The sequence below is a fragment of the Thermobia domestica genome, chromosome 14 (assembly GCF_964235325.1).
Source record: "Thermobia domestica chromosome 14, izTheDome1.hap1.1, whole genome shotgun sequence".
NCBI lineage: Eukaryota > Metazoa > Arthropoda > Insecta > Zygentoma > Lepismatidae > Thermobia > Thermobia domestica.
The window spans coordinates 187,449,188-187,593,366 of record NC_137467.1 but is presented as its reverse complement, the minus strand read 5'-3'; the positions used below and the strand labels follow the sequence as shown (position 1 = coordinate 187,593,366).

Sequence of the window (144,179 nt, the reverse complement as noted above, 5' to 3'; positions counted from 1 at the left end):
GAAATGGACATTAGATCCGCTGTATGTGGCGTGTAGTTGGAGATTAGAGAGAAGTTTAGCAGAGTGAATGATTTGATTGAGAACGTGCGGACGTTGAAATTGCAGAATGTTTTGTAAGGTGAGAGTTAAGAATCGTAAGAGATCTTCTACTGTAACAGGATGTGTCAGCGAGTTTGCAGGTGGAGTGGGGTCATCGGAAGTTTTGATAGGAGCTACTAATTCTGGCTTATCAGGGGTAGTGTCAGGCTTCCCACGACAGCGATAACTGTAAGTTGGATGTTTTTCAGGACACGTAGTGCATTGGGGAGGTGCACTTGAATTTGGGCAATTTCGGGTCAGATGACTCCCGCTACAATATCCGCATTTAACAGTGTTGGTGCAGTTATGAGTGTAATGATCATTATACGTTTGGCATTTCTCGCAGCGGATTGGAAGCGGAGGAGGCGTTCGAGACGGTTCTACCTTGTAACGGCGGCGATAGACATAGGCACCATTAGCTAATAGATTATCAATGATTTGTTGTTGGTCGGTCAAGACACGAACGAGGTAGGTAGGACCAGTGTTGTTACGTATCCTGATACATTTCTTTATTTCGAGACCCTCGTAGCGAAGCTCATCAAATATCTCATCGTCGGTGAGTTCAGGTTCAATGCCCCTGATAACAACTGATAGCAATGGTGGACGACGAGGAGGTGGAGGTGATTTTCGTTGGCTCGGGGTAAGAGGCGTCAACACAGCCTGCGGTCCAAAGATTTCAAAGGTAGCTTTATTTCGCACATGCATGTGAAAATTAGGATTAGGAGATTTTAAGATGATGCCGTCTCTCGTAGGTATAATTTGATGCACATCTGCGCGCGGTACATAGTTATTGATTTGTATGAAAATTGCTCGTGCAGTTCGGTACTTAGCGTCGAAGTTCTTTAATATGAAATTATACATTGTATCCTGATTAGTTGGCAAAGTTGGAGATGGTGGGTCATTAGCCCAGTCCATCTCGGTGTTTCTCACTTTCATTGAGGCAGTGGAACCTTCTCCATCAGAGCTATAATGCCGTGGTTTCTTAGACTCTGATTGCTTGGAGTGTCCGATTGGAGATCGTGATCGAGATCGAGACTCAGGCTCTTTCGAGGTATCTGCTTTAGAAGTCTTCGTACCAGCAGAGTGACCTGATTTGGCTGTACCCTTCGCTCCCGTCGGGGAGGGGGGGCATGATAATGGTTTAACCTAGCAGAGAATATAACTTGAATGTTCGAGGCAAACATATGGAGTAGGTGCTAGGGGAAGCCCACTGTGGCTCTCACTTGAGGCAGCAATACGTCCTCGCGGAGATGTCGGTCAGTGCAAGCACTGGCCCTCCACAAAAATAGATGAAGAAAAGAATAGGTGATGATGGCCACGGGCTCCCACTTTAGTCAACAATACGGACTGCAAGGGGATGTCGATTGTCTGTACCAGAACAATCCTCCCTGAGTGAACAAAAATATCAGTTGCTCGCAGAGCGTTAGTAATAGTTCTCAGATCGATGAATCGATGGTCGATTCTGAATTCTGAGTTGAGTCGCCGGGACTCGAATCTGTTAGTAATATACTTCTTCCGTAAAGCTTCAAGATGGATGTGGCCGACTTTATGTTTTGCAAATGTAATACATCAAAGAAAGTTAGATAATCATAAAAGTAATGATGTCCGTCAGGATATTTATTCTCAATTTGAAAAGTAGCTCTCTCTTTTTATGTCGAATGTAATGTGAGTAAATTTCTATACATTTAAACGGTAAACCTGTGCTTCCATCTTTCCCCTTACCGTTAACTATTATTTTGAATTTGGTTTTCATTTGTGAATATTTGTATAGTAAATGAATTTGTTTAAACTCAAGTCGGCTAATTCAGAATCGTTCTGACATGTAATTAAAACCATACTAGAGAGTTCGACTAACGTATGTTTCCTGCAGTAGTCAGACCTTTACTACGACGCTAATCATACCTCAAAACGACTCTACATAATGCCCAAGAAGTTTATTTCGCTTGAAGTTTAATAAGTTGCTGCATATTAATTACACTAACGCACATATTTGTAAAATTTGCAGACGAAATTTCTAATTATATTTTAATAGAATCCTGTAAAAATAATCAAAATTTCGTACGTGTTCTTACCCGGGTGATTATTTGATTAGGTAAAAACTTGTCCCATTGATTTTTCACTGTACTTTTAACAAATTCATGTTACATTTGTCTTCTTGATATTCCTTATGAACTTTTACGAGTGTAACAATATGATTTTTGCATTAGCATCTATTATTTGTATTTTTATAAAACTAGGTTTTTACGCAAATGTCATTCCCGCAACGTGTCCTCAATAACAAATTGTCAAAATACATAGGCCTGCCTTTGTCTCACTTTCCAATATTTTATTTTTTAACTAATCGACACATTGAAGAGAATATACATTGCTCCTCATTACTCCGATGAATAAAATATTCCAGCTTTAATTATATTTATTTTATTGTTTCTAAAACCTTAGTCTCCAGCTTAGTATGTCATTAGCGCAGAAATCTGATAATTCAATTATTTATAGATTTCAAACTGGCAAGATTGAAGAAGTAACAAGTTAAGAACGATTTGACATCCTAGTTGTGTGTGATGTACGTTTGGGTGAGTATTTTTATTCAACGCCATTACCATAAAGAGTGTTTTGTTTTAAGGATCTTTGTAATCATAAATCTTTTTAGGAAGTTACATTGTGCTCTAATGCATTATATTTGTCCAACTTACCTGATGGTCGTTATTTAACAATGAACAATGACAATAGGGATTTATAGTCACTTTGTCATTAATGCAACATACATTTTTATTGCGGTACTGACACAGAAGAGCGGTAATGACTATTGAAATGCATAAGTGTGTGTTTCCTCCATAACAAATTAATATATTCATTAATATAAATACTGTTTTTTTAGGGTTAAGCCGGTCAAAGGGTTACGCCCTTTCTTCGGGACGAGAGTTATAGGTATGGGGAATTTTCTTTATTTATAGGGAAGGCATTGAGGGTTAGGAGCATTATTTTATTTTATTTCATTTCATTCTTATTTGTGGGCATCTTTTTATTTATTTATTTATTTTTGTTTTTTTGTTTTTTGTTGTTTTTTTTATTTTTTTTTATTTTTTTATTAGATGAGGTGAAGTGCAGATGGACGTCACAAACACGAGGGTAATGTTAGTATGGACGAGTGAATGGTTATCTTCTGCCCTGGGGCGTCACACGGCTGATGAAGACAGATGAAGCCCGCTGCTAGCAACATTGATGGAACACTAGTGCAGAGATGGATAAATGCATGGACTAAGATGAGGTGGACGGTATATAGCAAAATCGGCCTTGCGGGGGTCATTATCGTCTAAAGTGGTATGGTAAAGAGTAAGAAGATGTTGAAGAGGTGTGGCTTGATGTCTAGGAGGGGTATCATGAATGATGTCCTGGTGAAAGGTGTCGAGGAAGAGCGGATTACCTTCGGCAATGACTTTTGCTATGTATTTTGTGAGGAGTGTTTCCAAGTGTTGTAAGATGGTGGGAAAGTTGATACGGCGATAGAGTTCGGCAGTTGGTGCTGGTAGTCTTATGCGATAGGCAAGGCGGAGAGCATGACGTTCGGATATTGCAAGTCTAGTATATAGTGCGTCAGGGGCAGAGATCCAGCATATATGGCCATGTGTGAGAGCATAAATACTGTTTTTTTATGCTAGCCATGGGCTAGCAACCTCTAAGAGGGCTACACCCTCTTTTAGGGAAGGGAAGTGAGAGGATTACTAGAGGACTGAAGGATTGGTTGTTGGGCTATGGGCTTTATTATTTATTTATTAATCTTTATTATTCTTATCGTCAGTTGGAGGACAGGTCATTATGATCTTTGCGATCATAAACATACTGGAGGTTACACTGGAACATAAACAAGATACATACGTGACCATAAAGACAACATAGTATATAAGGCAGAAAGAGAGTAGAAAAAAGTCAATATAATGGGTGTGAAAAATCTAATACAAGGTTAAAGAGCAGAGAAACAAATCAGAAGACATGACGAAAATGAGGGATGAGGTGAAGTGCACTTGACGCCACAACACAATAGAGAGATGTTAGAAAGACGCATGTAGTTATCTTCTGCCTAGGGGTGGCTCTAGGCTAATGGAGACGTGGTGAACCCTGTTAGAGAAATGGAATCACTGTGCATATGATGGGAAGATATGAGGAAGATGTATATGCAAACGGTAGTCGTCGAGGATCTGGAGATCGAAATGGTCTGGAGGGACTGTGTAGCAATAAAATGTAAAGAGGAGATGAAGCGGAGTATTATGGTATCGTGCAGGCGAGGAGTGAAGTGCAAGGTGGTGCATAGTTTCAAACAGTAGAGGATGGTGATGTGTGTAGCGTTGGGTAATGAATTTTAAGCGAAGAGTTTCGAGATGGTAGCTGAGGATAGGGAATGATATTAAGGAATATAAACCACGGGTTGGGCTGGGGAGAGAAATGCGGAAGGCAATGCCAAAAGCATGTCTTTCTAAAATGGCTAGTTTCGTGTAGTACGAGGGAGGGGCGAAAATCCATGCCGGAAAACCATATGTGAGAATGGGTCGGAGGAAAGCCTTGTAGGTGTTGAGAACAACGGGTGCTTTGAGGCCCCAGGTTGTGCCGGTTAGTCTCTTCAGGAGGTTTAGACGGTCATAAGCTTTAGTTTTAACATGATGAAGATGCGGTTTCCATGTTAAATGATGGTCGAAAACGATACCTAAGTATGTAACGATTCGTGTGGGAATAATGGGCGTTTTATGGACATGAAGTGACAGACGAGATGGATTCCGGTGGACTTTAGTTCGTTTACGTGGTGGTATGAATACAATAGCTTGAGTTTTTGTGGCGTTAATCTTTAGTTTCCATTTAGAACACCAGTGGGTGAAACGATCGATGGCTATCTGTAACGAAATATTGATATCCTGAATAGTTTTGCCAAGAGCAAGAAAGGCAGTATCATCTGCATACTGAAACTGGTGGACGTCAGTAGGAAGAGGTGGAAGGTCGGCAACATATAGGATGTACAATAATGGGGAAAGAGCAGAACCTTGAGGAACACCGCACATGACAAAAATTGGATGTGATAGCTGTTCGTTAATGGCAATGTAAGTGATGCGACAGATGAGAAAATGATAAATGATGCGAATGTATGACAGCGGTAACTGAAATTGAATGAGTTTATAAATTAACCCAATATGCCAAACCTTGTCGAAGGCTTTTTCAAGATCAAAAAGGACAAGACATGGTGGTAGGATGGAATTGTAATGATTTGTTATGAGTGTTGTTAGACGAAGGAGCTGATCATTAATAGAAAAGGAGGGGCGGAAACCAGCTTGATGAGTCGGCAGTAATTGGCGGTCTAGTAAATATGGGTGGAGACGTTTCACAAGAATGCGCTCGAATATTTTGCTGAAAGTAGATGTTAATTGAATAGGTCGGTAAGAAGAAACAGCAGACGGTGGTTTAGCTGGTTTGGGGAACATGAGAGTCTTGGAAACTTTCCAATCTGTGGAGAAAAAACCTGTACGTAATATGAATGTATAAATGAGCGCCAGAATGGTGAGTAGTGTAGCGGGGCTTTCCTTAATATGGCGATAGGTAATGGAGTCGAAACCTGGTGAGGTATTGCGTTTGTGCTGGACAACAGAGGTGATTTCCGATACTGTGATGGGACTGGTAAGAACATGATTGGGTAGTGGATGAGCGACATGAGGTTGGAGTGATGGACAGTTAAGGTCTACTTGATCTACTGGATGATTGTTGCCTATGTTATCTGATGCTAAGGGTGTGAATATAGTTTGGAGGTAATCAGCAAAGGAATTTGCTTTTTCGGTTTCAGAATGTAATGGCGTATCTTGTAGAAGAAGCGGATATGGGGTCTTAGTATGCTTGCTACAAAGAGAATTGAAACGTTTCCAGTAGCGACTAGGATGAACTGTATTGGATAGGTGATTGCAAGTTTTCACCCACTGGCGTAATTTGTAAGCAGAAATATAGTTACGGACTGTACGTTGAAGTTGGTAATGAAGTCTTAGGGCGTCGGGATTCCTGGTGCGTAGAAATTCGCGGTAAGCTTGTCGTGATCGACAAACAAAGGCTAGGTATTGGGGTGGTAGTTTTGAACGATATGGAATTGACTATGATTGCGGAATATAGAGTGCAGATGCCTGTTGAATGGAAGTGGTTAAGTGAGTAACTAGATCTGTGAGTTAGTCCGGCGTAGTTGGAGATGTGGAATCAACTAAGGTGTTTGAGAGATAGGTACGATATTGAGTCCAGTCAGCTTTGTCATAGCGAAGTGAGATGCGTGGCGAAAATGAGGATTTAACAGTAGTCAGGCCTGAGTGGTATATGAGCTTAATGGGTGCGTGATCACTGCCAATTAGGTCGAGGAGATCAACAGTACAACGATTAATGATTGTGTTTGAGACTATTGCTATATCTGGAGTGGTATTACTGATGGGGCGAGTACAGCGAGGGAGATTAAGAGAAGTTCCTGTGGTATGAACTGTGATGAAGTAAGTGAAAGAGGTTTGTTCAGCTGCTGAACGGCTATGAAAGTTGACATCAGCCAGGATAATAAAGTGTTTATAAGTATTGGAAGTATGTGAGAAGAAGGCATGAGGTATAGGAAGGCCAGGGCGCACGTAGATAGTAGCAAGAGTGAGGGCGATGTTACGGAAATATAATGTGGTGATGATGTGTTCTGGGAGATGTAATAGAGGACAGTTATGAGACAGAAACGGGATTGTATGTCGGAAACCAATTGCAGCTCCACCATTGTCTCTGAGGGCTGGCATAGGATTATCGTGACGGAGTAAAGTGAAACGAGAAAGGGAACAAGATAAAGTGGGTTTGAGAAAGGTTCCATTAAGGAGGAAAGCTGTGACTTGTTCTTCGAGTAAGAGTGTTTCGAACAGCACTTTGTTTTTAACAAGGGATCGGATGTTAAGAAACAAAAATACTATATCCATACTGGGTACGATTATACTGAGGTTTCGAGGCGAGTTGTGTGGAAGTGAACATAGTTATTAGAGTAAGTTGCGAACAAAGATACATGAAATGTAGATTTGGCAGCGGCAATAATTTGTTGAAGAACGTGTTGGCGTTGAAAAGGGTGGATGTTTTGCAAAGTAAGGGCAAGGAATTCTAGTAATTTACTAACTGTAACGGGGTCATCAACGGAATTATCAGTGGAAGTGAATGATTCGGTGGTTTTAAGGGGAACAACAAGTTCGGGATGTGACTCTTGAGCAGAAGGTTTGCCTTTGCACTTATAACTATAAGCTGGGTGCTGTTCGGTGCAAGTAGAACATTTCGGAGGCTGTGCCATGTTGGGACAAGAACGAGTTTGGTGAGAGCCAGAACAAAAGCCGCAAACTGTAGGATTTAGACAGGCAGATGTGTGATGTGAATTGTATTGTTGGCATTTTTCACACCGTAGTGGGAGAGGCACAGACATCCGGGAGGGCTCTACACGATGTTTACGTTTATAAATATATGCTCCATAAGAGAGCAGGTTGTCAATTGTGCTTTGAGAAGACGTAAGGACACGCATCATGTAGGTAGCACCAATATTGTTTCGTATGCGAACAGCCTTTTGAACAGTATGTCCTTCGTACTGTAGTTCCTCTTGAACCTCCTCTTCGGTATACGAGGGATCAACGCCACGAATAACCACGGAAAGAAGTGGAGGCCGTTTTGGGGCAGGCGCTTGTTTACGTTTAGCGGAGTTAAGAGATGTAATGATAGCCTGCTTTCCAAAGATCTCAAATGAAGCTTTATTCCGAACTAGGATGGCGAAATTAGGGTCTGGAGATTTCAGTATCATGCCGTTTCGTGATTTTACGACTTGAGAAAGAGGAGCACTCGGTATATACTTGCGGATCAGACATAATGGAGAGCCGTGAACCTAAATAATGATGCAGTAATGCGCGGTGAATGAGATGAGCAAGGTGGGACAACCCGTTTGGATAGTTGTCCAGGTGGGGTAACTCCCCTGGCTCGATTTGTAGATCCGGCTGCAATTGGCTAGATAAGTCTGACAGACGGTTCGTGAGAAAGAGACAGAAGGTGAGACCCAGGATAAGGAAAAGGAAGGTTCTTCCAAAATTCGTCACCATACAATAAGCGACGCTTCAGAGCACAGCTCTGGAAAAGTGTGCGATAAATACTGTTGGAACTCCTCAGTAATGTGACACCAAGTCATAGATGCAGTTGCAGTACCAGTCTAAAATAGATGATGGGGAAGCTACAAAAATTTATTTCGAAAGTAAAGAGCCTGGCATCTGTAATACGTTAACCAGAAAGCATAAAAAATATTGTCTTATTTATATTTTCTGTGGGGCAACTTATGGCTTAACACCTTCTTAGGGGCTTAAGCCCATCCTGACTCCATCTTTTGTTATCACAGAGTAATGTTACATTTGAAACGTTTCATTCATAATAGGTGGTAAATTAAATAAGTTTTTTTTTAATTAGAATTTTTCTGTTAAGTGTTAATTAATATTCTTGTGTAATTTTATTCACTAATTTTGTAATAATTTCTTAAAGTGATTTAATTTTTTCCCATAGACTTGCTGTACAATGATTTTCAAGCATTGAATGTTAAAAGGTGAGCGGCTCGTTATGGAACAAAATTGAAGGAAGATCCAATAAAATAGCAAAAGTACTTGGAGAAGGAAAGACAAAGATAGAAAGAAAGGAGCAGCAAGGGGAAGCTGAAGCCTGTGAATGAGAGAAGCCCAAGTGAGCAAAGAAGAAAACGGAAATAGTGGAGGGAGAACTAAAGAAGGAAAAGAAGCAAAGACAAATATTTGTCAAATATTTTCAGAGAAACTCTACCAACATCTCCTCCATTATAAGAATGAATGTAAATTATACAGCCTATGATAAAATATATATATATATAGGTAATAACTTGGCATAAGTCTATTGCCGTTTAGCTTTCCTTCTTCTGTTGTCGTTCAGTGATTTTGGTCGTTCCCTTTTCGAAAGACAGAAAAAACAAGACATGGGAACCAACACCGAGGTTATGTACTCCTTTAGATAAGGTAACGGAAGGAAATGGCTTTCTATTTGCGGTCAAGGGATGCAGAACCATTAGCCTTCTCCTGAGAACAGGTTCGAGGGTGGTGAGTACTCGAACAATTATGGCTTTACCGCTACCCATCACGAAAATAAACAAGATGATCAGTATACCCCTGATAAATTAATGGCAATTAAAAATTATTATATTTGAATTGTTCAAGATATTCATAGACCAATGAAACAGGGTAGCTCAAAATTTACAACTGAAGACTCACTGTAGAAAATAATGTAAGTGCCACTTTGAAAGTGTTTCACTTATTTTTTTAAAATACGTTTATGTCTTAGATTTTCATACATAGCTTCACTTTCTTATATGCTAGATTATATTTTGTAGCGGATCAGCTACATGAATATGACTGTTACTTTTCGAATTAAGAGTCACTCAGATTGAGTGGAATTTTGCACCTTGTAGACTGAATTAAATGCTGAAAATTATGTTAAATGTATTAATAGCTATAATGTTATTGATATGTAATCAGTGTATATAAAATATTAAAGTTAGACTTCTATTTATCTTAACGATAGTTTAACGTTTGTTATTGTTACCTGGTGTCTAAGTATTTAGTTCTATTAAAAAAAAGAAAAAGGAGAAAGAAAGAACGATAATGACGAGAGTGAGAGAGTTTCCAACCCTGAAGAACAAGTCTTCCTTGCCAGGCTGTGGTGTTGGTTTTGCGCGAGATTGTTTCGACCTGTAATTTTCACATTGTTATTATGCAGCGTGTTGGATACAATGTAATATAGTTGAGAAATCAAGTGGCCAAAAGTAAAGTGAGTGTATTAAGAAGGCTTTTTTGTGCAAGTTATTAAGATGTTTATTTAATAATTTATCGCTGTGACTTTTTTCTTTTTATTTGGTGAAATTTTTCGATGTTTGATGAAGTTAATTTGGTATCCCGGAGGGAGCTTTTGTGGTCGTTTAATTGTGACCGCAAAAGTGGCTTGAATTTACTCCATCTGCTGTTTATTAGATTCGTGCTTAGTGGCTTTGTGATTTTCAATTCTAATTACTCCATTATTATGATCGAGTAGTTAAATGTTATACAGCCATACTCACTTTATCTCGGGCCAACTTTAACTGTAAGTCTGAAGTAGACTAACGGTACGAAGATGTGCTAACCAGAGGAAGGAAATTGATATCCTTAAAGGTAAAAAAATATCAAAGGAGCAGTGGCGTCTCGTGACATGATTTCTCGGTAGTTTACAGTCCATAGAAAATTCTATTCTATTCCCTGTTCACAGTAAGCTCTAAACTCCGATAAACAAAATATTTGTATCCTTCCGCTTGTCACAAATACGATTGGCTAGTGATGTATCACTCCACTCCCCACGGAGAGGAACAAATTATACAAAAGCATTTTGACAATACTGTCTCGTGTTGTCCACATACTTACAGCAGCAGCAGAAAAGATGGAGAAAGCTCGAAATATTAAAAAAAATATAGATTTGAATTTTGCTGGTAAACAATGAATTTAACGTGAACTTAGCAGGACCATTTTATTTTTCGATTTCTTTTAATTTGAGACCGCTACGAACGAAAATTTTTAAGAAACTATCCGTAAAAATGCAGTACAAACATTCGTACAGGAAAATCTTAAAATTTATAGAAATTTATCAATGGTAATGCTATGTTCACGTAAAGTCATGGTAATGGTAATGCTATGTTCTTAAGTCCTAATATAGCCTAGTGAAAATGTTTTAAAAGTTGCACTGGAATAGGCTAGGAAAATAAATAAACAATTACTAATGAGTATAGCTTTTGCTCTTTCCTCTACGCTGTGGGGCAATATGCGTCAATTATAGACTTGGATTTACTATATTTTCTTAAAAATGTACTAAGACTCATCATGAGTTAATGGTTTTATTACTTTGCCAATGGTATGTATAAGTTTTGAGGAAAGTTTCAGTTCAATGTGTCTAATGGACGTTCTACAGTATTTTTCTCAATCCTTATAAGGCCTAATAACTGCGAAATTAAAATACCGCTAATTTTACAGTAATTATGTGATATATTCAAATAGATAAAAGATAATCGAAATGTGGAACAAGAACTCGATAGACAATATTATTTTGCATGAAGTACCGTTATCACTTGTCACCTAGTAACTTTCCGTGTGCAGCCATTTAGAAACGCGGAAATAAATGCCGATTTTCTAAATTGCTGGAAATCGAAAGCGGATAAGAGAGTCGTGATAACGGTATCTCATGTAAAATAATATTGTCTAGGACTCTGTTTTTCAACTTTAGATTATCTTTTATCTGTTTGAAGATATCACACAATTACTGTAAATGAGCGGTACTTTAATTTCGTCGTAATAGAGACTCTTAAGTGTCGCCCATTGCCTCACAACACCCTATATTTGTAAGTATTTTTATAAGTAACTCATTATTTTCTTATGATCGTTAGAATTAGAATTTAGATTTCTCGGCTTTCGGCATCTATGGTATTTTGCCCGTGAGAGGTGACGTCCCTCGGCGAGCACACAATCCGAGGAAAAGAAAGGAAGAAAGCGGCCTAGAACCTATAAAATAGGTACCACCGCTGAATGAGGAAAACACAGGGAAACCTCATTGAGGATGGCTGGTCTGAAAAAGCGTTGACAATTTTGGACCGAGTGACTTCACCTGGAATCTAACCTGGGACTTCTCACACCGAAGGCGAGACCGTTAGCGACCATTCTACACGGGGCCTCTTTCTTACGACATATATGATTGTGTTGGATAATACTCCCCAACATTACCCGTAGTTTGAGGTTCATTTCTGTTAGATATTGCTTGTTACAAGAGTTGTATTTGTTACATTGTTACGCATCTTGGTTGCAAAGCGGGTTTATCGCTTTTCATTGTAGACCCTGTATACAGGTTCCCAGACTACCTTGTCTCCAGTTATTAAAATCATAACTACCGTAGTAAAGTTGAAATACTATGAATCTCTCGTAAGAATATAATTATACTATCAGGTATAAAAAGTGCTGTAAGTTTAAGATTAACATAAAGTGACAAATTTAGATCCCCTTAAATCTGTATAATCACTCTTTTCTTTCGATCAATTCCTACGCATTCATTTTGTAACCACTTTGTTTCAGTGACATCTTGGCCATTGCAGTACGCACTTGCCTCCCCCCTCCTTTGTAAAAGGAAACGCTTTTAATAAATGATATACTAAGAGGCAATCATAGGTCAACAACCTTCACAACAATGGCTAATTCAGAAATGATACAACTGCTTTGTGAGCCGCGAGCACAACCGATTGATATAAAATAATGGAACCTAATGGAGCGAGTGTGGTGATGCTGTTGATTGGTTCGAAGTAAAATGACTATGGTCGCTTTCGATATTTGAAAACACAAAATGGAATAAAACCTGTTATTTACACATTGCGTTAACGTATTGAAAACAAGTGCGAGCTCTACTTATGGACTTAATTTGTGTCCAGATCAGGCGCACAACCAGAAATTTTCCTTAGACCGGTGGGGGGGGGGCGTAATTTGAACCTGGAGTCCAATATTACAGCACACATTACGTCCATGTACTATGCACGTAGTATTGAGCTGGAGTTATTTTACACCGAGAAGAGACTACGTAACCTTTACTGCTGCGACTCTTGCTTTTAGAGGAAAATAATAGGACCAGATTGTTTTTGTAAGAAAGAAAAATGTTAACGTATATACGAAATCTAATATCAAATTCTTAAGCTACATTATCAGTCACTTATCTGCAGAGTTACACAAGCACTAGCACACAGATTATAAATATTTTTGCTTGAAGCAAGGGCATAAATTACCCATTATTGCCTCTCTAAAAATAAATCAATAATCGTAAGCATTTACTATCAAGCGGAACTTTTTTTTTTTTTTTTTCACAAGGTTTTCATTCCCATCCGGGGATGGGCGGGCCGCAGACGGTTATGCCGTCTCGATGGCCAGTGATTGAGGAAAAGGTGTGGCGAATGTATATGAGAAGGTTCTCAGGCTGTTATGCAATTAAGATGCAAATACGTCATCTAATAAAGGTGTGTAGAGGTAAGTCGAGTAGGGATGAGCATGGAATGTTGCATAGATTGGAATATGGTTGTGTTCAGACGGTGGAAGCTAAACTACGGAGATATCCATGTGTGGAATCATGGATTATGGATGTGGCCGTAGTGGCGATAGATACGGCGAAGTGAGTTGAGCGTCGCAGGCGAATTGTCCTGTTCATAAATGGCCAGTAAATGATCGACAGGCGGATATGCATATCTGGGCTCCGTAGGTGTTTGGTCCAGGAGTTCGTGAAGTATAGGATGGGCATTTGAAATGCGCTGGAAGATGTAGCGGCTGCGAAGGCGTCGGAGCAAGCGGAACTCACTCACTGTATATTAATTCCGAAACGCCAATTAGAATATTAGGAGAAGAAAAAGTATTTATATATAATTTTTAACAAATGTCTATTATTACAACAAAAGAACAAACTATCTAAATTAAATGATTAATTCGTTAAAGTTCTTTTGAAACAAAGCAATCTTTGTTTAGCTTATCTCTTTCAACTTTTGGTATTTTGTTTATGGAGCGTTGTGCTGCCATCTATTAATTGTCCTTGCAGGTATGAAGTTAACCCAACTGTTATAAGGCAGTTAAAATATTAACGTTTGTGTTACTGTTAAAGGGATGGACACTACTGTTAAGAATGTGTGGAACACTATTGGAAGTAACTTTATGTGTATGTCTATTGCAAGTTGCGAGAAGGCAATAAACGCTAGCTTTAATCTACCAGTTCACAGTGTAGGACCTATTTGGTACATACACATTACACACCAGATATCATAATCAACGTATCGCTTTCTTCGAACTCTAAAAATATAGGCCTAACCAGTGGAAGGAATGCAACCAACTTTACTAATTTAGAAGTGACGACGCCAGGTTTAATGGTGCACAGGAGACGCCGATTTAATTGGCAGGAGCAGTTATTTTTGCATAGCCTACCAAAAATGATAGTTTTATAATGTTTGACTTACCTGGCAATATAATGTTAATGTTAATGAGATTACATTTGATGGCGGACAGGGATAAAGGAGCTACCGATTGTTGCATGCGTGGTGAATGGCGGACATGTTACATCGTGGTTGTTTTTTTAAATGACAAGGTACCCAGACAGCATATTTGCTTGCGTGCCCCTTTTATTTGATTTTATTTCGCTTTGGCTTATACACAAAAGCTTATTTCTGCTTAGCGCAAGCTGTAGTGCGGGCAACCCACGCTTCACTTGCTAGACGCTTTTCTTTTGATTGAAGTAAAAAGCCAGCGCGCGTTCGATTTTCAGTTGTTCTCAAATACCACGTGACGCTGACCTCTTAACTTTCGGCGACAAGGTAGTGTTCGCGGTTTTGTGTCTTGTTAGCATTCAGCTTGAATAAAGGACAAACTTAATTATTTTTTTTAATTGTGCCGTCTAGTACTCTAGTACTCTAGTCCCATACCTATAATGTCGGTCTTTATTTCCTCATATTTCGGTAACCATGAGGCATAACGAATTGTAGTATTTATGTATAAAGCATAAATGTGAACATAGATGGAAGCAGGTTTGAGCCTATTTATTTCGCAAAAGAATACAGAACTGTTGGAGATATTTTAATATAAACTTCAAGTTTAACTTTCAGTATAAACTTTATCTGCACGCTGTGTTTAAAGTATAAACATTTTTCTGCGTTTTTATATAAAAAGGTAGAGATTTCAAGTACTCGCTCCTAATATATCAACATATTAGATATTTGTCTGAAGCAACGGCGTGTTGCTTGCCTAAAGCATACAATTGTTTAAATTTACTGAAACGTTTAACTGGCAGTACTTGGGGTTTAAACCCAGCCACTGTTCTCACTACTTATAAGGCATTTCTCCGCCCAACTCTCACACACGGCGACACAGCCTGGGTACCTGCCCCAACCAGTTTTTACCACAAACTCCTAATACTTGAACGTCATGCCTTCCGAATTGCACATAGAATCAAATTACCCAGCCCTACCTTTACAGTCTTATCACATTCCCTACATTGCAGTACTATATCGAAAAACTCAGACTTACATATCTTACTAAACGTTACCACGATCATCATCCTCTTCTTATGGATACCATGCATCATTTAGCAGTTCATCCCACGCCCTCTCGATATATGCACACGCCCTTGTCATTATTATTTACCCTATATTGCTACACATTGCCACCGAATCACCCAGACTTAAATCTCCTCGATGATTTTCATACTCATTTTCATCATCCGTTCATAACTCCATCTACAGCACAGTGATTCTCCTCTATCACTAACATGGGCAACCCCCTGTCCACATCATAGCCTAGAGTTGCCCCTAGGCAAGAAGATACTCTCATGTGTCCAATTAACATTTCCTATGTGTTGTGGCGTGTTTTGCACCTCATCTTATCTCTCACCTTCATCGTCATACAAACCGAAACTACTTTAGCCTAGTGTTTAAATTATTTCCTTCTGCTTCTGATTAAACTCTCATTATATTTTTTCACAATCGCTTCTTGATTCATCTTCCTTCTTTATATGTGTCTTACATTTTCTCCTCATACTATGTATATTATGTGTTATGTATATTATATGATATCTTTGTATTATTTTGTCTGTCTCCCAACCCAAATGTTAACGCTGCAAAAGCCTTAAGTCCTATGCTTATTTATAGATTTTATTAAATAAAGATAAATTGATATCTACCTTCTCATAGACCATCCTTCATAATCCAGTATCACATTCTCCATAAAATTCCCTTCCCTAAAAGAGGGCGTAACCCTCTAACAGGGTGCTAGCCATACGCTAGCCTAAAAAAAGCGTTGCTTGCATACTTCCACTTGGCTCTCAACTCTCCGGCCGAGGTACCTAGGTATCGAGTCTAGGCTTTGATCGATCCTGAGTTGTGGACGCAACCAGGCAATCATTGCTACGGGCGTAGTGGTGCGGCGAGATAGAGGGTTTCACCCGAGAGAGGCCAGTTATTTTTGGCTATTGCATCATTTCATTTTCTCATTCAGTCTACCTTCATCTGAGTTACGCACTTTGTTGATTCATCACATCGATCTAGACGACCATGGATATCGACACTGGGCAAACAACACCTTCTGCTTCAACTGGTGCTATCAGCAAGACTGATAAACGCAAAAACAGCAATGGTTCGCGGGCAGGTGTCCGATCTCGGTCGCGATCTCCAGGCCCAGTGCGAACTACTCGCAGTCAGCAAAAATCGCCACCGCCAAAAAAGCACCACTCTTCGCAACCTGTGCAACCTCACTCTACCGAGAGGGACGTACCATCTCCTGACGATAGGCAGCAATTTCCTTGTCTAGAAGATATCTCAAGCCGACGTTCTATTCTTATCTACTTACTAACTACGATCCGAAGTTTCAAAACGAGAAGCAAATTTTTCTTCAACTAACAAAGTATTTCACTCGAGCACAAGTCACTCAGATCACTAAAATTCGCAACGGGATCATAATTAAATCACCAGATCCTAACTTTGCTACGACTATTCGAAATAAATACTCATTTGAAATTTTGGGGAAAAACGCTAACCTGCAGAAACTAACGGATAAACATATAAAACAGCAACCTCCTCCACGAAGACAACCTGCTTTATCAGTGGTCATACGTGGGGTCGAACCAAGTATAAGCGACGATGAAGTCAGCGAGGAACTAAAAGCTGAAGGGCACTCCATTCTCAAGTGTTTACGCATCAAAAGCGTACATGGCGCAACTTACATGGTCCGCGTTTTGACCAGCTCTCAAGAGACCATTGACGATTTACTTTGTAATGGAGCTTTCATTTATAAAAAACGCCACAGAGTGGAGCCATCACACACCCCAGCTCCCCTTCCATTGCGTTGCGAGAAATGTCAAATTTATAACTCGCATAGCACAGCGGAATGTCGTAATCCTGCGAAATGCGGATACTGCTCACAACTTCATAACACGAAAACCTGTCCAAACCTCCAAAATCCGCCAGCATGTAGTACTTGTGGAGATGCTCATCCCACTTTTAGCTACAGGTGCAAAGCGCGGCCCCGTCCTGAACCAAGCAAGCCAGAACTAATTGTGCCCTTAAAGGTTACGGCACCTACCGACAACCCTATGGATACACCAACTTCTGTTTTTCAACCAATTCAAATCAACCAGTTTCTTTCCTTTCTCACCACAGCACTTCAAAATATTCTTCCCTTTCAACGGCAACACGTCTTCCAACAAATTCAACTGGCAGTCAAAAGAATCCACAATGTTAACTTCCAAGCTACTTACTCTGGTCAAAATGTATATTTTCACTCTTCTATTCTCAACACTGATCTTACAACTGATGCACATTGAGTTCTCAGACATGGACTCTCCTATTAGTTTATTGTTTCTGAATATCAGCTCCTTACAAGAACACAGGACTTTGTTTGAACAACTTCTTTTGGAGGAAACCGTTCATGTATTCTTACTAAACGAAACTCACCTTACAGCTGCACGCTCTGGCAAAGTTTCAAATTATCATGTACTTCGCCATGACAACACCATACCAGTCCGCAGAGCAAATGGTGGGGCAGCTATTGGTTTCCCTCGAAGCTTACCATTTCGCCTCTTTCATCCTCCAATACAAAATCTGTCTGAAAACTTGGTTGTTACGCTCTACTTTTCAAACCTTTATGTAACCATTGCCACAATCTACATTCGCCCTGGTCATGAGCTTCCTTATGGGTTTTTTCAATATATTTCCAACAACTTCCGAATGTTTGTAATAATGGCTGACATCAATTTTCACAGCCGTACCGATCGTCAAAAACGCCACTTCCAGGACTTCATCACCACTCATACTACCGGCACTATTCTGCAACTTCCCAAACCAATTCGACATGTTTCCAACACTACACCAGATGTAGTCATAGTTTCGCATAATCTCATAGACCGATGCACTGTGCACGTACTCGATCCGATGGGCAGTGATCACCTTCCAATTAAACTTTCTGTCACACGCCGAGTCTCTAACCTTTCCACTTCTATTCCATCACGTGAAGTCCCACGTTTTGATAAAGCAGACTGGGAAGCATACCGCATTTCTCTTGCACACAGTCTTGAACACTTAGAAGCCCCTACTACAGAAGAAGGATTATATCATGCGCTTGACGTTATCACATCATCTATTCAGACATCCGCAAGCTCCCATATTCCCAAGTCTACTATTTCACCTCATCATCCTCAACTCCCACCCCATTACCTTACACTTATTCGTCGTTCCAGAGAACTCTATAGAGACTATCAACGCACCGGAAATGTCGAATCCTTAAGGCTTCATAGACATTTTCAACGGACAGTCCGAAATTACATACGGGCATACAAACAACAGCGTTGGATAGACACTTGCAATAAACTTTCAGATACTGCTCACCCCACGAAATCTTGGAAAAGATTCAACATCCTAACAGGTAAAAAGACACATACACCATATCCATTAATTCACCATGACAAAGCTCTTCATACCGATAAAGATAAAGCGGACGCCTTTGCCGATTATCTACAAACCATTTTTACTCCTCTACCACCTACTAATCAGTCAAAAACTCATCCAGTCGAAAAAGTTAATTTTCAGTCTCCTCACCTTCAACCAAATCCATCCCACTCTCTTCCCGCTAACCATCCACTTACAGCTCCTATCACCACAGTCGAAATTCAAGACACCATAGCACGAAAACGCAATACTGCCCCTGGACTAGATGAGATCACATATCGCCATATCAAAGAAGGACCGTATATTCTCCTACACCTCTTAGCTCTCATTTTCACATTTATACTCAGAACAGGTTACATACCGTCTCACTGGAAAACCTCGAAAGTTCTAATGTTTCAAAAGCTGGACAAAACTGCCAATAACGTTGCTTCTTACAGACCAATTCAATTAACATCCATCTACAGCAAAATTCTTGAACGTATTCTCGTTCACAGGCTCCATCAACACCTCTCTGTTTAAAACCTTCTCCCGAATCATCAAGCAGGCTTTCGTCCAAATTACTGTATCAACGACCAACTTTTACGAATGCTCACTATCATAACTGATCATTACAATACCATCAAACCATCCTGCTTAGTATTATTTGATCTTGAGAAAGCATTTGATAAAGTTTGGCACCACGGTCTCATTGCTAAATTGTTGAATTTCAAACTTCCTCTCGCCTACGTCCGTTTTATTTATAATTTTCTCTCTTGCAGATTGGCCTATATTTCAATCAACAGTGCTCTTTCACATCCCATCTTTCTACATTCCGGCGTGCCTCAGGGTTCAGCACTTTCTCCTTTATTATATCTTCTATATGTTGCAGACTTACTGCCACTTCCAGACAACATCCAACTTTTTCAATACGCAGACGATACAGCCTTCCTTGCCTTAGGGAACACAGTACAGCAAATTAATACCGCTATGCAGTCTGCTATCAACTCCTTCGTCAGCTGGTGCAACCAGTGGAGGCTCAAGATAAATCCAGATAAAACACAAACATTATTTCTTCTTTCTCCAGGAAAACGTAGTAAAGTTCAGAAAAAATCATCTTATCTCAATTTAACCGTTGACGACACTCGCCTGAAACCCGCTAATTACGTTAAATATCTTGGTCTCACCATCGACAAACACCTTACCTGGCGTCCTCATTTAAAGACGGTTGTCGCTAAAGCTTATAATAGATTGAATCTATTACGACGCTTAACTGGAACGACTTGGGGCCTCAAATCATCTGTCGTCCTAAAGGTTTTTCTCCGGCCAATACTAACGTATGGGTTCGTGGCTTGGATTAACGCCTCTCCCTTTTATTACGAGAAATTAAAAATTCTTGAACGTCATGCATTACGTATTGCATTCCGCATTAAATTACCCAGCCCTACACATGAACTTTATGAGCGCCTAACTTTTCCCCATATTTTATACCACCTCGAAACACTCCGACTGAAGTATATTACTAAACGGTTCGAGGAACGACATGACCTCCTCTTAGATACTATGAAATTTGATATAGCTTATACCCCTTCTCACCCCCTTCATCATACTTCACTCTCCCTTTTATTTTCTTTATATCATTACACTTTACCCCCAGATCATACCGATCTTCATGCCGTTGCTGCTTATGAAACCGACTATTATTCACCTCTCATCTTTCCATCCTATGTTGCACAGTAGTCCTTTTGTTCTAACAGGGTTCCCACTGTCTCCATCATGGTCCTGAGCCACCCCAGGACCGGAAGATAAGCTCATTCGTCCACTAACATATCCCACGTGTTGTGATGTCCGATGCACTTCATTTCCATCTCATATATTCCCCTCATTTATGATTATAGCATTAAAGCTATAATGTCCTTCATACGATCACATAACCAAAATAAAGGCAATGCCATCGCTTCAAATAGTACCTACTCCCCATCCTTATGATTATAGCATATTGCTATAATGTCTGTAGTTGTATCATACATTCACATCTATTTCTATATTTATCTTCGTAATATGCCTGTTGTTTATTTTTTTTTTTGTTTGTTATTGAAGCTAATAAATAAAGAATGCACTCATAGACCAGCACTATATACCTTCTATCCACAATTCTCTTCCTTCTCTTCCCATATAAAGGGCATAACTTTTTGGGGGAGCTGACCATCAAGCTAGCACTAAAAAAAAGCGTTGCTTGGCATACTACTATTGATATAGTTCGTAGCCTTGCCTATAGAGTTCGACACACTACGCTGTGATCAGGTATCGCACGTGTATCTGTGAGACCAGTGTGTTCAATCTATTCCAAGGATTGAGAAAGATTTTCATCTTTTTAGGGAAATTATCAGCTATTAGATTTTTGCTCGTATCATCTCTATTGTTTACAGGTGGTTCCTTGTCTTGCCTTGGTTCTGCTGTTTTTCACTAATCTCGGTTTGTCAGTCCACTTATACCCTGAGCGCGGCACTACACTTTTGTGTTTGTGAAACGCCAGACAATTTACTAACATCTAGACGGTGACGCAGGCACCTCAGTGTTTTTACTGTACGCCTACTTAATTCAAGCTACTAGTGATCTATATTATCATCCTCGGCGGCGCTCGACGGACGAAAGGCTCTGCCTTTCTGAAGTCACTTATAAACGACCATGTCTAAGACTCCGGACTTTTCTTCCCAGGGCAAACACCAAGGCTTACCGCTAATAACACCACCTAGAGAATCTCGTCGAGAGGTGGCACGATCTCAAAAACGCACTAAACCAGCTAGCACCTCTCAATCTTCCGATGGCTCTCCACCTATGGATCGCGAGCGCTCTCGCTCCCCCTCCAAACCTTCCTATACTGAGGTCCTCAAGAGTCCTCCTAAGTCAAAACCTACTGGATCTGATTCTTCTTCTTCTCCTGTTGCCAGCACTTCCATCGACCAACCTATGGATGCTACTAATGCCACGCCTGCACAAACTACCATACTTTTTACCTAGATAGATCCAGCTCTCCGTAATATTAACTCCTTTTATATGAAACTGCTTCGCTACTGTACTCGCCTGGATTTACAGCAACTCATTAAAACCCAGAATGGTATTATCCTTAAAACTACTAACCCAAATCTCTATCAACATCTGATCTACAAAGTTGGATCAGCCATGTTCGGCACCAATACCAAAATTCAGCTTTTACAATCTTCTGGCTTAAAAACACCATCTCCACCCAAACGTGTTCCCTTACTATCTGTAGTCATTCGTGGGCTTGATCCTAGTATTACTGAACAGGAATTGCTGGAAGAACTCAAAGCCGATAACATCCATCCGAGTCGTGCACTTCGCATTAAGAACGCCGAAGGTCCTACATACATGGTGAGACTGCTTACAGATAACCAAGCGCTTATAGACGATCTTGTTCAAAATGGTGTCTTTATCTATCGTTGTCACCATCGCGTCGTGCCGCTCCGACTCCACGCTTCTTCCACTCCTGTCAATACTTCAACTGGCACCCAAACATCCTTACTTCCTCCTCCTACTGTTGAAGATATCCTGCAATTTAACACGTTAGTCTTGTAAAATCCTTCCCGTTCCAACAAGAAGTCATCTTGTCACATGCAACAAAAGCTGCCTACGACATCTTTAATATCCATATGGCAGCCACTTATTCTGGCCTCTACTCCCACTTTCATTTCCATTCTGAATCTACTCCTTCTGTTCCAGATGGCGGGGAACAAAAATAAGAAGGTAGTCAAGCTCCTATTTTCCAATATCCGCTCGCTCAAGACAAACCGAGTTTTACTTGAAACCATGGCATCCTCACTCAATGTCGACTGTCTTGCACTAAATGAAAATTTCTTGAAAACTACTGACCGGTACTACTTTCCACAATATCACCTCTTACGATGTGATCTCCATCACAACATTGCTCGTGGTGGAGCCGCTATTGCCATTAGGCACTCCTTACCCCGTCGTCTTGTCATCCCACCATATTCTGAGCAATACTCTGAACATGTTATCAGTACCGTCTATTTTCCAGCTCTTACTCTGACCCTCGCAACCATCTATGTACGATCCACTCAACCATTGCCATACCGGTTTCTCACTTACTTGGACGTCAACTTTAAATCATACGTAGTTCTTGCGGACCTCAATTATCACTCACGCACTGCGGCGCAAAAGCAGCGTTTCCAGGACTTCCTTCAAACTACCCATAGTTCTTGTATTCCTCTGCCACACCACACTCGGCCTGCGAGTCACACCACTCCTGACGTGGTTATAGTTAGTAACAACCTACTGCCCAAATCTTCTGTGGAGGTACTTAGCTCTGTAGGCAGTGATCATCTCCCGGTACTACTTACAATAACTCCATCTAACATCCAATCCAGGGAACCACCAGCCTCCCCTGCGACCTACAATTTCGCCAAGGCTGACTGGGAGAAATATCGAACGTACATCACGGAGAAATTGGCTTCTACTCCCACCGACGTCACGTCTCTAGCTGACATTGACCATGTCTCCAAATCACTTAGTACCCTCATTGCCGGCGCTACTGAACACGCAGTTCCTAAACGTACCTTACACTCGCATCGCCCGAGCCTACCACATCATGCAGTCACTCTACTTCACCGGTCTCATGCTTTTCTGACTGAATAGAGGCGAACTCACGATCGAGACTTTCTCCTACTCCATCGACAGTTCCAACGCATGGTCCAACACTACATCATAGCCCGGAAACGCCTCGACTGGCGAAATTCTTGCAATGAGTTGCGCAATGAAACCAATGCCACTAAATTCTGGCACTTGTTTAAACGGCTCACCTACCAACGCCGAGGTTCCCAATATCCTATTCTGGTCGATGGCAATGTTCCTACCACGGATTCCGAAAAAGCGGCCGCCTTTGCTACTTACTTTGAGGATGTCTTCCCACCACATAATGCTCCATTATTTTACCATCCATCTCACCGCCGTATTACCACTGTGGGCAATCCTGAGCGAGCGTTATTTACACCTGCAATAGACCATACCATTGATCACACTAATCGTTTGACAGCTCCAATTACTAGTGCGGAGATAGTGACTGTGCTTCATTGAGCTCCTGGTGCCGACACTATTACATACAACCAAATTCGGCAAGCCGGAGAGGCATTCCATCATGTTCTCGCCCAGTTGTATACAACTATTCTAACAACTGGCTACTTTCCTCCTCTCTGGAAGCTCGCCATAATTGTGGTGTTTCTAAAACCGCAAAAAGATCCTACCAATATCGGCTCCTATCGCCCAATTAGTCTCACCAACGTCTTCAGTAAGACCATGGAGCGTATAGTGGTCACACGCCTTCATCCATATTTAGAAACCGAACATCATCTGCCCACAACGCAAGCCGGCTTCCGACCATCCGTCAGAACCACGGATCAACTGCTAAAGCTCTCGAGCCTCCTGACTAACCATTTCAATAAAAGACTACCTTCTGTCCTCATCTCATTCGACATTGAGCGAGCATTCGATACGGTATGGCATCAAGGTCTTCTTTTTAAACTCCTACATCTTCTTCCTCTACCGTACGTCCGCCTCATAGCAAATTTCCTCCATCAACGCCCAGATTTTGTACAAATCAACCAGGCTCAGTCTCACCATTTTGTTTTTCGTGCTGGGGTGCCACAAGGTTCCGTGCTCTGCCCCTTACTCTATATCTTATATGTTGCAGATATGCCACAACTTCGGCCGCCCAGCCATGCACTCCAATTTGCTGACGACACAGCGTATTTCGCCTTGTGCTCTTCTGTGGATCGTATTAACACTACTCTCCAACCAGCAATCGATCAGTTGGTCACCTGGTGTCTAAAGTGGAAACTAAAACTAAACCCCGCCAAAAGCTAAATGGCCTTATTCGCCCGTAACCGCAACAAATTTTGTCCAACACGAAATCCTGAGCGTCTCCCTCTTACGCTTCTCGGTTCACCGTTGACCTTGACCAACAGTGTGAAATATCTCGGCGTCATTTTTGATAAACATCTCACCTGAAGAGCCCACTTTCTCAGTTACAAACTAAAATTCGACGCCGAATAAACTTGTTGCGAAGCCTCTGCGGCCTCAACTGGGGTCTCAACACCAGGCTCCTTCTCCATACGTATAAGGTCTTTGTCCGCCCAGCTCTTACCCATGGTCATATTGATTGATTGACTGCTCCACAGCACTTCTACAGCAAATTACAAGTCCTGGAACGTCATGCTCTGCGCACCGCTTATTTCTTACCGGCAAATACTCCTAGTAGGGAGGTGTATCGGCACACCATCATGCCAACGCTTTTACAACATCTTTATCGTCTTCGCACTCGCTATATACAGAGCCGTATAGCTGAGGCACATCCAATTCTTGGTGCTCTGTTCGATCAGACTCCTACACGACCACGACATGCCTATTTACCAGTCGACCATCTACTTGCACTGTATGAACTTGACCAGGCCACGGCAACCTACAACCCAGGTCGTCGCATCTATTAAGCCATCCTCATATCTATTGTCCATAATCTCTCCTACTCTGCACTTCAACTACAACATCTAACGATATCACGATGATCGTGCATCACCACAATCAATAGCTTCCTGTATCCCATCTATAATCAGGCGCTTCTAACAATGCTGTTTTTCTCCTGGCCCCGGAGAAGGCGTTACCTTTTCTGGCCCGCCCAGTTTCAACTGGGAATGAAATTGCAGTTAAAAAAAAGCGTTGCTTGGCATACTACTATTCAGATTCCTAGCCTTGCTTATAGCTTTCGGTGTATACTCCGGTGATCAGGTATTGCATACGTATCTGTGAGACGTATACACTCATCCTATTTCAAGGACTGAGAAAGATTAGCATCTTTCGAGAGGAATTTAATTTCTTAATGTTTGCGCTTATCATCTGTCCATTGTTTACAGGTGATTCCTTGTGTTGTCTTGGTTCTGCTGTTTTTCTCTAATCTCGGTTTGTCAGTCCACTTATACCCTGAGCGGGTCACTACACTTTTGTGTTTTTGAAACGCCAGGCTATTTACTAACACCAAGCCAGTGACGCAGGCACCTGAGTGTTTTTGCGGTACTCATACTTAATTCAAGCTCTTAGTGATTATATTATCATCCCCGGCGGCGTTCGACGGACGAAAGGCTCTGCCTTTCTGAAGTCTTTTATAAACGACCATGCCTAAGACTCCGGATTTTTCTTCCCAGGGCAAACACCAAGGCTTACCGCTAATGGCACCACCTAGAGAATCTCGTAGAGAGGTGGCACGATCTTAAAAACGCACCAAACCTGCTAGCACCTCTCAATCTTCCGATGGCTCTCCACCTATGGATCGCGAGCGCTCTCGCTCCCCCTCCAAACCTTCCTATACTGAGGCCCTCAAGAGTCCTCCTAAGTCAAAATCTACTGCATCTGATTCCTCTTCTTCTGTTGCCAGCACTTCCATCGACCAACCTATGGATGCTACTAATGCCTCGCCTGCACAAACTACCATACTTTTTACCCAGATAGATCCAGCTCTCCATAATATTAAATCCTTTTATATGAAACTGCTTCGCTACTGTACTCGCCTGGATTTACAGCAACTCATTAAAACCCAGAATGGTATTATCCTTAAAACTGCAAACCCAAATCTCTATCAACATCTGATCTACAAAGTTGGACCAGCTATGTTCGGCACCAATACCAAAATTCAGCTTTTATAGTCTCCTGGCTTAAAAACGCCACCTCCACCCAAACGTGTTTCTTTACTATCTGTAGTCATTCGCGGGGTTGATCCTAGTATTACTGAACAGGAATTGCTGGAAGAACTCAAAGCCGATAACATCCATCCGAGTCGTGCACTTCGCATTAAGAACGCCGAAGGTCCTACATACATGGTGAGACTGCTTACAGATAACCAAGCGCTTATAGACGATCTTGTTCAAAATGGAGTCTTTATCTATCGTTGTCACCATCGCGTCGAGGCCTCTCGCACGCCACCTCCTCTCTCACGGCGTTGCGAAAATTGCTTATCCTTTAACACCCATATGACCACTCAATGCACTCTTCCACCTAAATGTGCACACTGCAAGGGCCCACACAAGATTAAAAACTGCACACTTCTCCAACAACCTCCGGTATGCAACACCTGTGATAGTGACCATCCCACCTACTCTTACAAATGCAAAACCAAACCGAAAACCCTGCCAGATAAACCTGAGACAGTCGTGCCGCTCCGACTCCACGCTTCTTCCACTCCTGTCAATACTTCAACTGGCACCCAAACATCCTTACTTCCTCCTCCTACAGTTGAAAATATCTTACAATTTATATCGTTAGTTTTGCAAAATGCCTTCCCGTTCCAACGGGAAGCCATCTTATCACATGCAACAAAAGCTGCCTACGACATATTTAATATCCATATGGCAGCCACCTATTCTGGCCTCTACTCTCACTTTCATTTCCATTCTGAATCTACTCCTTCTGTTCCAGATGGCGGGGAACAAAAATAAGAAGGTAGTCAAGCTCCTATTTTCCAATATCCGCTCGCTCAAGACAAACCGAGTTTTACTTGAAACCATGGCATCCTCACTCAATGTCGACTGTGTTGCGCTAAATGAAACTTTCTTGAAAACTACTGACCTGTACTACTTTCCACAATATCACCTCTTACGATGTGATCTCCCTCACAACATTGCTCGTGGTGGAGCCGCTATTGCCATTAGGCACTCCTTACCCCGTCGTCTTGTCATCCCACCATATTCTGAGTAATATTCTGAACACGTTATCAGTACCGTCTATTTTCCAGCTCTTACTCTGACCATAGCAACCATCTATGTACGATCTACTCAACCATTTCCATACCGGTTTCTCACTTACTTGGACGTCAACTTTAAATCATACGTAGTTCTTGCGGACCTCAATTATCACTCACGCACTGCGGCGCAACAGCAGCGTTTCCAGGACTTCCTTCAAACTACCCAAAGTTCTTGTATTCCTCTGCCACACCACACTCGGCCTGCGAGTCATACCACTCCTGACGTGGTTATAGTTAGTAACAACCTACTGCCCAAATCTTCTGTGGAGGTACTTAGCTCTGTAGGCAGTGATCATCTCCCGGTACTACTTACAATAACTCCATCTAACATCCAATCCAGGGAACCACCAGCCTCCCCTGCGACCTACAATTTCGCCAAGGCTGACTGGGAGAAATATCGAACGTACATCACGGAGAAATTGGCTTCTACTCCCACCGACGTCTCGTCTCTAGCTGACATTGACCATGTCTCCACATCTCTTAGTACCCTCATTGCCGGCGCTACTGAACACGAATTTCCTAAACGTACCTTAAACTTGCATCGCCCGAGCCTACCACATCATGCAGTTACTCTACTTCACCGGTCTCATACTTTTCTGACTGAATACAGGCGAACTCACGATCGAGACTTTCTCCTACTCCATCGACAGTTCCAACGCATGGTCCAACACTACATCATAGCCCGGAAACGCCTCGACTGGCGAAATTCTTGCAATGAGTTGCGCAATGAAACCAATGCCACTAAATTCTGGCACTTGTTTAAACGGCTCACCTACCAACGCCGAGGTTCCCAATATCCTATTCTGGTCGATGGCAACGTTCCTACCACGGATTCCGAAAAAGCGGCCGCCTTTGCTACTTACTTTGAGGATGTCTTCCCACCACATAATGCTCCATTATTTTACCATCCATCTCACCGCCGTATTACCACTGTGGGCAATCCTGAGCGAGCGTTATTTACACCTGCAATAGACCATACCATTGATCACACTAATCGTTTGACAGCTCCAATTACTAGTGCGGAGATAGTGACTGTGCTTCATTGACGCCGCAATACAGCTCCTGGTGCCGACACTATTACATACAACCAAATTCGGCAAGCCGGAGAGGCATTCGACCATGTTCTCGCCCAGTTGTATACAACTATTCTAACAACTGGCTTTTTTTCCTCCTCTCTGGAAGCTCGCCAAGACTGTGGTGTTTCTAAAACCGCAAAAAGATCCTACCAATATCGGCTCCTATCGCCCAATTAGTCTCACCAACGTCTTCAGTAAGACCATGGAGCGCATTTTGGTCACCCGCCTTCACCCTTTTTTAGAAACTCAACATCATCTGCTTACAACGCAAGCCGGCTTCCGACCATCTTTCAGCACCACGGATCAACTGCTTAAGCTCTCGAGCCTCTTGACTAACCACTTCAACAAACGACTACCTTCTGTCCTTATCTCATTTGACATTGAGCGAGCATTTGATACAGTATGGCATCAAGGTCTTTTTAAACTGCTACATCTTCTTCCTATACCGTACGTCCGCCTCATAGCCAATTTCCTTCATCAACGCCCAGCTTTTGTACAAATCAACCAGGCTCAGTCTCACCATTTTGTTCTTCATGCTGGGGTGCCACAAGGTTCCGTCTCTTCCCCTTACTCTATATCTTATATGTTGCAGATATGCCACAACCTCGGCCACCCACCCATGCACTACAATTTGCTGACGACACAGCGTATTTCGCCTTGTGTTCTTCTGTGGAACGTATTAACACTACTCTTCAACCAGCAATCGATCAGTTGGTCACCTGGTGTTTGAAGTGGAAACAAACTAAACCCCGCCAAAACCCAAATGGCCTTGTTTGCACGCAACCGCAACAAACTTTGTCTAACACGAAATCCTGAGCGTCTCCATCTTACGCTTCTCGGTTCACCGTTGACTTTATCGATCAGTGTGAAATATCTAGGCGTCATTTTCGATAAACATCTCACCTGGAAAGCCCACCTTTCTCAGTTACAAACTAAAATTTGACGCCGCATAAATTTGTTGCGAAGCCTCTGCTGTACCAACTGGGGTCTCAACACCAGGCTTCTTCTACATACGTATAAGGTATTTGTCCGCCCAGCTCTTACCCATGGTCTTATTACTTGGTTGTCTGCTCCTCAGCACTTCTACACCAAATTACAAATCCTGGAACGTCATGCTCTGCGCACCGCTTATTTCTTACTGGCAAATACTCCTACTAGGGAGGTGTATCGGCACACCACCATACCCACGCTTTTAAAACATCTCCATCGTCTCCGCACTCGCTACATACAGAGCCGTATAGCTGAGGCCCATCCAATTCTTGGTGCACTGCTTGATCAGACTCCTGCACGACCACTACATGCCTATCCACCAGTTGACCATCTACTTGCACTGCATGAGCTTGACCAGGCCACGCCAACATATAACCCACGTCGTCGCATTTATGAAACCCATCAGCATATCTATCGTCCATAATCTCTTCTACCCTGTACTTCTTGTACTGCATCTAAAGATATAATAATGATCATAGATCACCACCGTCAATAACTTCCTGTATCCCATCTATAAACAGGCACCTCTAACACTTCATTTTTTCCCTGGCCCCGGATAAGGCGTTACCTTCTGTGGCCCGCCCAGTTTCGACTGGGAATGAAATTGCAGTTTTAAAAAAAGCGTTGCTTGGGATCTCAACTCAGAATTCAGAATCGACCATCGATTCATCGATCTGAGAACTATTACCAACGCTCTATGAGCAAGTGATATTTTTCTTCATTCAGGGAGGATTGATCTGGTACAGACAATCGACATCCCCTTGCAGTCCGTATTGCTGATTCAAGTGGGAGCCCGTGGCCATCATCACCTATTCTTTTCATCATCTATTTTTGTGGAGGGTCAGTGCTTGCACTGACCGAGATCTCCGCGAGGACGTATTGCTGCCTCAAGTGAGAGCCACAGTGGGCTTCCCCTAGCACCTCATCTCATTGCATCTCCTCTCATCTTCATTGTCAGAGTCGCCTAACATCTCAAGGAATGGCATCAGGTGGCCATCCGTGACTACCACCGCAACCACCGGGTCCGTCTCTTGAACCCACCTCGGTGGGCAAGGTGGCCGACCGCAAGCAGAAAGCATCATCTCAAGGCAAGAATACCGGTAGATCCCGCTCTCGCACTCCCGACAAAACTAACAGCACTTCTCATCAGCCGCCATTTAAACGCCATCACACTGTTAGTGACTCCGAACAGTCTATTAGTTCAATGAATCTAGACGACGACAAAGAATTCCCATCTCTTCATGATACCTCCAAACCGTGTCTGTATTCATTTTTACTGACCAACTTTGACACCAAGTTTGACAATACAAAACTAGCCTTCCAACAACTGGTAAAATATCTGCCACGCGCTTCTGTAGCACAGATAGTTCGCACTCGTAACGGAATCATTTTCAAATCTTACGATTCTACTTTTTTAACTACTGTGAGAAATAAGTGCAGCTTTGAAATCTTTGGTAAGCACGCCAGTATGAAGCGCCTGGAACCCAAGGCATTTCGACAAGCACCACCACCACGTAAAAGTCCGGCTCTCTCAGTTGTCATTAGAGGGGTTGACCCTTCTCTAACTGACGACGAGGTCATGGAAGAACTTACTCTTGAGGGACACTCCATTCTAAAATGCCTTCGTATTAAAAACGACCAAGGAGCTACCTATATGGTACGAATATTAACCAACTCTCAAACTACTATTGATGACCTTCTCACTCATGGTGCCCTCATCTATAAAAAGAAACATCGAGTAGAGCCATCGAAATCGCTGCCACTTTTACCATTGAGGTGTGAGCGCTGCCAAGCATACAATTCACATCCAACATCGAAATGCACCCAGCCAAGCAAGTATGGGTACTGCAGCGGAAACCACGAAACGAAAGCTTGCACTAACCTGACGAAGCCACCTCAATGCTCTACGTACCCGGAACAACACCCCACATATAGCTATCGCTGCAAAGCACGGCCAACGGCTGAACCTTTAAATCCGGAGCTCACTGTTCCGTTGCGACCTGTCCTACCAGAAGTTCAACAACATGTAGCACCACAACCTATTGATGAAGCAATTTCCGTACAGCAACTCCTTTCATTCTTTACCATCGCTTTGCAGAACATTCACCCGTTTCTACGTCAGCATATTCTCCAGGTGGTCAATCATGCAGCCCGCATTATATTTAAATATTCTTTTCAAGCTACTTACTCTGGACCTCATGTTTATTTTCACTCCACCCCTCTTGAGGAATTACATGTCTCCTCCGCCACTTCCAACACTACTGCTGCACCTTAATCATGGGTATTTCTTTACTGTTTCTTAATATTCGATCACTTGCTTCCCAGTACACTTTCTTCGAACAGCTACTTCTCGAAGAAACTACTCAGGCCTTCCTTCTGAACGAAACTCTTCTTACTCCGTCTATGACGTTCAGGATACTTCGATACACCTTACTCTGTTCTGATTCTACCATCGCAGCACGCCGAGCAAATGGGGGAGTGGCCATTGGCTTCCATCCTTCGATTAGTCACCGCCAATATCATCCTGCATTGACTAATGTTCCAGAGTATCTCATTACTACATTGTACTTCCACTCCCTTTACGTTACCGTAGCTAACATATATGTACGCCCTGGACACCCCATTCCACGCTCATTCTTTCTTTACATCTCCAATAACTTTAAATATTATATCATAATGGCCGACATCAATATTCACAGCCGTCCAGATAATCAGAAGCGAAGCTTCCTTGACTTCATTACTACTCATACCACCGGCCATGTTTTTGATATACCTAAAGCAACCAGACCCATCACGAATACCACACCTGACGTAGTTATTTCTTCTGGTAATCTCTTCCAGCGTTGCACCCTTGAAGGGCTCGATTCCATAGGTAGTGATCACCTTCTCATCAAACTTCATATCGATCAACCGCAGGCTTCTACTCTTCGTTTGCTCCCTGAACCTCGTCGTGTTCCACGATTTGATCAAGCAAAGTGGGATGACTATCGCACTACTATTGCTGAAGATTTGGTTACCATCGAGCCTCCTACTACCGAAGATGATCTCTACGCACGGGTCTCTGAACTCACTCACTCCATTCATCACACTTCTGACCTTCATATACCCACAACTGAAATATCCAGGTACCAACCACCGCCAAACTACCTACCTCTCATACATCGTTCTCGCGAATTCTTTCGCGAATATCAGCGCACTGGTAATCTAGAAGCTCTTCGTCATCATCGCCAACTTCAGCGCACTGTGCGTAACTACGTCAAGGCACATAAGCTTCGCAATTGGGTGAAGACGTGTAACAACTTAGCTGAAACTTCACACCCTACTAAGTATTGGAAGCGATTTCATATGTTAACTGGGAAGATTACTCGCACACCATATACGCTGTTAGTTAATAACCAACCATTACACACAGATGAAGAGAAAGCGAACGCCTTTGCACACCACCTGCAGACTACCTTCACCCCGTTCCCATCTGATTTTGTTCAAAGACATCCTACTGATCGCTTGAACTTATCATCTCCCTATCTACAACCCAGTGCAGCACACACTCTTCCAGACGACAATCCTCACACCTCCAATTTCGACATCTGATATCGCCACCGTCGTAAACCGCAAGCGCAACACAGCTCCTGGTATCGACCACATAACTTATCGTCATATCAAAGAGGCTCCTTATTGTCTTGTTCTGCTTCTTTCATATATCTACTCTTTTATTCTTCAGACCGGCTACATCCCTTGTGACTGGAAGACTTCTTCCACTCTCATGTTTCTCAAGCCCAACAAACCTTCAGATTCCGTTGCTTCTTACCGTCCAATACAGTTAACCTCCGTATTTAGCAAAATTCTTGAGCGCATCATTGTCATCAGACTACATCACTATCTTTCTCAATATAATCTCTTGCCTGTACACCAAGCTGGTTTCCGACCTAATTTCAGCATCAATGATCAATTGCTCCGACTTCTCAACCTCATCACGAATCATTATAACACTGCTCGGCCTTCATGCCTCATTCTTTTTGACCTAGAAAAGGCTTTTGATAAAGTGTGGCATTTAGCCCTCATGTTCAAACTTCACCGTTTTAGGCTTCCAATCTCCTACCTCCGTTTCATATTCCATTTTCTTTCTTACCGTCTATCTTATGTTACCATCAATAGTTCCTCATCACATCCGATCTTTATCCATTCTGGTGTACCTCAAGGTTCCGCTCTCTCGCCTCTTCTATGCCTTCTGTTTGTAGCTGATATACCAACCCTTCCTCCCAATGTTCATACTTTTCAATATGCAGATGACACTGCCTTTCTTTGCACGGCCAGAACTATTCAACAAATCAATTCTGCTCTCCGCCTAGCAATAGACTCTTTTCTCCGATGGTGTACTAAGTGGCGCCTTCATATTAACTCGACTAAGACTCAAGCTATCGTCTTCATACCACCTCGAAAACGTTCTCGGGTTCAGAAAAACCCCAGTCTACTCAATCTCGAGGTTCATGGCACACAAATATCACCTACCAAACAGGTTACCTACCTTGGTATCATCATCGATCATCACTTAACTTGGCGGCCACATCTTCAAGCGATCATTCGCAAGGCGTATGCTCGGCTTAATTTACTAAAACGTCTAGTTGGTACCACCTGGGGGTTGCAACCCACGACAATCCTTAATACGTATAAGATATTCTTACGCCCAGTTCTAACATATGGTCATCCCGCTTGGATTGCTGCACTCCCTTTTTTCTATCAGAAATTACAAATTCTTGAAAGGCACGCATTTCGTCTGGCTTATAGGATCAAGCTTCCCAGTCCGACGCAGGAGCTTTACGACCGCATCACTTTTCCTACCATTCTCCGTCACCTTGAACAGTTACGAGTGAAGTTCATCACAAACCGCTTTCAGCAACGTCATGCATTACTTCTAGATACTATGGATGCCGACCGCCACTATGATTTAGGATATCAATTTTCTACTTTCTCTCTATCCCTACTCTTCTCTTTATATCTCAAAACCATTCCACCAGACCATCCAGATCATTTTGTCGCTTCAGCTTATTCTTCTGATCGCCTTCCACTTCATATATCACCTACATATGCTGCACCGTAAGCTATTGTGCTAACAGGGCTCCACTTGTACACATTACTGTCCAGAGCAGCCCCTGGACAAGAAGATAATATGCATTCGTCTAACTAACATATCCTTGTGTTGTCCTGTCATATGCACTTCATTGTCATTAATTTTTTTCCTGTCATCATGATTATGAACAAAGTTCATAATGTCCAATAAAATTGAATAAAATGCAATAAAAAACAATAAACTGAAATAATGATCTAAAAATAAAATAAATGATTTTTCCGTTTCTATTCAGTTCCCATAGACCATCTCCAATATACTTCCTTCCCCAGTCTCTGCACTCCTCACCCCGGATAAAGGGCGTAACCCTCACGAGGGAGCTAGCCTTCGGCTAGCAAAAAAAAAAGCGTTGCTTGTCACATCTAAAACGTAACAATTGTGCTTATTTTGATGTTTTGCAAAAGCGGATCGGAGACGGGTGTTTTCACGGTTTGCATTTGCTTCAATAATTGGAAAGTTGAGGGGACAATATATTGTAGTATAGATTTAGTCACACGGTTAAATTATGCTGATTTCATACTGTTTTATCTAAATTTGCTTACTGCAAGCTTCCATATAACTTGTTTGGCGTGTGTTTCGCTTGCAGTAAGCTTATTAAAGCTTGCCATTGATGAGAATACGCTTATAATTCGCTTGCGTTTGAGATAATTTGACTTGTGTTTATCTTGTGAAGACAAGCTTGCCCCAAGCCATGCCCAGATGTAACTAACTAGCTTGCCACAAGCTTGCAGCAAGCTAATTGGCTTGCATAGTATAGCTTGCAGCAAGCTAATTGACCTTGCGACAGCAAGTTTAAATTGCTGTCTGGGTAGGTATGTGACATATCAATTAACGCTGTTTTGCAGGGAAATGCAGTCCCGCAAGCAGAAATGCGTTATAATGTTCCGTTCCAAAGTTATGACGCCCCAAAGTTGACGGTTTTCTGTTTCCTTGCTGGGAGAGCGACATAGCACTAACTCTGCAAGTAAGAAGTGATGCCCAAAATTTGACAGTTTGTCCTTTGGTTGCAGGTAGAGCGAGATGGCACTGAAGAAAAAGGAAAAAATTGAGATCATTCTAAGGTCTGAGGAAAGAAGCAGTCGTGTGATTGCCCAGGACTTCGACGCACGCCACCTCGGAACACCTGCAATAAGCCACAACACCGTTAGCTATCTCGTTAGGAAATTCAATGTAACTGGTAATGTTGCCGACATACCACGGTCAGGTCCCCCACGAACCGTGACAAATGAGGATAACATGTTATATCCACAATATAGCTTGTTGTGAGTGTGAGAAGTCCGAAGTTCAGCACAATGCGATAATAGGTTTACTACGTGCTTCCGTGATGAGGATTCTCCATACGAACAAGTAGCATCCCTTCAAGCTGCAGCTTGTCCACCTTTCAGAGGATGATCCAGACCGGCGCATGGAATTCGCGAATTGGGCTTTGTTACAATATAGTCGAGATCCGCATTTTCCAGCCAGCATTCTCTTCACAGACGAGGCAAACTTTTATTTCGATGGGAAAGTGAATCGCCAGAACATGCGATATTGATCGCATGCAAACTTATATGCGATCAATCCTTGCAAATGGTTACCTCTGGTCATATCATGATGTGGTGTGACATATGGAACACATCCATCATAGGACCCTTATTCATTCCTGGTACCCTAAATGGTGTCCGATATCTGGACATGTTACAGGAGTTGGTATTTCCGTTGCTTCTCCGCCCTGACGCCACCTTGCCGCGATATTTTCAGCAAGATGGTGGCCCACCGCACTATGTGCTGTCTGTGCGGAAATGCTTGGATCTTCATTTTCCTGGACGTTGGATCAGTCGCAGAGGCCCTGTGGAGTGGCCAGCCCGGTCGCCGAACCTCACTCCCTTGGATCTTTATGAGGAAACCTAAAAAACCTGCTGTATCAGGAGAAGATTCGGGATGTTACACACTTATTTGGACGTATTCAGGACGCCTGTGATAGCATCACCCCAGTTGTGTTGTTACGGGTTCAGGAGGACTGGATTAAGGGACTCCGGTGTGTGATGCAAAGGACGAGAAACATGTGGAGCACATCCTATAGGTGGGAATTTGGGGCGTCAAAACTTTGGAAAGGGACATTATAACGCATTTCTGCTTGCAGGGCTGCATTCCCCTGCAACAGTGTTAATTGATGTGTCACATGCCCTCCGTCCCATTTTAACAAAACTGGATCCATTCATCAATCATGTGACACGCATCAATCGGTAGTTCCTTTACTCAAGTCCGCCCTCCACTAGTCAGATTTGTTTTACTCATGTTTGTTTCCAAAATAATGCACTGTACAAAGAATTATGGACAACGCTGTAGTTTTATAAATACAAGGAATAACTTCATACTCTGTATATTTATTGAGTTTTTCTACCTTTTTTTATACGAAGAATCTTTTCATGCTTCGTATGCTCTTTGTTTATCTTAAGCTTCTTGAAGAAAGCAAAATAATTCAATAAAAATGCCTGTATGTCGATTTCCTAGTTCGTGTATTTTAGCGGACTTTTGGCCCATTGCGATAGGACTTTTGCCCCCTATACTGTGGTAAAAGTCCAAATTTGTCCATCCTTTTTTAAATTGCTGTATCTTATAAGTAATAAATTGGTAGACTTTGTAGCAGCTTCAAAATAAAGAGGAATGTTCACTTATACTTCTGTGCGAAATACGTTATTTTGCCGTTATATCTTTCTGCTCCAGCGCAATTCAAACACCAAACTGTGGCTTTTTGCCCCCGCTTACTCTTCCTATAATTCCTTTCTATAATTCAGTGTGGTATTATGAAACCACTAAAATTAATATCGGGGAACCGATCGATGTGTACTCCTCTCCCATCCATACATATACGCTTGTTTTAAATTTGAGGTTATATGAATAAATTGAAATTAAAAATACCGAAATTAGCGTAATATAAGTATGGTTTCACATTATTCCAGCACAACTCTCTTAATTTTCTGTATATAGAAGAGGTTGTAATCGTATGATAATAAGGTTACTCGTAGATACATGTTAAAAAAGATAGAAAAGTATACTATTGCCTAATTTATGGTGAAGAATTTCAGTATTGCTCGCAAGGAAAGAGTAAATTATGGGGTGTGAGTTTGATACTAGAGGTCTCGGGTTCGATCCAAGACTTGTTTTTGGATCTTTTTATTTGTAAAAGCTTATCAATTAGTATATTATTACATGGAATGTGCTATACTTGTTTAATCAGATTTTATCTTACTATTTGAACATAACATAGATCTGTCTAAATATGGAAAAGCCAATGGTAAACTAAAACAAAAAATAGTGGACGACGAGATTAGTCTTATGAACGTCACCAGACCTATTAGAGACGACCGGAGTGTTCTTTGTTCCTATAGTAAGAAGGACCTTGAACTGATTACCCAGAACACCGAGTCTATAACGTTAGAAACCCCAACCGATTTGTTAAAACCTAAACTGTGTGAAATTGTTTATATAGTGGAAATGATAAGATGAGACAAAGGATTTTACATCCTGTATTTATCAACCGTGGGAGTGAATCGATTATTCCATATCTGCAGGCAAGGCTTGCAACCTTCAAACAGGTTTTTCTTTATATCACTCAATGCTTTGAGGCAATCAACCTACTGAACAATATAAACACTTTTCTTTGGGGCACGGTTTTCAAACCAAACCGGTTGCTATTCCTTTTAAATCGGAGAAAGTAGTGAACTCAATAGCAATAATTCATTTTGAACGGATGATTGGGAATTTGCCCTTTTGTGATGGACACAATGAAGTCTTATTATTCGAGTGGCTGCTAGAGGCTGCTCGTATTCGAGTGGCTATGTCGTTACGACTCGTATACGAGAAGCTTTAACTTCAGCCACCGGATTACGTGTAATAAAGCAGCATTATTTAGAACGTTTGCAAGACAGGGATGAAAATAAGTTTGACCACGTGTGTGACTGTTATTATATATTATTCGGTTACTATGATTCAATTCCCATATAGTATTACGTATTGAGAGTTACGAATCCCTGATTGCGTTATGAACTTATCCGGTATTCTTAAATAGGAAATCTTGAAGAAATAAAAATAGTTTACAATCTAATAATTTGCAGCAGCAATCAGTGTTACCTTATAAACGTAAGCTTTTAGAGATCTCTCAACAAGTGCGAATTAATTACCATCTTTGTCATGGAAACCATAAACTAGTTAATTGTCCCCATATACTGCAACCTAATCACAATAAGGGTGTTTGTCAAGAGAAAAGCTCATAATAGCATCAGTAGTTTTAAGAATGGAAGAACATTTAAATGGTGCATGATTCCCTTGCTGCTTTTGTTAAAACAATTATATATAAAAACCATGTTGAAGGTGCAATTGATACTTGTTCGACCGTTAGTTTAATCGACAAGGCATTAGTAAAATTGTTGGAGAATAATAAACAAATAAAAAAAGAAAAAGAACGTTTTATTGGTTCGGGAATAGACGGGAGAACAGTGACTATTAATGTATCTGGAAATACCTATCAGGATTGACTGTGTTACTATGAATATTCATTTTTTCATTCGCCCTTATTTGTCTCCAAAATGTATATTCGGTATTGATGCCGCCAAATTTAATCATATGGTTATCGATAGAGTGAACGACATAGTGAGAATTAAGGGAGGATAAGTGCGTGCAGGTAAAACGTTACATACCATCCAGTGCAAATGAGTCTTTTAAGTCTTTCATTAATGAGTCCTCTAAGTCTTTTGTTAGTGGTCCTGTGCAGCGGAACCGGAAAGGAAGATAGAGTTGTTTCGGCCCACGTCTAATTTGAAAAGGTGGCTCCAGAGGGAGGTCGCTAGTGAAATCCAGGGAGGGGTAGAAAGTCGTGGTGTGATGCTGAGAAACGATAGTCCAGTGGTTCATGTATTGGTTGATAGTACGAGTTCAGCCAGTCGGTGTCCGGTCGTATTCAGTACCATGGCAATTACTCGTTGACAGGTATTCAAATAAAAAGCTAATTGCTTCTTCTTACATTCACGACATACTACAAACCAAGCCAGTGTATAAAGAAAATGTAAGTGAATTTCGCGCTTTTATAAATATAGCTACTAGCCACATAAATGCGCTACAAGCACTTGAGCCAAACGTAAACCTCACAGACGAAATTTTGACTCAACACTTTGTATCAAAATTAGACGCAACTGCCAGAAAGTCATGGGAGCTTCAAAATACGAATTCTAATTTTCCTGCTTTATCAGTATTCTTTTCGTTTCTCGAGAAACGGTGTCAGGTGCTTCAGAACATGAGAACTAGTGTTGATGGTGTGAAGCAGGGTAGTAGCGTACAAAACAAGCAAGTAAAAATTATTCAGTCATCAAAGCCTTATTTATCAACATTTTCAAACGCATGTGAATTTTGTAAATGCCAGCATCCCTTATATTCTTGTTCGTCTTTTGTGAATGAGCGACACAGCCAAAAATTATAGTGCATTCGTAAAAATAAATTATGCATGAATTGTTTGAAAGGTAATCATTTTTTGAAGAATTGTAAATCGATTGGTTGTAAAAAGTGTTCCAAAAAGCAGAATACATTATTGCATGTAGACGTAACAAAGGACATATCAGTGGGCTTACCAAGTGTAAGCAGTGCCGCGGTAACAATTCAGATTCTAGTGAAAATTTAGGGCAAGTGTGATATTGCGCATTAAAGGCTAGGCCTAACGCAAGAGTGTTGTTATCTACTGCAATAGTAAAAGTAAGGGATAACAAGGGAAATTTGGTTCCTTGGTCGCGCGCTTCTAGACAGTTATAGTCAGGCCAATTACGTAACAGAGAATTTGGTGCAACAATTGAACATCAAACGGTATAGACAGTATACTCCAATTCAAGGTATAAATCAAGCAATATCTAATACAAAGTACTATGTAGATATTTGTGCCCTTTCATGTGTTAACACATTTTCATTGAATATAAGTTGTTCAGTTCTCCCACACATTACAAGTAAACTACCGGAAGAAAGAATTAATTGTGACGAATGGAACATTCCTAGGTACACTGTTCTAGCAGATCCTACTTTTAATACGCCTTGAGACATAGATATTCTTTTAGGTGTGTAAGTATTGTACATAATTATGAAGTCAGGAAACAAAACACGGACAGGTGATTTTCCAGTGCTTCAGGAGACAGAATTGGGATGGATCGTGGTAGGACGCATTCCTCAAGAACGTGACCCCCATATTCCATTAACATGTTTTGTAAAGACAAACATAGTTTTACAGCAACAACTACAAAAATTCGGGGAACGAAAGAAATTACTGTTACACATAGATCAAGCGAAGAGCTTGCATGTGAGCGACTTGAAGACCGTACAGTTTTAGACGATTCTTATCAGCTGGCATTGGTTAGATTAAATCAATTGGAAAGAGGATTCGATCAACACTGGACATTGAATTCATGCAAGAATATGAAGATTTGGTCACATGGTAAGGATAGATGAGCGTAAAAAGGAGGATGTCAGCGTTGCATACTATTTTCCACATCATGAAGTTTTTAAGCCCAGAAGCTCTACAACGAAGCTCCGTGTGGTGTTTGATACTTCAGCAAAATCTGACAGTGGAAAAAGCCTCAACGACATTCTCTTAGTTGGTCCTTAATACAGCAAGATTTCTTTTCTATCATTTTGCGCTTTAGAACTCATTCGGTAGTATTCACTGAAGATATCGCTAATATGTATCGCAAGGTCAATGTTCACTCAGAAGACACGGCATTACAACGTTTATTGTGGAGAAGATCTAGAAATGAAAATATTCAAGTTTTTGAGTTGAAAACACTAACGTATAGTACGGTATGTGCTTCATTTGTGGCCACAAGATGACTACAGCAATTAGCAGACGAAGAAGAACATAATTACCCTGTAGCAGCAAAAATATAACGTCGAAAGTTCTATGTTGATGATGTTTGTAGTAGCATGAGCAACATACAGCAAGTTCTAGCGGTCCAGCAGCAATTAATAGAGTTACTGGGAAAGGGAGGTTTCACATATAGGAAATGGAGTTCGAATGATCCAAGGTTACTTGAATCCATCTCATCCAGAGCTTCGAGAAGTGCAGCGTCCAATCCAGTTCCACGAAGGCCAAGGCGTCAAAGCATTAGGATTGTCATGGCATCTAGACAAGGATATATTTCTCGTTGAAAGCAAGACGTTAACAGTGAAGGTTCAAGAGTGCATTACTAAACACCAGATTGCTTCAATCATTGCCGCTATATTCAATCCATTAGGAGTAATTTCCCCAGTTGTCGTTTTATACAAAATATTTTTTGCAAGAATTGTGGCGGCAAAAGGTTCATTTGGCCGACAATATACCAATGGAATTAGCAAAGAAATGGACTCAATTGTACAAGCAACTTCCATTAATCAATCAGAATAAATTCGACAGATATGTACTCGTTGAAGGAAACATAGCGGAGATTCAGTTCCATGGTTTTTCAGATGCTTCTCAAAGAGCATATGGAGCTTATATTTACGGTGTATATTCGATCGATCAATCAACAAGGAGAAATATCAGTTAAGTTATTATGTGCTAAATCACGTGTGACTCCAGTCAAGAAAATCACTCCCCCAGGTCTGGAGTTATGAGCAGCAGTTTTTTTTGGCAAAATTAGTTCACAAGATTTTACAAATTTTAAATTTGAACATACGTAGCGTCCATCTTTGGACCGACTCCCAAATTGTGTTAGCCTGGCTAGCTTCTCCGTGCAACAAATGGAAACCTTTCGTCGCCAACAGAGTAGCTCAAATTCAAGACTTAACTGACGTTAGCTGTTGGAAACATGTAACTTCTTCAGACAACCATGGATACTTGATTTCAAGAGGAATAGATGCAGTTTCCATAAAGGACAATTCATTATGGTGGCACGGTCCACAATGGCTTTAGAATCTAATTGGTCAGTCACAAGTAAGGATTCATTGCAACCAGATCAAGTTCTAGAGAGTAAGGGAACCATAACATTGACACTCACTTTAGACAATTGGTGCAATGAAACCATAACAAGATTCTCAAAATTGTCAAGGTTAGTTACAACAATAGCATATTGTAGACGTTTTGTTCATAACATCAGACACAAGCAAAACAAACTAAAAGAAGGTCTTTCAGTACAATAACTCCATACAACGCTCCATATTTGCATCAAATGGACATAATAAATGGAATTTCACGGCGAATTACAGCATCTTAGTTATGGAAACATTGTTCCTCCAAGAAGTAAATTGAACAATTTACATCCATTTTTAGGTAGTGAAGGCATGATCCGAGTTGGAGGAAGATTGCAGAATAGTCAACTTCTGTTTGACGCCAAACATAAAATAGTTCTGCCTTAAAATCAACACTTAACAGAACTTATAGTTGAAGCGGAACACTTAAGGTTACTTTATGCTGGACCCAAATTATTAATATGATCACTACGTCAGAAATATTGGATCATCAGGTGCAAACATGTAATAAAACAAGTTATCTATCATTGCTTGACGTGTTTTAACTTAAAGGCCAGTGGTTCAAAACAACTTATGAGACAGTTGCCAGCAGCTCGTGTGCACCAAGCCAGGCAATTCTTAAACGTAGCCGTGGACTACGCTGGAGCGGTTTCCATAATATCAGGAGCAGTTAGAAATAGATCTGTACGTAAGGCATATGTTGCGTTATTTGTTTGTTTATCCACCAACGCAATACATCTGGAATTGGTAACAGATTTTAGTGCACAGTCATTTATAACTGCTTTACGCAGATTCATAGCCAGACGAGGAAGACGTCTCAATATATACAGCGACAATGGCACAAATTTCGTTGGAGCCAACAACGAATTGAAAGAATTGTATCATCTGTTTTCATCAGATCCTTTTAGTTCTCAAGTTCATGATTTTACATCGACTGACGGAATTCAGTGGCACTTCATAGCACCAAATTCGCCACATTTTGAAGGACTATGGGAAGTCGGTATCAAATCAGTGAAATATGATCTAGTTCGTATTAAAAAAGGTGCAGAGTTAACATATGAAGAGTTTGCTAAATTATCCACACAGATTGAGGCCTATCTCAACTCTCTACCACATACAGTGCTATCAAGTGAGCCTAACGACATCTGTGTTCTCAAACCTGTACATTTTTTAATTGGAAAAGAACTTACAGCTTTACCAGAGCCTAGCCTCACCGATCTACAACACAAATGCTTATCTCGTTGCCAGAAGATACAACAACTAAAACAACACAATTGGAGGAGAAGGTTCCGAGATTATTTACATGGTCTCTAACAACGCTCTAAAACAACTTCACCGCAACATAATCTCAAGGTCGGAGATGTAGTTTTGCTGATTGAAGACAACGTTCCTGCATTGCAGTGCAAATTAGACATCATTGAAAAAGTGTTCCCAGGAAAAGTTCGTGTAGTGACGGCTCGTACTACAACTGGACCATACAAATGTTCCATCAAGAAAGTAGTTTCATTACCATATAACAACGATTAGAATTGAGATTTTGGTAATTTAAAATCAAGTACACTTGTACCACTGCTTCAAGTTTTGTGTTCGTTTCGTTTTTTATATGTATCATTTTGTTTTATTTGGTCAGACCTTAGCTGACTAACAGGGGGAATATGTTTGAGATTATTTGTGTATTTAACAGTGTGTGTGTGCCTTTAGCTGGCAACAGTGTTCTAGTTGCTTAACGCTTTTCTATTGTTTTGTGAACAGTGTGAGTGTGGAGGCAAGAACATGAAGTTTTGTTGGACCATATTCATGGTGGAAAATCATACTTATAGCATAAACAATAAGCCATCGTATCACAATCATTTACAACTAAATACCTTGTGAATATGTTTATTCTCGTGTATTACTTTTGTGTGCAAACTGAAGTTGTAATCATTTAAATACAGTGAATTTATATTTGGTTGCATTCGTATGGTATAAGAATCAAGCCTTACAGTACACTAGTATGAATATTGTTTTTAGCATTGTCATTGTACTTTAGTAAAACTACAAATATATACATCCATATTGTACAAATGTTATAATTTCAACTTCATATCCCAGTTAAAATGTACCTTTTTATTTTATATTTTCAAGATTTTGCAGCTTAATAGGTTAGAGAAGTGATGATAAGCGAACTATTTTTTTCACTTTGGGTTGTTGAAATGTTATCCAGAATTGGTCTAACAAATTTTTCTGTGTTTAAACCAGCAAGCATATTACGTCCGACTTCATCACCAATCACGCAATGAAGGAAAGGACACTTAAAAAGCACTGGGACTACTTGTGAACACCAAATATCAAGTACATTTTTATTTGGGAAATATGGTAGTGCTTTCTTAACAAAAGTGAGAATAACTAACAACATAGTCACAAAAGATGGTCTCAATTAGCGAAAGCTCCAACAATGTTAATCTGAAAGTAAATTCGTTACTGAAGAATTACATGTGGTATCAGATATACAATGTAAAAATCTACAGCAGGCGATTTTGTAACTCACTATTCGCACTATGTAACCACCAGCGTAGCATTTTTGGCGTAGGAGGAGGTGTACCTGGAAATGGAAAGGTAATATTTAATCTATGGAGCATTTTCAAATGTTATTCCGCTTTCGGTAAATGGGCCAGATATTTGAAAAAGAAAATTTTAAAATTTGCAAAGTCTAAGGATACATAGCTTATTATTAAGGGGTATGCATTTTACGTATTCCATCTAGTCCCGCAAGTACACCATGTACTCCGGCTACCCCATATGCCCGATTTATTTTAGCCCTACACAACATGAAATTATAATATGATCCTTAGATTTGCAATTTCGAAGTAATAGCCAAATTTGTTCCAGGACTAAGAACATAAAATTCAATTTGAATTCTTTGCAATTGTTTACTCGTATAAAGGAAAAATCCGAATCGCCCAAATTTACACATGTAACCTCTGAAAAGCCATGTAAAATGCAGATAAAGTATATATCACAAAAGTATCCACAATTCACTTAACCATATAATCATATGTTTTAATTATGTCTCACCTAAGAACATAAACCAGGTCAAAAACCTCCAATTTGAATTCTTGGCAATTTTTACCCTTAGAAAGGAATAATCACAACCAGCCAAATTTACACTTGTAAAGTCTAAATTGCAGTGTAAAATGTAGATAAAGTTTGTATGACAAAAGTATTAACCATGTACTAAAGATATACTCATATGTAATAATTACGTCTCATCGAGGTCAATAAGCTCCAATTTGAAATCTTGGCTATGGTTTACCCTTAGAAAGGTATAAGAAGAAAGAACCAAATTTACACATGTATAGTCTAAATTACAGTTATAAATGTAGACAAAGTATATGTGACGAAGATATAGACCATGTACTTAACCATATAATCGTACGTTGTAATTATGTCCCATCTAGGGAGATAAGCGACTCCAATAACGTCCAAGTTGAAGTTTGGCCAATTCTTTACCTTTAGAAAGAATAAAATAGAGCAGCCATATTTACACTTGTAAAGTATAAATATCAGTGTAAAATATAGATAAAGTATATATGACAAAAGTTTTAACCATGTACTTAACCATATAATCATATGTTTTAATTATGTTTCTTCCAAGCAGAAAATCCGGGTCAACAACCTCCATTTGAATTCTCGAAAATTGCTTCCCGTTTGAAAGGAATAAGAAGAACTAACCAAATTTAAACTCGTAAAATCTAAATTGCAGTGTAAAATATAGATGAAGCATGTATGACATAAGTGTTTACCATGTACTTAACTATATAATCATATATTGTGATTATGTCTCATGTAAGAAGATAATCCAGATCAATAATCTCCAATTTGAATTTTTGGCAATTGTTAACCCTTAGAATGGAATAAGAGGAATTAACAAACTTTACACCTGTACATATTAAATTGCCGCGCAAAGTATAGAAAAAGTATGTATGAAGAATGTACTTATCATTTAATCGTATGTTGTAATTATGTCTCATCTAAGAAGGTAAACCAGGTCAATAACCTCCAATTTGCAATTTTGGCAATTTTTACGCTTTGAAAAAATAATCAAAACTACATAAATTTACCCTTCTAAAGTCTAAATTGCCGTGTAAAATGTAGATACAGTATATATGACAAAAATATTAACCATGTACTTAACTATATAAACATATGTTTTAATTATGTCTCAACTAAGAATGTAAAATACAGGTCAATGGCCTCCAATTGAAACTTAGGGCAATGGTTTAGCCTTAGAAAGGAATAAAGACAGCCAGCAAAATTAACATTTGTAAAGCCTAAATAGCTGTTTAAAATGTAGATAAAATATATTTGACAAATATTTTAACCACGTATTTAACATTATAATCGTATGTTTTATTATGTCTCATCTAAGAAGATAAACCAGTTTTACAACATGCAATTTGATTTTTTTCAATTCTTTACCCTCAGAAAGGAATAATGACAGCCAGTCAATCTGACACTTGTAAAGTCCAAGTTGCAGTGGAAAATGTAGATAAGCACATAAGACTTAAATATTAATCATGTACTTAAACATATAAACATATGTTGTAATTGTGACTCATCTATGAACATAAACTAGGTCAATAACCTAAAATTTGAATTTTTGCAGTTATTTACCCTTAGAAATTAATAAGATTAACAAACCAAATTTACACTTCTAAAGTCTAAATTGCAGTGTAGAATGTACATAATGTATATTATCAAATAGTTTAGCCATGTACTTAACCATACAATCATATCTCTTAATTATGTCTCATCTAAGAAGGTAAGCCAGGTCAATAACATCCAATTTGAATTTTTGGGCAATTTTTTGATCTTAGAAAAGAATAATCACAACCAACAATATTTACCCTTGTAAATACTAAATAGCAGTGTAAAATGTAGAAAAGTATATATGACAAAAATATTAACCACGTTGTTACCCATATAATCATATGTTGTAATTATGTCTCATCTAAGGAGAGAAACAAGTTAAATAACCTCAAATTTGAATTTTTTGCAATTGTTTACTTTTGGAAAGGAATAAGCAGAATCACCCAAATTTATACTTTTAAAGTCATAATTGCAGTACAAAATGTAGATAAAGCATATATGACAAAATATTAACCATGTACTTAACCATGTAATCATATGTTGTAATTATGTTTCACCTAAGGCGACAAACCAGTTTAATAATCTCCAATTTGAATTTTTGCAATTGTTTACCCTCAGAAAGAAATAATTATAGCCAGCTAAATTTACACTTGTAAAGTCTAAATTTCAGTGTAAAATGTAGATAAAGCATATATGACATAAATATTAACTATGTATTTGACCATATAACCATATGTTGTAATTATGTCTCGTCTAAGAAGATAAACCAGGTCAATAACCTCCAATTTGAATTCTGGCAATTGTTTACCCTTAGAAAAAATAAGCAGAACCAACAAAATTTACTCTTGTGAAGTCAAAATTGCTGTGCATAATGTAGATAAAGTTATAAAAGTTTTAACAATTTACATAACCATATAATCACATGTTGTCATTGATCCTCACGTAATGAGATAATTCAGGTCAATAACCTCCAATTTGAATTCTTGCCAAATGAATTAGCAAAACCACCTAATTTTACTCTTGTAAAGTCTAAATGCCAGTGTAAGTTATAGATAAATTATATATGACAAAAGTATTAAGCATGTACTTAACCATATAATAAAATGTTGCAATTATGTCTCATCTGGGAAAATAAACCAGGTCAATAACCTCTAATTTGAATTTTTGGCAATTCTTGACCCTTTGAAAGGAATAATAAAAGCGAGCCAAATTTACACTTATAAAGTCAAACGTTTAGTGTAAAATGTAGATAGAGCATATTAGACAAAGTATTAGCCATGTATTTAACCATATAATCATATGTTATTATGTTTCATCTAACGAGGGAACCTATCCAAGTGCAATTCTGACTTCGAGTCGAGACTATGGTCGTTGGATACTGTCCAAAAGAACATAACACGAAAATTGATACATCCTCGATCGCAACCGTTGCAGAGATATAAGCGTGAAAAGTTAGAAATTGAGCTCCATACTATACATTAGAAAGTCAGCTTCCGGGTCAGATTTTTCGGAAACGGTCAGGTAAGAAAACGCAGCGAATACATATCAAATTAGCGTTGGGAGCCCACCACCTTTTGGATGAAAAAATGTTGCCCCCGGGGCACTCACAGGTTCCCAGGCGGGGTCCAACTCAAAATTGGCAAATGGAACCGGGGGTCAAGTAGCATATTGTATGAAAGCTATTGTTAAATAAAAGAAGATAGAACAAATCTCAACTTAACGGATTTAGAAGAGTGGTCATATATTGTCTGATGTAGGTTGTATTGACATTTTGACCAGTTGCCTGTTTGCACAGGGTCATCATAGCGAGTTGAGATTTGTTGTATATTCTTTTATTTAACAATAGCTTTCATACAATATGCTACTTGACCCCCGGTTCCATTTGCCAATTTTGAGTTGGACCCCGCCTGGGAACCTGCGAGTGCCCCGGGGGCAACATTTTTTCATTCAAATGTTGGTGGGCTCCCAACACTAATTTGATATGTATTCGCTGCGTTTTCTTACCTGACCGTTTCCGAAAAATCTGACCCGGAAGCTGACTTTATAATGTATAGTATGGAGCTCAATTTCTAACTTTTCACGCTTATATCTTTGCAACGGTTGCGATCGAGGATGTATCACTTTTCGTGTTATGTTCTTTTGGACAAGGTATCCAACGACCATAGTCTCGACTCGAAGTCAGAGTTGCACTTGGATAGGTTCCCTCGTAAGAAGATAAAAAACAAGTCAGTGAATTCAAATTTGAATTTTTGGCAATTTTTACCCTTATTAAGGAATGGGCAACACCACTCAACATTAGAGTTCGTCAAATGTTTACCGAATTCTGTCATTTAATAATTCCCAAATTTAAGAAGTGATCCTAAGTATTCCTCAGAAAAGATTAAGATAGTTGTATCAATGTACCCATGTCCAGGATCCCTATACACATACATATAACGATACAAGTTTATAAGGTCTCAAAAAAAACATTGGTTTATGACCTATCATTTGACTGTACCAATATTTGAAAATTTTCCCCATGAAAGGGAACGAGACGGGCCTAAGAAATTTAAAATGGGTCCTAGAAAACATTTACTAAATGTTTGGTTTTAGGAATTCCTAAATTTAAGGAGTTAGTTAGTGTAACCTTGTCAAAATCAAAGGACGTTCTATGAATGTACCCTTGTCTTTTCTAAACCCTAATGATCCCTTGTACTTATTGGTATAACCATATAAAGTAATAAGACACAATGAAAGGGAATAAATTGGGTTAATAAATAACCTAGTGACAAACACGTATTTGTACTAATTTTTTAACATTCAGATGGAAGGAGATGGACCAACCAAATGTATGACTATAATTGTTAGGGTCCTAGAGAGCATCTACCAATTACTGATTTGATCCTTCCCAATTAAAAGACTAGTTATAGATACCCCTCACAAATTTCCGAAATTGTGGATCAATATACTAATTTCTTATGAAGGGAATAGACAGCTGCATACACCCATATAATCATATAAGGTTATAAGACGTCATGAGAGGGAATAAATTGGGTCAGTAATCTCCGAAATTTACATTTTTGGCAATGTTTTATTTTATGAATGGGAACGAGATGGATCACCCAAAATTATAGTGGTATTTATTAGGGTCATATGCTATTATACCAAATTTTTAAATTGGGATATATCCAATACTGAAGGGGTGGGCAAATGTACCCTTCCCTAATTTCAACAGAGGTGTGCGAATTTACCTATAGATTATGAAAGAAAATGGACACCTGTAGACTCACATATAGTCATATAAGGTAACAAGACTTCATCAAAGGAAATAAATAGGTTCAATCGTTTCCGAGATTTACATTTTTGGCAAAATTTTAACCATCAACGGGAATGGGATGGACCACCCAAAATTATAGTGGTATTTATGAGGGTACTATATTACTATAACAAATTTTTAAATTGAGCAATTTGCAAAGATAAGGGTGAGCTAATGTACCTCTCCCAAAATTCCAAACGGTGCTCCATTGGAAATCCTTTTTATGTACTCCTCACACTCGCATATAACCACATAAAGTAACAAGATCTCACCAAAGGGGATAATTTGTTTCAAAAACCTTAGGAATAAAAATTTTTGGTAATTTGAGAAATAGATGCACATCTAAAACTTACAGAGGTACATGCTCTGGTCCTATGCTACCATACCAACATTAATTTGGCAATTTCCCACCTTTAAGATGGTTACTCCTTGGTACCCCTGTCAAAATTTACGGGGTGGACCAAGATACCCCTGCCAAAATTGAGGGCATTAAACCTTATGACGTCATACCACATGATCGGGTCATGTGACTTGCTCAACCAATCAGAGCCGAATGAAATCGGGAGTCGCAAATACTATTCAGGTTGAAATCCTGTTTTATAGCAAAACAAAGGAGAGGAAATCCGCCACTTGCCTTTCAAGGACTTCAATATGCTCCTACACGTTTTCTGTTGAGGTATCTTTACTATTTGCTATTTATAAAGAATGAGATGTTTCTTTATAACCGAAGAATGCATCAAGTGTTCGATTATAGATAACCTTAGGGTTGATTGGTGCTTCTTCTACAATCAATGAACGAAGACGATCTCCTACTGTTATATTACTTGCCTCTAAAATTAAATCTACGTATCTATCAACTATTCTCTTACATGAAGTCTTACAAATCCTCTTGAGTGCACCTCCAATACCCTTTAGAGAAATGTATTGAAAAATTGCTCCCTTCCGGATTTTGTCAGAGCTACATTTAACCCTTTCCTTACTATAGTTAAGCAGTTGCTCTAAATTAAACTTAGCTTACACACTACCCTGATCAGAGCTTTCCTTTAACGTTTGAAGTTCTTCACGAAGCACATTTACTGCGATAAGCTAAAGTTTCTCTTAGGCTCTATTCAAATCTTCTTGTTTCTTCTGGAGTAAAGAGTTCAGTCGAGTAACTTTCACTATTCGTCAGCGTTTGAGTTGCTTTATGAATAATTTGTCATTCGAAAGAGAACTTGGAAATCTTTCTTTTAAGTTTTACGTCTCAAGATAATGGATAGGCTAAAGGAGACGATGATGATAAGAAATGAGTCCATTGTTGGAATGACTAAAGTGGAAGGAAACGGTAGAACCAAGAGAAAACCCGCGTGCATTGTGTTTGTCATTCACAATGTTCACTTGCCATGAGTTTGGATCGAACCAAGGAACCCGTGCACCAGAGGTGAACGTTCTAGCACTGAGCTTCCACGGCCCATCAGAAGGAATGTAGGTGAAGTTCGACAGTTATTTTTTGAGCAGAATATGATGTTCTAGCAATAATATTGGAGACAAACCTTTATTTGCGAATCAAACTGATTTTGTTAGTACTCTCTATCTTTAACAGATTTTTAATTTTCACATTTATATTATTTCTTCTGGGCAGATTCTTTAAATATTACCACAATTGTCACACACTTTTACCACTTTTATTTTGTTTTCTAAATTTCCTCAAGTGCCACATGTAAAAGTAAAAGAATACATTTTACGTCTCTACAATTTCACATGTGTTATAAATTTAACAAATCATAGAGATTTCTATTATTATTATTATTATTATTATTATTATTATTATTATTATTGTGGTGAATACATTAATAATTGGAAGGTTAGATAGTATAAGTGTATAAGGGCATCGACTTAAGAATCTCTTGAGTTGCTTAAAAACCAGACTTCCGTGTATACACACATTGCTCTATAGACGTTGCAACCAGGAAATATGGTAAAAATTCAGAGTCAGATATAAGGAAGACTTGCTACAAGGAAGTCACCTACGAGGTAATTGCATTGATAGGAATTCAGAGGATTGCAAGAAATACGGAAGGTAGTTTTCGACCTGCAGATAGAGCTCGAGGAGGACAGTCTCGACTAAACTCCCGTTTCGGAAAGATCCTGCAAGTCGACATCCAAGTCTGTATATTCTTAGTGATTATAATCTGGACACTTCCATACCAAGACCGAAGTACTTCAACAGCAACCAGGTTAGTAGTTTCTCTTGAGATGTCTAAGTTAAGCAATTAATAACAAAACCCAACGATCTTTAGCTTCAACTAAAGCCAAATAAATTAACTTAAACTTAAACTATAAATCCAACACTTTACGAATGAAATAGGAAGATAGATAGTAGCCACACTGTCCATGCAAAGCCCGAAGTTGTTTATTAATTTAATTGTCATGATAATCAAGAATAAACTATTTAATGATATATGCTAAGTGTATTTATTTAGCTGGTTGTCTGGTTCGCTATCATCGAACCCAGATTGACCGAATTACGTTAATGTTAGCATCGACCGATTAATTACGATCATAAATCATTAACACCGAACCAGACACCACATGGTGGCCAGTGAGTGTTTTTTGTTAAACGGGTTTAGGACCACATGATGGCCAGTAAGGTTCTTTTCTTTGAAGGTGGCAGAATGTGTTTAATTACAGTATAGTGGGTAGTAACCCTGCTTGTTAAGTGAGAGAACGGGGCTCGATTCCCTGTCAGAGACACATAATATAATGGCCAATATAAGTTTTAAAGGATTTTTGTAGTACGAGAAAAAAAAAGTAATTACACAAGTTAAAACTAAATAATCATACAATTTAATATGGGCAAAAGCTACTTTCTATTTTCTTTTAATTATAAGCAATTTTATTGACGGAAAGAATATAACCATAATGCTAAGGTATGCGACATTATTCATTATTATTTTACATGAAAGCGCAATGTTTTACTCAGGTTAGTCTGTGCGACATATTTATAAGTCAGCATTTTGGCGTAGTTCAGCTTGTTAACAGGAAATGAAATGACCTTGCAGTTCGAATGCTACATAATGTTAACGTCCGTTTGTGACATCGCTTTTATTTGAAAAAAAAATGGAGAAAAAGAATAACGTTGTGTGAATTTTAGAAATGTTTGCGTAATTAAGAGTTAAAGTATAGCCAGGCCAAAATTATTTACACAGTACATTAAAAAAAAAGCAAACAAATATATATATATATATATATATATATATATATATATATATATATATATATTATTTATAATCTATGAGCAGCCTGAATTTAAGACAATTAGGGGACGAATTGGGTAATTTATTGGACGAAATTGGGCGACGTGCAACACCGGTCCTAGTTCGACAGCAGCGTCAACAACAACACGTGAGGTCACAAACTTCTGATAGAAGCCCCTATAATCTAAGATCCAGAGCGCAACGAGGAGAGATGAGTTTTCTGAGTACAGACGATACCGACGATCAGATGAGATGTAGACGCCACCCGTCCGTTAGCAGCGATCAGGGACGTTCGTCATCCGACCAAGACAGCCCAGAGAGAAATTTTGAGCGGCGGCGCAGTAGGCGACAACGTGACCCGCAGAACGAAAACAGACGACAGGATGACCCGCAGAATGAAAACAGACGACAGGATGACCCGCAGAATGAAAACAGACGACAGGATGACCCGCAGAATGAAAACAGACGACAGGACCAAGGAGCACAAAATGATGGCGAGAATGACGGAACAGGAGAAAATCAGCAGCGTGGAAGAGATCATAGTCCAAGGAGGGAGGATAGGACGACGGTAATTCACGTACACACCAATAATACACCTAAATTTGATATAAAACACGATTGTATTGAAAAGTTTTTCGTAACATTCGAGGATTTTATACGGGAAAACGATTATTCGGAACGCAAGGCTAAACACATGTTACCTGCCTGTTTTGTAGGTAAAGCGCAAGGTTGGGTAAAGAATTTAATTAAGCGCAATAATTTAAATGCACTACCGTATAAGAACTTTAAGAGAGAAATTATAAAGTTTTTTCTTGATCCTAAGACGAGTGCGGATCCTATTATCAAAATTACTAATAGGACACAGGGGAAACACGAAAGTGCGAAGTTTTACTTATATGACAAATTAGCGTTAATAGATAAATATGCTAGGCATATATCTCCCCAAACGGCAGTGTCAATGTTAGCATGTGGCTTAAGGGCCAAAATAGTAGAAAAGTTAGGGAATAAGAAGTTTAGGTCCCCAGAACAACTTATTGATGCGGTTACAGACATAGAGAACGCGCTTGTAAAGGTGAAGATGGCGAGAAAGATGGAGAAGAGGTCAACCGTGAAGAATAGTAAGAAAAACAATAGAAAGAAGATAATGAGGGATTCTTCAACATCAAGTTCGTCAGAAGACAGCTCTGAGGATGATGATAGTACTGATAGAAACGAATCTACATTCAGTTCCACTACGGATTCTGAGTCGGAGACATCTGAAATTGAAAGGAGGTGGAAACTTAAAATGAAGAAACAGAAGAAGCAAACAGGAAGAGACAAGTCCATGTCCAGACCAACGATGAAGCCAGGGAAAGAGGACACCCCTAAGAAAAGGAACAAGAGGGATGAACTTCGTGACCTATCTAAGAAGCTAGAACAACTTACGTTGAGTATGTCACATGATACTCAGGTGCCGAAAGAGGACACTTCCCGCCAAGTTCATCAAGGTAACCAACCAGCATTCAGTGCGAGGGGACAACAGCAAAAATCTACCTTTCAAGGAAGAGGTGGAAATTTCAGAGGTCGTGGTGGTAATGCTAGTAGATTTGATGGTCAACAACAATTTCAGAACTCGACCCCGAGAGGAAGAGGAAATTTCGGTGGACGCAATAACGCTATGAGAAATTTTAACGGAAGAGGAAATTACAATGGCAACCGGAATGGAAGACAACCGTCTAATTGGAACAGAAGACCGAATAATTTTAATGGTAGGCAAGCATATGGTACAGGACAATTACAACAACAGACGCAGTGCATACCAAACTTTTACCCTCAACAACAACAACAGGCGTTACTTAACCCCAATGCTCCTAACTTTGTTCCGAATGTAGGGCAAGTATGTTCAAAATGTTTTATGCCTAATCATTTGGCGGAGAACTGTTTACAGCCAAATTTAAACTAAGTAATACTGGATGTCGAGGCGGTGATCTTCCAGGTGGACAATATGTTAACCGCCATACTAATGGGAAACGAACACAGGTTCCTACATGTTCAGAGACAATACCAGAAGCACACAACCAAGTAAATAAGATAGGATTAGTCCAACAAAATAAAGATAAAAATAGAATGGCGACAAATAGATATAAATTAAACAAACGAAAACAAATTCAAGTACCTATATATATCACAGGCAATATAGTTAGATTACAAGTTCAGATTGATACCTTAAATACTAATAGCATTTTAGACAGTGCGTCAACATTATCTTTAGTTGATAAGAAAATTTTGCCGAAGAATGTGGTATTAAGGCCTTTGGAAACTCAAATTAAAGGAATTGGAAATACAGTTCTTAACCTATCTAATGCTGTGAATTTAAAATTTAAAATTGGTTCAAATGAGTTTTATCACTGTTTTCGAGTAGTCGAAGGAGTCGGTTTTGACATGTTGTTGGGTGTAGATTTTCTAATGGCGGCAAATACGAATATAAATTTTCAAGATAAAATAGTACACTTAATGGTACAACCCAGGAGGTCCATCAAATTGGCACAACAACAAGAACGAACGTTACATTTAGTATCTACGACGGTAGGAGAACATTTAAATATGAAGTTGGAGCCACAGCTACTAACACCTAGAAGAATTTGGATCCCACCAAGGTCGAAGATTTTAATTCCACTGAAACCAATGTACACCAGGGAAAATCAAGATCTCTTGTTGGAACCCGAACATGATGTTTTGAAAGAGAAGGGTATAGAGATACCAGTGTGTTTAGTGTCTAGGAAGCATCCATGTGTGGAAATTGTGAATCCAACCCCTGAGAGTGTAAAATTAAAGAAAAATTTCAAGATTGGAGCTGTGCAATCCATTCACCTACTACAGGAGAAGAAAGAAGAAGAAGAAGAAGACCCCTCGAAGGAGTATTTGGAAGAAGACAGGAAATTATTTGACCCAAAAAGAATTAAAATTGGAAGTGTAGCCAAAAAGGAAATTAGAAAACAAATTTTGGATCTTTGTTATGAATATGCTAATGTTTTTAATTGGAATCCAGACAGAATTGGGACCATACCGAACTATGAACACAAAATACCATTGCAGTCAGACGAACCTTTTTGTATACGTCAATACGCTATTCCGGAGGCTGCGAAACAACAAGTAACTGAACAAATTGAACAATTATTAAAACAGGGAGTACTGGAACCTTCCCAGAGTTTATATAACTCTCCAACGTTATTTTTGAAGAAGAAGGACAGTAATCAATGGCGTCTAGTCACAGATCTTCGTCGATTGAATGAACGTGTTATTTTTTCATCTATAAATTTGCAACCTATTCCTCAAATAGTAGCAAAAGCATCCGGTCATAAATTCTATTCACAGTGTGACGTAAAATCTGCTTATTGCCACGTGTCTCTTGCTAAAGAGTCTAGACCATGTACAGCATTCCACATTCCACACTTAGGATCATTTCAGTATTGCAAGATACCACAGGGCTATCGACTCAGTCCTCAAATATATGCTAGATTGATGTTTATAACCTTCCAGGGTATGTCAGAAGATGTAATGACTCACTATATGGACGATATATTGGCTTACACTGACGATCAACAAAGAATGGTGGAAGTTCTACGAGAAATTTTCCAGCGTTTACAGCGCATGAGAATTAGATTATCTTTAGACAAGTGTGCCTTCTTGCAAAGAAGCATAGTAGCGTTAGGCTATAAAATTGACCAGCATGGTTACGCTATTTGTAACAGGATTAAGAAATCAGTGGAAGAATGTGCACCTCCAAACACCATTAAAAAGTTACGCTCATGGTCAGAATTGACTAGCTATTGTAGAAAATATGTAAAAGACTACGCGAAAATTGTGCAACCTTTCCAGCCATTGCTTAAGAGAGGAGCGAAATTTTATTGGAATGATGAGAGACAACAGGCTTTTGAGACCCTGAAAAGGGCAATAGCGAATTCACCAACACTAGCACCATACGACCCTGAAAAGCCATTGTTATTAGTGACCGACGGTTCAATGTCCGGAATAGGAGGAATTCTCTATATTGCAGAAGATGAGACTTAGTGTATTGTCATATTTTTCAAGAACATTAACGAAAGCAGAACGTAATCTTACCATTTTGGAAATTGAAGCGCTTAGTCTCATCTCTTGTCTCAAAGCTTTTCGTTATCATCTTTTGGGTAGACATTTTTATGTAAAATTGGATAGCAGGGCGCTATTTTTCATTAAACAAGCGAAAAATTTAACAGCAAAACTAGCTAGGTGGAATATGTATATTTCAGAATATGAGTTTACTCCTATTCTTGTAAAAAGTCATCAGAATGAAAGCGATTACCTATCCAGGGAAACAAGAACAAAACCCCACAAGGGAGATTTTAATGTAGGGAAAGATGACGATTATGATATGTGTTTATTTTCACTGGAACCGGAATTAGATTTGGCAACATTGCAAAAGGAGGACCCGTGGTGTGGACCCATATATAAGAAGCTTAAGGACCATCAAGACAATCCGGAAGAAGTTGAAATTACGAGGGAGTGCTTAGCATATAAACTTGAAAATGGAATTTTGTATAGGCAAGCGAAGTATGCAAATATCACGAAATTGTTAACATGCATACCAGAGAAACTATATCCAAAAGTTTTTCAATACTACCATGTAAACCCTGAATCTGGCGCGCACTTCTCGTTAACCAAGATCTATCCAAGAGTTGTTGCAAAAATATATTTTCCCAAGATGCGGAAAATATTAGCTAAAATGATTGGAAACTGTGAGGAATGTGCATTAAATAAGAAGGTACATAGAAAACCTAAGTTAATTCCAGGCGTTAGAGTATCTACAAATCCTTTTAGTCATATACATCTAGACGAGTTCGGACCACTAAAGACCGACCATAAATTTCGCCATGTGTTAGTTGTAGTAGATGTTGCAACGAGGTTCCTTATTCTTATACCTATTAAAGATATTACGGGTAACGAAATTGCTGAAGCACTTTACCAGCATGTAATTTTAAGATACGGCATATCGGATACGATTAACCTAGACCGCCTTCGTGGCCATACAAGCAAGATTCTAGAAGAATTGTCAAATCGTTTAGGGTTCAAATTGGTATTTGGCCCCACAGCATACCACGAAAGTCAAAGTTTAGCAGAAAAATTTTCAAAAACTGCTCAGGATATAATGCGATGTTATTTGGACGATGAAGGCTCTAATTGGACTAAAATCCTTCCAACCATCGCCATGGCTATAAATTGTTCGAAACATTCACGAACGAAGTATTCAGCTTTTGAACTTCTTCATGGATATCAACCGAAACAAGCACAGGATATTGAATTTCACACTCGAATTGAATATCTTGAGAACGAAAGCCGTATTGAGCATATGAAAATAATCAGAGATTTTGTGAAGGGACAATTATTGAAAGATTTTGAAAAACGCAAAGCTAAACATGGGAAAGATCAACATGACCATATTAAAGTTGGGAGTATAGTAAGAATACTTGACGTTCACAGAAAGTTCAATCAACCCGACGTTTTTGCGCACAAGTACAATCAGAAGGCGAGAGTCTTGTCATTTAAGAATCCCAACGTTGTTGAAGTTGAATTTTTGGATGGTCAAAAGAAAGGGAAAACCGACTGCATCGACGTTCGACGAATCAAAGTAATGCCCAATGCTAATTAACTTAAAAAAAAAGCTTGAAATTTTACAATTATTTCTATCCGCTGTTTGAGGCTGTGGACTTGGACTTCGCTAACCAAATGTAGGCTGCTTATGGCAATGGATGTGAAATAATTGCTGGCGACCGTACGAAAGTACGTAAAATTTCAACATGAGGAAAAAAAAACTCATAACTGGATTAATTATCAGATATTTAAGTCTTACTAAATAGATAAGATAGTATACTACAATAGATAAGATTAGTAAATTAACGTACGAATACGAGCTTCGTACACTGATATAGACCTATATTTCGTTTCAGACTATGGCACGATTGATCCACATTATTATACTAATTTCGATCTCAGCAATACACGCCGAGGATGACATACAAGTTCCTCATCTTATATTTGAAGAACTAGGAATTTCGATGTCGGAACGTGGACTAGTGGCTATGGCTAATGAATATTTGTACCAACCAATGGTAATACATATTGATTACTTTCATTCTAGTCTTCATTCAAATGCATGTGAAGTCCATGCGGACCATTACGCAACTTCAGGACTATACGAACAGGATAGACAACTAAGAACGGAAATAGAAGCGTCAATTCCCTGCCATTTAATAATAAATGCAGAGAATAATCATTGTCCGGCACGAACAAAGAGAAATATACTTTCAGCTATATTCTCACTAGGAGGAATTGCGTGGTCAGCTTATAATTCTTATGAAATTCATATAATTAATGGTGTACTTGATCACTTAGCCAGTAATCAGAGACATTTAATTAATTTATCGCACGAAATGGTTTTAAAATTCAATCAACAAATTCAAATAACAAAGGGTATTGTTATGAAAGTTTCCTCGGCTTTACATACACTTAAGAACAAATTAACGCTAGACATGTGTAAAATGAAAGCTGAACTAATATCAATGTCAATGGATATAGTACATAGTGTTCATAACTTACAAGTACGAGAATTGCTACACGCACTATTTAGAAACGAAATCAATAATCACATTTTATCAATAGGAGATGCCGAGAAATTAATTCAAGAAACTGATCAGCTAAAAGAATCAGCATTTAAACACGATCTTGGGTAACTATTTACAACTACTGAAGCGCATATAATTCAATATAATGCTAAGTTTGATTTATTGGCTGTAATTTTGAAAATTCCAATTCTTTCTGTTGAAAATTTGCATAAGTTATATTTTATTTCAAATTTAGGATTTCTTTCAAATAACAAAATTCTTAAATATACGATTCCACAACAAGTGTTTAGGTTTAATGACAAAATTTACGAACTAGTGGATTCCAAATGTCAATGGAAGTCAATGCTATTTCTATGTGATAATACTAAGCAAAATGATTATAAATTATCCCGATGTTTATCAGACATAATATCTAACAAAACTACTAATAGCTGCGAAATGTTGATATCTTTAACGAAAAATGAATTTATTTATGAATATACTGAGTCAGGTTTATTATATAGTTCACTCCAAACAGGAACTATTTTATCAAAGGGTGAGAAAAATAAATTAAGCAAAACTAAGATTACTCCCGCTATGAATCGTTCACATTTCATTGCTTATCAAGACTTTACGACTATCATTACGGATTCAGTTCTATTACAATCAAGAAAGACGCTTAATATTCATTATAAGTTACTCACCGTTAACTTTACGATATTAAAAGAATCAATGCCAGATAATTTTACCCAGGAATTGGATAAATATGTATCTCAACTAGATGTTTTGAAGCTTAAGGATAGCAACGTATATCATATGATTTCTTCCCATAAACCATCAGTTATTGCACTAGTGATATTAGTGTCTATACTACTGATATTAACACTTTTAGTGATATTCGCATGGTATCAAATACGCAAACTTTCTAAGCAAATTGCTCTGATACAAACTACACAAGCGCATGACGTACAAGATAGTTAAAAAAAAAAGCATGACTAGTATATAATTACTATGCCTATTAGCGTTTATATGTACGCCCTATACTAACAATCTTGTAACCATATAACTTAATTATTGAAATTATTTATTATCCGAATACGATTAGAGAGGCCTTCCACAATGATATACCTATTGGTGAAGGGGTATTTACATAAGGCAGACTTTGAACAGCCGAGTTTACTGCGGCTGTATAATATAACAGTATTAAAACAGGTCGACTTAAAACCCGATCTATTTTTTTTTCTCTCAAAAGTATGCCTTAGGTAAATGCAGAACTAACATTGGGCTACTTGACTATCTTTCATACTCCTCTAGCTAGGAACGGAATTAATATAATCGGAATACGTCTATAATTAAACGAGAAACTGGTTACTTACAGTACAACGTACACATATTTAACACGCCTCAATATTACCCAGTGCTACACGTCTTACAGCATAAATAGATGTCACTTGATGAATCACGTTACTTACCTAGAAGAGAAAAAGAAAACATTATATTAGTACTTTTGTGGCTTAATAAATGGCTTATATTAGTATAGAAAGACAGAAACTGTTAGTAAACAAGCTTTATACATTAAGCTATTTCAAAGAATTTATATTTATATATATGTATATGAGACTTCTAATGCCTTGTTTAAAGAACTAAGTATTGTAAAAAAAAATAATAAATGTAAACAACAATGAATTATTTACTGCATAGACAAGAAACGAATAGAGATAGAAGATGAATAATTAGAAGAAAATGCAATGTCCTCTGTATTCTGAGATTAAAAGTGAAAAAGTTGTAAACAATTTTTCTCTCCTTCAAATCTCAGTTTGGCCTTGGAACCAGCCTTAATAAAATATATATTTAGAATTCAATAGACAACCTGATATAGGTGCGACCTATATTACAGATGTCATATCAAATCCCAAGTACATATTTATTAATGGGGTCATTCCATTGCAGACTTACCTGTTGGAAGCCGGTTTTTTTTTCTGATGGAATTACGATCCATATACAACATTGAAACTTTACGCACGGCAGTCAAAGACTACCATAAGTGTTTAAGAATTCTTATATGCATCTTGACCATTTATGAGCAGAGCTTGTAATATTCAGGATATACTTGAATTTATACGAGATTATGATAAAATAGTTGCTAAGACATTTTTGTGGCTTTGTAAATTTATTAACATATTTACGTACAAAGCGAAGATATTAAGACGCGATTTATTTTTTTTCAGATATCATGAACAACTTTGAAACATCAGTGATTAGTTGTATAACTACGTTACTTTTTATTCTTCTTATTACATCTATTTATATTATTTACAAGGCATGCAAGAAACGTGAGAAAAACAAGCTCAATCAGCGAGTTACAGCCGAAACACCCGAATATGAACTGTCTGCAATAACGATATTAAATAATGGCCAAAAAGTTCACAAAAGTACACAGACTGTTTCCAAAATTAACTTAAATACACAAGTGACAAGTTCCTTAGTAAAGAATACGAACATCATTGGCATACACCAAGATAGTGCAAGGAACAAACGTGAGTGCGTATCAAAATCCGTCATGCGAGGAAAACATTCATTTGAAGCTCGCACGAATAATACTAAACATTTTCTCGACGATACCAATACATGCGAACAAATATGTCTCGATTTACGTATAGTCTAAATGAAAACAGGTCGTAAAGAGTCATTTAAAAACATTTTTATGAAAAAGAAAGTAACTTTTAGTATTTATTGTATGACTAATAATGTTAATTAAACCAGTTAATATCTTTTGTAAATATACTATAATCGACATTTAACTTTTAGTGCAAGGGTGCAAGGGTAAATTATATAATGCACGGCGTATTTTATACTTTCGATATTGTTCATATATTTAATAGATTTAGAGCGTATATTTAATAAACTTACTGATTGTTATTACTGAATTTACTGAGTTTACTTATCGTTATTGTCCTATGGTATTTTAAATTATTAAAAGTTGAAGCTAATTATCATGGTTTTGTCTATGACATTTCAAGATCGACTACTAATACTGACCGTTAGTGTGTGTGGATGTTCTGTGTTCGTGTCAATGATTTTGAACTAGTTTTATTTCTACAAATAAACTACTATTATATTTATTATTAAACATACTAAGAAACTAAATCAAATAAGCGTATTTGAAGTGCGTATTCTACAGTGATTAATGAACCAAGTTGCATATACGGAATTCAACGCCATCTTGGCATATCTATGCAGAGTTTTAACCAGTGATCGTCGTCTGGGCTCTACATTAATAGTAATTATCTACATTACCGTTTTATTTTTCGTTTTGAACACTATGAATTTTAAATAACACTACACCATTGCAAGAACAAAAACACATAAACAACACAAATCACGACGATTCACCATCACCGTTCACGTCCAAGCAACTCTCGATCCTGTGTTGCCAGTGCCATACAGACGAAAATCATAGTTGCAAAAATAATTTGAACAATGCATATGTGCAACTTTAAAGAACAAAGTAAATACGCAATTTATGCCTAGTGAATACATTTAAAAATTATCGAACCAGTGACTTTCTAGAAATAATAAAGTAATATTAGTGACATTTATTACCCGATAATATAAACTTACCATCTTAATCTTGGATAATTGTTTTTTACGTCGATGGCATAGACCTATTATATCCTTCCAGAAGAAGAAGCCTATTTGAAATCGTGATGCACGTCCATTAATCACTCGAAATTGTTTAACCATCCTTTTGAACACTTCAACACGGCAATAGGATTTAGACTATCTACCCGGAGTTTTATCGATTATTTCATGATCCATTTAAGGAACTTCATTATATCCAAAACAAAATGTATCCATTCTTTTGTGATTGCATTAAAGGGGGGCTCAACAAGGGAGTACCGCCCTCATTATTCCTTTCGATCCGACGTCCGGAAGCCATCTTTCATCAAACTGTGAGAAGAAATCTTTCAGTGTTACGACTGCGAGTTTGTGTTAGTGCTGATTCAGTGTTTTTCTTTGTTTCTCAAAGTGTTTAATTACGGATGTGTACATCCTTAGTGATTCTCTACATCGAGTTATCGTTACGTAAGCAGCGAAGAGTGAATCTGATGAGGTGCATAAATTTCAGTTTGTGTTTTAATAAAGTCGATACATATATATCGTTATCTACTCGCTACACGAGTTCCCAGTACTTACTAAATATGCAAACGTAAGAAGTTTACAGTTGCAACCGACATCTGTTAAAAAAAAAAAGTAATACTGCTTCGTTTAGATTTTTTTCTGTGTTCTTACTGACACATTTTAGGTAGTCTTCATGGCTTACCTACATCATTATGATTTTAATGGTAACTTTTCCATATATTAAAAAAAAAACATAAAACTAGAAACACTTTAATAAAGAACTGAAAACTTTACTCATGATCAATAATCAACTTTACTATTATGTTTTCGTATACACATTGCATTTGTATTTTTTTTGTATATTTTATTATGTTGTGATTAATTATTTCTGTTACAGGGTGATCCATAATTGTAGTTCTATGTTTTGTAAATAAACCGGATTATCATCCGATTTATTTTCTAAAGGGCAGGCAGTGTGGTGAATACATTAATAATTGGCAGGTTAGATAGTATAAGTGTATAAGGGCATCGACTTAAGAATCTCTTGAGTTGCTTAAAAACCAGACTTCCGTGTATACACACATTGCTCTATAGACGTTGCAACCAGGAAATATGGTAAAAATTCAGAGTCAGATATAAGGAAGTCTTGCTACAAGGAAGTCACCTACGAGGTAATTGCATTGATAGGAATTCAGAGGATTGCAAGAAATACGGAAGGTAGTTTTCGACCTGCAGATAGAGCTCGAGGAGGACAGTCTCGACTAAACTCCCGTTTCGGAAAGATCCCGCGATTTGACATCCAAGTCTGTATATTCTTAGTGATTATAATCTGGACACTTCCATACCAAGACCGAAGTACTTCAACAGCAACCAGGTTAGTAGTTTCTCTTGAGATGTCTAAGTTAAGCAATTAATAACAAAACCCAACGATCTTTAGCTTCAACTAAAGCCAAATAAATTAACTTAAACTTAAACTATAAATCCAACACTTTACGAATGAAATAGGAAGATAGATAGTAGCCACACTGCCCATGCAAAGCCCGAAGTTGTTTATTAATTTAATTGTCATGATAATCAAGAATAAACTATTTAATGATATATGCTAAGTGTATTTATTTAGCTGGTTGTCTGGTTCGCTATCATCGAACCCAGATTGACCGAATTACGTTAATGTTAGCATCGACCGATTAATTACGATCATAAATCATTAACACCGAACCAGACACCACATTATTATTATTATTATTATTATTATTATTATTATTATTATTATTATTATTATTACTATTATTATTATTATTATTATTATTATTATTATTATTATTATTATTATTATTATTATTATTAGGTTCATTTTTAATGCATATAAATTGCATGAAAATATCAGATTTGTCACATTTATTTCTGTTTTTCCATAACGTGTAAAATGTCACATATTTCTAAATATTCCTACTGCAGAACTCAAATTGTATTATGGACACACACGATAAAGGAAAGATTTAAATGAGCATAAACAATTATTTTCATTTTTATAATAATTTTATCCTAGTACAGTATGTATATTTTAACAGCTCAACATATTAAGGACATGTTAGAAAGCCGTCTTTCAAGAGAATAATAGTATTACTAAGAAATTACGGGACTTAACTGCTGGAATTTATAAAATGAGGAAAAAGTTTCGTGCAGCATCTGACAAAAAGAAAAATACGATTATGAGATACGGCAACTCCGCAAACAAACAGTCTGTTTCCCAAACGTTTTCTCAGAGACTTTTTCATTAGTTTTGAAACATAAACTTCTGATCAGAAGATTACATCTACAGGTACAAAAGAAGGAGCTTTCTCCCGACAGCATCTTATGATTAAGAAACATGATAGAAGTCAGGGGCGGATCCAGAGGGGGGCGATCGGGGCGATCGCCCCCCCCACAAGAGGAAACTTTCTTATTTTATATATAAATAAACCCATCCATAACAAGTTGGGAGCTCTTAAAAGTAGCAGTATTACCGCCGACCGCCCCCCCCAGAAGTCCGTCCTGGATCCGCCCCTGATAGAAGTATGGCAACACCGCAAACTGTTTTTTAAAAATGTTTACTAGTGGCTATTTTATTGGTTTTGAAGCCCAAATTCCAGATCAGATGAGAGTATTCATGCACATAGCACGGCAATTTCATTCGCAACATCCGACAAGGAGGGAAAAAGCGAGATAAGGGGTGTCAGTTCTGCCACCAAACTGCCGGTTTCCAGAATGTGTACCTACAATTTTAGTTTATAAGTATAAACTTCAAATTAGACAAGCAGTTCCACAGGTCTTATGTATGGAGCCTATTTCCGCTTCAAATTGTGAAGTGAGAATTGACAGAAATATCCCAAATAAATGCGCACTCAGGTTCCAATCGACTATAATAAAACCAGTAAACAGTCCATTATAGGGTCACTTCTTACTTCTTGAATTTATCTTTATTATTTCATTGAATTAACAAACAACAAAAATGCAGATTGGTTTTGTTACTCTAACCATTGCTACTATCCAGGATAGATTGCTCCTGATGCCAGATGAATTATTAAAAAATTCGGTTTTCCCTGTCCTCCAAAGGAAATACTCAAATTAAACTAGATGCTAAGATTGCCTAAATTATGTTAGATCTACCTCCAAGATGCCAAATATAACTTCGCTGACACATAAAAACATAAAAGAACTCTGTAGATATTAATTTTTGAAGCTTGGATAAAAAGTCTATCGCTTCTACAAAAGTAAAATTAGTTTGAGAGGATCTACAATCTTTCATGTTACCAATGTTGGCAATTAGCCAGCAACCGTTAGCACGTTATATCTTCTGCCCGATAAGACATTGTAATTTTACACTGGAGATCAATAATTGTCGATGGTCTTAATAATGTTCGTAGAGCTGAGGCAGAATATTTTATTATAATTTTATTAAAAGAGATTTTGGCACCATTTTATTGGGTTTCAATTGTATTTGTATTTGTTTATCTGAAACAGGAGAGAACAACATGAGAAATATGCAGTGTACTGTAACAACACAACACATAAGTGAGAGTTAGTGGAACAAGTGAGAGTTATCTTCTGTTCTGGGGCAACTTTGGACGTGATGAAGGCAGACGAACGATGGGTCATACAACGTTACAACTGCGTTTAAATACTCAAATTAAGCTAGATTTGCCCAAGGTGATAGGTACTAAGAGTGTATAAATTATGCCAGATATATCTCCAAAATGTCAAATATGACTTCGCTGATCATGGGCATCTCTGACACGTAAGAGTTCAATTGGATGATTCGATCAAAAAATGCTTCTAGGTCCCTTTACAAGAACAACTAATTATAATATTGTTCCATCGAGGATAAAAATGGGTCACTTTCTACATATTTAAAAGGTTCCATATACTAGGGTTCCATTTAAAAGGTTCCATTAGGGACTTTCGTCCTTATGAAGAAATTTATATAATTAATTTAATGTTTCTTTACGTTTTTTTCTTCCGTCATGCTTCGTTTTCCTTTTCAATGCCCAAAATAGACAGTTTGTTATTTCTGTCATACAACTCATCAATTATTCCTTTCTTTCTGCTTCAACCTGCATTTCACAAGTTAAACAATCATTTACATCTTTAGCTTCTATATTTGGGAGTACTTTGCCTTGCTATTTTATATTTCTATTTAATTTCCGTCCATAAAAATTTTTCACGTTTCTTATTACAATGGAGCGTTTAGCACTTTTGTTGGAAATTCGATGACGGCTTGTGCGAAAAAGGTTCCATTAGTGGCACCGACCTTACTGATTTTTTAATTTTTTTTTGACAACCCTTTACCCTGCCACAACGGACTTAAACATTTTTAAGTGTTTGGTTAGGCAACACGCACAACACCAGTTTTTAGAGTTACTTGATGACTATAATACAATTTTCTAAATTCCGGATTCTTCCCGAGTTCCGGAATTTTTCTGAATTAGGGAGTTTAACTGAATTCCATAATTATTAAACGAAACTTGTAACAATGCCAGTAAATAATTTTGAAATGTCTATGAGTCAAAGTGCAGCCACATTAGCTCAGTTTTGGAATCAATGTCCAGTTTCTGTTTGGAATGCCACGTTAACGATGATTATAGGTATAGCCCTTGATATAACACGAGTTTATTTGTGCAACTCTTCGCTTATTTTGCTCTGTACGCAAAATAACCCACAACACACCAGGGGGAGGTGGTTGCACATCGAGTTCCGTCCACGAACTAAGCATACGTTGACATTTGACCTTAGGTCACGTAGTTCTTCTTGGTCTCGAAGCGGGACATTCTTCTTCTAGACTTCAGTTTGGCTCTAATACAGATATCTCTTTCGTTATGGCCGCACTTTTTCGACGCTGAATCCGACACCAGCTTTACTGTGCTTGCACAGCTTGACTATGGCAAGGGAATATTGTTGTTAGAGTAGCTGAAGTTCGGATGATTCCTTCAAGCTGTTGATCCGTTATGTTTCGTGTGATTTTCGGCTCTGTTAGACATTCAGGCCAAATAATCATGTCGTACTAATTTTTAGCTGTAAAGTTTACTTTCGGAACAATGAAGTCACGTGGACGGCTTGATCTCGAAGTCTTCTGGCCGTGGAACTTTTTTTATCCTTCTGCAGCCTAACGTTCGAATATTCGGATTTTCATCTGCTATCATCGCTTTCAGCAGGTTTTCATGATGCGCGTAATATCTGATTGTTTCTTGAACAGAATGAACTATGTTTTGTAGATTTTCGGGCAGAAAACGAGATAGCTTAAATATGCTAAACAGATGCATGGCGCCCATTTCGCACGAAGGATTTTACCATATTGAAATCCAGATGGTTGCGTATACTTTGACAATGTACTGGCAAAGTAGACACAATCTTGAACTAGGTTTATGAGTACTGATGTAGTGGCGAAGCATTCTACGGGCCAATGTAAGCCATCGTTAATGTGATAATGGTCCTGGCTTTCTTTTTGCTAGATCGGTAGTCATATTCCTGTAGCAACATCCTTACAAACTTCAAAGAGATAATTCTGGTCGCTGCTTAAACCATCTGTTTTTTTCACTTCAGACACCCATTCAACGGGAATGGGTGTAAAGAAGACGATCGGTGAACGTTCACAATCCTTTGATTTCTTTCCGATGGTGGCGGAAAAAACGTTGGGTCTGGTCGTTCCACCATCCAATTCGGTAATAAGGTGTCGAAATGGTATGAAGAAGGTAAATGAGATGCTGCAGTTCCTTTTGTAGGGATCTTTGTATCTGACATATCACGCCGTTATCTAATCCTGTGTTTGTGGATTCACCATTGCTGCCGACTGCCTCAAGGAATGACACGTCGTACTGGTTCTTCTCTAAAAGCTCCAATATAGAGTCAGCAATATCCTTGCCAGTGCCTGACTTAGGTGTGGCATGACACAAGTAATCTGAACCGGGCTCCGATAGAACTGTATATGCTTTTCTGTAACCTCTCGTCTTCGTAGCTTGCCTTTAATTTTTCTTGCGCAATAATTTTTTTCCGTCGAATTAGATACTTGTAATCGCCCGGCCTAGGTGAGACTTTTCTTTAAGGATCTTCTCACCCCGCTTATCTTTTCTTCTTCGTACCTTAGATCTGTCAACAACAAGATTTTTGTCCTCTGGCGTTATGAGTCTCCCGTTCTGAAGTACGACAGAAGCGATCAAAGCAACCTGTCTGTTTGAGGCTCCAGTTCTAAACGCTGCCTCCGCTGTATTTTGAAAACAGATGTGATTTAGGCTATGTTTCCTTCTTGGTCGCGACTCGAAGTCAGATCCAGATGTGCCTTCCGATTCAACAGCTTCGCTGGATTCCCCTCATGACGCCAGTATCTTTGACCTGTGCCTATGCCCAATTACAATAGTTGATGGACTTGCTCCAAGACTTTCAGCGTGTTTCTTTATTGTGTGCCCCTTAAATCTGCTCACTTTACGGGAAAACATCTTTGAAAGAGATTTGCTTGTTCGGACATCAATGTTACCAATGCTCATTTTCCGTGATGTTCTCTGGTCCAAAAAAACTTGAATTCTCGTTTTGGAATCTTGCGTGTCTTCTCACAGTTCAATCTTCGGCGGTTTTACATCTGCAAGACGCAATATCAAAAAGAGACTTTTCCGCGTGTGCAACAAAACCTGCACGAAGTTTCGCTTCTCGTCCTTGTCGACAGAAATGTTTTTCATTTGTGCGACAGTTATTATAAAATGTTTTCAACATGTCAAACACTCTCTTTTCTGAATGCATGCTTTGCGCCAAATATGTACAACTCTTTGTCCAACTAGTTTACAAATGTCAGTCACTGGTAATTTAGTTAAACTTTCGTCACCACTTAAACCACTTCGAAACCAATGATAATGTCGCATAACGTCAGCGTACGTGGGTAACTGCATTTCACTCATTTCACTTGGAGTGCCAAATAAGCCTCGTTTCACATTTTCCCGAGTTGGTCTGCTATGAGGCTTTTTCTTCATCTTGCCTTCCATTGCTTCCGAACTTGGAAACTAAAGTATACAAAATGTGTCTGAATCGTATCGCAGTAAGAAGACTGTAACTTTAGGTACAATGCACAAACTCGCTGTCTTAACAGAAACAGTAGCGAACCAAAACCATTAAAGCTTGTGCTGCAATAAACTTGCCTGTTGGATTGGCTGGCCGAAGTAAGCAATATTTATACCGCTGCCGAAATTCGAGCGAGAATATTCTAGAAACGTCGTTGTAGATTCTGGTGGCAACGAGGCGAGCGGGAGGTGCGCGAATCTTCTGGACTGGGCCGGACGTCGCAGCGACGGTTGAAGAGCGTGGCCAAAGTAAACAACCACGAAGTTGTGTAGCCTGCCGCTAGATGGAATTTGCTTTCGGTGTACATAACAAGCGAAGAGTTGCCAAAAACAAATCGTGTTATATCAAGAACTATGCCTATAATCATCGTTAACGTGGCATTCCAAACAAAATCTGGACATTAATTCCAACTGACTCATAAACATTTTAAAATTATTTATTTGCATTGCTACAAGTCTCTTTTAATAAAGTAATTTTATTATAGCCATCAGGTAACATTAATACGACCACAAGTAGCTTTTCTGTCATTGGTGTTGTGCGTGTTGCCTTCCCATACACTTAAAAAACTATCCGTTGGGGCAGGATAAGGGGTTGTCCAAAAAAAATTTTAAAAAATCAGTAAGGTCGGTTCCGCTAATGGTACCTTTTCCGCACTAGCCGTCATCGAATTTCCAACAAAAGTGCAAAACGCTCCACCCTATTTCTTATTCCTTTAAATTATTCTTGCTCCCTTAAAGTCTCTGTAGATTTCCTTTCTTACTTCGCAGTTCAACTTTCTAGACACTTTTCAATAATCAATGCAACTTTGTTTCTTTACTTTTCTTCCCACAATTTTCCAAAAATACTCGTTATTTGTGCTTTCTCCCAGAACTAGTTATTCCCTATGTCTACTTCGTTTCAAGTGATGTAATTCCCTTCCAAATTTTAAACGTAACTGTTTTTAGTTTTCCATTTATAAATCATTTTCCTCTATTTTTCAGTGAGAATCTACTTATAGGAGCACGACACCGACAATCTTTTTTTTTTCAGGTTTCTTTTCTTCTTACGTTCCCGTTCATCATAGTTTTCTACCACACTAGTAGGTCACTTAGTTTTCAAACACAAAGGTCATTAACAACTTCGCCTTTATAGTGTTCTTTTTTTTTATCTTTTTTCTTTTAGTTCCATCTTATCCTGGCATTGAGATGTTTCATTAACAGCATATATAACATTCAGTTGTTCTTCCTATTATCTTATATACTCCTACTACAAAAAGTGGGCGGACGCGTCCAGTGTTCCAGAGACGCAATGTCGTTCACACATAACAACATAAAGAACTTCATATTTTGTAATTTCTTAAGCTTAGACATAAAAGGTCTATCGCTTCTACAAAAATAAAAGAACAGTGGTGGAAAAATTCTCTCCAAAAATATACGCTTACTTTTTTTTTTTTAATGCTAGCCCGCAGGCTAGCTACCCTGTAGAGGGCTACACCCTCTTTAAGGGAAGGGTTGCATAGGAAGTATATGGATGTGGAATGACGGGCGTTGGGCTATGAGACTTTCTTTATTTAACAATTACTACAGATCAGGTCATTATGGTCTTTGCGACCATAATCATCAGTGAGGCAAAGGGTACACAAGACATAGGAAAATACATACCATGCATACATTATAGATTACAGAACAAGTTGATTACAAATATTTTATTTGCAGAGGTGATCATGAGGGATGAAATGAGTGCAGATGACGCCACAACACATAGGAAATGTTAGCAGAACAAATGCGGGTTATCTTCTGCCTAGGGGCGACGCTAGGCCAATGAGGACGAGGGAGGCCCTGTTAGATACAGAGGGTAATCACTGTGCTTGATGCGAGGGAAAAATATGAGGAAGATGGACATGCAAGCGATGATCCTGTAATAGTTCTAGGTCGGGATGGTTTGGCGGCAAGGTATAACAGTATAATGTAAACAGCAAATTTAGAGGGAGATGGTAATATCGAGGGCGAGCAGATGAATTGGCAAGGTAGTGCATAGTGGCGAGTAGAAGTGGTTGCTGCTGCATATATCGGACAGTGATGAACTTGAGGCGAAGAGATTCGAGGTGGTAAAGTAATGTAGGGAAAGTAATGAGTGAATATAGGTATCTAGTCGGACTGGGAAGAGAAATGCGGTAGGCAATGCGGAAGGCATGACGTTCAAATGTTGCAAGTTTGTAGTAGTACGAGGTAGGAGCTGAGAGCCAAGCGGTGAAACCGTATGTAAGGACAGGGCGGAGAAATGCTTTATATGTGTTGAGAACCATGGTTGAGGTGGGGCCCCAGGTAGTGCCAGTGAGACGTTTAAGGAGATTCAGACGGTTATATACTTTGGTTTTGATGTAATTAAGATGAGGAAGCCAGGTGAGATGATGGTCAAAAACAATACCAAGGTAAGTAACAGTTTTTGATGGATGGATCGCTGTATCTTGAATTTTTAGAGAAAGAAGTGATGGATTGCTGTGGGTCTTGGAGCGTTTGCGTGGCGGCAGAAATACTATGGCCTGTGTTTTCGAAGCATTTATGGTGAGGTGCCATTTATGACACCAGTGCGAAAAACGATTCATGGATTCTTGTAAGATGAGGTTGATATGATTGATGGTGCGACCTAGGGCAAGGAAGGCTGTATCATCTGCATACTGGAAAGTATACACGTCGTCTGGAAGAGAAGGAAAATCTGAAACAAACAGTAAATACAGCAAAGGGGACAGAGCTGGGCCTTGTGGTACACCAGAATTTAGGAAGATAGGATGTGATAGATGGTTGTTGATATTAACATAGGTGATACGGCATGCCAAGAAGTGAAAAATGAAGCGAATGTAAGACATGGGTAATTTGAGCTTGATGAGTTTGAAAATAAGTGCAAGGTGCCAGACTTTATCGAATGCTTTTTCTAGGTCGAACAGAACAAGGCAGGATGGACGAACGGAATTATAGTGATTTGTAATGAGAGTGGTTAGACGTTGAAGCTGATCGTTAATGGAATAAGACGGGCGGAATCCGGCTTGAAAAGAAGGAATGAGATGACGTGCGTGGAGGTATGGATGAAGTCTGTTGACAAGGATGCGCTCAAGAATTTTGCTGAAAGTGGAAGTAAGTTGTATAGGTCGGTAGGAAGAGACTGCGCTAGGAGGTTTGTTTGGCTTCGGAAACATGAGGGTTTTGGACAGCTTCCATTCAGCGGGGAAAAAGCCAGTTCTGAGAATAAAAGTGTAAATAGAGGCTAGAAGAAGAAGTAGAGAAATAGGACTTTCTTTGATATGACGATATGTAATGGAATCAAAACCAGGAGCAGAGTTTTGTTTATGCTGCACGACTGTTGTGATGTCTGTAACAGTGATTGGAGCTGTGAGTTCATGCTGCGGCAAAATATGATTAAGATTTGGTTGAAGGATAGGATGTGCGGTGTTGACATGATCGACTGGATGAGCAAAAATGTGGTCATTACGGGATGGTGTGAAGATGTCTTGTAGATAGTCAGCAAAGGCGTTTGCTTTATCTTGATCAGATGGTGCGTGACTGTTGTCGATGATGAGAGGGTATGGGGTTTTGCTGTACTTGCCACAGAGTGCGTTGAGACGTTTCCAATAACGTGAAGGGTGTGCATTGTCAGTAAGGTTATTACAGGCTTTGATCCATTGACGGCGTTTGTATGCTTGAATGTAGTTTTTGACTGAACGTTGCAGTTGATGGTGAAGTTGAAGAGCTTCGGGGTTTCGTGTTCTTATGTATTCTCGATAAGCTTGCTGGGAACGTTTGATGTGAGTGAGGTAATGCGGGGGTAATTTAGGCTGATAAGGGGTGGAGCTGGTGGTGGGAATAAACAGTTCTGATGCATGGGTCATTTCTGAAGTGATCGTTTCAATATGTGTGTAAAGCTCAGCTGATGAAGTGGGAGGGTGCAAATGAGCTACGGCAGTGGTAAGATAGCTGCGATAATGATCCCAATCAGCTTTGTCGAAACGTGGAGTTCGAATTGGCGGAGGTGCATCGTGAGGTCGAGCATTGCCCATATGATATGAGAGCTTGATCGGGGCATGATCACTACCGAGTAGGTCCAGGACTGTAAGGGTGATCTTAGCAGCAAGTGTATTTGAAGTAATAGCAATGTCAGGTGTGGTATTTGATACAGGTCTAGTAGGAGTCGGAGGAATGTGGAGAATGCCAGTGGTGTGGGTGGTTATATGATCGGAGAATTGTATGCGTTCAACAGGAGTGCGACTATGATAGTTGATGTCAGCGAGGATGATATAATTTTTATAGGTGTGAGACATGTGACTAAAAAATGCGAGTGGAATAGGATGACCTGGGCGAACGTAAATAGTAGCGAAGGTGATCATGATAGACTTGAAATATAAGGTAGTAATTATATGTTCTGGGAGGTGAGGTATGGAACAAATGTGATTGCGATGAGGTATGTGATTTCGAAAACCTATTGCTACGCCTCCATTTGCCCGTAATGCTGGTGTTGTGTTGTCGTGACGTACAAGCGTATAACGAGGAATGTTACAGGAGGTGGTTTTCGTAAGAAATGTCTCGTTCAACAAGAAGGCTGAGACGTTTTCTTCAAGTAAAAGTGCTTCAAATAGAGTTTTATTCTTGGGTAGCGAGCGGATATTAAGGAAGAGAAAGACTAAATCCATGATGTACAGAGTTAAACGGCTGTTTCTTGTGGAGATGTATGGAAATGTACGTAGTTGTTCGTATATGTGGCGTAGAAGTTAACGTTGAAAACAGATTTAGCGGCCTTTGTGAGTTGCTGTAGAATGTGATTGCGCTGAAAGGGATGGATGTTCTGTAAAGCGAGAGTTAAAAATTGAAGGAGTTGTTGAATGGTAACTGCATCGGTAGTTTGTTGGCTGGGAGGAGGTGAAGAGTCTGGGATACGGAGTGGAACTACTAAATGTGGGCGTTGTTGGTCAGGCTGTGGTTTATTCTTACATTTATAGCTGTAGGCCGGGTGTTGGTCGTGGCAGGTTGGACATTCGGGTGGTCGTTCGAGATTCCGACAAGTGCGTGTTTGATGAGGGCCTGCACAATAACCACAAACTGGTGGATTCTTGCAACTATCTGTGCTATGATCACTGTAAGTTTGGCAATTTTCGCAACGCACAGGAAGAGGAGCAGGCGATCGAGAGGGTTCGACCCTGTGCCGACGATAATAGATGTAAGCGCCAGTAGTGAGCAATGAATCTATGGTATTTTGTGAGGCAGTGAGTACACGTACCATATATGTGGGACCAGCATTGTTACGTATACGCATGACTTTATGGATGGTGTGACCTGCGAGTTGGAGTTCTTCTTGAATCTCACTGTCAGAATAGGATGGGTCGACCCCGCGGATGACGACAGAGAGGAAAGGTGGACGTCTAGGTGGCGGTGATTGCTTCTGACGTGCAGAAGAAAGAGTGGTAATGGTAGCATTCTTGCCAAAGATTTCGAACGAAGCCTTATTCCTAACTGTGATGGCAAACTGTGGATCTGAGGATTTTAGGATATAACCATTTCTAGTTTTGATTACTTCTGTGAGTGGTAGACTTGGAAGATATTTCCGAAGTTGTAGGGTAATGAACTTTTCGTTACTGTATTTAGTGTCGAAATGCTGAAGTAGGAAGGAGTGAAGAGTAGGTTTAGGAGGTTGGTTTAAGTTCGATTGTTGAAATTGAGGAATAACAGAAGTGCTAATGTTTCCGGTTTCCATGTCAGAAGGTTCTGAAGTATTGTCTCGGTGCGGTTTCTTGGCCTGATGGTGAGGTGGTTTTATAGTTTCGGAGTAGAGTTGCTGCTGCCTTGGAGACCTGGATCTAGTGGACACATTTGAAGCAGTGGATGCAGTTGAACTGCCCGACTGCGATCGTTGTCTAGTGCCCTTATCCTTTCTTTTGACCACCTTCATGGTCGAAGCAGACGGAGTGACGAAAACAGGGGGTAAGCCAGAATGGCGTCCTTCCCCTAAGGATCCAGGAGGAGCATCTGAATCTCCCATCGCAAGAAACCGGTGAGTGCTGGAATGTCGTAACGCAGTACAATGAATATATGAGAGATGAAGTGGAGCTGATGAAGATAATGAAGGTGGGACAACCCGTTTGGATAGTTGTCCAGGGGGGGACAGGTCCCCTGACTCGATCTGTAAAACCAGCTGCCCTTGGCTTGATGAGTCTGACAGACGGTTTTCGAGAAAGAGGCAGTGAGAGAAGCCCAGGATATGGAAAAGGAAGGTTATAGCAAAACTCGTCACCATGCAAGTGGTGGCGCTTCAGAGCAGAACTCTGGAATAGTCTATACGCTTACCTTTTTTTTTTTTTTTTTTTTTTACTGTAATAGGGTTAGGGTTTGGTAGGTGGTACTTTATTCATCAATTTGTAATTCCAAAACAAGAAATGTTTTTGCAGTATGTCTCCTAACCCTAGCCATTAGAGGGTTACGCCCTCTCTTTGGCACAGTATTTACGACATTGACGGATTAAATCATGTAGGATGGTCTAAGAGTAGTTTTATAAACAAACAGTGCTGAAAAATTACAATAAACAAAATATTAGATAATTGAATAAAGAGAAATGTGCATACAAAAAAGCAACAAACATCTAAATGGTGCAGGTATAAACAGGAAAAAAAAACTTTGGTCTAGAAACATTGTGTAGTGCTTTTATGAAATAAAGATGATGATGTAAAATGAAATGCAGTGCATACACGCCACAGTCACAAACACAGTGTTAGGTATACGAATGCAGGTTAGTTCTTCTGTCTCGGGGCGACTCGAGACTGATGGAAACAAGGGGGCAGCCCAAGGTTAATATGGAAATCAGACATTGTGCTACAATGGAAACAAATGAGGAAGATGATCGGGTATATGATATATATTAAAGATGTCGTGTTCTTCGGCTGTGGGATGTGTGGTTTCTAGATATAACGTGAGAAGAATATTTAACGCTGAATGTAAATATTTATACGGCGCGTCAGTTTCCGCATCAGCTTGTAGAGTATCGAGAAGTAATGGATGGGAGGCTGATAGGCGGCATAGTATGTATTTCAAACGAAGGTCGGCAATATGTTGAATAAGGTGAGGGAAATTGATATGTTCATATGTCAGGAAGTTCGGATATGGTAACTTTATACGATATGCAAGTCGGATGGCATGGCGTTCCAATATCGATAAACGGTCGTAGAACTTTGTTGGAGCATTGCACCAAGCAATGTGACCAAACGTTAAGATAGGCCTAAGGAACATTTTATATGTATTTAGTAGCAATGGGGCGTTTAATCCCCAAGTAGTTCCAGTTAGCCGACGTAGAAGATTGAGCCGTGTATTAGCCTTTTGTGATATTTTTTCAAGATGAGCCTTCCAGTTGAGTTTTGTGTCGAACACAACCCCGAGATATGTTGCCGTAGATGTTGTTTGCAGAGAATGTTCATTAAGCGTGACTTTGAGGTTTCGCGGATTGCGATGAACCTTGGAGCGGCGTTTCGGAGGTAAAAAGACTAACGCTTGTGTTTTATCGCTATTGATAGTAAGTTTCCAGGTTTTACACCATTGCATAAATTCACTGAGAGTGGATTGTAATCTCATGCTAATCTGATGCATAGTTTTGCCAAGAGCAAGAAAGGCCGTGTCATCGGCATATTGAAATAAATACACGTTTTGCATAGGTTTAGGTATATCAGAGGCATACAGTATATATAAGAGTGGACTGAGAGCAGAGCCCTGTGGAACGCCACAATACGGAAAAATGGGATGTGAGATGGCAGATCCTATGTAGACATATCCTATTCGATTTGTTAAAAATGAATATATGAATCGTAAGTAGCAAATAGGGAGGTTTAGTTTCTGTAATTTTTGTATAAGCCCATAATGCCACACTTTATCAAAAGCCTTTTCAAGGTCCATTAATACAAGGCAAGATGGAAAGGCTTTGTTATATTGGTTTGTTATTAGTGTAGACAGTCGAAGTAACTGGTCGTTAATTGAAAACCCTGGTCGAAAACCTGCTTGGTGTATGGGCAGTAAGTTATGTTCTTGAATATGTAAATGGAGCCTATGGACAATAATTTTCTCAAACAGTTTACTGAACACTGTTGTCAGTTGTATAGGGCGATAAGAAGACACAGCGTGCGCTGGTTTATGAGGCTTAAGAAACATGCAAATCTTTGATACCTTCCAATCCATTGGGTAAAAGCCGGTGCGCAAAATGAAGTTATAGAGAGCGACAAGTAGTGTAAGTAAAGTGAGTGGAGCTTCTTTTAGAAGTCGATAGGAAACTTGATCGATGCCTGGTGCAGTGTTTCGTTTCTTACGAAGTGCGCGTTGAAGTTCTTGAGTACTGATAGGTGCTGTAAGAGGATGGTCGTTGTCTATGACGTGTGAGAGTGATGGTTGAAGAGCTGGGATAGTACACAAATCTGCGCGGTTATGAGAAATATATGACATTGCAGGCGTAAAGACCGTTTGTAATTGTGTTGCGAATGCGTTAGCCTTATTTTGGTCGGTAAAAAGAGGGACATCATTGTCCAATAGCGGGTACGATAGTTTAGTGCTTTTTCCTGTGAGTCTATGAAAGGTTTTCCAATATCGGTTTGGTGAGGCTTCATCGGTTAGTTTATTACATGCGCTGATCCAGTTGCGACGTTTATATGCTATGAGATAATTTGTAACAGTTCTTTGCCATTGTCTGTGTTGACGGAGACATTCTTGGTTGCCGGTTCGTTTATATTCTCGAAATTCTTGGCGTGATTTTTGTATTAGAGAAAGATATTGTGGAGGCAATTTTGGCTTAGATGGATAAATTTTCTCCACAGGAATAGCTTGTTGAGCACCAGTATGTAAAGCATCTGTGATGTGGTTTACAACATTGTACATTGCAGTTTCTGAAGTTGGTGGTTGAAAAGTGGAAACACTGTTATTTACGGTCTGGCGAAATAGAGGCCAATCAGCTTTATCATAACGGTGGATAAGTTGTGGTTCTAGCTTTTGTAAAGATGGCCGAGTCTTCTTTATGGTTAGTTTGATTGGGCAGTGATCGCTTCCAATCGTATCAAGAACCTTCAACTCGCAGTCATTTATAAGTGCGAGAGACGTAATCACTACATCCGGGGTTGTTTGGCTGGCTGGTCGAGTAGGACCAGGGAGATTATGAATGTGAAGTTGTAGTGTAGTTGAAACAAAGTCTATAAACCGTTGTTTCTCCCTTGCACTTCTGCTATGAATATTTATATCAGCCATGATGATTATGTTTTTAAAGTTATGGGCTATATAATCGAAAAAGGTGAAAGGTATTGGGTGGCCAGGCCGTATATATATGGTAGCTACATTAACAGTAAAAGAAGGGTAGTATATAGAGAATAAGAGATGTTCAGGAAGTTTCGCAAATACAGTAGGATTGTATTGTCTATAAGGACGTTTGGGAGAAAAGCCAATCAACACCCCTCCTTGAGCGCGTGCTCGTACATCGTGGTAGTCGCAGCGTTGAAGTTGGTAACCAGAAAGTCGTGCAGAAGACGCTGGTTTTAAAGCTGTTTCGTTGAGAGCTACGATATCAATTTTTTCTTCTAACAGAAGAGGTTCTAGAAGTACTTTGTGTTGTTGAAATGATCTGATGTTAACGAATAGTAAAGTAAGGGCCATAATGTATACTGCCATATTGGTTTTAGACTTCTGTCTCTAGAGGTGCGATATGGAAGTGAACGAAAGATCCTGAATATGTGGCAGTGAAGTTAAGATTGAACAAAGATTTAGCTGTTGATATGGCTATACGGAGAATGTGCTCTCGTTGGAAAGGAAAAACATTTTGTAGTACTATGGTGATATAACGAAGAAGATCTTCGACAGTGAGAGGTTGAGCAACAGATTGTGAGGGTGGTGTGGTTTTGTCAAAACTTTGTACTGGTACTGTCAGTTCTGGACGTTCCGGTTGTGCCTGTGGTTTTCCCTTACAGCGGTAGCTGTATGTTGGATGATTTTCTTTGCAAGTAGAGCAATGTGGTTGTTGCTGCTGATTTTTGCAAGCTTTTGTGTCGTGAGATTCACCACAGTAGCCACATTTAGATGGATTTGGGCACTGGCGAGTAAAGTGTGAGTTATAAGTTTGGCATTTCTCACACCGAATTGGCAAAGGTCCTGGTGTCTTGGACGGCTCGACTCTATGGAGTTTCTTATAGATAGGAGCTCCATGTGCTAACAAATAGTCAAGTGTTGTCTGATCTTGGGACAAAACGCGTACCATGTAAGTAGGACCATTGTTATTTTTAATACGTATGCATTTGTTGACCTCAATGCCTTCTAGTTTGAGTTCTTCAAGAACTTCTTCATCGCTGATTTCAGGTATTACTCCACGGATAACAACGGAAAACATGGGTGGTTTTCGTGGAGGAGGCGGTTGTTTTGTCTTCCGATCAGCTTGTTTGGTTAATTTAGCCGTTTTCCCAAAGATCTCGTATGACGCTTTGTTCCGAAGTGTGATACCAAAGTTCGGGTCTTTTGAGCGGATGATAAAGCCATTTCTAGTTTTAACAATATTCTCTATACTGGCTCTAGGTAGATACTTGTTGATTTGTAGGAATATCATTTTAGGATGAGTATATTTGGTGTCAAAATCGGTGAGCAAAAAAGAAAAGATTGGTTCTTTAGCTGCATAGAAATTTGAACCTGAGCCAGAAGCAGTGTCCATTGCCGAGTCGATGTTAGTTGCTACAGGAGACCGAGATCTGTCACGAGGTCGTTTGCTTGAATGAGCGGAGTCACCAGAATCAGTTCGATCTCTGGGCCTAGTTGCTCGCGAACTGGTTTGACTGCCCCATGAAAGGTGCCTGGTACGACCGGAACGAGACAAAGTTTCACGGTCTAGTGGAGATGAACCAGGAGCCGGTGGCCCCACGTACGGGGGTAGGTTCTTGTGCATCGGTCCAAAGACCAGCACAACCTATCCGTGTAATGAAACGATGATAAAGTGATGACAAAGATGATAATGATGATAATAATATTCCAAAAATATAAGCGACCCTCCGAAAGTGTCAACTTTCGTCAGTCCTCTAAATAGCGTATGTCTGTGATGCTCACAAGTGCGTATGCTACACCTGGTCCTAGCTAACAGATTAACTGCTATAAGAGAGGCTGGGTTCTGCTCAAAGGTAAAGATGATACACTTACCACTTCATAAAGATATATGAAAGAGATTTAAAAATATATATCTGTGGCCGACTTTATGTTTTACAAATTTAATACATCAAAGAATGCAAGATTATCATAAAGGTAATGATTTTTGTCAGGATGTCTATTCTCAATTAGAGAAATTACTCTCTCTTTTAATTTTGTATCTGATCTGAGTAAATTTCTATACTTTTATACAAAATGCCTGTGCTGCCATCTTTCCCTTTAATTTTAACTATTATTTTGAATTTGGTTTTCATTTGTGAATATTTCTATTGTCAATGAATTTGTTTAAACTCAAGTCGCCTTATGCAGAATCGTTCTAACATGTGATTAGTACCATACTAGAGAGTTCGACTAACTTATGTTTCCTGCAGTAGTCAGACTTTTACTACGACTCTAATCGTACGTCAAACGACTCTACATAATGCCCAAGAAGTTTATTTCACTTGAAGTTTAATAAGTTGCTGCAGATTAATTATACTAATGCACATACTTGTAAAATTTGCAGACGAAATTTCTAATTATATTTTAATGGAATACTGTGTAGATAATAAACATTTGGTACGTGTTCTTACCCGGGTGAATATTTGATTAGGTAAAAACGTGTCCAATTGATTTTTCACTGTACTTCTTAAAAAAAATACTTGTTACACTTGTCTTCTTGATATTCCTCATGAACTTTTACGAGTGTAACAATATGAGTTTTGCATTAGCATCGATTCTTTGTGTTTTTTAAAAAACTAAGTTTTTATGAAAATGTCATTACCGCAACGTGTCCTCTCTAACAAATTTTCAAAATACATAGCTTGGTGTCACTTTCGAATATTTTATTTTTTAACTAATCGACACATTGAAGAGAATATACATTGCTCCTCATTACTCCGATGAATAAAATATTCCACCTTTTATTTCATTTATTTTATTGTTTCTGAAACCTTAGTCTCCAGCTTAGCATGTCATCACCGCAGAAAGTTGATAATTCAATTATTTATCGATTTCAAACTGGCAAGATTGAAGAAGTAACAAGTTAAGAACGATTTGACATCCTAGTTGTGTGTGATGTACGTTTGGGTGAGTATTTTTATTCAACGCCATTACCATAAAGAGTGTTTTGTTTTAAGGATCTTTGTAATCATAAATCTTTTTAGGAAGTTACATTGTGCTCTAATGCATTATATTTGTCCAACTTACCTGATGGTCGTTATTTAAAAACGAACAATGACAATAGAGATTTATAGTCACTTTGTCATTAATGCAACATACATTTTTATTGCGGTACTGACACAGAAGAGCGGTAATGACTATTGAAATATATAAGTGTGTTTTTCCTCCATAACAAATTAATATATTCATTAATATAAATACTGTTTTTTAAGGGTTAAGCCGGTCAAAGGGTTACGCCCTTTCTTCGGGACGAGAGTTATAGGTATGGGGAATTTTCTTTATTTATAGGGAGGCATTGAGGGTTAGGAGCATTATTTTATTTTATTTCATTTCATTCTTATTTGTGGGCATCTTTTTATTTATTTATTTATTTATTGTTTTTTTTTTGTTTTTTAATTTTTTTTAATTTTTTTATTAGATGAGGTGAAGTGCAGATGGACATCACAAACACGAGGGTAATGTTAGTATGGACGAGTGAATGGTTATCTTCTGCCCTGGGGCGTCACAGGGCTGATGAAGACAGATGAAGCCCGCTGCTAGCAACATTGATGGAACACTAGTGCAGAGATGGATAAATGCATGGACTAAGATGAGGTGGACGGTATATAGCAAAGTCGGCCTTGCGGGGGTCATTATCGTCTAAAGTGGTATGGTAAAGAGTAAGAAGATGTTGAAGAGGTGTGGCTTGATGTTGAGGAGGGGTATCATGAATGATGTCCTGGTGAAAGGTGTCGAGGAAGAGCGGATTACCTTCGGCAATGACTTTTGTTATGTATTTTGTGCGGAGTGTTTCCAAGTGTTGTAAGATGGTGGGAAAGTTGATACGGCGATAGAGATCGGCAGTTGGTGCTGGTAGTCTTATGCGATAGGCAAGGCGGAGAGCATGACGTTCGGATATTGCAAGTCTAGTATATAGTGCGTCAGGGGCAGAGATTCAGCATATATGGCCATGTGTGAGAGCATAAATACTGTTTTTTTTTTTGCTAGCCGGAGGCTAGCACCCTGTTAGAGGGCTACACCCTCTTTAAGGGGGGAGAGTTAGTAAGGATTAATGGTTTGAGGATTAATAGGCAGATGGGCTAAGTGATTTTATTTATTTATTTATTTATTTATTTATCATAGAATATCTGGACATTATGACCTTTGCGATCATAATCATAAATTTAGGAGGTGAAAACTACTTAATTATATAATTATAAATTGACGTTACACATTGTTATAAACATATAGAATGAATAAATAGTGAAATAACAAGTATAATGAGTGAAAATATAAAGAAAGTGATCATAAACATATAAGGAACTTGATATGTAGAAAAAAAAGAAAAAAAATGCATGGATACTTAAACTCCGAACACAATTATATATATGATTTGGTGATTGAGAAATCCTGATAGATTAGACTACTGACAATTATAAGTTATAGTAAAAGAGAATGAAGGTGAATAATGGGATGAGGTGCAATACACGGGACAAACACAAGGGAAATTAGTATGACAAATGAGGTTATCTTCTGCCTAGGGGCTGCTCTAGGCTGATGAAGACGGACGGAGCCCTGTTAGAGACAGAAGGTCTTACTGTGCAGAAAATGATGGAAATACGTGGGGTAGATGGGCATGAAGTTGATAGTCATCGAGTAAGATTAAGTCCGAGTGATCAGGTGGCAGCGTATAACAGTATAGAGTGAAGAGCAGACTAAGTGGGGAGTAGGCATAGCGGGGACGGACAGGATGAAGAGCATGATAGTGCATAGTATCGAGGAGTAATGGCTGGTGAGAAGTGTATCTGACAGTGATGAACTTCTGTCTAAGAGATTCAAGATGATACGAAATGTCGGGGAAGGTGGCGAGATCATACAGCTCACGGGTGGGGCTTGGTAATTGAATACGATGTGCGATGCGGAACGCATGTCTCTCTAGGATGCGTAACTTTTCATAATATGTTGGAAGGGCGGAAATCCACGCAGTAAACCCATACGTAAGCACTGGTCGCATGAACACTTTATATGTATTCAGAACTGTTTTAGGTTGTAGGCCCCAGGTTGTGCCAGTCAGTCGCTTTAGAAGGTTCAGGCGCTGATAAGCTTTTGCAGCTACTTTCTTGAGGTGTGGTTTCCACGTGAGGTGAGAATCATAAAGAATGCCCAGATAAGTAACGGATCGGGTTTGAATAATTGGAGCGTCATTAACTGTGAGTGAAAGCAGCGAGGGGTTGCGGTGTACTCTGGTGCGTTTTCGTGGGGGTATAAAAGTAATGGCCTATGTTTTTGCTGCATTGATTGAAAGACTCCACTTCTTGCACCAATGGGTGAACTGGTTGATGGCTTCTTGGAGAGCTCGAGTGATCTGACGGATAGTATTTCCTAAGGCTAGAAAGGCAGTATCATCAGCATACTGAAATAAGTAGACATCAGGAGGAAGTGGAGGGAAATCGGCTACAAAAATGATATATAACAGCGGAGATAGAGCAGAACCTTGTGGTACCCCTGACAGAAGGAAGATGGGATGAGAAAGTTGATTATTGATGCTGACGTAGGAGAGACGACATACAAGAAAGTGATAAATGAAGCGAATATATGTAATGGGAAAACAAAATGGGAAAGCTTATGGAGAAGTGCCAGGTGCCAGACTTTATAAAAGGCTTTTTCGAGGTCGAATAAAAGTAGGCAAAAAGGCTTGGCAGAATTATAATGATTTGTGATGAGACTGGTGAGGCGAAGGAGTTGATCATTGATAGAGAAAGCCGGGCGAAAACCTGCTTGATGAATTGGAAGGATATTTTTCGATTCGAAGTACGGGTGCAATCTTTTAACGATGATGCGTTCGAGAATTTTGCTAAAGGTGGATGTCAGTTGAATAGGTCTATAAGAAGATGTGGCGGTAGGTGGCTTGTTTGGCTTCAAGAACATAAGTGTTTTAGAAGTTTTCCAATCCGTTGGGAAGAATCCGGTACGGAGAATGAAAGTATAGATGAGGGCGAGAAGCGTCAGAAGTATAGGAGGGCTTTCTTTAATGTGCCTATATGTAATATTGTCAAAACCTGGGGCAGAGTTACGTTTGCGGTTAACGACAGTGAGAATTTCGGTTGTGGAAATGGGTGTTGTGAGCGGATGATTTGGAAGCGTATGATTGATACTGGGCTGTAAATGAGGAGAGTCAAGTGGTAGATGGTCAACAGGATGCGGAGCTGTGAGATCAGTAAGAGGTGTAGGTGTGAAAATTTCCTGCAGGTAGTCTGCAAAGACATCGGCTTTTTCCTGATCACTTTGAAGTGGTGTGTTATTATGGAGTAGAGGATAATGAGGTTTTGTATATTTACCGCAGAGTGCGTTGAAACGTTTCCAGAATTTAGAAGGGTGGCTAGTTTCATTGAGGTTATTACAAGTTTTTACCCAGTTTCTCAGTTTATATGCCTTGAGATAATTACGAACAGTGCGTTGCAGTTGGTGATGGTGGTGAAGGGTTTCTGGGTTTCTAGTACGAACGTATTCGCGATAAAGCTGTCGAGAGCGGCGAATCATGGTTAAGTATTGAGGCGGTAGTTGTGGTTTGTATGGAACAGAAGCTGAACATGGAATATAGAGTTCGGATGCGTGAGAAATAGTAGAGCTGATTGTAGTTATGCTTTGGTATAGCTGCTCTTCCGTAGATGGTGGTGCGTGATTTTGAAGTGATTGGGTAATATGTTCACGGTATTTGTTCCAGTCGGCTTTGTCATAACGAAGTGAGGTACGAGGAGGTGGTGCATTGACAGGTTTGTTGGCGGTATTGTGGTGATAAATAAGTTTGAGAGGTGCGTGATCGCTGCCAATGAGATCAAGAACTTCGACTGTGCAGTGGGAAGCTATGGTATTAGAAGTGATAATAACGTCAGGCGTTGTCTGAGAGATAGGACGAGATGGTGTGGGTAAATCATTTATAATTCCTGTTGTATGCGAAGAAATAAATTGAAGGAACGTAGTGCGTTCATTATCAGTTCGACTATGGAGATTGATGTCTGCCATGATTAAATAGTGCTTAAAGTTATGTGAAATGTGTTGGAAAAAAGCAAGAGGAATCTGATGTCCAGGACGGATATAGATGGTGATGACACTGATGGCGATAGTGGGAAAATATAATGTTGTGATAACGTGCTCTGGAAGATTGGTAAGTGGACAGGTATGGCGTCGAAATGGTAAAGCGTGGTAGAAGCCAATAGCGGCGCCACCGTTAGCTCGGTGAGCAGGAAGCTGGCTGTCACAACGAAGTATGTTGTAACGGGGTATGTGAATAGTATCACGAGGTTTTAAGAAGGTTTCGTTCAGAAGGAATGCGTTCACCTTTTCTTCCAGCAGAAGCGTGTCAAAAAGCAGCCTGTTTTTGGATAAGGATCGAATGTTTAGAAATAAGAACACAATACCCATGATATGAAGTATGCAGAGGTAGTTAGGAGTCGGACGGAAGATTTGTTGTGTGAAAATAGACATCGGTGTTAGAGTATGTAGCATTAAAGGAAGCATGGAAGATGATCCGGGCGGCATGAGTAATTTGTTGTAGGATATGTGGGCGGATAAAAGGATGGATATTTTGTAAGGCGAGAGTTGTGAAAGCCAGAAGTTTATCGATAGTGACTGGTGTGGATTCCACTGGAAAGTCTGTGTTGGTGGATGAATCAAGTGTTCGTAATGGAGCTACTAATTCAGGATGTGAAGTTTCTGGTGGAGGTTTCCCTTTGCACTTATAACTATAAGTGGGATGTTGGTCACTGCAAGTAGCGCATCGAGGTGGTAGGTTTAGATTAGTACATGAACGAGTAGGATGAGTGCCACTACAGTAGCCACAGACGGCAGCGTTACGACAGTTTGCAGTTGTGTGTTGGTTATAAACTTGGCATTTCTCGCAACGAATCGGTAACGGTGGTGAAGAACGAGAGGGTTCGACTCGATGTCGTTGCTTATAGATGAAAGCACCATTTGCAAGTAGGGTATCGATTGTTTCTTGGGATGAAGTTAATATCCGCACCATAAAGGTCGGACCTTGATCATTGCGAATTCGAAGTGCTTTCGTGATGGTAAGTCCCTCTGCCCGCAACTCTTCTGAAATTTCCTCGTCTGTATACGACGGTTCAACTCCCCTAATAACCACGGGCAAAAGGGGAGGCTTCTTAGGAGGTGGTGGTTGTTTGCGCCGAGATGAACTAAGAGTTTCCATTGTAGCGTTCTTGCCAAAGATTTCAAACGAGGCTTTGTTGCGTATAGTGATGGCAAACTTGGGATCAGTTGATTTCAGAATGATTCCGTTGCGAGTCTTAACAACTCTAGTGACGTTTATGCTTGGAAGATACTTCCGTAGCTGGAGAACTACAAACTTAACATTTTCGAATTTCGGGTCAAAATTCTGGAGTAAAAATGAATGTAGCTGATTTTCGGATGATGGAGTAATCATAGGTGATTGTGAAGATGTGTGAGCAGTTTCCAAATCCATAGCATTAGATGCTGACGATGTTTCTGACAAATGTTGTCTCTTAGCCGGCGGTGAGTTTCTTACACGCTCAGCATAATTCGCAGTGCGAAGTGGCGATCTTGATCGACTGGAGGCGTTCGAGATGGTGGAGGCATTGGAGTGCTCTGAGGCTCTACGATGTCTGCTGCCCTCTTTCCGTCCTTCCACCTTCGTGGCTTGAGCCGGTGGAGCGAGAAAGACTGGGGGTAATCCTCCGTGACGACCATCCATCGAAGCCCCAGTAATCTGAGGAGGATCCGCCATGGAGATCAACAGATGGGCCGAAGCCCAAACTTAAGGTACTAAAGCAGTGTACAATGATGTGATGAGAGATGATGAAGGTGAGGTGACCCGTTTGGATAGCCACCAAGGTAGGAGGAAGTTTCCGGACAGACCCGTAGCACTGCACACCCTTGGCTTGATCAGTCGGGAGTGCAGGGCTCGTAGGAATGACACAGAAAAGTCTCCGGGATATGGAGTAGGAAGGTTTCCAAAAAGCACAATAGCCACGCTATTGCGGTTGTCGCTAGCAGAAAATCGCTTGCGACCGAAAATGATGATAAATACTGTTGGAACTCCTCAGTAATGTGACAGCAAGTCATAGATGCAGTTGCAGTACCAGTCTAAAATAGATGATGGGGAAGCTACAAAAATTTATTTCGAAAGTAAAGAGCCTGGCATCTGTAATACGTTAACCAGAAAGCATAAAAAATATTGTCTTATTTATATTTTCTGTGGGGCAACTTATGGCTTAACACCTTCTTAGGGGCTTAAGCCCATCCTAACTCCATCTTTTGTTATCACAGAGTAATGTTACATTTGAAACGTTTCATTCATAATAGGTGGTAAATTAAATAAGTTTTTTTAATTAGAATTTTTCTGTTAAGTTTTAATTAATATTTTTGTGTAATTTTATTCACTAATTTTGTAATAATTTCTTAAAGTGATTTAATTTTTTTCCATAAACTTGCTGTACAATGATTTTCAAGCATTGATTGTTAAAGGGCTCGTTATAAAACAAAATTGAAGGAAGATTCAATAAAATGGCAAAAGTACTTGGAGAAGGAAAGACAAAGATAGAAAGAAAGGAGCAGCAAGAGGAAGATAAGGCCTGTGAATGAGAGAAGCCCATGAGAGCAAAGAAGAAAACGAAAATAGTGGAGGGAGAACTAAAGAAGGAAAAGAAGCAAAGACAAATATTTATCAAATATTTTCAGAGAAACTCAACCAGCATCTCCTCCATTATCAGAACGAATGTAAGTTATATAGCCTATGATAGAAAAAAATACAGGTAATAACAGCATAAATCTATTGCCGTTTAGCTTTCCTTCTTCTGTTGTCGTTCAGTGATTTTGGTCGTTCTCTTTTCGAAAGACAGAAAAAACAAGACATGGGGACAAACACCGAGGTTATGTACTCCTTTAGATAAGGTAACGGATGGAAATGGCTTTCTATTTGCGGTCAAGGGATGCAGAACCATTAGCCTTCTCCTGAGTACAGGTTCGAGGGTGGTGAGTACTCGAACTTTTATGACTTCACCGCTACCCATCACGAAAATAAACTAGATGATCAGTATACCCCTGATAAATTAATGGCAATTAAAAATTATTATATTTGAATTGTTCAAGATATTCATAGACCAATGAAACAGGGTAGCTCAAAATTTACAACAACTGAAGACTCACTGTAGAAAATAATGTATGTGCCACTTTGAAAGTGTTTCACTTATTTTTTTAAATACGTTTATGGCTTAGAGTTTCATACATAGCTTCACTTTCTTATATGCTAGATTGTATTTTGTAGCGGATCAGCTACATAAATATGACTGGTACTTTTCGAATTAAGAGTCACTCAGATTGAGTGGAATTTTGCACCTTGAAGACCAAATAAATGCTGAAAATTATGTTAAATGTATTAATAGCCACAATGTTATTGATATGTAATCAGTATATATAAAATATTAAGGTTAGATTTCTATTTATCTTAACGATAGTTTAACGTTTGTTATTGTTACCTGGTGTCTAAGTATTTAGTTCTATTAAAAAAGAGAAAGAAAAAGGAGAAAGAAAGAACGATAATGACGAGAGTGAGAGAGTTTCCAACCCTGAAGAACAAGTCTTCCTTGCCAGGCCTTGCTTGTTTCTTTGCCCTACAGCTGTGGTGTTGGTTTCGCGCGAGATTGTTTCGACGTGTAGTTTTCACATTGTTATTATGCAGCATGTCTTCGTGTTGGATACAATGTAATATAGTTGAGAAAGCAAGTGGCCAAAAGTAAAGTGAGTGTATTAAGAAGGCTTTTTTGTGCAAGTTATTAAGATGTTTATTTAATAATTTATCGCTGTGATTTTTTTCTTTTTATTTGGTGAAATTTTTCGATGTTTGATGAAGTTAATTTGGTGTGCCGAAGGGAGCTTTTGTGGTCCTTTAATTGTGACCGCAAAAGTGGCTTGAATTTACTCCATCTACTGTTTATTAGATTGGTGCTTAGTGGCTTTGTGATTTTCAATTCTAATTACTCCGTTATTATGATCGAGTAGTTAAATGTTATACAGCAATACTCACTTTATCTCGGGCCAACTTTGACTGTAAGTCTGAAGTACAGGTGTAGACTAACGGTACGAAGATGTGCTAACCAGAGGAAGGAAATTGATATCCTTAAAGGTAAAAAAATATCAAAGGAGCAGTGGCGTCTCGTGACATGATTTCTCGGTAGTTTACAGTCGCTAGAAAATTCCATTCTATTCCCTGTTCAGAGTAAGCTCTAAACTCCGATAAACAAAATATTTGTGTCCTTCCGCTTGTCACAAATACGATTGGCTAGTGATGTATCACTCCCACTCCCCATGGAGAGGAACAAATTATACAAGAGCATTTTGACAATACTGTCTCGTGTTGTCCAGATACATAAAGCAGTAGCAGAAAAGAAGGAGAAAACTCGAAAGATTAAAAAAAATATATATTCGAATTTCGCTGGTAAACAATGAATTTAACGTGAACTTAGCAGGACCATTTTATTTTTCGGTTTCTTCGACCGCTACGAACGAAAAGTTTTAAGTTAGTATCCGTAAAAATGCAGTACAAACATTCGTACAGGAAAATCTTAAAATTTATAGAAATTTATCAATGGTAATGCTATGTTCACGTAAACTTAACAGGACAACTTTCTTTTTTTCGAATTTATGGCAGGTAAAAACGAACATTTTTACAGTACAGTCTGGTAATAATAAAGTAGTACAAAAGATTCGTACAGAAAAAAAATTCAGATATGAAAAAAATGTATTCTGGTCCTGAGTGGCGGCGTAAGTCAAACTGGGGTTCGGGGTCAGTGAAGTAGATCGGAGCCCCTTCTCGAACAATAATGATTTATACGCTGCTTTTTTTTGACATTCATTTGCATAATTATTGTTCCTGTTTACTCCTCCCCCTTTCCCGTTGGTGTGTGTGATTAAACCATCTTAATCTGGGATATATTAAATAAATGGGGTGACATTCAGCATCCCTATCTATATTTTTTAATGCTGAGAATCGCCTTCAGTCTGGTATCTAAAAATAAGATCACACCAGGGCTATAATTGCGTAATTGTCTCTTTTTTATTCATTTTCAAACAAAGTACACGATGGAAAATGTATTAGAGATTAGGGAAACTACAACCCACGACAGAAATAACAATATCTTAAGAACAAACAAAACGTAATAACGAATTCAGAATTTATCGTACACCTATACTATCCTAGTTTAAACGCGACCTGTAATTAGATGGAATAGTGGAAATAATGCTCCTAATAGTACATTTAGAGATATATTTACGTACAAAATATAACAATCAGCTAATATTTAAAAAAAACTGTAAATAATAATACAACCGATGGGATTTCTAGATGTAAGCTCTATGTTCTGTAGAATTTTCTTGTTCAATTTCTTGCCTTTGGTGTTCATCCTGTTGCATTTTTCATATGGTTTAGTTTATTCATGGTTTCTCACCAGTCTGAGTTTACGCTACATTTATTTGACAAGATTGTTTTCCTACAATTAGTGCCATTCACTTTAACATTCGGTTTCTCTCCAGTAATCATACACGATACCTAAACTTCTTTTTTTTATACTATCAGTAAATAATTGCTAGAAATGATTTCTCTCCTGCGTGTCTTCATTTATTTTTTTACTAGGATTCTTTCCAGTGATAATATACGATCTATTTAGTACCACTATTTTTGCCGAAATATCAATGAAAATTAAGCACTAGAATGTTTCTTTTCTGTTTTTTTCTAACTATTGTTTCCAGATTGAACATTTGTTTTGTGATTATATTTTTTGTATTTAATAATTCAATCATGTTCTTATTCTGTCCTGTATGGCTGTTTACATTACCACTTACTAACACACTTAGTATTAGAATATATTACAACAAAAAAATCCTGAATATATTTAATAATTGGGGAAATATCGTAGATTAAATATGTAAGCACAGACTTTTACTACGGATTTTACCATCCTACTTTTCATTACCTTCAATCACCAGTCAATTGACAGATCTTGACGGCTTTTTGTTATTATTTTGGTACTTTTGTATTTTAATTGTCTTAAGCTGAAACATGAAACTACTTTCGACTATAGTTCCGCTACCTTATTAGACTGCAACATTCAGATCATTCAGAAATGCTATCTTCCTTGCTTTGGTAGGTGCGAAAGTCTTAACTATATCCAAAGTAGATGGTATTTCGTTTCTGGTAGAATGTCCAGATTCGTGAGTCTTTCTTGACTCATTGTGGAGCGCAAGTATGATTTTATCAGCTTCATTTTACTGAAAGGCCTTTCACATGATGCGACAGATACAGGAATTGTTACCAAAATCTGAAAAGCGGTTGCCAAACCTTAGTAAGCTTCTAGCCCCATTGAAGATACATATTTCTGTATGCCTTGTGAGGAAATGTCAAGTTGTTCTTTAGCTTTCTGAGCACACCTTAATGAACGGATTATATCCTTACAATAGTTAAATAAGTCTACGCCACCCAGGTCATTCGGGTAGAGCAAAGCTAAATCAGAGCAACATGCTTTTAGTCTTTTCTCACTCTCATCACCTGGTTGCTACACAAAGTTGGCAATAGAACACAGGAATCCAAATCTGTCGTTCAAATCATGCATCTGATTAAAACGGTCATGCATTTTTTGTCTCATCTTATCTAGAATTTCATAGATAAAGCGCTTCACTTTGGCCTGTGCAGTCAAAGGTTCATCGTTTGCTTTTTCTCGGCTGATGCTTGTAACTCCACAGACTTTACTAGACCCCTGACTGGTCTACTGGTCAGAGAGCTCGCGTTTGGAACATGCGGTTATGGGTTCAAATCCATGGGATCTGATGGAACGCAGTGGTTCGGAGCTCACTTTAATAAAACTGCTGGACCTGTCCTTAGACGCTCCCAAGCTTGTTTAGAATAATAATCACAATTGAAACAACAAACAAACAAACAAACAAACAGGTTTCACTATACTTAAGTACCAATGCTTTCTATAAGGTCGAAGTCAAGACATTGCCATGGACTCCTTACAAAACACTGTTTAGGCTCTGTTTACTAGTGAAGTTGTTACAAAGCACTGATATTCAGTTGTTTTTATTTATTTATTGAGTTTACTATATTGCATGTATACAATCACAAGAATTGGCATGCGACACGATTGTGATCAGCTATCCATTTGATGGAGTTGCCCAATAGTTTACCCAGCTTATCGAGAAACTGTGGGACACGCCACACAAATTACGCTCCGTAAAAAATAGTTCCGTTTTATTCCATCTAAATATAGAAGGAATCAATATAACATATAATTCACTTAAATTATTTCTTTCCTTTGAATATTTGAGTACTTGTTTTCTTATTGAACATTTTCTTCACTCTAAATTAGTGGGCTCTAGTGTAAATTTATACGCCGGAAAGCAAGATCTAGAAAGGGGAAAACAGGTAAGGAAAAGGGGTTTGCTCTCTGAAAATTCGACTTGTAAAATGCAAAAGAAAGAAAAGAAGGAAACAAGAAACCAGCGAACTTTATCGTCTGCACCAATGAGCTTCTACTTAGAACCAGAATTCTTGTACCCTGTTGAAGCATTATGTACGTTGATCCCTTCTTTGTGTCCTTCCCTTGAACTGAGAAATAAATAAATAAATAAATAAATAAACTGTGATCTTTTAGAAAGCAGGCTAGCACACGCGGCCTTATTACTTGTATCATAAGACTTTAAAATGTAAACAACACTCTCTACTTCGATTTTCCTTTTATTATAATTTAATCTACACTCAGATTTTTCCTTTACATTTCGCTGACATTATTGAACAAAGTGAAACTTTTATTTTATTCATATTTTTATCCACACAAATTTTTCCTTTAAATTTCTTTGGGGCCCCCAAATATAATGAAACTATCATTTTATTTATTTTTAATCTATATTCAGTTTGTTTTCTTTAAATTTCTTTGCGAGTTCCCAAGAGAGTGAGGCACTAAACTATAGCTTGTTTAACTTATACGGAAATCCGGCACTGATTATTTCATTTTATTTTTTAGACGGATATATCTGTTATTTCATCATTTATTTGATATAATATCGATTGACAATTAATTTCGTTTGCTTTTAGGGAAGGTGTGGATTATAAACCTTGACGGTCCTTGTACGGCTCATACTAACGAGGTTCTTTAATAATTATTTTTTATCTACCGTCCGGGGGGCCCACAAAGTGGGGCCCGGGGCTGGGGCACCGCTGACAACGCCCTTACGCCGCCACTGCTGGTCCTGCTAAATTCACTTGAACTTAGCAGGATCACAAGTTATTTATTTTATTTTAATTTGAAACTGGTACAAACAACACTTCTTACGATAAAATCCCTTACAAACGCAGTAAAAACAATTCGTACAGAAAAAATCTTAAAATGTGTAGAAATTTGTCAGTGGTGTTGCTGTGTTCTCGTGAACTTAGCAGGACCACATTATTATTCGATTTTTTAAATTTCAGACAAGTACAAACGAAACTTTTTACGATACAATCCGGTACAAACGCAGTACAAACGATTCGTACAAAAAAGTATTAAAAATTGTAGGAATTTCAGAGGACCACTTTAGTTTTTGATTTTTTCGAATTTGTTAGTAGTACAAACGAAATTTCTTATTGTGCAAAGCGGTACAAAAACAGTACAAACGTATGATACGCAAATATTTATAATTTTCAAAAGTGGTCCTGCTAAGTTCAGATTCGTCTTCAAAACGTAGTCTACACATTCTTAACAGTAATGTCCGTTCTTCTAGCAATGATATAAAAGGTAATATATTTAGCATATTATAGCTGAAATTTCAGGGTTATAGTTACAGCAGTTGCTCATAGGTGGCAGCGCAGTATTTTGTGAACTCATTACTGAATATTTAGAAACATAAAGACAGTGATAACTCATTAAAAACCAAATTCCTAATTTCATTATCCTTTGAATCAACCACTCTTCTGTTTTCTTTCAGTAATAGAGTTTTTGTTGAATTCTGGGATTAATATTTTCCTTCTCACGGGAGTAAACTTGGCTTCTAGGTATTAATTTAGAAGAACAAGCCTTATATGGCAACTGCTAATAGAAGAACAAGTCAATGCATTTCTCCTTAACGAAACTCATCTGAAGCCTAAACAAAGCTGCAAGTTTTCACGATACACACTGCTCAGACATGACACAACCATACCCATGTGCCGTGCAAATGGCGGAGTCGCCCTTGGGTTTTCTCCATCAATCGCCTATCGCCAACATTTAGTGTCAATACCAAACATCCCGGAATACATCATTACCACTCTATACTACAAAGATATATATGTCACTTTGGCTACCATTTACATCCGCCCTGGTCATGCCATACCTCTAAATTTTTTTCAGTATATCTCAGACACTTTCCGCACCTACATCATTATGGCAGACATAAATTTTCACAGTCGAACAGCCCGCCAACAGGAAGAATTTCTAGATTTCATTGCAACCGAAACATCCGGCACATTCCATACCCTGCCTCATTCTACCCGACCGATCTCGGATACCACTCCAGACGTTGTCATTACTTCAGCCAGTATCTCTGCACGGTGTACTCTCACAGTACTCGACCCGCTTGGTAGTGATCATGTTCCCGTTAAATTATCACTCACTTCTTCACACCGTCCAGCACCCCACTTACCTCCTGTCACTCGTACCACATTGCGCTTCGACAAAGCCGACTGGCCAGGATATCGAAATTACCTCAGTAGCATTTTTGCAAACTCAACTTTATCAGAAACGGAGGAAGATCTTCATAATTCTTTGGATAGAATAACTACAGCACTCCATGACGCTACCAGCCGTTTTATTCCGACTAGTACATCCCATAGTTATCGCCCAACGCTCCCACCCCATTATTTACCACTTATCAGACGTTCACGAGCGCTCTACAAAGATTACAAACGTACAGGAAATCTAGAGTCATTGCACTTACATCGTCAATTTCAACGCACAGTTCACAATTATGTTAAAGCATATAAACTCCGTCAATGGATAAAAGCTTGCAATAATTTGGCAGACGATGCACACCCATCCAGATACTGGAACCGTTTCAACATGCTCACTGGTCGCAAGACCCACACTACCTATCCTCTTCTAGAGAATGAAAATCCTCTTCACACAGATAAAGAAAAAGCAGACGCCTTCGCAACCTATCTACAATCTATTTTCACTCCGTCTGAAGCAGCCATTCCTCGCAGGCATCCCACACATACCTTTAACATAAATTCACCAGAACTTCAACCCAGCACGTCTCATGTTTTACCCGCACATCCTCTTACTACGCCTATCACTGTAACAGATATCAACTCCGTCACGGCTCGCAAGCGCAATACTGCCCCTGGTCTGGACTCAATCACTTATCGTCATGTCAAAGAAGCGCCTCTCGCCTTACTACACCTTTTAGCAACTATATTTACGTTTATTCTCCGCACAGGTTATCTTCCCCCTCAGTGGAAGACTTCCAAAACACTCATGTTTGCTAAGCCACACAAACCACTAAATTCCGTATCATCTTACAGGCCCATACAATTAACTCCGACTTTCAGTAAAATATTGGAACGCATCCTTGTCAAAAGACTTCACACTCACTTAACAGCGAAAAATTTGCTACCTTTACATCAAGCTGGTTTCCGACCAGGATATAGTATTAACGATCAGTTACTTCGCCTCACCAACATGATCACTAATCATTACAATTCTTCCAAGCCTGCCTGTTTAGTTTTATTCGATCTCGAAAAGGCATTTGATAAAGTATGGCACCTGGGACTTTTATTCAAGCTTCTGTCTTTCCGTCTTCCAATCACGTACATCCGCTTCATTTTTAATTTTCTCTCAAACCGCCTGGCTTACATTTACATCAATGACAGTGTCTCTTATCCTGTTTTTCTTCATAGCGGCGTTCCGCAAGGCTCTGCCTTGTCCCCACTGCTGTATCTGCTTTATGTCGCTGACATGCCGTCCTTACCGCAAAATATTCATACATTTCAGTACGCCGATGACACGGCTTTCCTGGCGTTAACAAAGACTATCTCTCAAATAAACACTGCGATGAATGAAGCTATCCGTCGCTTTAGCGATTGGTGTCGGACGTGGCGCTTAACAATAAACGCTACCAAAACTCAGGCCATAGTCTTTATTCCACCAAAACGTCGATCACGAGTTCATCGAAACCCAGCTCGTCTTGCCCTTACCGTTAATGATGCTGCCATACAGCACTCAAAGACAGTGAAATACTTGGGTATAACATTTGATCATCATCTTACATGGCGTCCACACCTCGCTACCGTTGTAAGCAAAGCCAAAAATAGATTAAATTTACTTAAATGTCTCATAGGTACAACGTGGGGTCTCCATTCTTCTACGCTTATCAACACCTACAAGGTCTTCCTCCGTCCCGTACTTACATATGGTTTTACCTCCTGGATATCAGCAAGCGCAAAACATTACGAAAAGCTGTTAATAATGGAACGACATGCTCTCCGCCTAGCCTACCGCATTAAATTACCAAGTCCAACCCGTGAATTGTACGACCGCATCACATTTCCTCACCTACTTTATCATATTGAAGCTCTTCGTATTAAATATATAACTCAACGGTATGACAACGAACACGCTTTATTTTTTGAAACCGTTTACAGCAACGCTCCCTACACTCACAGCCATCACCACACGTCTACACCTCTCTCACTGCTTTTCGCATTATATAAATATACCGTACCTCCAAATCATCCGGACTATAACATCATCAGTATCCTCAGCACATCACACGTACCGGCCCATATCTCACCTTCATATCATGCACAGTAAACCCGCTTGTCACTAACAGGACCTCCTCAAATAAATTAATAATGTTAATATAATAAAATAAATAAATAATTAAATAAAACTTATGGCGGTTTAATACAGTTCATAAATGTCTCTTTGCCCAACAGAAAATATTTCTTTTTCCGACACAAATATGTTAAATCTCTTTCCCTAATAGAGGGTGTAGCCCTCGCAATGGGTGCTAGCTACACCATAGCTAGCTAACTTTAAAAAAAAAAAAAAACCTTATATGGTTACACGAGTTTCCGATACATGTCGGTTCATGTATGCTTTTATTTTTAGAGAAGCAAGAATGGGTACTTTATGCCTTTGCTTCATGAAAGAATTTCTAAATGAATGTTGCCACACTTGGTGCAATTGTACCAAATTCAGCTCTTTTTGTCATTAGTCGGCCCATTGGTACCATGCTGGCATTTTCAGCCTCTTTTGTGAAAAAGTTGGTACGATTCTATCCAATTCCGCACCATTTATTAAATACTTGTTACTTGTGGCAGCGTAGTATTTTGCCATCGCAATATCAACAGTTTAGAAACATAGTGAAAGAGACAACATTTTACAAACTATATTCTTAACGTTTAGTTTTCTATAAATCAACCACTCTCTTGTTTTCTTTCAGTAATAGAATTTTTTGATAAATTTTGTGATGAATACTTTCTTCCTCACAATACTGTAAGTGGCATTTTGGCATTAAAAAGGAATAACGACCATCCTGTGGTCATACTCAATCAAGGAGCCTAACCTCTCTTGTGCTAGTTAGTGTGCCATCGAGGATCAAGTGTTGCAATACGCATTTGGGAGCAAAGCACACATACACCACTTAGAGGGTTGACGGAAGTTCTCACTTTCGAAGGGCAACCTTGCTTTTTGAACCTCATCTCATCATCTTGTTCATCTCTTTCATCTTCATCTGGGCTTCGGCCCTTGGCTGCTTCACTACGATGGCGGACTCTAGCAACACTAACCGGCAATCGAATCTCGGCAAACATTGCAGATTACCTGCTACCGTTTCTTCAAATCTAGGCACTCAGTCTGCACAGACGGCACCCATTCCACCTTCTAACCGTACTCGGCACTTTTCTTGGGGAAGTCAACTACTATCGTCTGCATCTAGAGAAAAACATCCATCTAATCACTCAACACAGTCAGCAAAACGCATACGGTCACGGTCCCCAACGGCATCAATGGATATAGAACTCATTCCACAGTATAACAATATTGCTACTGGGGTTCAAGGTACATCCTCAATACAATCGAATGTCGATCCTCTCTATCATTTCATACTCACAGACTACGACACAAAGTACACTAATCCCAAACTAATTTTTCTGCAAATCATGAAATATGTTCCACGGGTACGGGTTACTCTGGTCCAAATTGTTCCCAGTAAAAGCGGCTTCATTCTAAAATCTAAAGATCCGAATTTCGGAATTACTATTCGCAACAAAGCCTCCTACGAAATCTTCGGTAAAAACGCAAAACTAACAAAATTGACGGATAAGCGGCAGAAAGAACCTCCACCACCTCGGAAACCACCATTTCTATCAGTCGTAATTAAAGGTGTCTCTCCAGAGCTTACTGATGGAGAAATCCAGGAGGAATTAAAGCAAGAAGGGATCTCAGTAGATAAGTGCATTCGTATTAAGAATAATAATGGTCCGACGTACATGGTCCGTGTCCTTTCTAAGCAACAGGACACTATTGATTACCTGTTACGTATCGGTGCACCCATTTACAAGAAAATACATCGCGTTGAAAAATCCAAAACACAAGGACCTTTACCTATTCGCTGAGAGAAATGTCAGACGTACAATGACTATACCACAGCAGCTTGTTCCAACCCATCTAAGTGCGATTATTGCTCAGGTATACACAAGGCCGTGCTGGGATACTAACGAGGGCGGTGGACAAATCTACCAAAAGGGCGCTCATACAAACGTGAATATATATATATATATATATATATATATATATATATATATATATATATATATATATATAAGTGTGTGTGTGTGCGATATAACTTAATTAATGTCTTAAACATCCGGAGGTGTTTCCTGTCCCCGAGATAAAACGGAAAGCATAGACCAACTTGGGAACTATGGACAGTCGAAAATTTTCGGAAAAATACAAAATCAGCCATAATCGAGAACAAAATGTCGGTCGAAACTGGGCAAAAGAGAATGTCCATTATATTTAATTAGAGATGCAAGGGCTCGAAAAAAACGGCTTTTTTGAAAAAAAACTCGTTCTTTTCTGCTTCGCTATTTTGCTTGGGAAATTTTGGGCTTTTTAAAAAATTATGCTTTAAATTGATAAACCAGATTTTGTTTCGCTTCTCTACAACACAAAAAGTCATTTAATTAGTGATTGATTCCGATGATAATATAAAACCTCGAAAATAAACCATGAATTTATAAAAGATATTTCAAACAGTTTTACTTCTCAACATATTTACATTATGAATTCCAAAGGATTAACCAATGTATATAATAAGATTTTTTTTAACCTCCTACATACAAAAGTAAGCAGGGTTGGCAAGAACCATGGTTGTTTTTGAAAATGCCAAAAACCCGTTTTTTGGGGACCGCGGTGATTCTGGCAGACTTCTGCCAGCTCGAAAGCATCACAAAACCAGGGTAGCCAGTGATACAAAAAAAATTGTACCTTAAATTAGGTATCACAATCCACAACAAAGTGACTTACCTACCGAATTAAACCAAATTAACCACAAAAAATCTGCATATAATTATCTCTGAAACGTAAAATGGAAAACTGAATATGTTTGAAAGATTGCAAGAAAACGGACAATAAACAAAGTCAATATATAAAAAATACCTTTTTTGTGCAAATGAATGGAAATTACCATTAGTGCCCCAACACAGAATCGAACCAAATTACTAGCAAATTATCTACATACCATCATCTTTCAAACGTAAAGCGGACAAGTTTAGCTTCGGTAAACTTTCTACGAAAACAGGCAATAAACCGAGTCAATATATATAAAAAAAAATACCTTTTTTGTGCTAATTAATGGAAATTACCATTAGTGGCCCAACAGAGAATCGAACCAAATTACTAGCAAATTATCTACATGCTATCATCTTTCAAACGTAAAGCGGACAAGTTGAGCTTCGGTAAACTTTCTACGGAAACGGGCAACAAACAGAATCAATATATAAAAAAATACCTTTTTTGTGCAAATGAATGGAAATTACCATTAGTGGCCCAACACACAATCGAACCAAATTACTAGCAAATTATCAACATACCATCATGTTTCAAACGTAAAGCGGACAAGTTGAACTTCGGTAAACTTTCTACGAAAACGGGCAATAAACCGAGTCAATATATAAAAAAAATACCTTTTGGTGCAAATGAATGGAAATTACCATTAGGGCCCACCACAGAATCGAACCAAATTACTAGCAAATTATCAACATACCATCATCTTTCAAACGTAAAGCGGACAAGTTGAGCTTCGGTAAACTTTCTACGAAAACGGGCAAAAAATCGAGTCAATATATTAAAAAAATACCTTTTTGTGCAAATGAATGGAAATTAAGATTAGTGGCCCAACACAGAATCGAACCAAATTACTAGCAAATTATCTACTTACCATCATCTTTCAAACGTAAAGCGGGCAAGTTGAGCTTCGGTAAACTTTCTACGAAAACGGGCAATAAACCGAGTCAATATATAAAAAAATAACTTTTTTTGTGCAAATGAATGAAAATTACCATTAGTGGCCCAACACAGAATCGAACCAAATTACTACCGAATTATCAACATACCATCATCTTTCAAACGTAAAGCGGACAAGTTGAGCTTCTGTAAACTTTCTACGAAAACGGGAAACAAACCGAGTCAATATATAAAAAAATACCTTTTTGTGCAAATGAATGGAAATTACCATTAGTGGCCCAACACAGAATTTAACCAAATTACTAGCAAATTATCTACGTACCATCGTCTTTCAAACGTAAAACGGACAAGTTGAGCTTCGGTAAACTTTCTACGAAAACGGGCAATAAACCGAGTCAATATATTAAAAAATACCTTTTTCGTGCAAATGAATGGAAATTACCATTAGTGTCCCAACACAGAATCGAACCGAATTACTAGCAAGTCATCTACATACCATTATCTTTCAAACATAAAGCGGACAAGTTGAGCTGCGGTAAACTTTCTACGAAAACGGGCAATAAACCGAGTCAATATATAAAAAAATACCTTTTTGTGCAAATGAATGGAAATTACCGTTAGGGCCCAACACAGAATCGAACCAAATTACTAGCAAATTATCAACATACCATCATCTTTCAAACGTAAAGCGGACAAGTTGAGCTTCGGTAAACTTTCTACGAAAACGGGCAAAAAATCGAGTCAATATATTAAAAAAATACCTTTTTTGTGCAAATGAATGGAAATTACCATTAGTGGCCCAACACAGAATCGAACCAAATTACTAGCAAATTATCTACATACCATCATCTTTCAAACGTAAAGCGGGCAAGTTGAGCTTCGGTAAACTTTCTACGAAAACGGGCAATAAACCGAGTCAATATATAAAAAAATAACTTTTTTTGTGCAAATGAATGAAAATTACCATTAGTGGCCCAACACAGAATCGAACCAAATTACTACCGAATTATCAACATACCATCATCTTTCAAACGTAAAGCGGACAAGTTGAGCTTCTGTAAACTTTCTACGAAAACGGGAAACAAACCGAGTCAATATATAAAAAAATACCTTTTTGTGCAAATGAATGGAAATTACCATTAGTGGCCCAACACAGAATTTAACCAAATTACTAGCAAATTATCTACGTACCATCGTCTTTCAAACGTAAAACGGACAAGTTGAGCTTCGGTAAACTTTCTACGAAAACGGGAAATAAACCGAGTCAATATATTAAAAAATACCTTTTTCGTGCAAATGAATGGAAATTACCATTAGTGTCCCAACACAGAATCGAACCAAATTACTAGCAAGTCATCTAATTACCATTATCTTTCAAACGTAAAGCGGACAACTTGAGCTGCGGTAAAGTTTCTACGAAAACGGGCAATAAACCGAGTCAATATATAAAAAATACCGTTTTTGTGCAAATAAATGAAAACTACCATTAGTGGCCCAACACAGAATCGAACCAAGTTACTAGCAAATTATCTACATACCATCATCTTTCAAACGTAAAGCGGACAAGTTGAGCTTCGGTAAACTTTCTACGAAAACGGGCAATAAACCGAGTCAATATATAAAAAAATACTTTTTTTGTGCTAATGAATGGAAATTACCATTAGTGGCCCAACACACAATCGAACCAAATTACTAGAAAATTATCTACATGCCATCATCTTTCAAACGTAAAGCGGACAAGTTGAGCTTCGGTAAACTTTCTACGAAAACGGGCAACAAACCGAGTCAATATATAAAAAAATACCTTTTTTGTGCAAATGAATGGAAATTACCATTGGTAGCCCAACACAGAATCGAACCAAATTTCTAGCAAATTATCAAAATACCATCATCTTTCAAACGTAAGACGGACAAGTTGAGCTTCAGTAAACTTTCTACGAAAACGGGGAAATAAACCGAGTCAATATATTAAAAAGTACCTTTTTTGTGCAAATGAATGGAAATTACCATTAGTGGCCCAACACAGAATCGAACCAAATTACTAGCAAATTATCAACATACCATCGTCTTTCAAACGTAAAGCGGAGAAGTTTAGCTTCGGTAAACTTCGTACAAAAACGGTCAATAATTCGAGTCAATATATTAAAAAATACCTTTTTTGTGCAAATGAATGGAAATTACCATTAGTGGCCCAACACAGAATCGAACCAAATTACTAACAAGTCATCTACATACCATTATCTTTCAAACGTAAAGCGGACAAGTTGAGCTTTGGTAAACGTTCTACGAAAACGGGCAGTAAACCGAGTCAAGATATAAAAAAACACCTTTATTGCCCGTTTTCGTAGAAAGTTTACCGAAGCTCAACTTGTCCGTTTTACGTTTGAAAGATGATGGTATGTAGATAATTTGCTAGTAGTTTGGTTCGATTCTGTGTTGGGCCACTAATGGTAATTTCCATTCATTTCCTCAAAAAAGGTATTTTTTTATATATTGACTCGGTTTATTGTCCGTTTTCTTAGAAAGTTTACCGAAGCTCAACCTGTCTGCTTTACGTTTGAAAGATGATGGTATGTAGATGACTTGCTAGTAATTTGGTTCGATTCTGTGTTGGGCCACTAATGGTAATTTTCATTTATTTGCACAAAAAAGGTATTTTTTATATATTGACTCGGTTTTTAGCCCGTTTTCGTAGAAACTTTACCGAAGCTTAACTTGTCCGCTTTACGTTTGAAAGATAATGGTATGTAGATAATTTGCTAGTAATTTGGTTCGATTCTGTGTTGGGCCACTAATGGTAATTTTCATTTATTGGCACAAAAAAGGTATTTTTTAAAATATTGACTCGGTTTATTGCCCGTTTTCGTAGAAAGTTTACCGAATCTCAACTTGTCCGCTTTACGTTTGAAAGATGATAGTATGTAGATAATTTGCTAGTAATTTGGTTCGATTCTGTGTTGGGCCACTAATGGTAATTTCCATTCATTTCCTCAAAAAAGGTATTTTTTATCTATTGACTCAGTTTATTGTCCGTTTTCTTAGAAAGTTTACCGAAGCTCAACCTGTCCGCTTTACGTTTGAAAGATGATGGTATGTAGATGACTTGCTAGTAATTTGGTTCGATTTTGTGTTGGGCCACTAATGGTAATTTTCATTTATTTGCACAAAAAAGGTATTTTTTATATATTGACTCGGTTTTTTGCCCGTTTTCGTAGAAACTTTACCGAAGCTTAACTTGTCCGCTTTACGTTTGAAAGATAATGGTATGTAGATAATTTGCTAGTAATTTGGTTCGATTCTGTGTTGGGCCACTAATGGTAATTTTCATTTATTGGCACAAAAAAGGTATTTTTTAAAATATTGACTCGGTTTGTTGCCCGTTTTCGTAGAAAGTTTACCGAATCTCAACTTGTCCGCTTTACGTTTGAAAGATGATAGTATGTAGATAATTTGCTAGTAATTTGGTTCGATTCTGTGTTGGGCCACTAATGGTAATTTCCATTCATTTCCTCAAAAAAGGTATTTTTTATCTATTGACTCAGTTTATTGTCCGTTTTCTTAGAAAGTTTACCGAAGCTCAACCTGTCCGCTTTACGTTTGAAAGATGATGGTATGTAGATGACTTGCTAGTAATTTGGTTCGATTTTGTGTTGGGCCACTAATGGTAATTTTCATTTATTTGCACAAAAAAGGTATTTTTTATATATTGACTCGGTTTTTTGCCCGTTTTCGTAGAAGCTTTAGCGAAGCTCAACTTGTCCGCTTTACGTTTGAAAGATAATGGTATGTAGATAATTTGCTAGTAATTTGGTTCGATTCTCTGTCGGGCCACTAATGTTAATTTTCATTTATTGGCACAAAAAAGGTATTTTTTTAAAATATTGACTCGGTTTGTTGCCCGTTTTCGTAGAAAGTTTACCGAATCTCAACTTGTCCGCTTTACGTTTGAAAGATGATAGTATGTAGATAATTTGCTAGTAATTTGGTTCGATTCTGTGTTGGGCCACTAATGTTAATTTCCATTCTTTTGCAGAAAAAAAGTATTTTTTTATATATTGACTTTGTTTATTGTCCGTTTTCTTGCAATCTTTAGACATATTCAGTTTTCCGTTTTACGTTTCAGAGATAATTATATGCAGATTTTTTGTGGTTAATTTGGTTGAATTCGGTAGGAAAGTAACTTTGTTATGGATTATGATACCTAATTTAAGGTACAATTTTTTTGTATCACTGGCTACCCTGGTTTTGTGATGCTTTCCAGCTGGCAGAAGTCTACCAAAATCACCGCGGAGACTAGGCTTTTTTGGTTTAAACCAGTTTTTTTTGGGTTTAGATATTTTGCTTTATGTATTTATATTACATATTGACAGAAATAAGTTTGTTTCGCCTTGGTGTTATTATGCAACAACGGGGTTATGCTGGAAGAGGTCACATAAGCTTAAAGAAGTCCGGTCAGTAAATTTCTTAAATTGAGAAACTCCCGCCCTAGCCATCGGGAAAATCCCGTCATTACTCTAAATGTAAAACAATAACGGAAACATCCTGTTATTGCTTTGCATGTAAAATTTAAAAATCAACGTATCATAATCAGTACGCTAAAACTGAGGTATTAAATTACAAATTTAGTGCGTACATATCATTGAAAGTACAATCCAAGCTAATGTTGGAAGCTACGTAGGCAATCGATAAATTTTGTCAATTTTAATCAATATATTTCAGCAACCTTGCCCTTTCTTTATTAAACAACAGGCATTCAGGCATACAGAAATATACAATTTAGTTTCGTTTCGTATGTTCAGGCTTAATATCCTTACGTAATACCGAGGTTATCAAGGAGAAGACTTTCGCTTAAAGTTACATCCGAACCGCTACTTTGTTTACGCATGAAACAAGGGTTGTGGTTCGACCGAGAATTGAACATGGGACACCTTGATTAAAAGGTGAAAAGGAAATAAAACTAATGCAGATTGTTTGATGTATGGAAACGTCACCATGAAGTTCACACGATTCGCATTTTTCGTTCTTTTTTATTTTTTGGTTTAAACCAGTTATTTAAAAAAAAGAAAGAAGAAAAAAGCTGGTGTAAACCAGCCAACCTTAAAAGTAAACACTTCTTTAAAAATACACAAATAACTAGCAAAATTGTAGGTAGTATTTTTACTTAAAAATATTCTATACCCTCTTTTTGGAACAAAATAAAATTAAAATAAAACATAAGAAAAATACTTACAAGGAAGGGTCACGCAGTGGCTCCGCTAAGATCCGAACGAGACAACTGTGTTTGCATTTGACATGTTATAACTAGACAAATCCCAAAGTTATACGTGCCACCGGGCGGAATGTCGTGAGTTACAACATAGTTTGTAATATAGAAGCTACAAAGCTGGCAGAATAGTTTGAACCTAGTCATTTTTTGGAAACGGTTGGGTAAATGGAAAACTCGGACAATACGTATTCCATCATTTTCAAGGGCACACTTTTTCGGATAAAAAAGTTTCCACAAGGGTCCTCGCAGGGTCCCAGATGGGGTCCAACTCAAAATGTTCAAATGGCAAGGAGGGTTAAGTAGCACATCGTTTGAAAGCTGTTGTAAAATGAAAGAAAATGCAGCAAGTCTCGACTCTCTACGACAACTCTGTGCAAAATGGGTGAGGGTCAAAATGTAAACAAGGACTTAATTGAAAAGTCCATGGTCACCCTTATAAATCGGAAACGGCGAGACAAATGTGAAAATAGGAAAGAGAGTGTGGCATTCTTTTCAAAATACAACAATATAAGTTAAAACATCTTTTCCCATGGTTCCCACAGGGTCCCAGGTGGGGCCCAACTAAAAAGTTTCAAATTGCAAGAGGAGTTAAGTAGCTCATCGTTTGCAAGATCTTGTTAAATGAAAGTAGATGGAGCAAGTCTCGACTTTCTACGACAATCCTGTTCAAAATTGCGGCGGGTCAAAATTTAAACAAAAGCTTATTAAAAAAACTATGGCCACCTTGAATTCAAGATAGCCGCTTAAAACCTATGTCATTCATAACAGTACAAATCTAAATCTCTATTTTTCTCTATTATGTATTTAGAAACAATAGGAAGACTAAAGCACAATGGAATTTTGATTCACTTCAACTATTATTTCATTTGGTAACAACACACATATATTTTGTTCTTAATGCACGTTTGTCACTGTTCTCTCGACATCATTTACTTGAATATAACGAATATGCGATGAACACACAACTCTGACTTCCGACTCATACTGCTAAACAAAAATTGAATACCTTCTGGTATTTTTCTAATTTTATCCTACGTAGCTCATGCAAAAAGGACTTGCTGCACCAGTAGTTTGGGGGCTCTATTGTAACGTATTCGTGAGGTTACATTTGTATACCATTCGTTGGTTTGATCGCAATACTTCAAGCAATACCAAATATACAAAAAAAAAAAAGAAAAAAACATTCATTTGCAAGATTGGCGCTCGAACTTCGTTGGTTTGGTCACAGAATTCAAGAAATAACACATTTATATACAAACTCATTTTTCACTCTGGCAGCCATATTGAATTACAGATTATACTCTTCGATATTTTGTGGATATTTACTATTAACCATAAACGTAAATACCACATTTCGCTTCTCCAAGACCAGTAGTGTGAGCTGGACATGCGTTCGATACAAAGTGCGGCATTTTGAACTGAAGATGCCGCATTTTTGAACATTTCGCATATTTTCGTCACCTACTAATCAACATTAAAGTCAATTTTGGTTTTCCTAGCTTCAGCAGTTTGGTATGTTTATCCTTTCGATATAGGTTTTAAGCGGCCATCTTGGATTCAAGATGGCCATAGATTTTCAATTAAACTTTTGTTTACATTTTGACCCGCCGCAATTTTGGACAGGATTGTCGTAGAAAGTCTAGACGTGCTCAATCTTCTTTCAGTTAACAAGAGCTTTCAAACGATGTGCTACCACTTTTGCCATTTGAAACTTTTTAGTTGGGCCTCACCTGGAACCATGTGGGGACCCTGGAACAAGATGTTTTCAGTTAAATCGTTGCACTTTGAAAATAATGCCACACTTCGTTCCCTGTGTTCTTATTTGTCTTACAGTTTCCGATTTATAGGGGTGGCCATGGACTTTTCAATTAAGTTTTTGTTTACATTTTGACCCGCCGCCATTTTGCACAGGGTTGTTGTAGAAAGTCGAGACTTGCTGCATTTTCTTTCATTTTACAACAGCTTTCACATGGTGTGCTACTTAACCCCCCTTGCCATTTGAAAAGTTTGAGTTGGACCCCGTCTGGGACCCTGCGAGGGGCCCTGGTACAAAGTTTTCTTACCTCAAAAAGTTTGCGTTGAAAATGATGGGATACGTGTTGGCCGAGTTTTCCACTTACCCAACCGTTTCCGAACAAATGACTCTGTTAAAAATATTCTGCCAGTGTTGTAACTCACGATATTTCGCCCGGTGGCACGAATAACTTTGGGATTCATCTAGTTATAACATATCAAATGCAAACACAATTATCTCGTTCGGATCTCAGCGGAACCACTGCGTGACCCTTCATTTCTTATTGTTTTTAAATCGTTATTATTACTAATTACCAGCAGTGACGGTTTTGCGAAGGTTAGGGGTCGGTCTTTCGGACTGAAGCCTGTTCCCCAAAATTACGGAATGTCTAAAACAAACGAAATACCTATTAGTTATGTATGCCTTTACTCATAATTTTAACCTGCCGTCAAATAAAAATTACGAATGTTTAGAAAAACTAAACATTAGTAAGAAAAAAACCCTTCCAAAATACTTTTCTAAATCCGCCACTGATTCTCAGTATAAAATGATCTTCAAGGTTGTATCCGGAACATTATCGCTAAATATATAAAGGAAACGAAATGCACTATTAGTTATGCTTGTACTCATAAACTTCAAGCTCCTCCCAAATAAAATTAGGACATTTTAGGAAATGAAACAACCACAGAAACCCGTCCAAAAGTACGTTTCTAAATCCGCTACTGATTATTTGTATAAATTAGTATTCAAGGTTGTATCGGGAAAATCATTGCTAAATCGTTGCACAGCTACAGTATAACAGAAATGTGGAAGTACGGTTAGACGGATATATTGAAAAACGTACTCTTTGACGGATATATAGAAAAACGTAAGTTTAACTTTTGCGCAAGAAGCTAGAGTACTAAGCTCTTAGAAATGAAACACAGACGACAAACTGAAATGATCCCGAGAAGAAAAAAAATGTCGATAACTCAAAAGGTAAAATAAAGTTAAATAGCCTCTAAAATTGCCCTCAAATACTACATTCTTCATGTTAGCTTTAATTCGTAAAACATGTGCTCCATCTATCTTGATGGTGAATTTTAGAGCGAAATATGGCATTTAGATCATGGAATTCTTATCTAACTATAGAATATACTATAAGAAAGCTATTTAGATAGAAAAATCATGAAAATGAAAAAAGCCAAAATTTCCAAAATTCTCATATTTTTTTTTTCAAAAAAGCCGGCTTTTTATGTGAAAAAAGAACCATCGATTCAAAAAAGCCGGCTTTTTTGCATCTCTATATTTAATTGTGGATTCCATTAGTGTACAATCGGATCTAGTGCAAGGGCGGTGCAAGGGCGACTCCCAAAGAAACAGGAGTATGCCTTCGAGTATTTTAGCAAACGTTAAATGAGGAAATGTACAAAAATCGAAAGTAATAGTACAGAGTTCAAATTAGAACACTTAGAATTCGAAAGAGAAATGCACATGGGTGATTGATCTATTTTGTCTGAGCACAAAATAAACTCTCGGAAGAAGAGTTTAAATAAAAAGAAGTCTTTAACGCATCGCAAATACATGGTAATGGATGACAAATTAACTGCTTCCTGTCCAAAGTAAGAGTGTGTGAAAGTGGATAGAAATAACTTTGATCCAGATTAGGTTTAAATTACAATTACAATTTAAAATTTGTTTATCTGTACCCGTAAATAATTAAAATCATGTAGAGAGTAGCAACTATGTATCTAAAGTGCAGTTATGATTCATTTTTGGTACTTTTAGTGCCTCTCTTAATTTGAAATTATGAAACAAAAATATAAATTTAAGATAGCATTACAGTAATAAAAATACCTAACAGTTGTTAAATTAATTAATTTAGAAAAAGGTTTAAATTATAACGACTGTGCATAAGAAGTCAGGCAGCAAAGATCATGTATGATGAACGAGAGTACAAGGGATTCTTTACATCAGAACAGTGATTGTCACAAATTGTCAACACAATTTGGGCGAAAGTACGCTGAATTAAAAGATTTGCTCCTCGAAATACGTAATTCCGTGGAAGATAATAATTTCGAGCACAGAAGCAAGAAATTCGACGAAACACAAGCTGTTGCGTGTGTTGCACAATGATACAAAGAAATACAGTTTCAAACTACCGATTTATTCTATTTCGTACAAAGTAGGATAACTATGAAATATTCAAAGGTACTGTACCTTTACAGTATTTGTGCAACGCAGTTTGTGTACACAAGACAAATGTGAATAATAAGAGTTCACAGTCTGATATTGTGGACCATTGACCGTATTGCAAAGATGATATCGGCGAAGAATACTTTTCCGCATGCGGTGAATCACACCTGAAATTTCAGAAATGACTGCCGCAGCTATACAGTATTAATTCGAGGAACAAGTTATTCGGCTGTCGTGGCTGGTGTAGCATACAAGACGCGTTTCAATCACCCCCTTAGGAAAGAAATCAAACGGGCGTGAGGTAGGATGAACGAGGTCGTCATAACACAGGTTGTTCTCCCCAGCTCAAAGATCTGGAATGTTTTATTTAGGTAGGTCTGCATATTTTTGTTAAAATGTGCAGGTGCATGCTGGGATCACATCTGCTGTCTTATGTTCAAGGGCATATGTTCTAACAATTTCGGGAGAACATTACGTAAAAAATAAAAAAATATGTCCTCCCACACAGGCGAGTCCGTAATAAATAAGGTCCTACCACAAAATTATCCACCATACTGCGCATTAAATCTCTGCTGCTGATCCTTCACTAGAGTTGCATGTGGACTTTTACGCCCTACACTTGGCTAGTGCTAGTTTCAGGACGGTCTCTGATCATGCCAAGTTCACTGTCTTCAAATTCAACAGCCCACATGGTGCGATTCCGATTTCACGTAGGGGAAATTGAAGAGACCTTATCTCTCGAATGCGAATATGGACGCGTGGAACAAATACAAGGAAAATTAGCCTCCTTTGTGGGCGACGGTCACGATATAAACGAATCGCCTCTGGGTTATTTCTTTTGCCTCTCCATAAATGAGGTGCGTATGTGCCAGCTCATGGATAGGGTAATCTGTAATTGCGCAGACACATACAGATTAACACAATCAATTTTATTTAAACACCAATGTCTATACTTTTAATCGACCGTGAATACCTAGACACAACTCTCTAATGTTGAACGCATCACTTCATATTCTGTTATACAGCAATTCTACCAGGCTATGTATATCACTCAAGTTGCGTAGATGCCTACTATAACACAGCCACGTTAACTGACGCTATTCCACAACAAAACTGCAAGACAGTCTTCTGCGAGCCACTCGCAATTGACACACAAGGGACGATAGTTCCGTAGTGTGTGACTAAAGCATCACGCCCTTAATGAAAGTACTATAAGCTACGTATGTACTGCTACATGTACGGAAAAGTGCCACATTCTCTTTCTTCCATGTAGGTATTATATCGAGCTACAAGGTACATTAGAACAGAGAAAAAAGATTTTCCACCATTTTTGGATTAATTCCAACGACCTTTCTTCTAGAAATTTTCCACAGCAGTGACAAAATCAGAATCTAAGTGAACTACACTAGGACGCGATTTTGGTATATTCACAATAGCAATGTAGTTTTTCGTAGCTCATGCGTAAGGGGCGATTTTCCAACTCCAAGGGAGTGGAAAAGCCTCTCGAAAGTATCCCTGGAAGAATATTCACCTAACGGATAAATCAAGTATAATGTCCCAGTGCATTTCTTCCTATCGATATGTAACGTGTACAACATATCGTGTTTCGTCTATTTTTGTTGCTTCTGTGCACAGAAATAATATATACCACGGAATTACATATTACGAGGAGGAAATCCTTTAATCCAGAATCCAGCTTACTTTTGACAAATATATATTCAGGAAGTATTTGGGAATCCTTGTGTTATGTGGAGAATCCATTGTATATACATTCGTTCATCGCTTATGGTCTTTGCATTTGGGATACTACATGTGTTTATTTACATGTCACCTGACTGTCCAATGCACAGTCGTTTTAAACCTAATCTTAATCAAAGTTATTTTTTCATTTTCACACACTCGTAACTTGAACATGAAGTCGTTCATTTATCATCCGTCACCATTAGCCTAGAAGACATACCGGTAATTGTGATACGTTAAAGATTTAAATTTCTCTTCCGAGAGTTTATTTTGTGCTGAGACAAAATATATCAATTACATATGTCTCTCTCTCTTAATTTCGAATTAAAAGTATTCTTCTAACTTGAACGATATACTATGATTTCGGCTGCAATGAAATTGCGCACACTTTTGCGGTATTATCAGTTTTATCTGATAAGCCGTTAACAAGCTATCGTAATGTACAAGATTGCGAACAAAAATATGAAGCAACGTTGACAGATGGACAATATTTTCTCTTTTGTCATGTTTGTATATGTGCGTGACTTTATTGACAAGTGTAATTTTGAAAATACAGAGAAATGAGCACAGAAGCGTATGAAGAAGTGCAGAGAAGTGATGTACTGTATTCGAAAAAAAGAACTCTCACCAGTTCGTCCGAGAAATATTACAGAGGCCGTTGAGCAAAGTGTTGAAAGAGAACACGAGTTAAGGCATAATGGAGAAAAAGTTTCTATTTGCAAATGAAGAAGCTAATTTATCATCCTTGGCTAGTAGTGGGAAGTATGCCGTCTATATTATTACGTATTATTAATAATAACTTCGAGAATTTCATCGTAATGGTTTGCTTTGTTTTATTTAGGTTTCCACCTAGAATATGGGCTTCAGAACCCTCAGTAGCTCTTCGATCGACGTACGGGGTTGAAGCATTTCATAAGCATTACAATGAACAAGTCTATTCACCGGGTCCAAATATTTATTAAGTGATTTCATCTTTGTTGAAGATACAATCAGAAACTAAACTGAAATTAAGGTCAATTACAAAAGAACATACCAACACTCAAAGAGAGGAAGATTTGAGGAGACATAACTTCATATTGAAGCAGCGTGAGTTGATTAAAGGTTATACATATTCAGAGTATCAGACAAAAAGAATTAAATTTCTAAAAATTGTAGGCTTAAAATTGCAACCAGGAAAATTTTAGCATGTGGATTGTATAATATGAAAACTTGGTTTTGGAGATGCCTTGACATGTATTTACTAATCAAATTATATTTAATTAAGCTTCAATATAATTTGCATTTTATTTCTAATTTCTGTTTCTATCCTAGTCTGAAGAAAAACCCTGTTTGGCCACAGATTTTAAAGCTATCATTGGGGCAATGTTGAATGTCAATTGGGGAATGAATCTGTGTTCAAAAAGGCCAACAGAGATTTGTGCGCAATTTTGGATCTAGAATGTGCGTATTCCAGTTGCTCCCTATTATTTCTGATTGATGAAATCTTGAATTTGATTTTCTTTTTGTTCATTTCCCTCACTCAACGTTTGATAAAATACTCAAACGAATACTCCACTTTCTTTGGGAGTCACCCTTGCGCCTCCATTGCACTATATCCCATTGTACACTAACTGAATCTAAAATTAATGGACATTTTCTTTTATCTGACTTTGATCCGACGTTTTGTTCTTGAGTTATTGTTGTTTTTACATTTTTCGACAAATTTTTGGGTGATTAAGGTGCCGAAAGGAGGCATTTTTACACCCAGCTTGGTTCATATGTTTCGTTTTATCTCGTGTCAGAAATCACCGCCCGAGGTTTGTTATAATAATTAAGTTACACCCTGTGTATATAAGGCTCCATTTTATGTATTAAATTCACTCAATTTATTTAGTAACATAAATAGATAAACCGTGAAAACGTCTTTATTAGAGAAACATTATTATTTCTTCTAATAAATTTTTGTCCAACAAAATGAAGCTTAATATATATCAATAGATGAATATAGTTTATATTTTAGAAATGCAATGGACATTGATTGCTCGAAAACAGCTTAAAACGCACAGGAACAATCAAATCTGTAAATAAAGAGCTTAAAATAAACTTGAATTCTTAAATTGCACTATATCGATTACGCTTAACTTTTTAAACTTTTTTTGCCAATAAATTTGCCAATAGAGAACTGCACCATACAGAAGAATAAATTAAACCGTTTACCTTTGATGTGGTTTCGCAAGGGCGCCTTGTATAAAGGACGCAGTGTACTTACCACAGGTTCTTTACCAACAGTAAAAGTATGTATTCATTGTATAGAGCTGTGCCATACAGAAGAATAAATAAAACCGTTTATCTTTGATGCGGTTCCGCAAGGGCGCGTTATATAAAGGACGCAGTGTACTTATCGCAGGTTCTCTACCAATAACAACTGTAAGAATTTATTATACAAAAAAAAAAAAAAACTCGTACCCTTATTTATAATGTGATGTTTCGGAGGCGCACCGAGACATGTCCCGGTGGGCCAGCACGGGCCTGGGTCTACATGAAACCAAAGCATGTCCCAAATTACGAGGACCACCTAAATGTAAAAACTGTGGCAGTGTGGATCACCCAAGATATAGCTATCGTTGCAAAGCGAAACCAGTACAGAAACCAGAGCACACGGAGCTAACAGTACCACTAACAACGACCGATACAACAACTCAACCTAACCAATCAATCTTACCACCGCTAACAGTCGAAGATCTTCTTCGTTACATCAGTTTGTCGCTTCAAAATATCTTTCCCTTTCAGCGAGCCAATATCCTTCACCACATTATCACAGCTGCAAAATCCATCCTTCACATCAATCTCCATGCCACTTATACTAACAATTATGTTCATTTTCACATTGGATCACTGGAAACTGCTGTTTAATACAATCCGCATAGTATTCTTCATTATGGGTATTACTTTCTTATTTGTTAACATTCGATCATTTTCGCAACATAAACACTGTTGTTGGAAGAACATATCAATGTCTTTGCACTTAACGAAACCGCTTTAAACCAAACACGCCACCTCACATTCCGGGCTATCAACTACAACGTTAAGACTATCACAACCATTTGGCTCGTGCACAAGGCGGAGTTGCAATAGGCTTTTCTCCAAAATATCCAGTTAGAGCGTACAACCCGCCAGCTTTCAGTACTTTCCCGGAATATCTTCTTTACTCCATATACTTTCCGTCTATAATCATCAATTTTAGTACGATTTATATTCGTCTACGTCAACCTATCCCGCTAGAATATTTCCGATACATTGTCAATAATTATCGAAATATTATTATCATGGCGGACATTAATATCCATAGTAAAAGTGATCGTGAGAAAGTAGATTTTCAAAAGTATTTAACTAATGATCTCCATCTTCATCTACATGTCTTTCCATCGCACACTAGACCTGTCAGTCAGACCACGCCTGACGTTGTCATTACTTCTCTGAATCTTCTTTCAGACTGTCAGCTAGAAGTTCTGGACTCGATTGGGAGCGATTACCATCCAGTAAAACTCACACTAACTCGAGGGCAACGACCACTCCAAGAAATCGCCCCTCGTCATGTTCCGAGATATGATAAGGCTAACTGGCCTCTTTTCCGGCAGGATCTTGAACGCCTTCTTCATTGTGAAACGCCTCCAACTAATGAAACTGAGTTAGTTTCCTGTGTTACAACTGTCACTAAAGCCATCCAAATAAGTGCTTAGGACCGTATCCCAAGAGAGCAAGTACACCCACACAGACCGAAATTACCGCCAACCCACATTCCACTTATACAGCAAGCTCGAAAACATCTTCGAGAATATTATAGGACTGGGAATGATTCATATTTACGCTTACACCATCAATGGCAAAGAGTGGTTGTAACTATCTTGTTGCGTATAAACGTAGAAACTGGATAAAAACTTGTAACAGATTATCCGAGGAAGCTCATCCTTCTCGCTATTGGAAGCGGTTTCATCAGCTTGTTGGTAAAAACACTACAATAACCTACCCTCTCATAGCTGACGGTACTCATCTCTATTCTGACGCAGAAAAAGCAAATGCATTTGCCGCCCAGTTACAGGACGTTTTTACACCATCAGCTGCTTCCAAACATTGTGAACGGACAGATATATCAGGTCTTCCTGCCTTACAACCTTCCACGGAGCACGCCATTGACCCAGCCCATCCTCTTACTTCACCCACCACAGTCGATGAACTCCATACGGCACTAGCACGGAAAAGAAATACTGCACCTGGGATCGATTCGATATCTTACCGACATATCAAAGAAGCCCCGCTATCACTCCTGCTACTCCTAGTAACAATATACAATTTCATTCCTAAAACTGGTTTCTAATCTTCAAATTGGAAAGTCTCCAAAATTTGCATGATTCACAAACCTAATAAACCTGTACATTCAGTATCCTCTCACAGACCCATCCAGCTCACCTCAGTCTTCAGTAAGCTATTGGAAAAAATTATCGTTTGTCGACTCCATAAGTATCTTGACACAACTTCTCTGTTACCTATCCATCAGGCGGGCTTTCGTCCTGGTTTTTCCTTAAATGACCAGCTACTTCGTCTTAGCACAATAATTACTAACCAATATAACAAAGCTTTACCATCATGTTTTATTCTCATGGATTTAGAGAAGGCGTTCGATAAGGTTTGGCATTATGGCCTCATTAAAATATTGCAGTCGTTCAAACTACCCGTGTGCTAGGTTAGGTTAATATATTCTTTCATTTCAAATCGCATTGCTTATGTTACAGTTGGTAAAGCCCTCTCTTGGCCGATTTTTCCTCTAACTAGTGTACCACAAGGATCATCTCTCAGTCCTTTATTATATATCCTCTATGCATCCAATATCCCTTCTGTACCACGCAACGTATTTATTTTTCAATACGCTGACGATACAGCTTTTCTTGCACTCGGTAAAACTGTGCATCAGCTTAACATTGCTTTACAAGCAACACTTGATAATTCCGTCAAGCGGTGTAAGAAATGGCACTTAATGATCAACTCCGAGAAAACACAAGCTCTAGTATTTCTACCGCCTAAATGTCGTTCCAAAGTCCATAGAAACCCAACTCTTTTGCGCCTAAGTGTTGATGGGTACCCTGTACGCCCTTCCACCACTGCTACCTATCTAGGCGTGGTTTTCGATTCAAAGCTCAGCTGGAATGCTCACTTGAAAAAACTAACGGACAAAGCCAATCTTAAATTAAATCTTTTGCGAAGCCTCACAGGAACAACTTGGGGATTAAAAGCCGATATATTGCTTCATACTTACAAAGCATTCCTTCGTCCGATTCTTACTTTTGGACATACCGTTTGGTGCAATGCTTCTGCTTCTTTCTATGAAAAACTTAGCATCCTGGAACGACATGCTATTCGTCTGGCGTATCGAATTAAACTTCCATATGCGACGTGGCTCACGTATGAGTACATAGACTTTCCAAAGATGACCGAGCATCTCGCACAACTTCGGCTTAGGTACATAACCTCTCGCATCCGAACAGGCCATCCGCTTTTCTTGGATATACTTCACACTGACGCACTTACCGACGCAGCATACCGATACAAGCACTCCCCATTAAATATCTTCGTATCTGTGTATGTGACATATGAACAACTTCCTGCGGCTGAAAGGGAAATATATGAAGTATACGTCATTAATCATTATCTTCCTCATATCTTTCCATCTTAGCACAGATATCCTCATCACTAACAAGAGCTTCCCAATGTGTTCATTAGTCCCGAGCCACCCCGGGACAGAAGAATTAACACTACATGTGTCTCACTAATCAAACTCTGTTTGTGACGTGTAAGCACTTCATCTCATTTTTATAATCATCATTATTCTTTATTCTATTAAATTTCTTATGCACTGTAATTCCTATTAGTATCCTAGCACCTCAAATATATATCTACACTTTTCTGTTATATATTTTTTCTTTTCAGAAATAATCTATGGATTTATTTTGCATTTACTAATCTTTGTGTTCATGATTACTGCACTTTGCCCTTATATCATTGCCTTGAAATCAATAGTGATACTTTGAACTCCATGCCAAAGAGAGGGCCTAACCCTCTAATGGCTAGGAGTAGGAAATTATTTTATAAAACTAAAATTGATGAATAAAGATGTCAATATGTTGCCCTATTCCCGTACTCCTAAAAAATCTGTGGTATTAACAAAGCATAAAGTCTTAGTTTTACAGTTTTCACTTCTGGTTTCTGGGGTTCTTGGTTCGATTCCAGCTCGCGAAAACTGAATTTTGTAATGAACGAATTTCGTGTGCGTGGGTTTTATCGGTTTACTTCCGTTTCCTACCCCTTTATTCATTCCACCACTTCATTCATTTCTTATCACCACTGTCTCCTTCAGCCTAATTGGCATTCCGTGGAAAGTAAAACTCAAAGATTTAATTTTGTTCTCACACAACACAAAGCAACACGTGCGAAATGGATCTGTAACAACAAAGCGTAGTATAATGTCAAATCATAGGTAAGACCATATAAACAGGAGCACTGTTGGAACACATTCCGTCAAGGTCTTATCGATATTTCTGAGCTCAAACTGAAAAGCAACAACACTAAACAACAACGTTCCCCGATAACAGTAACAAATCTGGAATATCAAAATCAGCAAATCAAGGAAGTGAATGAAAATACATAAGTAACAACTTACCTTAAAATATATTTCATACAGCGTAGAAACTTTTAGAGTAGAAACACAATATTCAATCAAATATGTAATATGAAGAGGAACCGGTATCGTACATTGATTTCAACGGCTAAGTTAACCGAAAATTAAATTTGTTATAGCTTTCGGTTACGGAACAGATACTGTTTTCTGTTTAAATTCCGTTGGTCCTCTTTCATAACCTTGTTGTATTGCACTGTTTCAAGTACTAAACAAGTGTGAGTAATACAAAAGATTGAAGTCCACTAGGGAGCAGCGGAATATCATTTGGGAAAATGGGCCCTCCTTTAACTACCTCTAAATATAGGCATATAAAGAGGAACTGTCATCTTTCAATAGGATCCATTAAGACACATTTCTTCCCTATTTCTGATTCTTGCTTGCTATATGCATAGACATATTTTACGTTGGTGAAACCACTTTTAACTTGTTTTTTTATATTCCCATGCAACGCAACGAAGGGAATATCCCTTAACCTTAGCTGCTGGGAGCTGTTCTGTTCAATTATCAGAAAATAAGGTTGAGACATCTTGCACTGAAATGTCTAGGTTATAAACAAGGAAAGTTCAATTATTATCGACCAAGTTGTATTATGTCTCGTATCTTTTCAACTGTCTTGTCTTTTTGTCTTTTCTTTCTTTCTCTTTTTGTTATTGATAATATGTGAATGCAACTAACACCATAACGCTCATTACCCCTTTCACTATTAGCAAATACTTTAATTTTTGATACAAGATTAACAGTCTTCAGACTTGTATCTAAAAATCATTGATGACTTCAGAAGGTTTTCCCCAATGGGGATTTAAATTTAGTGGCAGTTTAAAAGTACTGCTTAAATACTGGAAATTGACGACGATACGAGTTCTGCCCTCAGGGTTAATTTCGCATCTCCGGGGCAAATTTCCCTCGAGCAACACTCTGAAATCATAACTATCCCTGAAATTCTTGTTTCACACAAATGCCAAACTTCGTTGTCTGCTTTTTCTACACAACTGTGAAAGGCATTCATGTTGCAAGTGTAAGCCGTAGCCAAGACAGACTGTGGTCGAAAATAGTCATACATTTTCTTGATTTAAAATTACTTGAGGTTCTCCATTTCTTCCCAATATATCACTTTATTATTTATTTCAAAAAATTAATTCACTTTCAGCGTTATATAAACATGATCTCAGTTACCAGCAGATTTACAAGGGTTGTCGGGAAAGGGACTGGGTCCAATTCACTTTGACGATAAACGAATGCTTGAGATATGGAAAGTAAATTTTACATCAAAGCACAAGTAACAGTACGTTTATATATCTAGAAAACGAGGGAGATCATATCTCAGTTAAGAAAGAATTATAGAGATTTTTAGTTGCTAATACGTGCTACTGATTATCAAGTTTTCTTATATTTGTACTGATAACGCACAGCGGTGTTTTCCTTATGTCTTTTTCGTAAACGGTGTACGGATATTTCACAAGAGAATTTTTTTCTTCCTGAAAGAACTTGCAAAAGTGTGTACAAACAGCATCTTGGTGCCACATTACAGGTGCAATATATCTAATTCTAAATGATCGTCTTTCTATAGATGTTTGCAAAAATGATGACAGGTTCTTTCCTTTCCAGTATGGATTCTTTTCCATCTGATATAAACAGCAATTTGTTCCTCTGGATTAAATCCTTTATTTCCGGTAAGATTAATGCAAATGAAGTGGAATTAAATCTTTAAGTTTTACGACCTTCGATTATGCTGGCTAGGCTAAAGGAAACGCTGATGACGGGAAATGACCGAAATGTTGGAATGAAGTGGGAGGAAAGGGCAGAACTCTGAGAAAACCTACACACACGGAGTATGTTAATCACAAAGATCACTTTTCGTGAGCTGGGATCGAAATAAGGACCCCATGCGTCAGAAGTTAGCGCTGTAAAAGTGAGCTGAAGCGGCTTCTGGTAAGAAGTATGATTCCGAGTTACTTGTTTCCCCTTAAACAAGAATTTCATTTGTCTCTTTGGTGAAATCCTTTGTTTCTAATAATTGTTGAATTACTCTGCTATCGCATGCATTTCTCTAATTATATTTCTACTTTCAGTCAAGCTAATCAAACCTTTTTAACAACACTAATTATTACAAAGTATTTAGACCCAAGGCGACCACGTATATAATGAATCGTGTACAAAATAAGTGTTTTTAGGCGAAGATGCATTTTCTCTTGACTTTTCGGCGCTTTACGTTCTCAGAGCAATCGTTGAGTACTTAAAGCCATTACTAAATCAACAAGAATACTGACACATTACATATACATATACGTAATCAAGTCATTATTATTATTGTTATTACTATTATTATTATTATTATTATTATTATTATTATTATTATTATTATTATTATTATTATTATTATTATTATTATTATTATTACGAATAGTGATATTTTCACTACTTTATGTCTGTGAAACACAAATTTTGACACTATCAAGTTTGTTTCAGTTATATGGGTATAAATTAAAAAAATAAAGTCAATTACGATCAGCAGTTTTAATCTATGGTAACTTCTAAACTATGTGAACAATACACAGAAACTTGGAATAGTACATCTCTAGCTAATGGTTGCAATGCAGGAATAAGCATGAGCGCCGCAGGATTTTTTCCAAGGAGGGGCAAGACACACACATTCATACAATCATATTATATATATATATATATATATATATATATATATATATATATATATATATATATATAATACCCCACTCTCACATCAAAAGACATATGCACGTAATTCTTCATGTCGAACTGATCAATTATTTTAACGCATAGTATATCTTCGTTAACTATATAGTAAACATATTTTTTTTAAAAAAATCAACAGATTAGATAATAGAATAGTATTGACAAGAAAAAAGCAACATAAATAATCTACTTAGTATACATTTCATTCACTGGAGTTCCTTAAACACAAATACAAGCGGACGAGGACTCTCGTTAGTGAATCTAGTATTTGCTTGCTCTATGAACACATTCTTGTTTACAAGCACATGTTTTCAGTCTTTCCTGGATCTTTCCTCTTGCATTCTTAAGCGTAACCAAGATTTTACTCTAATTAAAGTACTAAGTGAACGTTCTACTGTGCAACTAGTCACCGGAAGCGAAAGAAATATTTATGTTACACTCCCAAAAGCGGCAGCTGAGGCTTCGGTATCTGTGTATAGTTGGTGAAAGAGTTTGTGACATCTCAGCGATGATTTTCAAACATGTTCAAAATAACTTCAATGTAATCTTCGAGCGTGGAAAGATCTATTGCCTCTCCCTGTAGAGCATTTGTAGTTGGCTCTAAAATAGCAGTGTGTTTGGCCATGATGTGCACTGATATTACTAATGTAGAAGGTGACGCTGAACATTGTAAGTATGTAATGAGTACTTTGTTGGGCACTTCTATTTCCACCAGGGGGAGCTATTTTAGGCAATTCACTATTTCTGAGATTTTTCCAAAAATATTCTGATGCTTTTGTTCTTTACAGATCACCATATTTCACAGAAGGGAGACGTATTAGGAACAAGATTTATTTCTAACACACCTTTTACGAAAAAAAAATAAAGATGATATTTTGCATAGTTGCAACTGAACTTCGAATATATTTTAACTTCAGTAGTGTCATTAATAACCAAATTTAATTTATGGCTAGTACAGTGAAGAAATAACGCCTTAGGATATTGCTTTTGTATTATTCCGTTCACACCATCTTCCACTCCTACCATTGTAGCCCATAGGGCATAACACTGTCCACATAATTTCGACTATCAAGTCACATTTTGACAAAAAGGATAAAACTTCGTTGGAACTGCCTTTGCCTTTCGTTGGAAGTTCCTGTAGAGCCAGAAAACCACGGAATTCTTCTATTTGGGTATGATTTAGAGTTGAGTCTAAATATTATATAATTCCTACTGACAACTGCTCTACACCAGAAATGACCACACTTTTATCAGCAGTTACTCTGAATGATTTTCTTTATTTGCTTCCGTAACAAAACATTTTAAAATTCCTTTTCACAAACTGTAAATTCATTTTGAATTCATTGTGGAGTTTTTTTCCGCATAGTTCTTCAATGTGTTCTTTCAACACAGTGGGTCTTATGCAGAGTCGTTCTGACGAGTGATTAGTGCCATACTAGAGTTCGACTAACATATGTTTCCTGCAGCAGTGATATCTTTAGTATGACGCTAATCACACGTGAAAACGACTTTGCGTAAGGCGGAGTGTCTCCAGGCGCGACACAAAGGGTCCTATGCAGAGTCGTTCTGATGCGTGATTACTGCCATACTAAAAAGTTCGACTAACGTATGTTACCTGCAGTATTCAGGCCTTTAGTATGACGCTAATCTTATTTTAAAACGACTCTGCATAAGGCGGAATAAGTCTAGCAGATCAAGGAATACACCCGAGTTTGATTAATTACTTCGAAATGATATATCATGTGTTATGCAGAAAAAGATGGAAGAGAATATAGGACTTTGATTTGCTTGATTCCGGAATAAGGACAACGCTATTCTCACCTTTTTCGCCTCTTAGAAAAGAAGTCATATGCATTCTGAACACCACCATTAACAGAGATTAAAAAACTAAAAATAAACAGTATCTTCGGCTTCCGAAAGCAATTGAACTCAAGCTTTTGTCACCACAAAAGCCTATAAAAGTTAATCTTTTTCGAAAATCCAAGGGGGCAATTGACCCCTCTTGCCCCCTTTGTGGGCGCCCATGGGAATAAGATATGATAAATAGATTTTCCCTCCAACCTTCAATCCATATTGAAAAAAGAAACATTATTCGCTATATGTTACGGTACTGCTTTTCCCATATAGGGAATAAGAACTCCTTCTTGGCTAAGCGGTTAGCACACGCGCCATTGGCGTAGGTGACCCCGGGTCAATTTCCGGTAGGAGCTAATTCTGTTTGAATGCCACAGTAAACTAGAAGTCTACGTTTCACATAGTTTTGCAGCTGAAAGGTGATGAAAGGAAAAAAACAGGACTAATCAAAGATTGCGCGCAGCAAATTCCACTGATCAGGTAGGTCTACTAAATCTGAGTAGCTAAATTATTACAAGTAATTATCATGAACTCTTATTAATCACTTATTTAATACGTTAATAAACTTCGACATAATCTTAATACATTTACGAATAATGCTGTGTTCTTATCTTAAAATCACAAGCAATCGTAAAATGAATATAACTACTCATTGCAGTATCCAGTTTACAACAACCACAGGTGAATGCATTTCATTCTCTTCTACTACTCCACGTACATGGCGTTAAAACACTAGTCATTTGCTGCCAACTCTGATATTCCCCACTATTCAATACCCAACAACATTCCCCTCCTTTCTTTCTTCTTTAACTTTTTATTTCCAATAAGCTTGCACTCGTTTATATTTGACTTTTAAATGTGACCATATCTATTTTCTAACTCCACACAAACTCAAGCCGTTGATATAAACCAAGAATGTTAACCCATATTTGCCCCCCGAGTCGAAAACGACCCACTTACGTCTTTTCTTTATTTTTCTGTAACTGTTGCTGGGAAGAAAGGTTATATTGTTACAGGTGTTTTGTTTCGTTGTACCAGACAACACTTTTGTGGAGTCAAGCAGCTCCGAGCGCCACTTCATTTTCAGTGTCGCAGAAAATGTGAATGGGACGTCAAGTTTGATTTTCAATGATGGAAGGACATAGAAATTTGTAAGTTGTTTTTTATTTGCAGCAATGTTAATTATGTTTTGTGTTTATTTGTTCAAAGAAACTCAAAGGGCCTAGAAAATAAATACATTTTTTGTATATTATATACACTTTTGTTGTTTGTGTTTTGTTTACGAGTGGGTCGTTTTCGACCCGGCGGGCATATCCGATAGCTATAGGCGTTTATTTTCTTTTTGAGTTGGAACCCTAAACGATAGTTTCTCTTGCAAAATATAAACATTTTTATATCATGATGGTCATTGTTACATTATTATTATTATTATTATTATTATTATTATTATTATTATTATTATTATTATTATTATTATTATTATTATTATTATTATTATTATTATTATTATTATTAGCCATTTTTGTCTGAGAACACCATTCTTGGGCAGAACGTACTGCTTCACTCAGTTTTCTTGTTTCCTGGATTCTAGGGCAAAACTTGCACCCAGAAAATTTACGAGGGAAACTTTGACATGTCACATATGAACTATACTAATTTTAGGGGACTAGAGCTAGTTGATAGGGCTTTTGCTATAAGGGTTCTGGCGTGACGAGCAGTGGGTCATGTCAAAGCTTCAAACTACTGGGATGAATCTAGCGAGGTATCCTCGAATCTAATATTATATACAGAACAAAATAAACCAAATTATGTAAAAGGGATAATTACTTTCAAATTGTACAGTTGTGGACAAAAGAATGGAGCATCCCCTCTTATTCTTCCTGGTATCTGGAAAGTTTTGTTTTTACTATTGAATCATTGAAATTTCCTCTAGTTTTAGTCCTATCGCTACTTCAAGGAAGTACAATTGTTTTGTTCCTTATCTTTCCTTGTTCTTTGTGGAAATCAAATAAAATTAGGGGTGTCCCATTTTTGTCCTCGATTGTTCATACAAGACCTAACCTCACCTAATATTACCTAAACTTACACCTACATATACAATATGTTTACTAAAGTTGCTATTTTCTTCTATATCTTTTCAGAACCAAAGGTCTAACAACATGTGAGATCCTTGAGGATCTCGATTCTTTGGCAGAGGACAATGATATCCATTTGCTCGATGTATTTCTTCATCCACCAGATCACAATGGTGCAGATACAGACGGCGACTCCGGAGAGGAAGACTGTAATGATCCTGACATGCTAAGTGGTCGTCAGCTAACATCTGGAGCCGATCTTGTCGCTAACAGAAATGAAGATGATCCAATGATCAATTTTGAGGAAAACGATTCTGGTCGTACGATTTATGCTTCAGCTTCAATTACATCGCCCGCTTCTGTGTATGATACTTCTCCAGGGATGTCTACCTTCAAATCTGGCATCACTAACGGCGTGTCGAAAAATGTACAGAAAAGAGGAAAGAGTTCCTCTAGATCAAGCAAATGTGTTGCTCGCGGTAAACAGAATTTTATCTGGAGAAAAACAAACCTTTACGAAAAGAGTAGTTCAGAGTGGGCTCAGCCTCATCCTCGATGTGTGCTCGCACTTTCAGGTAAGAGCGAACCTATTGAGTTCTTAAAATTATTTCTGAGTGAACCAATCTTAGAATATATTGTTAAAAATAGTGTGCGATATGCGGTTTCCCACAATGCTCATTCCTTTTCTTTATCAGTGGAGGATTTGTATTGTTTCATAGGTGTTTTGGTACTTAGTGGCTACGTTCCGTTACCGCGGAGAAGGATGTTCTGGAACCTCAGTGATGACATTAATAACACACTACTGTCTGCATCCATTAGAAGAAATCGGTTTGACGAAATTTTCCAATATCTAGATATTGTTGACAATAACAATATCAACAAGGGTGATAAAATGGCTAAGATAAGACCTCTCATTGAAAATTTAAATGACGCATTTTTGACATTTGCACCAATTCAAAAGGAAATTAGTGTGTATGAAACTATGATTCCCTATTTCGGCAGGCCAATCCGTTTTGGCTATAATGCGTGGGTAGCTGCAACTAAAGAAGGATATTGTCTACAATTTGATATTTATCAGGGGCGAAGAGACGAAGACTGTCGCGAGATTCCTCTTGGTGAGGCTGTTATGCTAGATCTGATGTCGCCGATACAACGTGTTTACCTTGATGTTGCCTTCTCAGTATATTGTGATAACTTCTTCAGCTCTCCTGGAATTGTAGCAAAGTTTTTGGAAAGAGCCGTTATGGTAACGGGAACAGTTAGAGAAAATCGAGTTAAAAATTGCCCACTGACTGATGTGAAAACTATGAAGAAGACTGAAAGCGGAAATATGGATTGCTGCATTGATGAAAGTGAAGAAATATGTGCTATAAGATGGAATGACAACAGCGTGGTCACTATTCTGTCCAGCGAGCATGGAACGCACCCCCTTCGATCAGCCAAACGATACTCCTTTGCATCTCATTCTAAAGTTGATATTTGTCAGCCAACTGCAGTGTTTAAATATAACTCTTTCATGGGAGGGGTTGATCAAATGGACAGTAATGTTGCACGTACCGAATCAGCATCAGAGGAAAGAAATGGTATATACTAATACTTTTCTGGATGATCGATGTTGTCACAAACAATGCCTTCCTTTTAGCAAAACATCCAAATGACAGTTTATAGTTTCGAAGAGATCTTGCTCGTGCATTGTTGATGAAGTACGGTACTCGACGATTGCTTCCAGGACCTAATCGCATTCTTCATACCGCAAAATTTTTACCGTACACCGTACGCAAGAGTGGTTCAGATCACCTTATTGTAACCGATCAACCAAGAAGAATGTGTGCCATGTGCAATAACAAAACAGTGAAGGCGTGTTTTAGGTGCGGTGTAGCTCTCCATGACAAATGTTTTCACGATTTTCACAAAGCCTAAAAATTACCTGCCATTTCTCATATACTAACGATTGAAAAATGTTCGTAACGAATAGACAAGAAACATAAGAAAATCGTATATTTTATAAATTCGTTAGAAAATCCTACAATAATAATCATTAAAAGCACGTTATTTGATTTTAATAGAGTATGCGGTATGAACCTGAAAGTATATTGACAAATATTGTACCTCAATATTCAATCAATAAAACTTTTAAAAGCAATACATTATTTATTTCATATATGGTAATGATAATTAAACATTTTCCCCCAAGAGTAACAATTGCTGATGCTTATATATTTACCCCCGGATCGTTTTCGACCCAGAGAAGTAATTAGCCAATGAGAGAACAGCAATAAGTAATAACACGGAATTCACAAATAATAAGGTGAAAACTATCTCTTGTCAAAAATAAATAAAAATACGAAACAAAAAAGGATACGGAATTATATGAGTAAAATAATAAGGCTTCAAAAAAACTATTCACCGAGAAAGGAACAACGTCTGCTTGTACTTTAACCTGTGTTGAAAGTGGAGAAACTGTAAAAATTGTTGCATGTGCTAACGTAAATGGCTATTTCATTCCACCAATAGCAATCTTTAAAGGAAAGAAGTTTCACCTAGAATTTCAAGATGATTTTCCCAACGGGACACTTGTAAGAGTCGGTGACTCTGGTTGAATAACCCAGAAAACATTTCTACGTTGCATGCGGCATTTCCTAGCTCACCGTACACCCACAAAATGTTTGTTTCTTTAAAACGTATAATATAGACTATGACTAGGGGAGAGCCAAAAAGTCACTTTGCTCTGGTCAAAATACTGCCTTGATGCGCCCCTGTACAAGGGGCAATTGCCTCCAATCGGAGAGTTCTTAGGTTTAGCTTTACTGTAACAATTGCTTCTGCGTATTCTCAAATGTACTTTTACAAAATTTGGTTTCATTCTGTCAACTGGTTATATCTAGAGTCTTATAAACAGCAATAAGGTAATTATGATATTCTAAATTGAATTGCATATGTAGTGACTACACTGTTAGGTAATCGATGTAATTTATTGTTTATTTTCGCAACAGTTACACACATACTTTCAAACATGGGTGTGAACTCTGAACTTAGCCCTACAACTTTAGAAAATTATAAATATGTGCATACCACACGTTTGTACTGGCTTTGAAGTGGATTGCACTGTAAAAATTTACGTTTGTATCTTACTTAGATTCGAAAAAATCGAAAAATGAAGTTGTACTACAAAGTTCACGTGAATTTAAAAGGAGCAGAATACAAATTCCTACAAATCTGAAGATCTTCCTGTACGCATCGTTGTACCGTAGAAAGTTTTGTTTGTACCGGCCTTAAATTCGAAAAATTCGAAAAATAATGTGGTTCTGCTAAGTTCAGGTGAATATAGGTACCCTCTGATTAATTTCTATAAACCCGACAATTTTCTACAAACGAAAAATTTTACGATACAAGCCGGTACAAACTCCGTATGAAAGATTCGTGCAGGAAAATGTTCAGATTTGTAAAAATTTGTATTCTGGTTCTGCTAATTTCACGTGAACATAGCAGGACATTTTGTTTCGATTTCTTCGAATTTGAGACCACTACAAACGAAAATTTGTACGTGCCAATCAGACACAAACGCAAAACAAACTATTCGTACAGGAAAATCTTCAAAATTTGTAAAAATCTATCAGTGCAGCTACTATGTTCTCGCGAACTTAGCAGGATGAATTTATTATTCGATTTTTTCGAACTTCAGACAGGTACAAACGAAAATTCTTGCGGTATAATCTTGTACAGGCACAGTACGAACGATTTGTACACAAAAATCTTTAAATTTGTAGAAACTTATCAGTGGTCCAGATATTTTCACGTGAACTTAGGCGGACCACTTTATTTTTCGATATTTTTTATCGAATTTGAGACTGGTCCAAACAAGTTTTTGTACGGTACAATCCGGTGCAAACGCAGTACAAACGATTCGTACAGAAAAGTCTTCAGATTTGTAGAAATTTGTATTCTGAATCTGCTAAATTCACGTGAAGTTATAAGGGCCACATTATTTTTCGATTTTTTCGAATTTATGGCCAGTTGAAAAGAAAACTTTTACGCTATAATCCTGTACAATCGCAGCAGAAACGATTCGTAGAGAAAAATCTACAGATTTGTAGAAATTTGTGTTCTGCTCCTGCTAAATTCACGTAAACTTAGCAGGACCACATCGTTTTTCGAAATTTTCGAATATGAGATCAGTACAGACGAAAATTTTTACGCTAAAATCCGGAACAAACGATTCGTACAGAAAAATCTTAAAATTTGTAGAAATTTATTAGTTGTCATGCTACGTTCAGGTGAACTTAGCAGAACCACTTTAGTTTTCGATTTCTTTCGAATTTGAAAACTGTACAAACGAGATCTTTTACGGTACAATCCGGTACAAACCCAGAACAAACGATTCGCACAGAAAACTCTTCAGATTTGTAAAAGATTGTATTCTGGTCCTTCTCAATTCACGTGAAGTTAACAGGGCCACTTTATTTTTATTTTATTTTTTTCGAATCTGAGACAAATGAAAATTTTTACGTTATAATCCGGTAAAAACGCAGTAACTTACAACGAGTCGTACAGAAAAAATTCAAAATTTGTAGAAATTTATCAGTTGTCCTGCTACGTTCACATGGACTTAAAAGGACCACATTATTTTTCGATTTTTTTTTCCAATTTGTGGCCAGTACAATCGAAACTTTTTTCGGTTCAACCCTTTACGAACGCAGTACAAACGATTCATACAGAAACATCTTAAAATTTGCAGAAATTTAAAAGTGGTCATGGTATGTGCACGTGAACTTAGAAGGAACACTTTTTTTTTTTTTTTTTTTTTTTTTGCTGGTACAAAGGAAATATTTTACGGTATAAACCGGTGCAAAAGCAGTAAAAACGTAAGTTAAGCAAATATTTATAATTTTCAAAAGTGGTCCTGCTAAGTTCAGATTCGTCTTTGAAACGTAATCTACACATAATTAATAGTTAATGTCCATCCTTCTAACAATGATATAAAAGGTTATATATTTAATTTTTACTGCCAAAATTTCAGTGTTTTAGCTACAGAAGTTGCTCATAGGTGGCAGGATAATACTTTGTGAACTCATTACTGAATGTTTAGAAACGTAAAGACAGTGATAACACAATAATAACTATATTCCTAATTTCGTTGCATTTGGAATCAACCACTCTTTTGTTTTCTTTCAGTAATAGAGATTTTGTTGAATTCTGGGATTAATATTTTCCTTCTCACTGAAATATAATTGGCATCCTACTATTAATTCAGGATAACAAACGTGGTATGTCATCTTCTCTGGGTTAGCCTAACCTGTCTTAAAGTAGTTATTGAAAGTAGTTATTGCACCTACCGATGACGAAGTACTGTAATACGTATTTCTGAGATCGGTGCAAATACGCTTTTTACAGGGTGGACAAAAGGATTCTGCGCCTTTTGGAGGGTTCAAACCTGTATTTTTGATTTCATCTCATCTCATCTCATCTCACTTCATTTCTTGTTAGCCGGTTCTAAGCATCATCTGTACATTTACATTCATATTCATCACTTTTGTAGGGCCGCTGGCCCGATGCACAAACTACCACCTGTGGTCCCCCAGCCTAGGGATCAACGTAGGCGCACTAGGCGGGAATCGGATACTTCGGATAAGTCGGTTGATAAGCGTCCCCGTTCGGGGTCTGCTCCTGAAGTGGCCAATGTTAACACTGCTGATGACCAGGACTTGCGTATGGACTTCCAACCTTCAACTAGCTCGGACCCTCTACCAACTCCATCTCGGGATCAAATTTATAATTTCCTTCTGACAAACTTTGATACCAAGTTCAAAAATTCAAAGCATATTTTTCAACAGCTTGTTAAATACGTGCCACGATTGGAGATAGCCGAGATTCGTTTTACTAACAATGGTGTCATTCTCAAGTCCAAGAACCCAGATTTTCATCGCCACGTTCGTAACAAGGCTTCATTTGAGATCTTTGGCAAGAATGCAAATATTACTATCTTGCAACCGAAACGTCAGACGCAAGCTCCACCACCAAGAAAACCACCGCTGTTATCTGTCGTCATCAAAGGTGTCGATCCCGAGATAACTGACTCGGAAGTGGAAGAAGAGCTTACTGCTGAAGGCGTCAAGATCCAAAAATGTATTCGTATACGCAACAATACTGGTCCGACCTATCTAGTTAGAGTGTTGACAAACGAACAGCAAGCTATTGACCATTTATTACAATATGGGGCCTACATATTTAAACGCCGGCATAAAGTAGAACCATCTCGCACACCTCCACCTCTTCCGATTCGCTGTGAAAAGTGCCAGGTTTACAACCAGCATCAGACACCTAACTGTCCGAACACTTCTAAATGTGGTTACTGCGGCCAAAATCATTTGACTAAAGACTGTCCTAATGGAGCAGCGCCACCAAATTGCAACACCTGCCATGATGCGCATCCTACTTACAGCTATAAATGTAAGGCCAAACCTCAACCTGAGCCCACTAAACCCGAACTGGTGGTGCCTTTACGTACACCAGATACACCAGTGCCTCCGCATAATTCTCTCAGAGAACCAGTTACAGTTGAAGACATGATCCGCTTCTTTAGTCTAGCTCTCCAGAATATACATCCTTTCTTACGGACTCACATAATCCACCAAGTTGTCTATGCAACTAAACTACTCTACAACCTAGATGTCAAAGCAACCTATTCCGGACAGACAGTACATTTTCGAATCTATCCTCTCACAACCGAAGTTTAACTGTCATATATCATGGATACGGGTTTCATTACGTTTCTTTACCTCAATATACAGTCACTCTGTACCAGGAAAGACCTACTTACTGCTTTATTAAATGAGCACAAGGTTCATAGTTTTCTCCTGAACGAAACCTTCCTGACTCCCAAACAATCTGTTTATTTTCCTGGCTATCAATTCATACGCCACGATGGACCCCCGGGTCAGCGAGCTAATGGCGGAACAGCTATCGGCACTCAACATAAGTTACCCAGCAAAACTATTAATCATAGATTCGCTGAATCTTTACCGGAGCACAATATTGTCACCATTTATTTCAACTCCAGACCTATCACTGTAGCAACCATATATATCCGACCACATGTTCGCATACCCACTTCGTTCTTCACTTACCTGGATAATAATTTCCGCTCCTATATCGTCATGGCTGACATTAACTATCATAGCAGAAGTGCTCCCGAAAAACGCTCTTTCTCCGATTTCATTAACACTCACACGAACGGCGAAATTTGTCCACTGCCTAGAGCGACTCGTCCATCCTCTAATACAACTCCTGATGTGGTGATTGCCTCCTCTAGTATAGTACCATACCTTGATATCAGTGTCCTCGATTCTATTGGTAGCGACCATGATCCTATAAAGGTAGACATAATTTTTCCTAATCGATCAAAACCACCTCAGGAATTTCTCCGTTCCCGGCCAAATTTTGACCGTGCTAATTGGCTAGACTACCGGCAGGATATACATGACACACTAGCAGATATTGAACTTCCATCTAACATTCCTACGTTTGACACTACTTTAGATCGCCTTACGCAAAGCATTCAAAACAGCGGTGCAAACCACATTCCTGTAACCACAGGTAATCTTTACCGCCCTAAACTACCACCTCAATATCTCTCGCTCATATCTCTAGCTCGGAAAGCGTATAAGGAATACCTACACAGCCGTAACGATGTCACACTGCGACTTCATCGTCAGTACCTTCGTATGGTTCAAAATTACATCCGAGCATACAAAAAACGCAACTGGATAAAGACAGTTAACGCTTTAGCAGAGGAAAGTCATCCAACTAATTATTGGAAACATTTCAATCGGCTAATAGGGAAAACCAGCACCTCTCAGTATCCTCTACTAGACAAGAATACTGCCCTTACAACGGACTCTACGAAAGCGGATGCCTTTGCCCATGTTCTTCAGACCACCTTTACACCAGAAACTTCTTTTCGAGATAGGTCGACACTTTACAGACGCATTGACAGATATACCAATCCTCATAATAGATATCTTCAAATTAACGTAGACCATACTATGGATGACCAGCATCCTTTAACGGCGCCAATAACGCCATTGGATATTACAGACGTGATACGTCACAAGAAAAACACTGCGCCTGGGTTTGATGGTATAACCTACCGCCATATTAAAGAAGGTCCTGGTATTTTGCTACATATTTTGGCAGCGCTTTACAATTTTGTTCTCAGAACCGGCTACTATCCACCTAATTGGAAAGTCTCTAAAGTACTAATGTTTCTGAAACCCCATAAAGATAAAACGGATCCAGTTTCTTATAGGCCAATTCAGCTCACGTCCACACTCGGCAAAATCTTTGAGCGCATCGTAGTCCGCAGACTTCATAGGCATTTGCTAATACATGATCTGTTACCCAAACATCAAGCTGGCTTCCGTCCTGAGCATAGTCTCCTTGATAACCTCTTACGACTTAGCACTATTCTTACGAACCATTATAATAGAACTGCACCCTCATGCCTACTTTTATTCGATCTTGAAAAGGCCTTTGATCGCGTGTGGCATAATGGTCTTGTGTATAAGTTACACTTCTTCAATCTTCCTGCCGCATATATACGTATGGTGTACCACTTTCTTACGAATCGTCTTGCATACATCTCCATCAACGACAGTTTATCTTTCCCTATTTTTCCTTACACCGGTGTCCCGCAAGGTTCAGCCTTATCGCCACTATTATATATCTTGTACGTCAGTGACCTGCCTGTAATGCCTGAGCCTATTTATACCTTCACATTTGCAGACGATACCGCACTGCTGGCTTGTGGCAAAACTATGCACCAAATCAACATCTCTCTGCAAAAAGCCATAGATGCTTTTACCAACTGGTGCAGTAGATGGAAGTTGAAATTAAATTGTACTAAGACCCAGGCTCTCGTCATCATTCCACACAAGAGACGCAGTCGAGTACGCCGCAATCCATCATTACTTAACATTAATGTAGACGGTGTACCCATCCACCCTAGCACTACTGCTAAATATCTGGGGGTAACCTTCGACGCCAAGTTATCTTGGAAACCTCACCTTCTTTCCATCAAGGAGAAAGCGCAAAATCGTTTAAATCTCCTGAAGCGGCTCGTCGGTACTACCTGGGGTTTGCATACCGATACTGTTCTAAACACGTACAAGGCATTTCTTCGCCCATGTCTCACTCACGGTCACACTGCCTGGGTTAGTGCGAGTGATGATTTCTACGAGCGCCTACGTATTATAGAACGCCATGCTTTACGTCTCGCATTTCGAATCAGATTACCTAGCCCGACACGTCTCTTATACGAACGACTAACATTCCCGCACATCACTCGACATCTGGAAGACCTTCGCTCTCGCTACATAGACAAGAAATGGAGAACACAGCACCATACACTTATGGACACCATACACATTGATAGTCGACTTTTCGCCTCACCTACTTATTACTATCCTCCACTGCGACATCTCCTCTCCATCTATAGCCGGACGCATCCAGAGCACCCTGACCATCATTTCTTCGACATTTATCATCCATCAGAATTCAATCCGCACATCTACCCATCGTCTGCACAGTGACTCCATCTAACAAGGGCTTTCCCCGTGTCTATCATCAGTGTTGAGTAGCCCCAACACAGAAGATAAGCTCATTTGTGAATACTAACTCTTCCCTGTGTACTGTGGCGTCTAAGCACTTCATCTCATCATTCGCTCCGCTCATTAAATAAACATCTCTTTCTAAAATTCACAATCCTTACATCTGATCACTGTATCTGCTATCTGTCTGTCCTCCATACTACATGTTAATATTCCACATTCATATCTGTGTTTCTAGTTTGTACCATCAATGTTTTACAACAACAATAATAATTCACCTGTGTATGAATAAAGTGACTTACTTTATTATTGTTGTTAAACCTCATAGCCCATATATGTGCTAAATCATAACCAATGTCTATCTGAATCACTCCCGAAGAGACGACGTTATCGTCTGCGGTATAACATATTAAAAAAAAAAAAAAAAAAAAAAACAACGTGGTATGGTGTTACCTTTTTAATACAGCTTATATTTTTAGAGAAGCAAGAATGGGTACTTTATGCCTTTGCTTCATTAAGGAATTTCTAAATTAGAGATGGGAAGTTTGATTCCTTTTATGGAATCAACTCATTTGTTTCCGTTCACTAGAAGAACTCATAAAAAGGAACGACTCCATGGAACGAGTCGTTCCTTTCTAACATGAATACTTTGATTCCATCGGAGATGCAAGCAACACATGTTCGTTCATTTCTTCCGTTGTATATCGTGAAAACTCGGAAACCTTGGGTCGTGGTGGAACCAGGGATGTAATGGAGGGTATACGCACGAATACGGCGTATACCCACCTCTAATTTTTGGAAATAGCCACCTAACATTTAGGAAGTACGCGGGTATACGCTACATTTGAACCATAGTATAGTCACTTCATTGAAACAAGCAACAATTGCTTTTCATGTACTGCATTTCAAAACAAAAAAGAAATCTCACTAAAGAGCTGGTCGTCAGGTTGTTGCTGCGAATTATGTCTAAATTCTTTTAAAATGTTTTCGTTTTCGGGGATGTAGGAATCGAATTTTTCGAGAATACCTTTATAATGGAAAACAGCATTCTGAATTTGCAATGCTTTTAACTCGAAATGTTACATTGTGTTGTCCCATTTTCTGAAAGCTGACCTCTGGTATTATATTAAAATGTTTGTATTGGGAACTCTTTTGTTTCTAAAGATCAGCGACAGATAAAGTTAAGGCTTCTTTCACATTATCCGGCGATTTGCCGGATCCGTTTCCGGCTGTTTGCCGGATCCGTTTCCGGCTGTTTGCCGGATCCAGTTTCGGCCCTTTCATATTATCCGGCGTTTTGCAGTGGATGAAAAATATGCGAGCAGGGTTGCTGTGCAACTGATGAAACAAAACTCTGTGACTCTTGTCGTGTTGTGGTGGTTGTAATGGACAGACGCAAAATGTGTTTTCTACTCGCCTTGTTAAGACACAGGCAGAAAAAAAAAACGTCAGAGACACATATGAGTTCACCCTTTTTTAGAGGAACGGTATCTTGAGGGAGATTTTTTTTTATAAAAAGGCCTTGTGTCCATGTTAAACATAAATTAAACATAACTTTCTTACAAGGCTGTCTGTATTCTTTATTATAAATTAACGAGAAATGTAACAGTTTCGGAATATTGTTTTGGAGTATGGAAAGGAACCGGAAGGCAATTGGAGAAATTTATTGGAGAATTAAATGATGAAAGAAAAGGTATCATGTTAGAGAAGGAAATAGAAAAAGAAGGTGTAATAAATTTCTTAGATATCAAAGTAAAGAGAACAAAGGAAGGAAATTTTATAACATCGTGGCTTCAAAAAGAATGTGCATCAGAAGTTTACTGCAATAAAAGAAGTGATGCCGATGAAGGAACAAAAATGAATTTCATTAGGAATATGGAAGAGAAGATCAAAATGATAAATAGGAAGGAAGATCAAAAGGAGTAAGATATAGAAAGACTATAGGAACAATTGAAAGACAATGGTTAAAATGAAAAGGACAAGAAAAAGAGCAGGAAGAGAAGGAAGAAAAGTGAGAAAGAAGAAGAGAAAGAAGAGGACAAGAGGAAAAGATGGCATGGTATTGAAAGTGCAGGGGTGATATCAGAGAAAATAAGAATTCTTAAGAGAGAAGGTATTAAGACGTACAGGCAAGGATGAATGAAGATAATAGATATCATCAAGAAAAAGAAGATGAGAAAGTCAGCGGAATTATGTAAGAAAGGAGTGATATATGAAGTACCGTGTGGGATGTGTGATAAGGTGTATATAGGAGAAACCAAGAAGAGAATGCAAGAACGTTTAAAACAGCATAAAGATGATGTAAGATTGAAGAGAGACACGAATGCCATTTACAAGCACGTAGAGGAAACAGGCCATGAAGTAAACTGAGAAGGAGAGAAAATATTGGAATATGAAGGGAGACAACTGGTTAGGAAATGGAAAGAAGCGAAGAGGATAAAAGAAGTGTACGTTAAAGCTATGAACTTGAATAGTGGTTTGAGTATTAATGAAGAATGGGAGGACATTTTGAAAAGAGAAGAAAGAAGAAAAGTAGAATATAAGGTCAATATAGGGTTAAATTTTATTTATATGTTTTTCAATATTCACGTAGTTAATTAGTAATCAATATTCAGGTAGAAAATTTAGTATTCAATATTAGTTAAAATTTCTATATTTAGATAGTTAATTAGTATTTAATTTAGTTAATATATATTAAAAGAAATATAAAGATTAGGTAACAATGTATTATTTCTGTTAAGAGTTTAAAATTGTCACAACAATGGGCATATATTTTGAATTTTAATGAAAAAGATGATTGGTAGAGATAACAAATTATGTTATGTTATCTATGATTTCAGTTGAAATAGTAGTCTGAAGAAGGAAGTGATATACTTCCGAAACTGTTACATTTCTCGGTAATTTATAATAAAGAATACAGACAGCCTTGTAAGAAAGGAGATTTCTCTATACTGTTTCCACAATTAAGGGAAGACGAAGGAAAATTCTTTAATTACTTTCGTATGTCTATCGTATCTTTTGATGAGTTGCTGGATCGCGTACGAACCCAGCTGCAGAGGCAGCATTCAAAATTTAGGAACTTTATTCAACCTCCAGAAATGTTGGCTGTAACATTAAGGTAAGATAATTTGTACTTTTTATACACGTAGATAACGTTAAATTTAATGTAATTGAATAGATGGTTGAAGAAAGGATCTGAGTCAATTTTGTGTAGTCATAAGATATTGAAGAAAAAACATGTTAAAACATTTCACTACAATATACGAGACGAAACACTCAACACAAGAAGTTAATTCCTTTATCAATAGTAACTTACATATATTCGCAGCTGAATTTCCAAGGTGATGAATCCAGGTCCCTTCTGCAATTAATAGAATAATGTAGCCAGTGGCGGATCTAGCCTGGGGCCAGGGGGGCCTAGGCTCCGCTGTTTTTTGAGTGAGAAAAATAATTTAACATATTATTTATATATTTTTGTAAGTTTATAGTAAACTCATGATATATCTATGATAGCCTGGGTTATGGCAGCCCCCATGTTTTCCCTTCTAGATCCGCCACTGAATTTAGCCTAAATTAGTAATAAAAATAATAATGTATGGCTAGGCAGAGTATAAGATTTCTATAACATTTTTCTCGGGGCCCTTGTTTCCTTGTGATAATTTCGAATTCTAAAGGGGAGGGGAATAATTTCACGCCAAAAATTTTTTTTTCAAAGACCATTGAAAAGGAGACTTTTTTCTTGTCTTACAGCCGTAAATTGACCTTGAATATACTAATTCAAAACTTCGAGACCAATTCATCCAATTTGTTTTAATTCTAAATATAATTTTGTCCCCAGTTCGTATTTTTGAGTTAGAAATGTTAGGTTCGGCCATTTTGGATGACTCCTGAGGGCAAAATAAGTTTCAAATCAAAAAAAAAAAGTGCAAACTTGTTGAAAGTAAGCAAATACTACAGGGTCCTCAGATTCGACCTAAATTGACCTGCAAAAGGCAGATTGCAAAGACGGGTAGCAACCTTTTTCTTTTTAATTTTTGAATATTTTCTTAGAAAGACCTTTTAACACATTTTAGGTCATATTTTCCCCCTTACAATTCGTATTTTTGAGTCAGGACCGATTATCACGACTAAGTTATGATTTTGGTAACTTTCGGTCCACTCGTATGGTCCCGAAGTGTTGAGGAGGGGGGAGTAGGTGTAGGGTCTATATTCAAGTGGTAACATTGAACTTGTTCTGTTTTGACATAACCGTGACACACTTTTCACTCCCTCTTTCATCCAAATTCAAAGTTTGCCAACTGGATACACTTTGAGTGAGACAATACGGGATCGAGCCAGTCCCTTTCTAATCGCGAAAGGATTTTCCGCGACAACAAAAGTAACAAAACACGTGACCTATCTTCGGTTTAATTTGAAGCATTCACCATTGTTCCCAATACCATGAACTACAACAGCGAATCTCGGATTAGTACTGCTCATTTGTAGCCGCAATTGACATCAAAGAAAGATTTCGATAAATACTCTGCAACTAGTATTAGTTGTAGTTTTTCCGCAACCTACTGGGAAAAATGGGAGAGGGTAACAGTTAGGGGTGTTCGATAAGGCTGAGGACCTATCGAACTTCGGGACTGAAAATTTATCGAGTTGTCATCGGTTACTCGAAACCTTTCGAGTATTTGAAATTATCGAAGTTTCGGGTATTGTCGAAATTTCTAGTATTATCGAAGTTTCGGGTATTATCGAAATTTCGAGTATTATCGAAGTTTCGGGTATTATCGAAATTTCGAGTATTATCGAAGTTTCGGGTATTATCGGAATTTCGAGTATTATCGAAGTTTCGGGTATTATCGACATTTCGAGTATTATCGAAGTTTCGGGTATTATCGAAATTTCGAGTATTATTGAAGTTTCGGGTATTATCAAAAGTAGTGATGGACAGTTCGGTTCCTTCACCTCTCCAATGATTTCTTCTTGCAGCCAAACTAATCAAACAACATTTTTCATCTGATAAGTTATTGCAAAGTTGTATTTGTGAGGAGAAAGGAAAGCGTGCAGAAAGGGATTGCTTTTTCGTCCCCCCCCCCCACAGAAAGCGTTCATTTTTTTCCTTGAATTTTATCTCTTATTTGTAATTTGCTAACAGCTAGTGTATTAGTGTTGCCAGAGATACGGTCTTAAACGTACAAATACGGTAATTTGCTCTTCATACGATATAGTATACGCCTAGCACCTCAACCATATTAATCACGCACGGTGTTGCTAAAATGTTATAGCAAAATTTTATTTTTAAGCCAAATGTGTTATCTTTTGTCGTGTTTGCTTTCTCTTAATGGCCACTAGTTCACACATTGCCGCAATCAGATATAATGATGCTTTGGGCGCAAACTCCTCCTTTAACCTTTCAGTAAAATAAATGTTAGTTGAATCAGTGGTGATTTCAGGGGTTGTTCAGGAGGAATATTTCCCCACAAACATATCTCTGATCATGTTCACCGTGGTTTACCAGTATTTTTGCTCCTTTCACCCTCCGTGTATTGAAAATCTCCCGGGGTAGGATTACCATAATTTCTGGATATTTTTAAGAATGATGTGTGTGTTTATTGAGAAGTTAAGAAAAGTCTAATCTTAACTTCCTAAAATGCTTATGCTCATTTTCTATACTTAAAAAATATTTTTTATATTATTATCTTAATTATTTTCCTGAGTAAAGTATTCTTGCGAAGAACACCTTATCGTTATTGATTTTTTCATAAATATCAGCACAAGACAGAATTGCAAGCCAAGCACTTGACCAAACACAGCGAAATTTCCCAGTCTTCCATTTTCCCTAAAATTTCGGGCATTAATTAATCCCAGACAATTTACCGGATCGGGCTTGAATTTAGGACGTATGGTAAGACTACGCGGGGAAAACCTTGAAATCATCACGAAGGTGAAAAACGGAAAAAATCTATTTCCTCGATAGTGAATATACAGTGTAGCATATGTTCTATACAGTTGGTTTGTATATACATTATGATGAATCCACACACTAGCGGATCCAGAAGCGTCGTTTGGTTGAGGCAGATTGCTTCCTGGACGAATAATGTAGGTTTTAAAAACGTAAGAGTTTTGCATCAATTTAGAATAACTAGGTGCATTATTTTATATAGAGTGTTTCGAAACAACACCGTCAACGTTTGGGTTGCCACATTACCTAATTTTAGCGGATACCACCAGATTTTCAGGTCTTATATTCGTCCCCCGCTTAATCATCTCTTAATCACGAAAAACCACCCGCTTTTTTGGATTGGAGAAAAATCTAAGACGACTTTGTTGATAAAGTATTGTTATATTCAACGTAAACCGCTACATTTCTGTGTCAATCTCAATCGCGAATGGACAGATGACAGAAACTGTCAAATTATTACTATTGGTTTTGTACACTCCGCATCAAAAAATTGCGACACCTAACGCCTTGCAGTTAGGCCACCCAATATACCCCTTCTTATCCCATAATTGTGTCTGGTAAAAACATCCCCTCTCACTCCTCCTTTCCTCTCTCCCATACTAAAATCAGCAAAAAAGATGAGTGCAATTCTCATTTCAAAATATACATATATTAGTATACACAACATGAAACAATCAAACCGAGACGAAACAAGATTCATAAGATAATGTAGGGAGAGACTTAAACACATACAGAATGAACAGTTGAAAGCGGTGTATATCTTTTAGATAGACATACAGAACTGAGATAGAGAGAGGAAAGGGGAGAGAATAAGAAGAAGAAAAACTGAACACAGATAAAAATAAGGAATTTAAAAGTATTTTAAAAAAGAACCTAACATTATAAAGTTCCGTTTCCAGAAATCCAACAGGAATATATAAGTAAGTTTAGATTATATATTTCTTCAGGACTATTCGAATACATAGAAAATACAGGAAACAATCATTAAGTCACTTTCAAAATGAATACCAAACTTGGAGTTCAAATTAAATACTCAATTTCCTGTGAAACTGTAGAGCTCTGAAACATATAGAATAATGTCAGTAGTTTAACACACGTGATTTGTTTCACGTGTTTCGGTAGCAAATTTGGTGGTGTTCATTGAACGTACAGATACGAAATACATTATAATAAACCCAGTAATACCTCCATTCCGGACTACTAATACAAACTCAACAAAAATAAA

General features: G+C 38.3%; 1 protein-coding gene across 1 annotated transcript; it reads left to right on the top strand.

Moving 5' to 3' along the window:
• The first annotated feature begins 43,133 nt into the window (after positions 1–43,133).
• Positions 43,134–43,874, top strand: LOC145670169 (uncharacterized). Its single transcript, XM_081738542.1, has one exon. It carries the CDS (start codon positions 43,134–43,136, stop codon positions 43,872–43,874), a length of 741 nt encoding a protein of 246 aa, XP_081594668.1.
• The last annotated feature ends 100,305 nt before the right edge of the window (positions 43,875–144,179 follow it).

Bases quoted from the DNA above. Each gene is read 5' to 3' on its own strand.
- LOC145670169 (XM_081738542.1), top strand. From the start codon at position 43,134: ATGAGACAGTTGCCAGCAGCTCGTGTGCACCAAGCCAGGCAATTCTTA.